At 45.8% G+C, this 143,264-nt stretch overlaps 2 protein-coding genes across 3 annotated transcripts; both read left to right on the top strand.

Moving 5' to 3' along the window:
* The first annotated feature begins 36,091 nt into the window (after positions 1-36,091).
* IGSF9B (immunoglobulin superfamily member 9B) lies at positions 36,092-82,606 on the top strand. The gene is made up of 20 exons (XM_047823285.1): positions 36,092-36,155; positions 47,024-47,221; positions 48,977-49,123; positions 54,585-54,736; positions 55,007-55,124; positions 56,456-56,597; positions 56,903-57,048; positions 59,752-59,894; positions 60,210-60,350; positions 60,435-60,551; positions 60,834-60,984; positions 62,068-62,191; positions 64,564-64,739; positions 65,822-66,048; positions 66,982-67,066; positions 69,220-69,381; positions 69,756-69,801; positions 70,374-72,023; positions 79,688-79,809; positions 82,398-82,606. The coding sequence occupies exons 1-20, from the start codon at positions 36,092-36,094 to the stop codon at positions 82,604-82,606; spliced, it is 4,320 nt and encodes a 1,439-aa protein (XP_047679241.1).
* A 48,553-nt stretch (positions 82,607-131,159) lies between these two features.
* SPATA19 (spermatogenesis associated 19) lies at positions 131,160-136,687 on the top strand. 2 transcript variants are annotated; one of them, XM_047823362.1, is made up of 7 exons: positions 131,160-131,315; positions 131,487-131,543; positions 132,006-132,098; positions 132,275-132,366; positions 134,808-134,885; positions 135,188-135,263; positions 136,510-136,687. In XM_047823362.1, exons 1-6 carry the CDS (start codon positions 131,238-131,240, stop codon positions 135,252-135,254), a joined length of 465 nt encoding a protein of 154 aa, XP_047679318.1. In that variant the 5' UTR covers positions 131,160-131,237; the 3' UTR covers positions 135,255-135,263; positions 136,510-136,687. The 2 variants fall into 2 exon arrangements, with proteins under 2 accessions (XP_047679318.1, XP_047679319.1); XM_047823363.1 differs by having other exon boundaries at positions 135,188-135,279.
* The last annotated feature ends 6,577 nt before the right edge of the window (positions 136,688-143,264 follow it).

Genomic DNA, 143,264 nt, shown 5'->3' with positions numbered 1-143,264 from the left:
GGTCGCTATGTACTCTTGCCACCTGCAGATGGGGACACCATGGTTCAGACTGATGTCTGTCTGGGCCAGAGTTTACTGGGTCAGTTCACTGGAGCCCTTATCCCCAGAACATCAGGGGTTGATAGATTATTTCTGGGGCTGAGGGCAGATAAGGGCAGACATCACTGAGCTAGTCCCAGGGGGTCCTAAGATCCACGGTCTGTCCTGCTAGGAAACCACCCCTGGATGATGCTGACAGTGTAGTAATTGATACAAATTGCTGGAAAAGTATAAATATCTTCATTTTTCTCTCTTAGCCTTGTGACTGGCAGACCATGAGGCAACTCCTTCACTAGTTAATCTGCTCCTAAAATGGGGCAGGCAGCGAGATGACAGTGGCTCCGGGAAGGCTGGACAGGTAGGTGTGTGTAACCATGGGAGTAGGAGCCTCCCTTGGGACTTCTCCAAAGTGCTGAGGTATATCCACAAGCAGGCCACAGGATGCACAGATGGTTAGAGGGCTCCTCTGAACCTTGAGAGAATGACACAGAAGAACCCTGGAAACTTAGCAAAACTTCACATCTGTGACTCCTCTTGGCTTTAGATACAGCATTATCCCCACAGATGTTGTAGCTATGCTTCCGTCCTTGACGGAATTTGTTGTATTCTGCTCCCAGTCCTTAGCTGGGACTCAGGAATGCTATTGACTGGGGCATCTGGGTGGCTCAGTCAGTTAAGCGTCTGACTTCCGGTCAGGTCATGATCTCACCGTTCGTGAGTTTGAGCCCCGCATCTGTCTCTCTGCTGTTAGCAGAGAGCCCGCTTCAGATCCTCTGTCCCCTTCTCTCTCTCTGCCTCTTCCCTACTTGTGAGCTCTCTCTCTCAATCTCTCTCTCTCTCTCAAAAATAAATAAGCATTTAAAAAAAGAAATGCTAATAACTAATTGCTCTCTTGAATTAAGAGAGAAGTCAATCAGAAGACAAAAAACTCTGGACTGTGCCATCTGGAGCAAATAACATTCTTCTCTGGGTGTTATGCTCCTCATCTGTGGGAATAGGCATAAGAGCATTTGCCCTGCAACCTTTACAGCCTCTAAGGAAAGACAGAGAAGTGCCTTAAAAATATTCTGGGAAAGTGCTTTAAATATTGTTAAGCATTGAGCTTTTGCACTGTTTTGTATATCTGTATCTATCATCTCTTGTCACAACTGTATCTACATCTATCGTCATCTATTATCTATCATCAACCCATCTATCCATCATCTTTTTTCTTTTTTAGAAATTAATTAACTAATTTTTATTGAGATATAATTGACATATAGCATTGTATTAGGTTCAAGTGTACAACATAATGATTTGATATTTGTATATGTTGAGAAATGATCACTACAAAAAAATCTAGTTAACATCTTTCACCATACAAATTAGGAAACTTCTTTTTTCTTATGATGAGAACTTGTAAGTAATATTTACTCTCTTAGCAACTTTCAAATATGTTACGGTGTATTATTAACTGTATATTACATCCTTTTGACTTATTTATTTTATACTGAAAGTTTGTATCCCTTGACCCCCTTCACCCATGTTACTCCCTGCCTCCCCTGCCTCCATAACCATCAATCTGCTCTTTGTATCTATGAGCTTGTTTTGTTTTTATTTGTGTTTCTAGATTCCACATATAAGTGAGATCATATAGTACTTATCTTTCTCTGACTCATCTCACTTAGCATAATGCCTTCAAGGTCCACTCATACTGTCACAAATGGCAAGATTTTCTTCTTTATTACAGCTGAATAATATTCCACTATATATATATACCACATGTGTTTTGTCCATTTATTTATGGATGGACATTTGGGTTGCTTCTATATTTTGGTTATTGTCAATAATGTCACAACAAACATGCTTTTTCAAATTTAATGTTTTTGTTTCTTTCAGATACATACCCAGAAATGTGATTGCTGGATCATATGGTAGTTCTGTTTTTAATTTTTTGAGGAGCTTCCATATTGTGTTCCATAGTGGTGGCACCAACTGCCATTCTCACCAACAGTGCATGAGGGTTCCCGGTCTCCTCATCAACGTGTTTTTCTCGATAAGCTTTTGATGATAGAGGTAAGAGAACCATGGGCAGAAGTAACACTACATCTCAAACTAGATTCTACAGGAGGGACATAAGGCCTTTCCCAGATAGCAATCTGGCCTATCCTCCAGATAGCAAACCAATGAGGAAAAAAACCTTAAAGAAAAATATTGTTTGCTTTTAATCTGCATAGAAATTGCTGCTCTCCAACTTGCTTTTTTATAATTTTTTTTAATGTTCATTTATTTTTGAGGGAGAGAGAGATACACACACACAGAGTGTGAGCAGGGGAGGGGCAGAGAGTGAGAGAGACACAGAATCCAAAGCAGGCTCCAGGCTCTGAGCTGTCAGCACAGAGCCCGAAGTGGGGCTTGAACTCATGGACTGCAAGATCATGACCTGGATTGAAGTCAGATGCTTAACTGACTGAGCCATCCAGGCTCCCCTCCAACTTGCTTTTTGATTTAATAAAACAAACATTTTTCCTTGCCAATAAAAATAAATCTTTGCCACAGTTGAAAAAAAAAAAAAAAGGAAACTAATGAGATATTTTGAGAGTTTAGGCCTCTGCTGATCCTTTCCTCATGAAAAAGTCCCTCAAATAGTGAATCATTCCTCAAGATGCTCCTGTCTTGACTGCTTCTGTTTCCTGGCCAGAAGCACTCTTACCTGCTGCAGGGATCCAGTGTCTCCTGGCCATGCCTGAACCTGTGTTCCAGTTCCTCCTCACCTGGTGCTTGTGTGAGATTTCAGGCATGCCCCATTTGCCTGAGGAAGACCATCCCTGAAAGGACCTACCTGAAGGCCACGTTAGAAGGGCCTGTGGCCTGGGCTGGGAAAAGTAGTGGTGATAGAGAGAGGGTGGTGGTGGTCTGCAGTGGAATGTGGGGGAAGGGAATCACCTCTCATTTGGATGGGACGCAAGAACAACTCTGCATCCTGCTCCTAATTCAGGGGCCCCTGTTTTCCCCCACTGTGTCTTAGGAGCCAGAGAAGTAGCCACCTGTTACTGGTGATGATGGCTATTCTGCAAAGCGGTGGATTAATCAAATACATGACTCATCAGGAGGTATGTATGGCCACTTCCCTTCCCTGATTCCAATGTGCAGTTCTTATTTTCTAACTCAGCGTTTATTACTCCTCCTTCTCTGTCATTTCTACAATACAGGTGGAACTGTGTGCTTGTGGTAGGATTGAGCTCTGATACTGTCACACACAAGAAGGGGGCTTCCAGGACAGCCCCTCCCTGTTCTACTTCATATCCTACCTTGTTTTAGCAAATCTGAAGGTAGAGAAGGTATGATCGCATTTTGCCCTCAAATGTAATATCAGTGTCATATTGGACATTTTTCAAAGGATCCAGGGTATTCTTTACTTTTTATACTTTTTCCTTTTAAGGCAGTGTTTCTTCCTTTCTACAGGGAAGGGAAATTAAATTAGTAGACTTGAGTTTCCCTCACTTCTGAGCTACTTTTGATGCTTCCAGTTGGCATAGACCTTGAGAAATGTTTTCCCAGGATTTGAGGAATAACTGGTACCTAGCTCCATGAGAGAGCAAGTCAGTGAGACTGCAGACCTCCCTCTAGGAACTTCATCCTAAAGCCCATTTGCTCCTATCAGCGCCACTAATTTTTATTGACTCTCTGCTGAGTGAAAGGCGTCATGCTCAGTGTGGAATCTTCCTTCCACCTTTGAGGTTAGCAAATATATTCGTTGCACATGTTTCTCTGCCCCTCCAATCTCAGGAATCCTGGGTGCAGAGAAGACAGAACATGCCTCCATCCTTCCTTTCGCAGCTCCACTCATGATGATGTGGAAGGAGTCTCCATAGGCCATCATCCAGTCCACTGTTTTGCTTCTAGGTTGCACAAACCAAGCTCTAAATCTAGCTCCCTTGGCCTCATCTGCTCACTGGCTTGCTCTCTCCTGCACATTAATAGCCAGGGAGAGAGGAAAGCAACTCTGGAAAGAACCCAAAGTGCCCATTAGATAATTGTTATTGTGTTGGTGACTGTTGCAAAGATATAAGTCTGAGGTCTTAATAAAATCCAACATTTTCCAATTAGCTGTTGCTTAATTAGCAACATGAATATTCAGAGCCCTCACGCCCTTTTGCATCTTCCTCCCTCAAGTGTCTTCCAACCCAGCCTGCTCCATCAGATTGTATTCTCACATCTGCAGATGGGGGTGGGGCGGAGGCCCACAGAGCTCAGGCTTCCTTCCTGAGCTGCAAGGATGGGAGAATGCAGGAGGGCTGAGGTCCTAGCTCTCACTACCTCCCCTCTTCTAGGGGCCACAAAGCTCAGGCCATCAGATCTCCCTATTTGGAAAAATGCAAAATGCACAGGTTGCCTTACTTGCCCAAAGCCTATGAGGATGATTACTTCTGGAAAAGACATACCATGAGCACTAGAATATGTGGTCCTTTAAGCACAGACAGAGCAATTTGAAGTCTGGTTATTCCTGATTGCTGGTGGTTTCCTCCTTCCTTCCTTCCTTCCTTCCTTCCTTCCTTCTTCCCCTCTTTCCTTCCTTCCCCTCTTCCTTCCTCCCTCCCTTCCTTCCTTCCTCCCTCCCTCCCTCCCTTCCTTCCTTCTTTCCTTAGTTCCCTCCCTCCCTTCTTCCTTCCTTCCTTCCTTTTTCCTTTTTTTTTTAATTAGCAACAGAAACTTCCCTTCAATGGCATCTTCCCTAGATGCACAGCATATAAAACAGATAAAAACAGCAGCAGTTCAGTTAATGCATAGTTGAGGATGGAAAGAATTCTGCCTTCTCCACGTATCCTCCCATCAGATCACTCTGGGACACTTTCTGGAGATCTAAGGAGCACAGTGTACAAAACATTGATTTCATTCTTTTTTTTTTTTTCCAGGAAAGAAAAATGGAAGGCCAGGGAGGAAAGGTAAGTTGCCAGGATCAAACAGCTCATTAGGAACAGAAGGAGGGAGGTAGACTTGGACTTACAACCTCCACATCCAGGATTTCCCAGGCCCCGAACTTGGGAGCCCAGACAGAAGTGCAGGCACGAGGACTCCTACTCAGATGGAAGGAAGAAGAGTCTTCCCTAGCTGCACTAAAATCCATTTTGCTTCCCCAGCAGGCAGTGGAGCCTCTCCACTCCTGACTGTGGGAAGAGAGGGGAGAAAAATGTCCATCCTCTGCTCTCCAAGCCCCTTCCCTGGCAGCCCCTCACCCACCAAAGATTGAATATGCTGCATTGGCTATAATTTGGACTTCGCTTGGAGGTAATTTCCCGGTGGTTCCTGCAGCTTCTTAACGCAGGCTGTCAAAATGATATAGAATTGTGCTCTGCCAGCCACCCGGCTGACTTTATTCAGAAACATCTAATGTGACAATTTTGTCAAAGCTTGTTTTAAGGAGCTGTTTTGACTGGGTGTTAATGCAGTTTTCCTAATCAGCCAATTGCTGCATCTGATCCCCCATACCAGGACGAGATACTGAAGATTTCTCTACAGATGTAGGTCTCTCCTATCCCCAGAGGTGAGCTGGCTCCACAGCAGAGGGACAGTGGGTTGAGCCCTCCCTCAGGCCCTCGCTGTCCCCCAGGGGCTGTGGTGGTGGTTTGGGAGACTGTCAGACCCGTGGGCTCTGGAGCTGAGTGGAGAAAATTCCGCTGGAAGCTGAGCGGAACCACATGAGGAAAGGGGCTCAGGGAGTTTGTGGTAATGAGGGCAAGTTAGAGAATCGTGGGTGTGCTCTGAGGGGCTGGAGCCCTGAAGGAGCCCTGTCAGGAAAGGGCTCTGCTGCCAGGCTGCCATAGTGAGTCAATCACAGTGAGTTAGTTCATCTCTTTTCTGGACTGAGGTTCTCTTAACTGCATGTCTGGGTGGGATGAGCAGCAACCAAGGGTCTAGGATGATAGGCTGATTCCCAGGCTTGAGCAAGTCCCGCTGCTCATCTGAATTCCGATTTCCTCGTGTGCAAACCTGTGACAATCAAATATGATATTGTAGGTGGAAATGCCTGGCACATAGGCAGAAAATACAGAAAGGCAACTGATTTTCTCCTCCCATCTCACCATTACTTCTAGGCAGGACAGAATCTGAGTCAAACAGCAATATCTACATGGAAGTGGATAACACAGCCTTTATCAACTAGTTTCTCTCATGCTCAGTGGCCATGACACCCCTCTTTGATTTCTTTTTTTTTTTTTAAATTTTTTTTTCAACTTTTATTTATTTTTGGGACAGAGAGAGACAGAGCATGAATGGGGAAGGGGCAGAGAGAGAGGGAGACACAGAATCAGAAACAGGCTCCAAGCTCTGAGCCATCAGCCCAGAGCCTGACGCGGGGCTCGAACTCACGGACTGCGAGATCGTGACCTGGTTGAAGTCGGACGCTTAACCGACTGCGCCACCCAGGCGCCCCCCCTCTTTGATTTCTTAAGCTCTGTGTGGGTAGGGGTTGGGAATTTATTATTTAATATGTATTCCAAGGATCTCACATATTCCTGTACAGTCCTTGGCACCTGATTTAGTATGAGATGTTTAATTAAGATTTTTATTTTCTATAATTTAAACCAACTTTTTAAGTGGTAAATTTTGTGTTCTGAGAGAAGCAGAACGTGAATGAAAGAGAAGTTCTTATTGACACCTATTATGCACCATGACTTTTCTGGGCGTTGTACCTGTATCATGTCTTTTAACTGAGGTGTTATAGGTCTATGACTCAGCTATGTGAGCTGGGACATGGCTGAGCTTCTACCACCGGGATCCAAGTTTTTCCAGCATACGTTTGCTGACTGAAGGTGCTGGATGCAATAGGACATCACGCTTCCAGCGCTGGAAAATTGGTAGCTGCTGTTTGTGCTGGTTCCTCAGAGGTATGGGGGCTGGTGGGCGGCCTCCACATTGTTCTCAGGCCAGGTATGCTGAGGAGATCAAAGATTGGGCACTCTTATTGCCTAGCTTTGGGACTTCCCACTTCATTTGCACCTCAAAATTTCACCCCCTTTCTCCAGGCACTGGTTATTGGTGTTTATTTTTAACTTGCATGTGATTAAGATGAATCAGAGCTATCTCTACCAGCTGCAGATGGTCCTAACTGGGGCACTAGAGTTTTGGGTCTCTGTGTCCTCTTTGGGCATCTTCTGTGCTCCTGATCAGTTGAATTGACTGGCCACATTCTGGCATACTATCTTGTTCCCAGGACCGATTGTCCAGGTCACAAGAAATCCTTTGATCTGTCTGAACACCTGGTTCCCCTCTCTCCTGTTTTTCTGCACCTCTGGGAACATCTGTGCTGCTGAAAGCACTTTATTTATCTTCATAAAACAAGAGTTAGAAATAAAAATCAATAACCACCAGATTTTCAGGGGAGGATTAATTCAATTTTTGTAAATGCTAATGAGATCTGGAACCCTAGCCAATAGTTCAGGCATGGATCAGTGCTCTTCTGACTGCTTCTAGGAGAAGAGTTTAATAAGAGCTTTCTTGAGGGATGCCTGCTAGACTCAACTGTCCCTATGACCTCAGCTTCATGGGGCCTGTGCCCCCAGGATTCAGGTTGTTTCTTACCCCCGATGTACCCTATTGGCTCCTTGGCTTAAGGCAGTGCTGGCAGAGTGTGACAAAAATACCAGTTTCCTGGGAGCAGAGAAAAGTCTCTTGGGTCAGGACCCAGGAGTCTTTCAGTTTGTGAGTTGTTTTCAGGTTTGGCTGTCATGATGGGGCTCAGGGAAGCTTGCCAAAGGCTCCCCACCATGAGCACATGCTTGAGTCTACTTTAAGAACCTCTTCTGAACTTGGCTATTAAGAGATGATTGAGACACACTAGCTATCCTGGATGTTCTGAGATGTTGCAGTGACAGGGAGCTGTAGGGGCATGGTGGTGGTTGAGCTTTTCTCCCAAATCCTGCCACATTGTTTAGTTTGCATCCACAGAACCCTCCAGACCTTTCCCTCACAAAGGTGTCTTCCTCTGCCAGGCTGCTCTTCAGGAACCAAAGAAGCACAGTCTGTCTTCTTCAAGTCCTTGAATGTCTCCTCCATTTCTAAACCCAGGCTCTTCCCCACACTTCTGACTCCTCTTGCTCCTCTCTGCTTTTCCCCATTGCACTTATCACCTCTTACCATCCCATACCATTAGCTTATATGTTCATGGTGCTCTTGAACTATAGTCCCACAAAGGCAGGGAGTGCTGCCTGCTTTGTTCCACTGTGCATCTCCAGGCATAGAACAGTGGCAGGCACATTTTGGAGGCCCAGACAGTACTTACTGAGTGAAGGAAGATGAAAAGTCAGTGGGTCATTCCTTCTTTCTTTCTCAGTCCACTCTGTGAGAAAGGTACTAAGGGTTTATGAAGTGGACTAGAAGAGCAGGGGAGCACACTGTAGTCCCTCCATTCTGTGGAACACAACTAGACAGAAAGCATGGGCTGCTGGTGCAGGTAACAGCTCCGAGAATATCCAAACCCTTGTGCTGAGTAAGAAAGCCAGTCTCAAAGGCTACATACTGTATGCTTTTGAAATGCTGGGAAAGGCAAAATGATAGTAATGGAAGACAAATCAATGGTTGTGAGGGGTAGGGATGAGGGAATAGGTGAGGATTGAAGGAGTTTTTTGGGGGGTGACCAGCTTAGGTGTCCTGGTCATGGTAGTGGTCTCATGAATCTATACATATGTAAAAACTCACATAATTATACACCGATGGAAAAGGGAGTCAATACTTTTTAAATAAATTAAAATATCTTTAAAAAGGGAAGGAATGGAACTTATCCAGAAGTACAAGTTCTAGGATAATCCACAATTGTAGTATGAACCCTGCATCAGGGACAAGTGTTTCTACTACAGAAATTGCTCTCCCACCCCACCTCAATCAGAACGCCTCAGGCCCTGCATTTATGAATGGGAGCTATGGATATGTTTCTTTATGTACACACAGCAGATACAATGCATGGGTGTCTGTGTGCAATTTTGAAAGGATAGCACGTTTTTAATACAGAGCAATACCACTTTGGCAGACCATTTACTGTGATAAGAAGGAAATACGCCGTGAATAGAATTTTCTTTGCAAATCCCTTTCTTGGCCTCAGACCCAGTTAAGGATTTCCTGCTGTTAATAGATTTGAGTTCTTTTGCTTTTCTCTTCTTGCCTGTTCTGCTGTGGTCACTGTACCTTCTGCCTCCTGACAGCTTTCATTTCACTACAGAGTCTGCTGCTCTCACTCACCACTGGACCCTAGTCTGAAAGCTAGGCAGAGCAGGAGCAAGTGGCAGATCCCACCAACTAGAAATGTTTTCTACAGTGATGCTCAGAATTCTGTCAGCAGTGGGCCCTTCCTGTGTGTTAAGTGCCCTTTTTGTGAAACACAGCTGTTCCTAGGAGGGATTGCATAGCAGTTCCAAAAGTGCCAGGCAAGTTGACTGTTCCTTTTCACCACTCTGCCTTTATTCCTCTGCTCATTTGGTCCATAAACATTACTGGGGCCTTCTATTACCGGTCACTGTGCTAGGGCTAGGGGATGACAGTGAATGAGATAGATCTAGCCCTGCCCTCATGGGGCTCATGTTTTAGCCCATTTTCTTCCAACCAAATCAGAAACCTGAGAGTGATCTTTGGGTGCTCTATGCCCCCATCTGCCCTATTTGGCTGTTCCCCAACCCTAGGTATTCCAACTGAAATCTTGCTTAGATATGCCTCTCTTCTCCATCCTCACAGGGGCTGGCAAATCTTCTTGCAGGACCACTGACCTGGACTGCCAGTCTCTTCCATGTTCTCCTTGATAACGTTTCCCCTCTATTGCACCCTCACCCCATGCTGATGATACAGCTGAGGGTTCCTAGGAGCATTTCCCTGTTAAGTAATATTTAATTTAAGGAATTGCCTTAAGGTCAATTTCTTTCATAATGGGACTACAGGCCCCTCCCCAGCCTCATTTGAGACCACTCTGGGAAGGGCACTGCCATTCACCCTTGACAAAGCTGCTATCTTTGCACACCCCAACTCAGTCTCCAAGGGTCACATGTCACCTCCTGGGAGGAATCTGCTCCTCCTGCACAAGCCCCTAGGTAGAATTAATTTTTTCCTCCTCTGTACTCTTATCAAACTTTATTCATAACAATGACACACCAGTTCTCATGCCACAACCTTGGGTAAGCTTCTAGAGGGCAGGAGGTGACTTTTGTTTCTCTTGGCGTTCCCAGCACTGGTGGGGTACCTAGCATGGAGAAGAGAATTAATGGATACAGATTTGTTGAATGGAACTGATTTCAATTTCCTGGATACCACCTTTCCTGGGGGCTGTGTGTGTGAGTACATGTGCATGTGCATGTGCATGTGCATGTGTGGGTGTGGGTGGGTGTCGGAGCTGGAGTGTAAGAGGGTGAGGGAGAGAAAAGGTTCAGGGGAGCCATACTATCTTTTCATGACCATTTGGCCTTAAGCCATCCTGACCCCTTTTTCTCTCCTGCCTCCCTCCAGGTCTTTGGCTTTAGGCTCAGTATTCTTTTTTTTTTTTTTTTTTAATTTTTTTTTCAACGTTTATTTATTTTTGGGACAGAGAGAGACAGAGCATGAACGGGGGAGGGGCAGAGAGAGAGGGAGACACAGAATCGGAAACAGGCTCCAGGCTCTGAGCCATCAGCCCAGAGCCTGACGCGGGGCTTGAACTCACGGACCGCGAGATCGTGACCTGGCTGAAGTTGGACGCCTAACCGACTGCGCCACCCAGGCGCCCCTAGGCTCAGTATTCTTACAGAAGATATTGGATGTCAGTTAACCTCTCCTCCAGTCTTTCCACCTTAAGTCCATAACGGCTTAATCATGGAGGCCACTGCCCATTACTGACTCCCTGTCCCTTGGGGAGTGGTCACTATGGTTTCAAATCTGTCTGGGGATGACTTCCAGAAGGCTTCTTCTCAGCCCCCAGGGCCTGACCCCAGGCTGGAGTCAGGTATAGCAGGTGCCATGTGGCTTTCTCTCCAGGGAGCTCTTGGTTCCTGTCTCTTAGGTTGTGTGAAAGGAGAGTTACCCTTTTGCCTTTTACAGTGCTCAGCCCACCAATCTATGTTGGATTTCTTGGGGAAGGAGAAGCCTACATTTTGGTTTAGTTTACAGTTTAATTTTTGTCAGGAAATTTGTGAATTCTTCTGAATCAGAAAGTTTTAAAATTGAGAAAGTTCTTGCTTCTCCTACCCTGGTTCCCCTTTCCTCACACCCAAATCTGCCTGAAGACCCCAGCTGGTAGTGGGGGTGGGGTGGGGAGCAGCTGTTCCTGTGGTTGTTTGATTTTCTGAGAAATTAATTTCTTATTTGTTATATTTTCCCCACCCCACTCCTTTCCAAGAAAGCAGCCAGGTCTTTTACATTCTGTTCCCTTGCTTAAACAGATTGTATTGCCAAAAGAGAACATGCTCACAAATTTCCTTCCCAGCTTTTGTCTCCTGAAAGTCTGGGCTCCTTGGAGGAATTCTGCTGGGAATGGAAGAGGTGGGAAGAGAACATCAGAGGGGTGGGGCTGGGGCAGGGGTCCTTCTTGTGTCAGCAGTGAGTGAAACATGCCCAACCTTCCTGATAAGTGGGGCCTTTGCACTTGCTGTTTGCTCAGTCTAGAGGGTTCTTCTGCCTAGATACTCATATGACTTGTTTTTTCACTTCATTTAGGTCTCTGCCCAAGCGTTATATTCCCATGGTGACCTTCCTTAACCAGCCTTTCAGGAATAGCAACCTTCAGTGGTTTCTTTCACTATGCCCGATTTATATTCCTTCTTAACATCAGAACTACTTGGCATATATGTATGTGACTATTTGTTTATTTTCCCACCCCTGGAATGTAAAAGCTCCAGCAGGCCAAAGATTTTGTCTGTTTTGGTTTACTACTATAGCCTCATGCCTAGTTCAGTTAATGGCAGCTATGATGTTTAATTTTATGTGTCAGTTTGGCTAGGCCATGGTACCCAGATATTTGGTCAAATACAATCGGGAAGTTGCTATCAAGGTACTTTTTAGATGGGATCAACATTTAAATTGGTAGATTTTTTTTAAATTTTTTTCAACGTTTTTTATTTATTTTTGGGACAGAGAGAGACAGAGCATGAACGGGGGAGGGGCAGAGAGAGAGGGAGACACAGAATCGGAAACAGGCTCCAGGCTCCTAGCCATCAGCCCACAGCCTGACGCGGGGCTCGAACTCACGGACCGCGAGATCGTGACCTGGCTGAAGTCGGACGCTTAACTGACTGCGCCACCCAGGCGCCCCTAAATTGGTAGATTTTAAGTAAAGCAGATAAAAGTCCATAAAGTGTGTGGGTCTTCCAATCAGTTGAAGGCCTTCTCTTTTTAGGAGAAAAAAAAAATGAGGTCACCCCAGAAAGAGGGAATTCTGCCAGCAGACTACCTTTGGCTTGAGCTATAAAATCAGCTCTTCCCCAGGTCTCCAATTTGATAGCCTGCCTTAGGGATTTTGGATTTTGCAGCTCCAATCATGTGAGCCAGTTCCTTTAAATCTATCTATCTATCTATCATCTATCTACTTACCTACCTATCATCTATCATTTATCTATGTAGCTATTATTTATCTTCTATTATCTATGTGTATCTATTTATCTATCATCTATATGTGTCTACCTATGTATCTATGTATCATCTATTATCTATCTATCTATCCATCCATCCATCCATCTACCTATCTGTATGTAACCCTATATGTGTATCTCTCTATATATTGTATTGATCTTTTTTGTCTGGTGACCCCTAATATAGTACCCAATAAATATCTGTTGAATGAATGACTAAATGAAGTGTAGGATTCCAGAAGAGATTGACTTTATTGTATTTCTAAGAGACTATATTCTGGACATTGAGACTTCCAGGAAAGTCCCTATAGTTATAGAGTAGTATGGCTTTAAGGAGCCAGGGTGTGTGGGCTTTGAAGGCGTCAGAGGTGACTATTAATAGACTTGGGGAGTAGAGGCACTTCCCCCATATGGGGTCTTTTCTCAGATTCTTGAATGAAGCTGAAGTAGGGGTAGAAAGGGATCTTGGGTAACAATAGTGGCTTTGAGTCAATTTACTTTGAGTTAAAGAAAATGAAGCACTAGGACATTTCTTGAGCATGCACATTTATGGGTTAAGTTTTATTATCTTTCCAAGTTTTGAATATTTGTTCTCCTGGTTAAGACCACTCCCCCTTTCCCACCAATGGTCACAATGTTTGACATGTAGTTCCTCTGCTAACAGGCTTCATTCATTCATTCACTCATTCAATTATCAAATATTTCCTGAGCACCTGCTGTGTCCTGGGAATTGTGCTAACACTAGGGGTATGTATTGGTTATTTCTGCTGCATAACATATCATCCCCAAACTTTAAAACAACCACACACATTTATTATCTCTCATAGTATCTGTGGATCAGGAATTCAGGAGTGGCTTGGCTAGGTGGTCCTAGCCTGGAGTCTCACATGAGATTATAATCAGGTGTCAGCCTGGGCTGTCATCATCTGAAACTTTGACTGGGGCTGGAGGACCCGTTTCCAAAGTGGCTTACTCACATGTTGCCAAGATGGCTCTGGCTCCTGGTGGGAGTGTTCATTTCCTCTCCATGGCAAGGACTTCCTCCAAGTGAGTAATTCAGGAGACAAAGGCAGAAGCCACAATACCTTTATGATCCAACACTGGAAGTTGCATACCATCACATCCATAGAGCTCTGTTGGAAACACTGGTCAGCCCTAAGGAAGGGAACTGTATAAAAACATGGATACAAGAAGTCCAAGAGCATTGAGAGCCATCTTGTAGAGTGCTTACTTGAGGATACAAAGATGAGTAAGATGAACAAATTCCCTGTAGTGCACATGTCTTGTGAATAAATTGGTGTGGGTTGATCTTTGCATATGCTTATATTATCTCCAGGTTACCAATTCTCCTGCCTAGGAAATCCTCTTATCTCTGGTATCATCACCACCACTAGCTTCCTTCTTTTCATTCTACCATGGTTAATAGCCATTAAGCACAGGACGTTATACCCTATGTCTGGACATTATACCCTATGTCTGGACGTTATACCCTATGTCTGTGCCCTGGTCATATTGTGGGTGTGCATGTATAAATGGCCTTCATGATATACAAAGACTCCTGAAGAAAGGCACAGGCCTTCAGGGGAAAAGTATAAATCACAAGCATAGGCTTTGACCCCTTGGAGCAGATACTCTTATGACATCTTCCCTGATAGCTCCAGCAGGCTCATTTCAGTGGCACATTCCCTTGGTTCTTTGGTGCCTCATCAGTTGTAATATGTTCATTTGTACTTCTTTTTTACTAGATTATATATTACTTGATGTCAGGGAGTTAGTCTTCTCCCTTTGGGGTATCTTTCTCTCCTTCTAAGTCAGTGTCCCAGTGAGGACCTGGACCACACCCTTAAATGACTGGTTTGACTGTCTCCAGTAAGTGGTAAAGAACAACAACCTTTCACTGTTGTATCTCTGAGGCCTGTCATGGAAACTATTTTAGAAATAAAGTTCCATGAGGGCAGGATCTCTTTCTTTGCCTCAAAAAATACTTGCCAAATAAAGGCTGAACATATATTACTAAATGAATGAATGAATGATGGCACAAAGTAATGCTAAATCAGTACTTGGATGAGTTAACAAGGCTCAAATTGCCATAGCTCCAGTCTTTTTCTCCTTCTTCTGGACCCAGAAAGCCATCAAAGCCATCTTTCATTTCTTCTGGACCTTATTTTGCCTTCAAGACCTTTCCCCAATTAAGGGTAAGAAAGAGGGCTAATTGGTAGTCCAGACTCGTGGGCTCCAAACTCCAGCTTTGGACACTGTTAGCTTGGCACATAGACACACACACACAAAATTATCTTCCTCTGACTTTACCTGTAAGAAGGGGTGCTAAGCCCAAGGTTGACCCCTGAGGGTGGGATGGGGGTGCAGATTCAGGGAGAGCAGGTGTTGTGCCTTGGGCTTTAGGTAGGATCTAACTGACTGAGGAGAGAAGCAAGGTGAGTATGCATCATTATCCTATGATTAATATATATTAATATATAATAATATAGTAATCACCAAGCAGAGCTATGTTAATACAATATTAGGCTGGAAATAATACCCACAGGAAACACCATTTGAAGCCTCCCACAGCATCAGTAATTTGGCTTTTCATCATGTTAGCTCAGGTGAGAGTAAGAGGACCCTGAAGACACTGGAGATACAGTCAGATTCCTAACAGGTTTATGCAGGGAAGTGATGACTGACCTAGGGACTCAGCTTGCCTGGGACACCAGGGGAAGCTTCAGGATTCCTCTACCCCCTTATACCATCCCTTATTTCATGTACAAGTGGAAAAAAAAAGATTTATTTCCATGGGCCAAGGGAAAGGATGGTTTGGGGCCAAGGTGCTACAAGTATTGTCTCTTTTCCTTAGGACTGTGAAGCCTACGACTTTCTTCCTCTCCTACTGGTGAAGTGTCCTGACTTGTGGATTCCTGGCAGGGGCCTAAAGAAAAATGCTCTGTTTTCATTTTGTGCTTTGCTCTGGAGTCCTCTTTCTTCTCTGGTCAAGAGGGTGTAGACCTAGAGAGAAAAGGAAGAACACCTGCCTTCATTCTTGGCCAAAGGAGACCTCTATGTGTATAGACTGCTCCCCAGGGGTTGTTTTAGGGTTTGCAGCACAAACTTCAAGAGCATGCTTTGGCTTGGCTTTGCCCTTCACATAGGCATCTCTTTCTGCGGGAACACTACAGGGGTGGCATGAAGTTAACAGTGGCTGTGGCAGGGCAAGATGTAGGCAAGCCAGCTCTGGGTCCCTGGCCAAGCATAATCTTCTGTCTTAACATGACTTATACATAGTAATAGGAGAATACCTTACATTCTAGGAGGTGTAAATTTCTAGAGGTAGGGAGTTGAGTGGCTTGGCCTCTCTGTATGACCCCAGATTCACTAAGCCTTACCTTTCTAGTTTTCAGAAATTGCTTAAGAAAATGACTTAAGAAGGAACAGTCTTTGGAGTGGAGCCAATGCTGTGATTGCCACAGAGGAAGCAGCATTGCAGAGGTTGAAGAGGTAAGTGGGTGATGCTGAATGGGGGACATGAGGGATGTGAAAGGTAATAAGGGTAGATTTTAGTGTGGGAGACTGACCAGGGCCCACCATTTGATCCAGGCAGACTATACGCTTGTATGTGCTCTGCTCCCTGGTACTCCCTCCTTCCCACCCCAGGCCCATCATCACCATCTTTCTTAATTCCTTGGAGCCCAAGTCTCATCTTCTTGGCTTAAAGCTCCATTTCTAGAAGTTTATTGCCATATGAGGAATGATCCTATTGCAAAAATGACCCTTTCTCCAATGTTCTGGCTCAATGCTATAAGTAAGAGTCAATCTGACTATGGCTCACACAATGCCAGGCTAGTGAGCAGGAAGTCACCAGTTGTCTTGTCTCTTTGGGAACAGAGTGGGGGCACCCTGCCAGAGACCTGGGGCTGGCAGGGGCCAGGTCAGGTTTCACTGCTCTGGCATTCAACGTCTCCAGACAGACATATTCTCTGGGACCTGTTGCTGTCACTTTCTCTTCTTGGCTAGAGGAGTTTCTCCCCTGGGCCAATTCTGTTCTGAGAAGAATCGCCACCTACTCCATTAGGGCAAGAAAAGGCAGAGATGAGAAGGCAGTAATACTGAAGGTAGAGGAAGAAGATCAGATTAGAAAACACTCTGCAGAATTTCCCAGAGCACTTCTTTTCTTGGTTTGGTGAGTCTGGCTTCCCAAAGAAGTCTGTCGTAGGGGTTGTAGGACAAAAGATTTCTGGCTTAGAGGTGAGAAAAAAATCTAATGAACTAAGATTAGAGTTTCACTTGAAGGTAGGTATTATATGGTCCTTATGTAAGGCTCCAGGGCACAGAATCCTAGGCATCAGGTCATTGTGGCATTGTCCCTCCTTGCCAAAGTGCAAGGATACAGGTCACCCTACAGGCTGCTGGACTGTGTCTCTTCTCTGGGGGAAAGCCAACTTTGGCCAGCTCTGCTTTTTCTCTTTCTGGGCTAACGACTGGTTCAGGCAATACATTCCCTATTTGCTATGTGTGTCTTTACAAGGCTGCCACTGCATTCTGGACACAAAACTTTTCTTGTCCATTTCTGGCTTCTGGATAGAACAACACTGACTCCCAGCTGGGGAGGAAGGAGGCCTCCCTACGGGCTAGTCAAAAAGAGGATGGGCCAGACACTCCATTGTCTCCTGGGAAAAACTGAGACAGTGTGGCTTTGGAAAGCATTTCAGGCAGAGTGTCATGCTCTCTGCCAAAGCACAGCTCCAGGTACCTTCCACCCACTGTGCCCTTTGGGGGCCCCCAGGTCTGACCACGCAGTTTAGAATTCATTGTAACCAAAACAACAGCTCTGTTTGTGGTAAATAATAAAAAAACACATCCTGCAGCTTTATGTTGCTTAATTAATAAGCTTGCTATTAATCCCTAAACATCTGCAAACATAGCCAATTCATTGTTATGTCCATGTTGTTGTCTTGGTGGGAATCTGCTTTGCCCAAGTTCTGGCTCAGCTGATGGGAGGAGGAAGGCAACTTGATTAGGAACCTGCTATCTTTCCCTTGACCCCACATGCCCAATTCTTATTCTTTAGGATACTGCAATGAATTTGCTATTTTATATCTCTTGCAGTTGGTGTTTTCCTAGATCCCTTTATTGGGATGGAATACCCACCGTAGTTGCTCCGTGAGTGTTGGGCATTATTGGTTTATAACTGTACCCTTCCCTGCAAGAAAATTTTTGGGAGGTTATGCCCCCAACCTGGGACAATGTAGTGTGACCAATACAGATTACAGATTACAATACAGATTACAGAGGGCAATCCTCCTTTCCTCAAGGTGGGACAGCTCTGCGGTGCCCATGGAGTTCATGCTTCAGAACTCCAGAACTTTAGCTGAAACTCCACTCTTCCTTGGTTTCTTCTCCTACACATACTGCTTGCCTTGCTTCTCTTAGGTATATTCTGAGAGCCCTCCATAAATAAATCCCTTGCACAAGAATTGACATCTCAAGTCCTACACCTAGGAAACCCGACCTTAGACATAGTTTACTCCAGTGAGGGGTGTGTGTGTGTGTATGTGTGTGTGTGTGTGTGTGTGTGTGAGAGAGAGAGAGAGAGAGAGAGAGAGAGAATATGGCAAGAATGAATCAGATTAATTCAATCTACTGAACACTTTCCGTGAACCACATGGAAAGGGTCAGGAGATAGGTTAGCATAGAACAGAGGCATTGAGGGAGGAGATCCAGGAAGACCTCAGGGAGAGGACATCTGTCCTGTATCTTGAAGAATGAATAACAAGCACAAAGGAGAGAAGGAATAGCAAGAGTAAAGCACAGAAACTGAAACTTAGAGTAGGCAACTTGCCCAAGTTCATTCAGTGGTAAGCTCCAGAGCCAGGATCCAACCCCATCTGTCTGCCTCCAGAGGCTGCCTTTCTTCTTCATGCCTCTCTCCCTTCAGCTTGGCTGCCTGGGTGGATACTAAAACTTCTGCTCTCCTATGTCCTTCCTATCCCACCATGTCAGGACCTTGCTTAACTGTGCCTTATGTGTCTCTATGGGTAGAGTGCCAAGATGGTTTGTGCTTATTAAATATTTGTTGAACTGAGCTCTACAACAAAACTGTTTTTAACCCTGCTTCACCTTGTCTGTCAAGATTGAATGAATGAAAAATTTCCACTCTAGATATTTAAAGCAGAAAGTGGTTTAATACAGAAATGTAGGATCTTACACAATTGTTATAAAGGCAGAAGAAGCAGATACAGTATTGAGCTTATTAAAACGACTCCTACAGCAATGCAAAATTAGGGATGCTGCACCTCTGAGGTGTCACTGGGACTAAGCACATCAAGGTTGAAACTACCATTGGAACTACCATGCTCCAGAAGCCTCTGGAGATCTGGAGATGGGAGAATAGACAGTAGAATCCAGGGATTAAGCAGTCATATAAAGAAGCTGTTGCTACTGTTTTTGAAACGTGGAAAATGAAGAATGAACACTGAAAACTCCTGTAAGACTACTATGGCCTTGATAACCATCAGAAGCTCCACAAAGATCACCTCCATCTCTTGTTTGTCTTTCAAATCTTATGCAACTACATGTAGTGTGTGGGATCTAATTCACATGGTGGGTGATTCTGCATCAGATGACCCTCTACTGGCTTGCAAGTGACAGGTAAATGGCAAGAAATGCTCCTCAGTCCAACCGGTTAGAGGTAGTGGGGGGTGTGGAGGCAGCGGGGGCATAACTGATGGTCCTCAGGCCCTTATGGGAGGGGTTGGAAACGCTCTCTGTGAGTGAGGAATGGCAATAGATTACACAGAGAATTTTTAAACCATGCACTTGGAGAACACAAATTCAGAGACTTCCTCATGTGGGAAGTTTCTGATTCTAGTGCTGGAGCCAAGGCTTTGGTGTCAGTGTACAGACACACAAAACGCTGAAAATGTTCTCAGACCTTAGACACATCATCATCTGTTTTAATCCCATTAATTCATTTTATTTTGGGGAAGGCTGAGCCCAGAGGGTCCCAAGAAAGAATTTCCTTATTGTCACATAGGAAAATTAGTAGATAAACTTAGAAACAAAAGCTCAATTGGGCTTCTTCAATAGGTTGAAAACTATCTTAGAATTTTCAAGGTCTTCTTCTTACATATGGGAGGTTAAGATCACCTGCACATCCTTCCAAGGGTCAGATAGCATCCGGTGTCTGGGTTTTCAACATCTGCAAAAAGTCTCATATTGAGGAATGTCAGTAGAAGTATAAGACAGTGTTCCTTCCTGTAAGCAGTTTCAGTAAGACAACCAAACATTTACAATTAATTTCCTTCTTCTTCATGCCAATTGGTGGACATTATGGGAAGGAAGATTGTGACTCTATGTTGAGAGAATTTTATAGTTGTTCAGCCAGAAAACAAGCTGCTTAATAAGAGTCCTCCATTCCCCAAGGTGTCCCAGTGAACATGTTCAGTATGATGGACAGTCACTTGTTGAGAAAGTCATTAAGGAAATTTGGGCATTGAGAGAATGAAGAGGCAATGATCTAAAAATCTCTAAGGCCTTTTATACTTCTGATGTTCTGCATTTCTGTGATTTGACCCAGAGGTGGATGTGCCAGTGGCCTGAGTATATGTGTAAGGGAGAGTAGACAAGCTTGACCTCAAGGGCAGGGGGTAGTATAGTCTGAGGCCTTGGTCATGTGCTTGCACTATTTTGAATGGGTGGTACCATTCTGTATTCTCTCTACTCTGTATTTGACATTCTATTTGTGTCCCCATATCTACACCTGATGGTATTAGGCTGGTGGCTGTCATTCTGCATTGGCTTCTGTAAGGCTTGGCACCTCATTTCCTGTTGTTTGGGGCCTCAGGTGCAGATGTACTCCAGGCTCCTCTGAGGATGGAGGTGTAGAGAAAGTCCAGCTGAGTTATAATGGGCTCTGTCTGGTATAGAAGTGGCTGGGCATTTCTCCAACACCCCTGAAGAGATTAGCAGGCAGGGCACGTCCCAGAGGAGTGGGAGCCAGAGTCCCACACAACTGGCAGAAGAGCTTCTGCTGGAGGTGTGTGTCATAAGCGTGTTGGGCTCATCATACCATGACTCACAGGCAGTGCGTGCTCCTGAGTGTGCAGCTCAGAGGGCAGGTGGAAAGGGGGCTGGCAAGGAGCTAGAATTCTGTTCAACACTTGGCCAAAGGATGCTTTCTGTGGTTCCAAAAGGGCCTTCTCCTAGTCAATGGCATATGTATGTGCCCCCATGTATGAATATATGTATGTGTTTGTGTACACATGTGTAGACATTTATGAGAATATCTAGGTATATATGTGTATACATAAGAATATCTATTCGTGACCCAGTGCATTTCATGCACATACTCATTCATGTGCCTTCTGTGCATGCATGTGTGTGTGGCCATGTGTGTGTGTGCATGTATGTGCCAAAGTTTGGGTAGGTAGATCTCTCTGCTGGGTTTTGCCTTGGGCCATTGGTTTCCTAGAGGGTGAGTTTGGATTCATCCTCCTTGTTCTGGGTCGATGGCATTGATCCAGGAGGAGTGAAGAATCAATTGTTATTTGGTTAGAAGGCCTGGAGCCAGAGTGTGTGAAAAGTAATTAGAGGGAGAGGAGCTGATGCCAAGGGCTGGGCCCACTGTCCTTGATGGGGCTTCTGGCCTAGGGGCAGACTGGTAGAGTATGGTGGAGAAGAGACTTATTTAAGTGGATCCAGAGCATTCTCCCTTGTACCTATTACGCCAACTCTGCTTTCCTTTTTCTACCAGGCTCAGGACAGGTGCTGAAAGGATCACCCATGGAGTAATGGAGACTGGAGGAAACTTCTCACTTTTCTGCCCTTGCTTATCTGCAGTGTGGGAACAGTATCTCTTGATGAATACTATATCTTTCACTCCCATGCATCTCTTGCATAATAAAAACATATGTCATTTATTTAAGGCTTCTAGCTTTTCAACAACCTTTCACTCTTCTTTACTCATTTGAATCTTACAACATAATTATGAGGTGAAAACATAAGTATCATGCCCCCATTTTTTGATAAGGAAACAGAGGCACATGTGCAGAGTGACTTGCCTAATCTCCCATAAGGATTTAGGTGTAGAGGTGGGATCATAGCTCAGAACCAGCTCTAGGCTGTAATAGGGGCTTTCCCATTTCAGTGATTCTCAAATAAGGCACAGATATGCATGTGTATGACTTTTACTCATCTGAGGTGAAGGTTAATGAGAAAAAAAGTAACCCGGAAGCTTTGGAGGATGGTTTCTACTCTATTAGGGCAGTAGTTCCTCAAATTGTAGTATGCCTGAGCCACAGGAAGCATTGCAGGCTGCAGGTTCTCAGGTCCTACCCCCAGAGGTTCTGATTCAGTGGGTCTGAGGTGGAGCTGAGATGGGGCCCAGAATCTGAGATTTTTTTTTCTTTTTTTTTTCTTTTTTTTTCCCACGTTTTTATTTATTTTTGGGACAGGGAGAGACAGAGCATGAACAGGGGAGGGGCAGAGAGAGAGGGAGACACAGAATCGGAAACAGGCTTCAGGCTCTGAGCCATCAGCCCAGAGCCTGACGCGGGGCTCGAACTCACAGACCGCGAGATCGTGACCTGGCTGAAGTCGGACGCTTAACCGACTGCGCCACCCAGGCGCCCCTGGAATCTGAGATTTTTAATTATATGCTCTACGTGATCCTAGGGCAGGTAGTCCAGGAGCCACGTTTGGAGAAACACGACTTTAAGGAGTGGGAAGAGGAGGGAGGATGTTAGAAAACAGCGAGTTCCAGCTCAGGTCAAGGAACAGCTAAGAGGAAACATAAATGGTGGGACATCTTGTCTGCCTGTGGCAGGTGGAAGAAGGAAGGGAAGCTGCTGGAGAGAGTGGACTCTCTAAGCCATGAATAAAGAGGGAAGGGTGGAATGACAATTCTTTAAAACCCAGGCTCTTCTGAGGTTTACTGGGACTCCCTCACAGTGTTTCAACTGGACTTAGAGAAGGAGCTAGCATAGCCTTCATAGGCAGTGGTAGGGGGTGGTCCAGCTTTAGTTGTAGAGAAATTATGTTAGGAAATGGAAAGCGAACAAGAATCATATAGAGATCCAGGAGTGCTTGTGTGCCTTCACTGCACTATTATTGGTGTCAGACTCACAGTCATTCCTATTAAATGCCTGGGTTCACTTTGCCAGCTTGAGCGTCAAAAGAAAAGAACTCTGCTCTAATGGATTCATCAGCCAGGAGAAGAAGAGAGGAATAACTAGGCTCGAGGATATTCTGGAAAGAACAGGAGAATTGGGGAAAAAGTAAGAGGTGGCATAATGTAAGAGGTTTGAAGGACTCTCCCTCCCTGGCCAGTGACTATTCAGTCTTAAATGTAGCCAGCCAGGATGAGAGATGTGGAACTTCCAAAAAGATGGAGTTTTCCTCATGTACATGGAAGAGTTCTTTTTTGAGAACTAGAGAGTCTTCTCCAGAAAGCAGTAGGTCATATCAGGATGAGCCGGGGGAGGGGGATCAGGGAGAGTGTCCAGAGGTCTCTCTTTCCTGAAATAAGTTGCTAACAAAGTTCCTGGTCTCCACATCCTCCTCTTTCAGATAGCAGAGAGACGTGCTCTGATCCATAGGGGCCACTTGGCTTGACTACACTTTCCTAGGATGCTCTTGCAATAACAGCAGTTCCCCATAACCACGATCCTCAAATATATCACAGAGTTGGTGACATGTTTTACACTAGGGACTGTGGCCGAGGAGTGGTAATGGAAGGTGTAGAGGGGGAAAGGAGCTGGTGAGACCATGGTTAAAATTAAGAGGAACATTTCAGGATGACTTGAAAATGACCTTCTTAATGTTTTATAATGTAGTTTGACCTCCAGGCTAGTAATGGGTTAAGAGTGAAAAGCCATGCAAAGATACTCATGGCTGCTTGTTCCTTTGGTCTATCCTCTATCCATTTCTCTCTTCTTCATGTGATGTGCCAGTCCCAGATGGCACCCATCCCCATCCTGTTTCCTGTATTCATCTTGCTTCTCACTCCTTGTGCAATTACTCATAGGCTGAGCCTGGCTGAGATGTATAACAGTATACCTTCAGATTTGTATAATGCTTTGCCATCTTCTAACTACTTTTATACCCGTGATGTCATTTGATGCACACCACTCACTGTGAAGGGGGTAATGCAGTGTCATGGTTAAGAACACGGATTCTGGAGGCAGACTATCTGGGTTCCAATCCTGTCTCTGTCTCTACTATTGGTATGATCTTAAGCAAGTGCTTTCATTTCTTCTATAAAATGGGGACAATAACCAATTTTTAATGTCATGAGGATTTAATGATTTACTATTTTTTAAAGTTTATTTATTTTGAGATGGATAGAGAGTGTAGTGGTAGGGGAAGAGAGAGAGGGAGAGAGACAGAATCCCAAGCAGGCTCCGCACCATCAGTGTGGAGCCCGATGCAGGGCTCAATCTCATGAACTGAGAGATCACGACCTGAGCTGAAACCAAGATTGAGACACTCAACCAATTGAGTCACACAGGTGCCCCATTGATTTAATCTTTGTGAGGTAGTTATAACAGGGCCTGGGGTGTGGGAATCAAAATTAGCATTATTTTCATTATTGTTATTATTCCAGGCCAACCGAAGAAGAAACCATGACTTAGATGGGGTAAGTGATATGCCTAGGTTTCAGAGCTAAATTTTGAAAAGGTTGGGGTTGAACCCAAATCGACTGGCACAACACAGCAATGCCATATTACCAAGCCCATCAATACTCTTTGCACAGACTGTTCACTGTCTGGTCTGGAATTCATGGGTATGGACCCCAGAGCAGGTATTATTTTTATAGTTTCCTCTGATGTGTGCCAGGAACAGTGCTGGGGAGTTCCAACTCTAGTCAAAGGAGTTGGAACTTGGATGTGTCTGACTTCAGTTGCCCTTCTGGATGCAGATAAGGGAGCTCCAGTGCCCTGAACCTCTGAGAACTGCTCTGGGTTGACAGGTTCCTGCTAGCTGAGGTGCTGTCCACAGTGCTGAGGGATCTCTGCAGGACCTGTGGGCCAGGGAGTTACCACTGCTGCTCCTGACTCTGGCAGAGGGGTGTGTAGAGTGGTTGTTTCATGTGTTCCCACAATCCTCAGACAAAGGAGTTGTCAGATTTCATATTTTTCTCTTTAATCCCCATAGGAACAGAAATTAGGATGCTTTACAGACTAGAAGAGTTATCTACTATCTATTAACCTCTCTCCCCTTTTCCTGTGAGTGGTGTGGAGCACTGAGAGTTTGGACATACAGCGCAGAATGTGCAAGTGTGAAAACATGTGCAGGTGCATGCAGGGTCAATGTGTGCCTCCCATCCTACCCCCAGGAATACACCCTTCTGTGTGCATCTTGGCCGCATCTATATGTATCCCTGTGGTTCTGTACAGGGCCTGTATATATGTGTGAAAGTGTGTGGGTGGGCAGGTCTGTACGTGGCAGCATAGCACCTGTCTGTGTGGGTGGTGTAAGAGTGTGTGTGTGTCCCTGGAGTGTGTGTGTGTGGAAAGTGTGTGGGAGGGGGCTAACAACTGTGGTGTGTGTGGTGCTGATGGCACTGTAGTTGTGAGGAGTCTAGTCTGCTCGGCTTCATCTTTTTGTCTCCATGAGCCATACCACACACAGCAGCACCCACAGATGCATACACACACCTGCACTCTCAAGCCTATTCACACCTACTTCTTCTGTATCCACTGACACACAAATAACCTATCAGCAATATAATATGGCACTCAAATGTGCATGAAAACACACATGTGCACACAAAACAGGAGCACACACATGTCCAAACCTCTGACAAATTGCACAGAAATGCTCTCAGTTCCCTCCTTCTTCCATTCTATCCCTAATCTTTAGCTTCCCATCTTCTCTTGAACTCAGCATCTTTTGCCCTCTTTCCCCTCTTCCTTGGGAGTGGCTTTCTTTGACCTGGTGCTCTTAGTATATCCATTCACTGGGCTCATCCCTGGATACAGTAAGGAGGGTTACACACTGGTATGACCACTTTTCCTCTCGGAAATGTGGATTTGTTCTCATTAATACAAATCCTGGTTACTTGGGGCTCCTGCTGGCGCCACCTGCTGGTAGCTGCTACCCAGCGTCATAACAAGTTGGGGGTGGGGAGCTGGGCACCCTGGAGACAGAATTTAGGGTGAAGCCTAGGGCAACCTGGATACTGGGCTCAGGAGGAGTTTTAGGAAGGTGGGTTTCATGTGGACAAGTCTCCTTGGGACATGAATTGGCCAGTAGGAAGAGAACATTTTAGGGACATCTATGCTGGGAGTTCTGGTATGGGAAAGCAGGAGATTTCACATACATATAAACTATAGGTCAATGTGTGTCAGCCATGTGATGCGTGAGGATATGGCATCCACTTGCGCTTATGAGCAGCTTAAGAGGATGTGGACTTTGGGGGCATCTAGGTGGCTCAGTCGGTTGAGCGTCCGACTTCAGCTCAGGTCATGATCTCGCAGTCTGTGAATTTGAGCCCCGTGTTGGGCTCTGTGCTGACAGCTCAAAGCCTGTAGCCTGCTTTGGATTCTGTGTCTCCCTCTCTCTCTGCCCCTCCCTCGCTCATGCTCTGTCTCTCTCTCTCTCTCTGTCAAAAATAAATAAACATCAAAAAAAGAGGATGTGGACTTTGTAAATATGTACAGATGTAGATATGACATATGTGTGGTTATATGAAGAGATTCTGCCTTGAATTGTTCATAAGAGCATCCTGCATTTGTGTGTGTGATTTTGCATATGTGTATGTGAGTCCTGACAGTGGGTATGTGTGCAATGATGTGTGTGTGTGTGTGTGTGTGTGTGTGTGTGTAGATGGGGGTTTTAGTTGTCTTAACTTACCATATGGTAAAAGCCTGGGCATTCTTAAGTCAAATTCTTCAAACTAGACACAGGGCCCTGAGCTTGGGAAGGGTCAACATCTTCTCCTACAGTGTAAACTCCTGATACCCCCTTCTCTCTAAAAGTACTCCTCAGTTTTCAGTTAATACTCAGTTTTCTCCCCTTCTCTCTCTTTCTGCCCTTCTCTAAATACCCATAGTTCATGGGGTACAGTTAGGCTCTGGAATTCCTTATATAGAAGTTTCTCAGCTACCATCATCTCAGCTGACCTAGCCTCTGACCTCTTCTTGTCTTCTAGGTGTACATCATTTGCCTGGATGATGAATGGCAAATCATCCATTCCGCCCCTGCCCAGTGTGTTTTCTCAGGGCTCATGCCTCAAAGAACCTCCACAAAAGAACAGCAGCCTAGGGCAGAGAAAGGCCCCTTTTCCCCACAGCAAATGCTCTTTTCAAACCAGCCTCCCTCTTGTTGGAATGTTGCAGAGGCTTCTTGGTGCCCCTCCATTAACCTTGGGATGTTGCCAGGAAAGCAGCCGTCATGGCAGCCTGCCCCTTTATCCCCCTTCTCTCCACATTCCTCTTTCTATCAACTCATTGTCTGGGATTCCCTATGAGACTCTCTTTTCAGTGCCCCAACTGGCCTTCTTTCACAAGATACTCCTGTCATGGGCTTCCCTGGGATCTGTGACTACCCCCAAGTCCACAAGATTTTCCAAGTTGGTTTCCTAGAAAGGGATTGGGGAAGGAGCTTAGCTTTTAAACCCTCAGAAGTCAGGGTTCTGGATGAATTCTTCTCCTTTCCCAAATAATTCCTATCACCATTTATATATTTCTCCCATCCCACCCCCAGGAATACACCCTTATCAAGCACATCCACCAGAATCTCCCACATATCTGAACCTTCCTAGATTGGGCAATCTTGTCTCCTATGCAGATAAATCTTTAGTATCTCACGTTGTTCCCTAGTTTCTAACCACCTAGAAACAGACACTGGGCTGCAAGCAAGGTTAGAAGTTCAGCAGCATCTTCTAATTTTAAACCAGTGTTGTAGCAGCTGCTACATGTATGTAGCAGCTCATATCATGGGGGATATGAGGCCAGACTGCTCTCCTTACTGGGATTCTGAAATATTTTCTGTGCACAGTGCCTCTTGAATACCTACTATGGACTGGCCATTGTGTTAACCCTTTAGCTCACTCTAGTTTTCTGAACAACCCTACTAGTTATTAACTGTAAGTTATATGAAGGCAAGAACCATGTCTACATTGCTCTTCCTGTACTTAGCAGAATTCTTGGCTCATAACAGGTACTCAATACATACTTGTGAATGCCAGCTATTGATTAAATGGTTGGACATTGGTGGAATTCCCAATGAGGCTTAGGGAAGTTACATAAGTAGCTTCAGGATATGTTGTTGGTGAAGTAAGTCAGGGATGGAACTCGGGTCTTCTAACTCTGAGTCCAGTAATTGCTCCTTCATAGCATATTTACCTTGTGGCCAAGCACCATGGAAACTTGTTGCTGTGGTACCCTCTGCCATGGGTGTTTTTTCCAAGAATAAATCCAGTTCTGTCTCCAGGCTCTCCACACCACTCTAAAGCCCAACAAAGGGAGGAATAGAGAGGAAAAGAAGGAGAGAGGATTGAGAAGTGAGGTCTTGTGATACAGGGGGCAGTGAAAGAAGGATGGGGACAGGGACAAAAGGGGAAGGGGTAAGGATAGAGCGTCGCTGATGGGGCGTTAGAGAGGAGGCAGCAGAGAGTAAGGGGACTGGAGGCAGGGAGGATGGAGCTGACATTTCCAGCCGACCTCTGGCTCACATCTGGTCCCCAGCCCCTCTCTTCCTGTTTCCTGCACCTGGCAGAGCAATACTGGAGCCAAGGCTCTGGGGAAGGGGTGGAGGGGGAGGCAATGGAATAAAGATGCATTTGGCATCTCTTAGCTCTCCCACACAAGACCCTTTTGTGTGGGGGTTGAGAACTAAATGTGGAGGGGTCCAAGAATGAGAGGTCTGAGGGTCGAATGTGTGCCAGAAATAGACCCCGTAAAGCCCTCCAGCTGTGGCTCCAGAATCTGTTCTCCTCCCCCATCCCCAGCCCATCCATCTGTGGGTCCAAAGCAGAAGCACAGACCCTTCCCACACTATTTCTTGGACTACTTGTCACTCCCCATCCCCCCAACTCCTTGCCCATTGGTTTTATTTGAGCCAAGAGACATGCTTTCTCCTCAGCTTTTTCTTGGGCCCAGACTTGTTTCTCACCACCTCCCTCCTTACCTTTCTAATTAACCCTATATGCACTTGTGTTACTCCTATTTGCCTACTCCTCCTTCTCACCTTTCTTAGCTGACCTATTTTCTCATTCCCCCTTAACATAGTCTCTGCTCTAAACATGGAAGCTTCTGCCTTATGCCACAGACATGCCAGCCGTGTCATTTTATTACCACTTCTGTACACTCATTTCCCACGAAACTCTATTGAACATCCACTACGTGCTGGTACTAGGACACTAGAGAGCAGTAAACTAGTAAACTCTTTGCCCTCAGGGGGTGACAGACCAGTAGTTACCCTTGACTGCAGTGTCTTGTTTCATCCATCCTGTCTCTTGTTCTCCTTTTTCTGAGATTTGGCTCACATCTCACTTCCTCTACTTAGCTCTCACCTGTTTCTACCATCTCCACTTTCTTGAGGTTCTACAGCAATTCAAGTCTGGGCCACCATCTCTCTCTAGGTTCCATGTTGACAGAGTTTATTAAGTATTGCTCAGGTGGTCATGTTTATCTTTCCAACTAGATACTAAGCTCCTGAGTGATAGGGATCCTGGTCTGTCACTGTTGTGTCGTCCTCAATACTTAGCACAGTGCTGACTGTGAATTGCTCTTCAGCGGCTACTTGTTACCTGGAGAATTCCTTCTTCTGGTGTTTCTTGACCTAGGTCCTTGATTTCTCCCTTCTTGCATTCTAGCATGACCTGTTTCTTGGCTGATTCCCCACATCTTTCTGATATTCTGCTCATGTCAACATTTTGCCAATTTCAATGATGCCAGCTGCTCTAGTCCATGACTCCATTTACCTCTGTGAAAGCTTCTATACTGTACTAGAATCCCTGAGAATTCAAAAGTCTTGGGGTAAAGCTAGGTCCAAATTTCCTCCTATATAGTATAACAGGGGCGTGGAGTTGGGCTATGGCTTGAGACTGTTTGGGACTGAGACAGAGCAACAGCACATAAGAATCTTTAGATTCTTTTTCTGCAGACCTTCATTTCTACCTTCGGTTTACTGTCCTTTCTGCAAATTGGGAAACCATAACTCAGACAAAAGAATGACTCAGAACACCAACTTCCTAAGGCCAGAGCTGGGATTGTTTGGCAGAGTCCTGATTCCTAGCTGTCTTTTAGACTTCTGTGTAAGTGGGGTCACTGCAGTTTCAGCATCTCACGGCTGGGCCTTTAGCTTTGTGTAGGCAAGAGTATACTCAGGTGGGCCAGAGTTGCCTAGGAGTCCTGGAAATAACATTTTATATGATGCAGTCCTTGGCAAGGTGAGAGGCTGCTGAAGACTGATGGCAGCATATTCTTGTGGGGCACCTTATAAGGAGGGGTGTCATGGGGGCACCTGAGTTCTGTGGACAAATTTGATATTAAACAGAGAACCTCCTTTCTGCATTCTTAGATTAAGCCAGAGAAACATGAAACATGCTTTCTTTGAGATTGTTCATAGCTGGTCTGGAAAACCAAGAAGAAAGAGGAGAGGAATTTGGTATGGCTGAGGGGGCTATGTATCTGGTTTTCAGATAAACTTATCTTAAATAGTGGATCTACTTTCTTCCTTGGACAAGAACTTGTTCCCTTGTCAGTCAGACAAGAAATGAATATAGTATGGCTACAGTTCCAGGAACTGGCACCTGTGCATACATATATGATCAGGGCAGGTTGTGGGAGAATGTCATCTCCTTCCCATTCACTGGTGTGCTGTATCTAACATATGCACATGACTGATGACTAGTGTATAGTTAAGCAATGTCCTACTGCCCTTCTATAATAGATAGTTTCTCTTCCCATGCTTGGGGACTCATCTGGGTGAAATATCATAAAATGATCCTATGGTGATCAGAACAAGTGTCTTAAGCCATGAAGGGCTGGATCTGTCTCTGGGCCAATCATTACCACCTAACCAAGATGTAGCCTTTAGGGAAAGTGGGAACAGACTAGGGAAAGTTTTGAACCTCTGAAAAGTTTGAATCATAATTCAGTTTGAATTTTATTAAGACATAGTCTTCAGGAATTTATTTTTGGAGAGGGCAAAGTGGATTGTTAGAAGAACTACTTGTGTCCAGAAAAACAATTTATGACCAGGGGCCATCTGCCCAAGAGGGATCTGGGAGAGAAGTAAGCCAAGCAAGGTGCCTACAAAGTTTTGCAAGCATTTTGAGCTGAGATGGAAAATTCTTATGATAAGAAGTTTTGAGAATCCTGTAAAGTTTAATCCACTTCTCCTATATCAGATTTTAAGATTAGATATTTATATTTTCGAAATCTAATTTCCTTTTGTTTGTTTTCTTCTCTCCTTCCAAGTTCTTTTAAAACATGCTGACTGGTCCCGGGAGTATTAAGAGAAAACAAGGTGAAAAGATTTGCTTCAAACATGGGCTAGACTTTTATAAGGGTGAAGTTTACATTCCTGTGTGCCTGGGACTAGTGGCAGCAGCTTGAATTGAAGTGAGAAAATTCTAAGATCTAGATAGTGTTTGCAAACCCTTTCTTTGTAGGAATTTTCTCTAAAGTTCATTTTTGTCTTGCAATCCCTATCAAAATAACACAAGCATTCTTCTCAGAGCTAGAACAAGCAATCTTAAAATTTGTATGGAACCAGAAAAGACCCTGAATAGCCAAAGCAATCTTGAAAAAGAAAACCAAAGCTGGAGGCATCACACTCCCAGACTTCAAGACGTATTACAAAGCTGTAATCATCAAGACAGTATGATACTGGCACAAAAACAGACACTGAGATCAATGGAACACAACAGAGAACCCAGAAATAGATCCATAAACATATGGCCAACTAATCTTTGACAACGCAGGAAAGAATATCCAATGGAATAAGACAGTCTCTTCAGCAAATGGTGCTGGGAAAACTGGACAGTGACATGCAGAAAAATGAACCTGGATCACTTTCTTACACCATGCACAAAAATAAACTTAAAATGGATGAAAATGGGGTGCCTGGGTGGCTCAGTCGGTTAAGCGTCTGACTTCAGCTCAGGTCATAATCTCACAGTTTGTGGGTTCAGGCCCCACATTGGGCTCTGTGCTGACAGGTCAGAGCCTGGAGCCTGCTCTGGATCCTGTGGCTCCTTCTCTCTCTGCTCCTCCCCCACTTATGCTCTGTCTCTCTTCCTCTCTCTCAAAAATAAATAAACATTCAAAAAATTTAAAAAAATGGATGAAATACCTAAATGTAAGACAGGAAGCCATCAAAATCCTAGAGGAGAAAGCAGGCAAAAACCTCTTGGACCTCTGCTGCAGCAACTTTTTACTCAACACGTCTCCAGAGGCAAGGGGAACAAAAGCAAAAGTGAACTATTGGGACCTTATCAAAATAAAAAGCTTCTGCACAGAGAAGAAAACAATCAGCAAAACTAAATGACAACAGATGGAATGGGAGAAGATATTTGCAAATGATACATCAGATAAAGGGTTAGTATCCAAAATCTATAAAGAACTTATCAAGCTCAACACCCAAAAAACAAATAATCCAGTGAAGAAATGGGCAAAAGACATGAATAGACACTTCTCCAAAGAATACATCCAGATGGTGAACACACACATGAAAAAATGCTCCACATCACTCATCATCAGGGAAATACAAGTCAAAACCACAATGAAATACCACCTCACACCTGTCAGAATGGTTAACATTAACAGCTCACACAACAACAGATGTTGGCGAGAATGTGGAGAAAGAGGATCTCTTTTGCACTGTGGTGGGAATGCAAACTGGTGCAGCCACTCCGGCAAACAGTATGGAAAACATCTTCCATTTGGTTTTGTTAGATTGGCAGCTCTTGGAACCCAACCTCCATGCTGTGAGGAAGTCCAAGCAGCCTGTAGAAAAGCCCTCATGGAGAAGAACTACAGCTTTGCCTATAGCTTTGGCTAACTAGCCAGCATCAACTTGGCAGCTATGAGAGTGAGCCATCTTGAAACACGGCCTCCATCCTCCAGTTGGTCAGATACCATACAAAGTAGGCAAGAGCTGCCCCCACCAAGCTCTTCCAAATTGCAGATTTTTTTTTTTTTGGAAATAAGTGACTCTTGTTTTTTAAGTTACTACATTTTGGTATGGTTTTCTATACGACAAGATAACTGATACAGTTCCCTAATTATATAAACACTAAACATGCTTTTTGGTGCTTATTTTGGGTAAATTGCTTTGACTTAGAGCTGCCTCTCTTCCTCACAGGCAGCTGTCCTAACAACTGTTCTAACCTAGATTCTACAGAGATGTCTGCAACTGCTGAGGAAGCTAAGTGATGACAGGTGAGTGGACTATTGTTTTTGAGTCCCACTTGCTCAGTGGATATGAGGAAGAAGTGCGGATGGTGTCCTCTTCTCCTAGATATGAAGCTTCTGTCAGCTTCAAGGGCCTATGGATATATATAGGTAGGCAGCTAGATGTATTTTTTTTCATAGAGTAACTGATAACACTAGCATTTTGTATTTCCAAAAAGAAGGGATGCCATATACTCCTATGCCTGATATACATACACTGCATTTATTACTGTCATTGATTATTAATCATGTACCTAGAAGCTGCTCATGAGAGAGGCTTCATTCTTCCCTAACATCCCTCTTGGACAGCTGGGGTCCATGCTTATCTCAAATACTCTACTGGATGTGTCCATGCCAGAGAGGGTCTGCCATCCTTCCTGGGTCCAGAAACCAGCCATATGCCAAGAGGTGAAGGTTTACTGGGACCTATTCCTCACTGTGACTTGGAACAGTATATCTCTTTTGAGCTGAGATGAAACCAAACTGAGACATATCTGATGATGATGATGATGATGATGATGGTGGTGATGCTATTAACTTTTCCCTTTGTATCTCAATTTTATTTCCTTTGCTCTCTGTCTTCACTCCCTGTTCCACTCCATCTCCAATAGTCTTATTCAGAAGAAATTTAGCCTCTTTTTTAGATAGTTCTTTTGTACACATTCCAAACCCAACTCATGCTATCAAGCTCTTTATGGTTTTTTTTCCCCTCCTGCCAACCTGACAGTTTTAATTCCCTAGCAGAAACCACTACAGTGAGTAGGACAAAGAAGATTGCCAAGCAGATACAATCAAGATGGATGATGAGAGTGGCTCCATCTTTTTCCTTACCCTGCATGCCACTGGAAGAATGTTTACCTGAGCACAGATGCTTTTCACCCCTCTTCCTTCCTTATGGAATTGGGGCTTGCCCTTGGGAATTCAGCATTTCTCTCTACACCAGTTAGCTGCTTGGAGGTTTTGGAAAGGGAAGAATTCTCTTATCACTATTTCTGCAAATGGATCTCAGTAAGGCTTTACAGCCCGAGAACGCTGGGACAGTGTGTGTGTGTGTGTGTGTGTGTGTGTGTGTGTGTGTGTGTATGTATATGCTGAGAGTGAAGTTGTTATTCTTTGGCATACTGGCTGGAATTAGCCCATCAATGGGGGCCCAGAGCTTCCAATTCACTTCATATTCCCAAGAAAGGCATCTAGGCAGAGAAAGAGAAACTAAAGCAAACGCCCAAGGAGAGATGGCCTCAGTGTTATGCACCTTGAGTGTGTTTACATGACCGGAGTGGGTGGGTAGTGGTAGGATGTTCTGGTTCTCCAGATTATATCCAGATGATAAACCTTTTCCAGGGATTTGATACTCTGCCGTGGGGAGGGGGGATCCCAATTTTCCACCTCCTGGCTGACTATGAGCTAAAAGGGCTCAGGTTTCAGAGAAAGCTGTTCCTCTAGCACTCAAGGCCAGTTTTGATGCATGTTGTGTGGATGTGTTTTCCCAGAAGCAAGTATCCTTCTTGCTCTTTTATGAGCTTCATGTCCTTTTAGGAGCTTCATGTCTCAAAGCCAGTGCTTTGTGTCCAATGAATGCTTTGAGAGGGTGAAATTCCTTAACTCCCCTTTGCTGCCCCTATGTCTTCCTTCCTTGGCCCACAGCCCATCCTAGGGAACTGTGGCACTCTCACATTGCTTTCACTCCTTGAAAGAACAAACATCTTCACTGCAGCCTCAGAACACTGGTGTGAGGTGATTGTTTATAGTAGATGTTTCCATGACACTCATTTATTTCTTCTGCAGATACAACTGTGTTGGGGGAGGGGATGAGAGGTTAGAGTAGAGAGACTGAGAAATATGGAGACCTTGCAATTGCCTCATCTGTCTTCCTCTGTAGGAGTAAGAAGTCCATCAGCCCCTTTCCCTGGGTCCCTCCATCCCAACCCCCTAAACTGCTCTACAAATCCATCCTGGCTTCATAATGCTGAGATGGGACTAAATTCTCAGAGAGGTGAGGAGGGGAGGAATTTTATGCATGAAGAGGCAGCCTTTTTTAAGACAAGGAAAAAAAAAACCACTTTTATTGCTCAAAGTAGAGATTTACTAATGATGAGCAACAATGACCTGCACTGGGGGTGGTAGTGTGTGTACGTGTGGGGGGGGGGGGGGGGAGAAGATTCTCTGACACTCCTTCAGCTGAGCCAATGACTCATTCTAAATTGGAGTGACTTTTGGAGGTCATTTTAGTCATCCACCTGCCTTCAGGCCGGATGGAGCTTAACTTAACAATATCATGTTTGGGTGGAAGGGGGTGCGTTGCTGAGGGAAGAATGTCCGTGTGTGGAAAGGAGTGGCGCGGGGCGGGGGATATTGTGTGACCTCTTTGAAAAGATCTCCAGTGAAGGACGTTCCCTAGCTTTCCCAGGCTGCCCTGCCCGTTCCTGGGTTTCCCCATCATTGAATCAGCATGGTCCTCTAGGGAACTGCTTTTTGCTGGTTGGAAACCGGATGTTGGGTTCCCTGGGTGGGCGGGGGCGACGTCCCTTCTGACATTTCTGGGGTAATTGAGATTCCCAGGGTCCCGTTAGCAAGCCCAAGAAGCTACCATTCCCTTCACCAGGAACTTGCCATGCAGTGTGAGCAGAGAACAGAACAGGGCAGAGACGCTACAACGCCTTCTCCCTGGCAATGCGCATGATTCTGCGGCTCTGTGCTCGCCACACTTCAACGCACCTTGAAATGGGCTCGCCTCCTTCGCGCCACGACGGACAGACTTTCGAGCCAATCGGTCCCCAGGCTTGCGAGCAGTGTCCAATGGGAGGGCGGCGGGGGCGGTCCCGGAGGCCCGGCCCTGGTAGGCTTCACCGTGGAGCTGGCTGCGCTCTGCCGGGGCTAGTAGTGCAGGTGCCGCTGCGCCGGGGGCCGGGGAGGCTGCGCGCCGAGCCGAGCGTAGCCGGGGAGGGATGGAGAGCGGGCCGGCGGGGCTGCAGGAGCACCGGCGTGGGGCGTAGGCGGGCGCGAGCGGGCGTGAGCAGGCGCTCGGGCGCGAGAAGTGTGCGGGCGCAGGAGCACTTTGCGATAGGATGAGGCTCTTGGCTGGCGCGCGGTAGTACTATGATTTGGTATGTGGCCACTTTGATAGCAAGTGTGATCAGCACCCGAGGTCTTGCGGCTCAAGGTGAGTTGAAGTGCAGCGCCCCTCCTCTGGCCCTCCGCGGCGTCAGCCCTTTCTTCTTCGTTTCGGGCTCCCCGGCCCCGCTGAGCGTTGCGCCTTTCCGCGGGCGAGGCTCTGGTTCGGTTGAGGAGCGCTCCGGAGCACTGCGGGGAAGCGCTGTGGGCCGCGGGCCGGAGGGGCCGGGTGGGAAGGGGCTGGAATCCAAGGGCTACCTGGCACTCGGGAAAAGATCTTGGGATCCGGGTGACTTTGTCCACCTTCGGCCTCAGGGTTTCATACCGGCGTGCCGAGCCAGGTGCTCTTTGCTGGAGCAACCGCCTTCTCTAGCGCTGGGGAGTCGGCGGCTTTCCTAACTCTGGCTGCCGGGTAGTTTGTGGGTGTTTGGGTAGGCTGCAGCACGCACGAGCCCCGCGCAGCGCCACCGCTTCACAGTCCAGCCTTGGGACTCTCGGCACCCACGGCTAGCTAGCTAAAGGGACTGGTTTTTCTACCCTGCGGGCGCCCCAACTCCAACTCGCATCCCTTCTGATCACACATCCTGGCAGCTAGGGGTTGGATTCCCCTTGCGGGGCTGGGGGCGCAGGCAGCCCCGAAAGAGAAGAGCAGGTTAAACGAGGGAGTCTCTTGGCCGGCTCAGGGGAGTGTCCGCTTTTGCCTAGCCCTGCCAGGCGCCCGCGCCTGTCTTAGCCTCACCTGGGCCCTGGCCAGGCAAAAGTTCCCTAAGAGCGGGCCCCAGGCGTGCGGACTCCACGTCGCCCTCACCGGCTGTGAGGCAGAGCTGGCTGGGTGTGAGGGTGGCGGGGTAGGGGTCCCCACTGCCTCATCTCGAAGCGGAGGGAGGTTTCTCTTTTTCTGGTTTCCCTGTCTGAGCTGGGGAAGAGACAAGAGGGAAGCCAGCGACTTGGTTAATGCGTGCGTGAGCGCGCGCGCTTTTGCTTTGGAGACGGGCAAAGCGACCTACAAGCCTCTGGGTGGCACCCCAGGCTCTCGGCCCTTGTATGGAAGTAGGAGCGGAGCCCGGAGGGTGCGAGGACTCTGAGCTCACCGTTTTCACCACGCAGACACGACCCAGCTGCGGGCAAGTTCACAAAGCTGGGAGGAGAGGAGAGCGGGGAGAAAACCCGTCGGTGGGTGGAAGTCAGCAGGGAGGACCCGGCAAAGAGAGAACCCGCTCCCAGCCGCGCTAGGGTAGAGGGGGTTCGCTGGAGGCACCTTTTACAGACAGGGTCCTCTCTTGTCTGAGGGTGTGTAGGGGGAGAAAGGAATGATTTGAGAAAGTTTCTAGAATGGAATGTCTTCCATGCTATTGGAGGAGGGGAGTGAGTCTGAAAACCGAACCAGAGGAAGGTGAAGGGAGGGTAATTTTGTGAAATGGTACGTTGCCTTGGATGGCTTAAAAACTCCATTTGTCAGGTGGGAAAACTGAGGCCAGGGAAATTCAGAAGCTTATGAAATGGGGGTAGGTGTGAGATCGGTCGAGTTGTGTGTGAGAAATTGTTCTTAGCTTCAGCCTCCTCCTTTCCCCTATTTCCTTGTAGTCTTCCAATGCCCTCGTCCTCCTCCCCTCCATTTTTTGGTACGTTCCTGCTATGGGACTGTCGCTGAAAGCACCAAAAGGAGCTGCTGGGATCTTTGAATAAAAAAGAGACACTGAAAGGAGGCTCTGAAATAGCTTCTAAACTGGAGAAGTCAGGGTGAGGGGAATGGACTTTGTGCAAGTTTAAGCACAGAATAAAGGCAAATGGCAGCAACACACAGAATGGCTAGACAGAAGGAAGGACTTCCAAACAACATTGAAGGTTATTGGGCATGAAGGTTATACCCTCTTTCTGGGTGTGGAGAGGTCCTTCTGTCTGGGATGGCTTGACATGCACCCTTGAGCCTGCCACCTCTGTTGGTCTTGGAGTCCTTTTAGCTTAAAAAGCCAATATATATGGTAGTTGAGGACCTAGGTATAGAGTCACATGATCTGGTTTCATATCTTGGCTCTGCCACTTGCTGGCCTTGTGACCTTGGATAAGTTGCTCAACCTTTTAAATGTCTCTTGCCTCAATGGAAAAATTGGATTAACAGTATGAGCTTGCAGGGTTTTTTGGTGAACATTAGTGCTGTAAAGAAATGAATGACTACCTGTTATATAGTAATTGCTCAATAAATGTGAATATTATTATTATTATTACATTCAGTATCTCTGGAGTTCCAGGCCCCTTCTCAGTTTCTTTCCCTTGGACCATTCAGGGCATTGGGAGCTGGAAGTGTGTTGAGGGAAGTTCAGAAGACTGCCTCTGTAGGAATCAAGTACCCTTTCACAGGCTGACCTTGCCTGGGCAGAACCCCTTTTTCCTTTGAATCCCAGGGAGGTATGCAGAGGGTGTGCAGACCTCAGGACTACTTGGAAATTCTTTGAAAGATCTGCAAAACTCAGAGTTTGTCAGTGGCCAGAGAGGCTTGTGGGAAGGATGCAGGGAGCCCAGGAGCCAAGCAGGTCCTAGCATCACAGACTCTGGGGGGAGGGGGAGGGGATCTGTGTGGCAGGGTTTTGGCTCATATGGGAAATACCAGTCACTGTTCAAAAGCTGGCTCTGTGTGACAGCTCAGCTCTTGTCTGACTGGCAGAGGTGACTTCTGAGGAGATTTCTGACAGGGAGGGACTTTCAGATGCCACCTTTAGGGTTTGGCCGAAGTAGGGGCTGCTTTAGTAGAGGGGTAAAAGGGAATGGGCCCCTAAGCCAGTGTCGGGTTAGGACAGTTAGGGATGGGCTTCCCATCTGACTTTGATCATTTGTGTCTGGGAGGTGATTGAGGTCAGTGGAGAGGTTGGGGAGGGTAGGGAGAAGATAGGCATCTGGAATCTGGAAGATGGCAATTGAAGCCTCAACATCCTGGACTGAGGAAACTTGGGGCAGGACCTTGGGCCATGCCTAGATGACTCTGGACCTCCCATAGGGGAGAAGAAGTCTGGACCTTTATTCCCAAGGCTGCCTCCTCCTGTCAACCACAGATTCTGTGGTTGGACTATCCCTGACTACAGCGTCCCCAAATAAAGTGGGGTTCTGACTCAGATCCTACTGGTAGAGTGCCTGGCCTTAACTCTCCCTTCTTCCTTTTGCTGATGAAGATGACAGGGAGGAGATTTAGACCAGGAGGCTGCTAGCAAGACCCCATGGGCAGTCCATCAGCAAAGGACTCTGCTCAGCAAGTAGCCAAGTGGGGTGTGTGTGTGTGTGTGTGTGTGTGTGTGTGCGCGCGCGCGCCTGTGTGTGTGCATCCCTCACACACTCGCCAGAGACAGGGGTGTGTCTGGCAGCATACACCCTGGGAGAAGCTGAGGAAGGGATGTGTTGGAAAGGGCATGGCAAAGGGGCAGTGGGAAGAATCAGCTTTCAGCTCTTGACCTGAGGCCCAACATGTGCCAGACTTGGAGTAGGCAGGTCCCAGAGCTCAGTGGTTTCATGTTTGTGGCTCTGAGACAGAAAGCTGGGATCTGGTTACCCAAGGAGCAGAGGCTGCCTAGCTGGGGAGATGCTGAAACTCAGCATCTCTCTGCTCCTCCCTCTTTCCTGGCTCCTGGCACTGCTCTTCTGATGCCTGCGTTTTCTCTCCCCTCTGCCCACCCCAGCCAGGGCGCGGCTCTCAGAGCCTGGCCTGCTGCTCTCTCTTCTCCCTTGGCCCTGTCTTTCTCAGGCCTGCTGGCTGCTTTCTTCTCTCTCCCAGCCTTCCTGTGTGCTGGCAGGGGGAGGGAAGTGAAGGCCGGGAGATATGTTCTATACAGGGCTAGGCCTGAGATTTAACGCACTTTTCTTCCCCTTGAAAGTCTCCTCTCTTCCTAGACACATCCTGTGACCTTCTCAGGCTGGGGCCCAGGGTTTCAGGGGGGCAGTTTTCTTCTGTCTGCTCCCTGGCATTGGTTAAGCAGCTTGTGTGAAGAGTGGATCTGAATTATGAAAATAGCTGTAATTGGTGTGAGTTGTCTGGAGATGTGTGCACATGCCTCTATGTGTGTGCATGTTTACATGTGTGTGTATGTATACATGCCTGTGCTTTTATGTGTGTGCATGTGTGTGCACACACCTGTGTGTGTGTGTGCACTTGAGTGTTTGCATGCATGTGTATAGAATGCAGGATGACAGGGGGACAGTTAGGCTCCAGGCACGAGGTGGGGAGTCACTCCCCTCCAAGTGCTATAGTTGGCAGCCAGACTGTACTCAGAGCAGATGCCTTACTTTCCTTATCCCCCTGCTCTGTACCTGAGTCTAGACAGCCCAGAAGTTTCCAAAGTTGGAGGCTTAGCCCAGGGACTGGATTGAAGGATGTCTGATGTCCCTGAGAGAAAGCCTAAATGGGGGACAAACCCAGACAGAGCTCCAGGGGACAAAAAATGGGCCTGTCTTGCTACAGTGGGCTCTGGCATCAGTTGCCTGTTAACCCAGTGCACTCTAGATAGAGTAGAGAAGGGGCTGGGTCCCTGGGGAGATGGGAGAGGGTGCTGGGACTGCAGAGGCAGCTTGTAGCCTGGCCCCCTCAGGGGCACTGCCCACGGGTGCCAGCGCGATCTGCCCGAGGCAGCTGACCTATTTTTCTTAGGAATCTTCCTGCTTTTCTGTTCTCTCTTGCGTGAATAAGCAGGAGACTGGTGAGCAGAGACAGGGCCTCTGTAAGGGTTTTGGAGAACAGTTCCATGTGAGCCAAAGCTTTGAGGGAAGTGCCAACCAGCTTAACTGTCCTTCTGAGAAGAGAAGGGACTGGGATAGTCCCCTCTGCCTGTCATTGTATCTCCAGCCCCCCCTCCCCTCCACATTTCCCCTTACCTCCCTCCTGGTCACTGGCACCCACCAGGAAGGTCTGTGGCAGACAGCTTGCACACAGACCTGCCTTCACAAATTGTATAAGGTGAGCTATTGTCCTTATTTTCTGGCTTCAGAGTAGGGAATGCTGACACCTTACTGTAAGTAAATATGGAGCTTCAATTTCCCCCTTTCTTTCTTATCTTGTCTTCCTTGAGGAGAGGAGGGTGGCCTAGTGGCAGGCAGAGCTCGTGGTGCCCTCACCTGGCTGGGCTGGCCTGCCTGTTTGCTCTGGAACACATGTGTGCACATGGCCATGTGTGAGTGTGCAGGGTGCAGGCCTCCACCCAGGTGGCAGGGGTGGGGTGTGGCTTTGCCTTTCTGCTGAGGAGCCATTAAAGGAGCAGAGTGGAGGTTGAATTACTGACTGCTTCCTGTCAGTGGCTCATGGGGAAAAGGCTCTTGGAAATACAATCTAGCTGAGAGCAAATTAAAGTTGCTAATAGCATCACTGCCTCATGGGCTTCAAGGGGAGCCCAGCCAAGAGGGTTAGGAAGGAGTCACCTACAGGAGGAAGGAGGCCTGCAGTTCCTGCCCCTCCCTCCTCCATGCCTTGCTGTATGGAAGATGGGAGGGTTTGCTGGCTAGGGCTTGTCTGGGCTCACCTGACCTCTGACTTCCCACCCTGAGAGGTTTAATGGGGAGTGGGGGCCAGAAGGGCTGGGAGGACACTGATGGAGACCATGGAAGGTAGGGACATTTCTGAGAACCTGCTTAGGCTGGGTGTGGGGGCTCTTGATGGAGGCAGAATGATGGCCAGATGACTTCTAGCCCACCTGCCTTCTGGAAAGAACAAGGACATGACCCGATGTTTTGGACACAGGCCTCTTGTCTATCTCATATTTGTAGAGTGTTCTTTGCTTTGGGCAATAGGGATTCTGTTCTCTGCTTTCCTCATGCCATCCCTCTGGGTGTGTACCTCTGTGGGAGGCTCCTTGGGAGCCTGAGTCCCCGGCTTCCTGGAATCTCCTGGAGCCTTCTGTCTTGTTGGGGAGGAGCGATTGGGGGACTATTGGGGGCTGTGCCTTTTTTGGACTAGCAGGGATTATTTTTAGGCTGGCAGATGGAGGTGGCGGTGGCTGTCGCTGGTATTATTAGACAACAGGCCTGTGGTTTGGGAGTCTGGTGCCCAGAGGATGAGGGGGCTGGGGACAAAGAGGCGGGGGGGGGGGGGGAGGAGGGGGTGGAGGAGCAGGAGGAAGAAGGGGAGGAGGAGGAGGAAGAGGAGGAGGAGGCAGCAGCAGCGGCTTCAGTAAGGATTTGTACTCATGAATGAAGGAGGCTGGTCCTCACCCAGTGGTCTTCCCTTATGGTAGCCACTGCCGGACGTAGCCAGAGGTGCTGAGTAGTGCTGAGCCCAGAGCCAGCCAGAGAGCACCAGCTGCATTCTGAAACAGACCCACCTTGTCATCCTTTTCTGGTCTTGGGCTGCATGGGTCTGGCTGTTGGAACCTAAGCAGAATGTGTAGTGGAGAAGGTCTGCCCTCTGACTCAGGGAGGAAAGTGTCTGGGATGTCTGGGATGCAATGTGGGAGAGGCTGTGGTGCCTGGGCCTGTGGTTGGTCAGGATATTGTCAATGAGTGTGGGCAAAGAGGAGGAGGAGACACAGCAGCTGGAGCTTGACTCCCCTACTTGTACCTGAGTGACTTGGCTGAGCCAGGTAGCCTCCCAGTTTGCTCATTTGTGAAAATGAGCTGGTAGTATTTCTATCAGGTGGGCATTGTGAGCATTAAGTGAAATTTGTGTTACACGCCAGGCACAGAGCCTGGTATGTGGTAGGTATTTAGAGGAAGTTTGGTTGCTTGACAGCTGAAGCTCTCCCTGCCCTGGATCCTAGAACTTCTTAGGCATTTAGTGTTTCTCATTCTCAGGTACCCTTCCTCCCCCAGCCCTGCTCTGGTGGAAGAGCCCCAGGCTGTAAGTGTGGGGCACAAGGGCTGTGCCAGAGCCTGGCTCCTCATGGTTCTATGTCCACAGGGGATCCAATGGCAACCTGGACTTGGCTGCCTGCTGGGCACCACCTGGCCTAGAGAGCAGGAGACCTGTACCCTATGGGCTTCCTGAAAGGTCAGCCAGACTGCAGGGGCTACCTCATCTTCCTTTGTTCTCCTGCTTTCTCTACCCTATCCTGGGAAAACAACTCCAAAGTGGGCTGGGCAGAGCCCCAAGATGCAGATTTGCTCGGCTTAGGGTATTGCTGTTTCCTGCCTTCTCTAAAACAGGTATGTGGAATCCAGGGCACCTCATGGGCTCCTACCACCCTCACTCCTGCAGATGCCAGTTTCCCCTCTGAGGTTGTTGCCACACCTCTTTGGGCTGCTGTAGGCTTCTTTGGTGGGGAAGGGGCCTGGGGGTGTCTCTGCCTCTTGCAGCCCCTCCTCACTTCAGGTCACTCTCGATCCTTTCCTTCTCCTCCTCTTGCCCCCTGCCCACTGGCAGTTGCTCCAGTCAATCTGCTGGGGAGAAGCCCACTTGCTTCTTGAACGAATAGCCTCTGCTCTGTCTTCCTGATTCTGGGCTCCTATGAAGGCCTATGTCTTTGGGTCCTCTGTGCCCCAGAGTTCTCTTTCTTGCTGTGGGCTGAGCTCTTCCTGTGTCAGGTTTGCACTGTGTCTGTCTCTGTGTCTCTCTCCTTCCTGGTTTCTTGAGTCTCTTTCAAAGTCTTCAATTTGGGTTTGGTGTCCTAGGTGAGAGTTTCTCCTCCATCAAGCACCCCTTCTCTATTTACTGCCACCCTGTTTACTTTTGTTTCATGCTTTGAGCTTTTCTAGAGAAAGTGTCTTATTAGACATGCTTTGGCTCAGGAAGGATCAGGCTTAGGAAGAAGTGCTTGTAGGTGATGGAGTGAGAGGGTTGTGTGTGTGTGTGTGTGTGTGTGTGTGTGTGTTGAGGAGTTGAGGAAGGTGATAAGTACTTCAGGGTTCAGAAAACCAAATGGGTTGAACCAAGTGCAGAGGCTGGGCCAGGAGCTCCCACGCCTCTGCTTTCTTCTTGGGAAACTCCATCTCTTTCTGCCTTGCTTATCATATTTGGGATGATTATCTCACTGAGTCCTCTCTCCAGCTGCTTGTCCCTGGTTGAAAGGGTCCTTGTGCAGAGATGAGGGATGGGGCTGACTGGCTTGGGGGTGGGCCTTGGGTTGGGTGCTCAGTCCTGAGCCCAGGGGCTGGCTGGGGGTGGAAGTGGAAACCTGGAGCCAGCCCCAGTGCTGGGGGAGGTGTGAATGAGGCTGCCTCATTGCCAGGAGGTGAGAATGAGGCAGCACTGAGCAGGAGGCACTGTGGGAACCCATTTTGGAGCCAACCTACCTCCTGGCATTGCTCTCCAGAGCCCTCAACCCCAGTAGCCATGGTGCTACAGAGCCGAGCTTCACTGCTAAAAGTGGGCAACCACCTGCTCAGCAGAGCTGGTCATTTTCTTTGCCCCTCTGCCTCTTGCCTTAGGCTCTAGGGGCCAAAGCCCTGGGAAGGGGCCCCCTTCTGTGGACAGCCTCTGTCCTGCACACCAGGTAACTAGGCCCTGGAATACCTCCTTCCTCTTCTCCCAGGCTCCTGTATTTCCTCCTTTAACCTCCTGGAAAGTCTGTGCTATACACACACAGTCACAAACGTATACACACTCACACATGCAGCATCCCCCCCCCCCCCACTCATCCTTGTCCGTTTGCTAAGAGCTAGTCACATGCACACAGGCATGTATCCACACATACATCCTTTTGCCAAGAGCAGCCTCATATACACACATTCACATATGCACACACACATTGCTCCCCCTGTTCACACATGGTGCCCACTGTTTGCCCATTCTTTCTGGGTCCAGGATCAGCCTTTGTGCTCCTGGAGGCTAGGAGGCAGGCTCTGTCCTTATCCAGGTGCCTCTGGGGCTGTGGGGGAGGTGCCTGCTGCAGCTGGGCCTTCTTGGATCTTTCCCTGAGGGGTTGGAATTCAAACCTAGCCTGAAGCAAGGTTGGGGGTGGGGGTATTGGGAAACCTGCTGGGGCCTCTGGCAGGTGAGTGCAACACTCCGCTCTGCTCCAAAAATACTCTGTGATCTTAGCTCTTTCTCTAGAAAACAGTGATGTCACCAGTAGCCAATCAGCTTCTAGAAGGGCTTGCCTCCTCCTCCTTCCGCAACTTAGGGAGGAGAGGGAGAGGGGGATGGGGAGGGAGAGAAGGAGAGACACAGATGAACAGCGAACATGCAGACAGACACAGAAAGACGCAAACACAGAAACATAAGCACATAGAGGTACCTCCACACAGAAAAGCAGGCAGAATCCCTTCTCAGTGCATAGGTGAAAAGAAATCCACATATTTTCCCCAATACACACACACACACACACAGACAAACCAAGAAAGACAAGTAGAAGCATCCTCATAGAGGGAGAGCTAAAGAGGAAGAGACAGAGACAGAGAGACTTGAAGATTTGAGATGGAACAGCACAGAGACACATGAAGAAGGAGTAGGAGAGAGACTTCTGTCTCAGAACCAGAAGACAAAATCAGAGAGACAGACACATAGAAAGAGCCAAAGACACAGAGACATGAAGCAAAGAGAGAGATGAGATAAGGAGACAGACAGTAGCACACAGGGGTCAGAGATGCAGTAAGAGTCAGATACAGAAGCACCATGACAGGCAGACAGACAGACAAACAGACACGCTGTTCTTTTGGGCATCCTTTCTGTGTTGGGAGGGTCCATCAGCTCTTGGCTTTGCACTGCTAGTAGAGCAGCTGCTGTCCTTGGTGCTGCCTGGAGCGGCCCAGCAGGGACTGGGAGGGGAGGTGAGTTTGGATGGGGAGAGCCCGGGAGGTCTCCTCTGTAATTGTGTTGGGTAGTGTGAGGGAAGCCAGGAAGAAGAGGCTTCTCCAGGCTATCCCTTTCACTGGGAAGCAAGCTCGACAAGGTGACTTTGTGGGCACGGAGGCTTCATGCGGGAGGGAGCAGTTTCAGGCTGGAGGTGGAGGTGGCATGCCTCCTGTAGGGGCTCATGAACAGGCTGACCAGTGAGAGAAGCAGTGCCTGAGTTAGCCTGTCCTCTGTGTCCTCCAGCTTGTGGGTGGGGATGGGTCTCTCTCCACTTTGCCCTCCTGCTGCCAACAGGATAGGCGCACCCTATCCAGCCATATGTTTTATCATCTACTAAAGGTGGGGTGATTTCTCCTTAGCTGGCTGAACTTAGCAGCCCCAGGATCCCTGCTCTGCCGCCAGCATACTGCTATCCTAATGGTGATGTCTTGGGCTTGGAATTTGGAGGGCTGGAGGACCCTTCTGTTCCCCTCTTTGTAGCAGGTGTGGTGGGGCGTGGGAGGCAGGAGCCTGGAGAGGCTAGTCAGGCCTGTGGGGTTTTCCCTCTGGTGTTGCCATGAGCAGCCTCTGCTCAGCTTGTTAGGGATTCCCCTGCTCCTGTATGGAGTACTCTTGTTTTGTGCTGTGAACATCAGGCTGAGCTGGGGGTGGGGCGTAGGAGGAGGCTGGCTCTGCAGCTCCTACCAGGCTCTGGTGGGAAGCATCCTGCACAGGAAGAGATTCCATGTTTACCCTCTGCTACAGCAGGCTTCTGTAATCCAGGCTGCAGGTCTCCACAGAGAGGCTGAGGCCCCTTTACTTTCTCAGTAGCCAGACTCCTTAGGACTGTTGGGAGTTCAAAGGAGGAGGATATGGTCATGGATCTGCTCTTTGGGATTGGGGAGGGAAGGTTTGGCATGCAGGACTGGAAAGAACTGCTTCTCTCTCCTCTTCTGCTCCCCTTCCTACCTGTCTCAGGTTCATGGATAGCTGGGGCCCCCAGAGCTGTGGGAGGTATGAGCAGAGAGGGGATTAAGGGGGTTAAAAATGTATTGGGGACCTTCTGGGAAGTGACTGGACTACTTTTCAGGAGGAGGGCTGGGGTGGGCCGCTTGCCTTGGGGAGGAAGTGGGAATGCAGAGGTCCCTAGACATGGGCAAGGGGCTGCCTCTTGGGCTGCTGGGGCAGGATCTCCTTGTCATTTCCCTTTGTGCATCCCAACTTTGCTGACCCATTAGCTGCCCACGGCCTTCGAGAGGAGCCTGAGTTTGTTACTGCGAGAGCCGGTGAGGGCGTGGTCCTGCGATGCGATGTGATTCACCCAGTGACGGGACAGCCCCCACCCTATGTCGTGGAGTGGTTCAAGTTTGGGGTGCCCATCCCTATCTTCATCAAGTTTGGCTACTATCCCCCTCATGTGGACCCTGAGTATGCAGGTAAGTTCTGGGCTGCACGGGGCTGCTTGTTTCCTCTCCTGGTTTTTGCTCTCAGTGGTTACGGTCATGGCACTCTTCCTCCTGCCTTTCTATTGCTTCTTATCTTTCTGACTGGTCTGTTATCTTTTCTCCATAGTCTCTGCCTCTTTCCTCCCATCGTTTGCACTTTGGTAGGTTTTAATTAAGTGGTGGGGAGGAGAGGGAAGAGGAGGTGGTGCAGACACAAAGCATCACTGCACAGCTGTAGATGTGTAGGGGCAGAGGCAGGAGTAAGGACAGGGAAGCCTAGAGAGCCCACCATGCAGGGGAGGAGAGCTGGGCAGAAGGGGAGCTCTGTGCAGAAAGAAGCTGAGTCAGAGCCATGCTGCCCTTGGCCAGGTGTGCTGGTGGCACTGTAGACTTTGTTCTGTCTGCCTTTGCCCACTCCCTCCCTCTAGCTCTGAAGTTGGGGCCTCATCTCATCCATGAGCAGTGGAAGTAAATGTCTGAGGCTGGTCCGGGCAGTGCTGTGGCTGTGGCTTGCACCTGCTGTCTGCCTCCTCTGCTGCTCCAGCCTCTCTCCTCCTGGTCCCCTCGGTGTCTTGCTCTGTGGTTCCACCTGCCAGAAAGGGCCTCACTGAGTCACTACCAGTGCCTGTCTGCTGGCCTGCCAGGGAGGAGAGCATGGGACATGCATGCGTGTAGGAGTGTGTGCACACACGTGTGCATATGTGTGCTGGAATTTTAATGGAAGACAGGAAGCTGGCAGGACTTTGAGGTCAGACTTCTGAGGTCTGATTTGCATCTCTCAGAAAGCTTCCATTTATCTCTCTCTCTCACTCTGTTTTTGGCCATTTGATGCTCTGGTTTTTAGGCAGATTGCCAGTGTTGAGACAGGATGAAAACTGAGAAGGTGGTGACATGGCATTGAGGGCTGGGCTGAGGTGGTGGGTGAGGGGAAGGTGGACCCTGAAGGCTGCTTTGTATCCTCATTTTAGACTCCCATTCTGCTTGCTCCTGCCGCAGTTCTTACCATCTCATCACCATGAGTGAGACAAAGATGGCCTCCTAATGGGGAGGAGGATAGAGTTAAGGAGGGTAGCTGGGGGGCCTTTGCTCTGCTTGCCAGCCCTGTCCTCATTCTTGGGCTTATGGGCTCTGGTGTCTTAGCTCTTGGGGACACTGGGTTCTGGCTAGATGTGCAGTGTCTCAGGCATGGGCAGCAGCACCTGGAGGGGACCTCTCCACCCTGGTCCCTGGCCTGCCTTTCCTCTGCTTTACCATAGGGAAGACAGGCAGAGAGATGCTGGTGGTGGGGACCCAGGTGGGAGAAGGATGTCACTCAGCCTGAATTGAGGTTTAGGGCCTGCTCTAGAGTCCCATACCTCACCTTCTTCTATTTGCACCTTTGCTTCCCTCCCTCGCTCCCTCCCACTCTCTTTCTTCAGCTCTGCATCCCCCATGCCTTTCCTTTATCCCAAGAGATCTCCAAAAGAATAAGAGTATTCTGAGGGACTGAGGTTCTTCCCAGGGCCAAACCCAGAGTTACAGTTGCAGCGGGGCTGGGCCAGCCGAGACCAGGAGAGTGGCTCCATGGCAAGGCTGCGTGCCTTTTCCTTTCAGCCTACTGCCTGGGATTGGTGCGAGGTGTTATTTTGGGGTCCTATCATGGGAAATGGTTTGAAGGTTACAATGGGTCCTCTGCCTTTGGCAGGTGTCACACCGCTAGCCTCACCCTGATGGCCTCCTGGGCTTTTGTCCACTTTCTTCCTGCAGGCCGGGCAAGTCTTCATGATAAAGCATCCCTGCGACTGGAGCAGGTTCGCTCTGAGGACCAGGGCTGGTACGAGTGCAAAGTGCTCATGCTGGACCAACAATATGACACCTTTCACAATGGTAGCTGGGTCCACCTTACCATCAACGGTGTGTATGGGCCTCATTCCTGGGGCTGGGCGGGTGGGGGATGACCCAGAAGACTGCTCTCTGAGGACCTGCTTTAGGCAAAGCCACTATTCCTGCCCCAAATCTCTGCCACAAAGAGGAGCCTCATCAGGGCTGGGCCCCATTGTATTAGTAGCTCTCCCCTCCTACGCCCCTTCAGTTGTCTTCCTAGAGCCTTGGGTTAACAGAGGTGCATAGGAGGAGCAGCTCCCTGAGCACGAAGTGGGGTTTGCTGTGGGTGGTGGAGTCAGAGTTCCTCAGAGGGAGGTAGGTAGCTGGTTCTTGGAACCAGGAGGTTTAAGGCTTTGTCGAAGCCCAGTTTATAGCATCTGGCACCATTTCCCAGCCTTGGGAAGACCCTGCTAGTCCAAATAATGCCTTCTTGCTCTAGTGGGATTTCTGGAGCCCCACCATAACCATTTTCCTTTTTAGGTTAATATCTTGGTTCCTTGTTAAATATGTTCATTTGAGTGATATGTAATGAGTGTCTGTTGTGTGCCTAGCCTTGCACTAGGGGAAGAGAAATGATGGTGAGCCAACCCAGACATGGTCCCTTCTTGTGCTGGGTTTACTGTCTAAGAAAATGTAAGAATCCTGTGAAGAGTAACCATTTTAATGGCTATCAGTTATTATAGTTCAGTTAACTGCTATGTGTTGATGCTTTTCAAGTGTTTGGGAAAAGGCAACAAAGCCCTTTGCAGAGGCCCAAGTGACTTAGTTGAGTTCCCAGTGCTGGTGCAGGCTGGGGGCCTGATTCTAAGGCTGTGACCACACCAGGGGTTGGGCCCTCTGCGTGCATTCCACAAGAGAGTCTCTCTTATGTCCCTGGGAGTCCTTACTTGGGAGGAGATACTCTAGAGGAGCCAGGAGAAACTGGAACTGTGGAGAAAAATCTGGAGAAGCGGCATATATGCTTTGGATGTGCCACACAGAGCTTGGGTCCTTGTGGTTTTGATATCTGTGACTATAGATGCTGTGGTTGGGAGAGAGAAATTGATGTTGTTCCTGGCTTGGAAGTTTCTCATAGTATTGATCTGCTCTGAAGGATGGCTCTCTCTGCCCTACCTTGTGGGGTTGGGTCATTCCTCCCAAGGGGGGCAGGCCATGTTCCTTGGCTTGAGAACCTCTCCAGGGTCCTGAAAGAACAGAGTATTTTAGCCAGGGCACTGTTATCTGAGAAGAGCAGACTTAGCGATGGTGGTCCTAGAACAGTGTTGGTCTAGGCTGCCCAACCCATTAGATATAGTTGGCTCCTGTCAGTCAGTCCCAAGAGACTGATTGGAGGCTTACTTTAAGTCTTGGGTGGGCTGTCCCCACCACATAGCAAGCTTTTGAGTCACCTCCTTTTGATGCCAGCTGTTGTGTGTGCCGAGAATGAAAACTCATCTTAATATTAGCCCAAGCAAAACATAACTAGGAAGGTAAATCTGCCACAAAAAGCTTCGCTGATTGAACACCGAGCCAAGAGTCCGCACGTTGCTTTCTTTCTCTCTTATGCCCTTTCTAAACTGGGCTGTAATCTCCAAGAACCACCTTGTTTTCCCTTCATGTCCTCCTGGCAGCGCCCACCTCAGTGACCTGAGACATCAGGTGTTCAGTAGGCACTCACGTGACAGGAAGGTAGAATTTAATTGGAGATTGTGTGTTGTATTACGTCTCTATATTAGTTTGCACGAGTGGGAATTGGTTCTGTGAGAATTCACAATGACTTAGAGTGGAATAAGCATGGGAGAAGGCCTTGAAAAGGTTTGGTTTATTTCATGCATTCAGTAGCTGTAAGATCCCAGGCAACTCTCTGGGCATCAACTCCCTCAGTTACCAAAACCAATGCCTGTTTGCAGAGCTGTTGTGAAGATCAGATGAAATGCTGTGTAAGAAACTGTCCTGCATAGTGTCTGTGACATTAATTACATGTGGGTCAGATGCTGGCCATTCTCTTTCTCAAGAGAGAAAAAAAGATGAAATCAAATGAAATAGTAGTGGCAGGGAGGTGGTATATAGGAAGGTCCTCAGACTGGAAGATGCAGAGGACTGTAGTAGTTTGAAAGTTCTTGTAAACTCACCAATAATTATCCATTCATAACACATCTTGAGTCTTGGCTTTTAGTATTTACATGAGTAACCTGTATATCCTGGGCCTGAAGATCAGGCTGGAGTGCTTTTTGTAGATTTTGTAAATAAAGGGAAGTAACACACACACACACACACACACACACACACACACACACACACACACATCTTGGATGTTTGCTCTGTGGCAGGCTCTGGGGACACAGCAATGGGCCCAATCCAGACTCAGCTTTAAGGAAACTTCCAGAGGCAGTAAGTCCAGAGAAAATTGCAATATGGGCTTTGGGAGAACAAAGGAGGGAGAACTTCTTTGAGGGAAGGACTCCTGTGCAGAGACCCAACTAGGGAGGAGGAGTTAGCCGGGTGCAGGGGTATTCCATGCAGAGGAAACAGCATGCCCAGATGCCCAGATGGAGAGTCAGTGCATTCATAGAGGTTGTTTATAGAAAGTGTTGGCCAGAAAAGCTAAGAATGTTCCCTCATCTGCTCCAGGGTTTAAACTGGGGCTTTGCCCTTACCAAGGAGCCTGCCTCCCAAGTGGGTAGATTAGAGCAGACACATTTGAAGGTGAGACAGCTGTCTCCCTTTATTCCCTCCTCCTTTCACCCCCAGTTCTGAGGTTCCTTCCAGCATAAATATTTCCATTATGGAAGGAAAGAGCCTGGAGTGCCAGCATTCCATTGCTTCCAAACTAGAATGTTTAGTGTCAGGCATTTTCTGACAGAGATCACCTTTGGAAAATGAAAGGCCAGTGAAAAATTAGAATTATAAATGGTCTCAATCTCCTTCTGTGTTTTCTTAAAGACCAGTTGGGTGGAAACAAACCCAATTATTCCTTTATCACATAAAATACCCAAAAAGCCCAAGCCAAGTCTTGCTTTACATTGGTGAATTACTTGGAGGAGAGGCCAGTCTATTTCTAACCTGCACTATTAATTATAGAGCACTTGTAAAAAAGAATTAAGCCTAGAAATGCAGCTGGCAAGCTAACACCTAATTCTGTAAATAATTGAGAGTCAAACCATTGTTTTCCTGAAAACTCGAGATTGTTCAAAGTACTTTCCTGATTAGCACCTAAATAATAAAGTAATTATGTAATTAGTAATTAATTTGTCACTTCAGGACGTAATTTAATTTATTATCTTTTCTTTTAAGCTTGACACCAGAGGTAATGAGGCTGTGGCTATATTTCCAGGGACAGGCTTGGCAAGAGGGGCTCTGTTGGAGATGAGCACACATTCCAGGGCAGCATGAGAGGCCTGGAAGCTAGGATTCCAGAATCCCTTTATAAGGATTTGGGATGGTTTTTGCCATCATTTTTATTATATTAGATGCTGGATGAGTATTGATGTGCTTGAAGTTGTCCATTGTGTGTGTTTTGTGTGTGATGAACTATGCTTCTTAATTCACTCAGTATTCATTCTCCAAGTGCCCTCTGTGTGCCCACACTGAGTTAAGGGCTTTGGAAATGATTGAAGAAAGTGGTATTGCCATGGTCTTGTTCCTAGGAAGTTTTATGTGTTTGAATTTGTGTTGGTCTGTAGGTGTGTGTATGTATGTACATTTAATTCATTCATCCATTCAGCAGACATTCGTTGAGTGCTCTGTTACAAGCTAGGAACTGTGCTAAAAGCCAGGCATGCAGTGTGATTTACTGAAAAGATCTTTGTTCTCAGGGAGAGTCAGTGATAAGTACTTTAAAGAAAATAAAATAGTCTAAGGGGGTAGAGAATGTTAGAAGTGCTATCTTAGATGGGCTGACCACTTAAGGCAGAGATAGCATTTTAGCAAAGATTTGCATGAACCAAAGGAGTGAGGTCTGGGTACAGAGAGGGCAGCAAATGCAAAGGCCCTGAGATCGGACATTCTTAGCACATTTGAGAAAGACAAAGATGGCCAGGGTGGCTAGAGCACAGTGAAGGGGTATATGGTAGCAGACAAGGTTGGCAGAAGAGGGGGCAGACAGTACCAAACCTCAAAGCACTCTGACTGGTTCTCGGGGCAACGCTGTCTGGAGAGGTGACACCTATCACAAAGCTTCTCTCTCTCTTTTTAAAATGTTTATTTTAGTTTTGAGAGAGAGTGTGAGCCAGGGAGAGGCAGGGAGAGAGGTGGACAGAGGATCTGAAGCAGTCTCCAGGCTGACAGCAGTGAGCCCAAGGTAGGGCTTGAACTCACAAACTGTGAGATCATGACCTGAGCTGAAGTTGGACACTCAACTGTGTGAGCCACCCAGGCGCCCCTCAAAGCTTCTCACTGATGCCTCAGATGTCTCTGGGGAGATGACAATGATGATAGTCATGGCAAAATAACCAACATTTCACACGTATCTATATTCACAAGATCCCTTTCACAAACTGTATCTCACTTATTCCTCACCTCAATACTGGAGGGGGCCAGATTTGGGTAAAGCCCAGAGAGGCTGAGTAACTTGTCCAGGGTTACCCAACTAGTGGCAGGCTGCACTGTAACTTGGTCTTTGGGTACCTTGAGATGAGCTAAAAATGTCCTGCCTCAGCCAGGCATTGTGAACCCTAGGACTCAAGGTTAAAAGTGGGGCCCCTCCTTGTCACTTTAAAAGCAATGAAAGTCCAAGAGGTTAAGAGTGATCTGATTGCCTCTACAAGCAGCTCAGACTGATGAGACTGAGTCTCTGAACAGTTGATTATCCAAACAGGATGGATATTGGTCAAAACTACAATCAAATCAGGTGGTAGTGTGGGGATAACCTGGCATAATCAGAAGAAAATTAAAAAAGGAGTAGCCTGCAGAGTGGGCTGTCTTTCTGTCTGGATGCCAGAAAAGGAAGAAGGTGGAAAATTTTCTCTGCCTAATCTGGAAGAGTAAGATTCCTTGTCACCATGGCCTGTGGTCTGTAGTAGGCCTAGATGGAGCTCAGGTGGGAGACATCCTGGAAATATGGGGCCTAACTGGGCTGGGGTTAAGGAAGTTGGAGTATCAGGGATGATCTTTAGGTGAAAGACCGGAGTGGGGGGTGATGGAACAGTCTGGAGCTAGTAGCAAGTGTGTGCTCTGCAAGTCATGGGAGCTGTGCTGTTTATCGCTTTGTCCTTAGTGCTGAGCATGGTGGCCTCCTGGTAGGTGCTCAGCAAATATTTGTTTATTGGGAATTAGCCAAGCACAATGGGAGAATATTAGAATTTGCACCCAGCCAGACTGACTTTGAATTTCAGGTCTCCTCTTCTCCTGTAAGACTCAGGCGCAGAGGATTTTACTTGTGTCCCCCTTCCTTCCTTTATCCTAGCACCTCGCGGAAGGTTAAGTATGAACACAATGGCCATGGTGCCTGGTGTGGGTGGGCACTGCATGCAGGGCGGCAGCCTGGCTAATCCCACCCTGCATCTCTCTGCAGCTCCTCCCACCTTTACGGAAACACCCCCCCAGTACATCGAGGCCAAGGAGGGCGGCAGTGTTACCATGACCTGCACAGCTTTTGGGAACCCCAAGCCCATTGTCACCTGGCTGAAGGAGGGGACACTCCTAGGTGCTAGTGGGAAATACCAGGTAAATGTGGTTCTCCATTGGGGCTGCTGCACTTCGCCTTGCTTGCCCTTCCTTTGCCTCCTCCCTCTCCACGGTGGTCTCCTGCTTCATGTGACCAGTAACATTGCACAGCAGGCAGCCTTGTTGGTGTCTGTGGTTGAAGGGAGATGAACGGAGTGCCTGGCTCCATATCCCCCTAGTGCATGAGCCCCGAGGCTATCTCTGCCTGAGGAGATAGCCCCTGGTGGGCCCCCAGTGTGGGTGCTGAGCTCCATCTCTCTTTGGCCCCAGGTGAGTGATGGCAGCCTGACGGTGACATCGGTCAGTAGGGAGGACAGAGGTGCCTACACCTGTCGCGCATACAGCATCCAGGGGGAGGCTGTTCATACCACTCACCTGCTTGTCCAAGGTAAGAGAGATTTCTCTGGCTTCTTCATGCCTCAGACCTTTTACAGGGACTTCCATCCCATCTGAGCTGCAGAGGGGTTTGCCCAGGGCACGACTGGGACAGCTGAGGTAGGTAGAGAGATGGGAAGCTCATGAGGAGTGGGGTTGGGCTCCCCCTGAGCATTGTGTAGTTCATAGCCCGAGTGCCCATGGTGGCCTGTTGTGGCCATCACACGGGATGACAGGAGGCACCATGTTGATGGGTACTCTGTCTGAGTAGTGTCCTGCTGTACCTCCATCTTCCCCAAGGGAGAATACCTCCCTTAGGTTTCCACCCCATTAGTGACGGCTTCAATAAATAAAGATAGGAATTCAATCCAAGCCTCAGACATTTAAAATAACACTGAGGGCATTTGGCAAAGCTGGGGTCTGCATGGTCAGCACTGGGAAATGCCAGTTTTCCCTGCCTGGGGCCCCAGTGTGCCCCAGAAGGACTAGCGTCAGGATGGCAGAATCTCTTTGTCCTGAGCCCATCCACCCTCTTTGCCTCCCACCTGCTGCCTGCTGAAGGAGCGGGTGAGAGCTAGTGGTGGCTGTCTGGGCTGCCAGGGCTGCTGAGACACATGTTCTTTCTGCCTTCTTCTGACTTGGAGTGTTGCAGCATGGGCCAGAGGTCCCTCTGTAGACTGGAGTAGAGCTGCCCACTCTCAGGAGAGAGCCAAGTGGCAGCTGTGGCCTATCTGGAAAGCGAGCACCAGGGAGTTCTGGGATTTCACTCTCTGTTTACTCTGCTATCCCCCTGCCTCCTCTTCCCAAATCTGCCCTCTTGACCTCTGGATGACAAGCATCATAAGCCTTTTAACTCCTTTAGAAGCAAGATTATTCCTTGCTCTGGATTGAAAAGAGTGGCCTTTGTCCCTCATGCATGTCCCCTGCTCAGGTTCTGCTGGAGAGAAGGATGAGCAGGAAGGGGTATGTATGTCTATGTGTCTAGGGGTGAGATGGCTGGTTTGGGGAGCTTGTGCATGGAGGCAGGGTGCAGGTATATACCAATAAGGGTGTCCTGCAGCTGGCTCAGGGGGCTGGGGCTCACTGTGGTCACACCCCAGGACTTTTTGCATCTCTGGGACCTGTAAGGAGAGTAAGAATGTGAGTGCTAGCAATAGCTGGAAGCATCTCTGTGGCGACTGCCCAGGGTTGTGCTGTTGCCTCTTGAACCAGTGCTACCCTCCAGCTCCCTCCTGGTGTTTAGGCACTGCTTGCTGAGACCTCTCAGAGCTTCCTGGGAGGTCCCAGCACTGCTGTGCTCCCCTCCCATACCAGGTAAGGTTATGTTTATTTCCTATTCCCTAGGGCCTCCCTTCATCGTTTCCCCTCCTGAGAACATCACTGTCAACATATCCCAGGATGCTCTGCTCACCTGCCGGGCAGAGGCATATCCCGGCAACCTTACCTACACCTGGTATTGGCAGGACGAGAACGTCTACTTCCAGAAGTGAGCATGCTGCCCTGCCCTCTCAGTGGGGTCCCCAGACACCAGGCCTCCCAGGGGCAAGGCCTCTGAGCAGGGGCTGCTGCAGGCTGCTCTTGGGCTCTAGGAGCTTGCAGAGGGGAGGTCTAATCTGTCCCTCATGCAAGGCCAGTGTCTGCACAGAGTGGCCTTGAGATGGGCCAGGAATATGAGGAGGCTCTGGCTCTCCTTGCCTCGTTCACAGAGAGGGGACTCCTTGCTGCCTTGCTCCACTGTCTCATGGAAGACCCTCTTCCCCCACCCCTCCTTGTCTCTTTGTGTGTTTGTAGTGACCTGAAGTTGAGAGTGCGGATCCTGATCGATGGGACCCTGATCATCTTCCGGGTGAAACCTGAGGATGCAGGGAAATACACCTGTGTTCCTAGCAACAGCCTGGGGCGCTCCCCTTCTGCCTCAGCATACTTAACTGTGCAGTGTGAGTAGGGATAGGGAGAGCAACACGTGGTGGGGGTTCCAGAAGATCCAAGCCACATTAGCCAGACTGGAGGCTGGAGGATAGTAAGAGACCGAGTGTCATTTGAGGGAATGTGGGCAGAGGAATGACAGGAAGCAGGGATAGCCCAACATGAGGCCAAGACTTGGGCTGGTCAATTGAGGTGAAACAGTTCTTGCTGGGTGTCCTCTATGGGCCAGGCATCACTACAAGTGTTAACTGATTCATTCCATCAGTCAACAAGCTTAGGTTGGATTCAAGGATCGGTAGACCTTTTGAGCAGTTGTCTTTGTATTGAATGCTAGCCAACTCCTCTCTCTGGATGTTGAATGAGATGGTCTCTGGTCCTTTTTTTCTCAGGTATATGAGGGAGTGTAGGTGAAGCTGAAGTAGAGTTAGATTTCCTGCTAGCTCTGTGCCTTCCCCACTGTGGACAGCTGTTTGGAGTGAAGGGGACAGAACCCTCTTCTGGGGTGACTTGATCTAGTTCTGCCAGCATCTGGCTCCCTCTTGGCTTTCTTCTAGCTCTTCTCTAGGGCGACCAGAGATCCAAATGGATGAGCTGCTCCTCATGCCAGAACAATTGAGGGCTTTTGTGCAAGTGCAATAATTCAGTTTGCTAATCTTGAATCCGGCGGTGTAGTCGATGCTTTCCCACCCCCTGGCAAGCTGATCATTGTGAGAAAGAGACAGAAGGATGAGTAATGAGGATTAATTTCTTTCTTTTGATTTGTGGATGGCCCTGTCACTCAGATAACAAAGGCCCTGCCTGGTTACTGTAGGTGACAGGCTTTTTATCACTTGAGGGCTAGTGTGGGAAGACTGCTCACCCGCAAGGGCATGCCGTGGCTGGGTGAGAAGTTCAATAGCCTAGAGATGCCCTGGTCAGCATGTGAGCTGAGAACAAGCAGAAGGACAGTTGATGACCCCAGGAAGTGGGGCTGGTCTCCAAAGCCACTCCACACAGCTGGGTGTTTGCACTTGTCTACTGCTGAGTGGGCGCTGTGGTGGTGGAGCCAAGCTGGACCTTTGAGCCCTGTCCAGCTTCTCACCTCACATGCTTATTGTTTCCTTCTCCATGCAGTGATTTTGCTTATGGGGACAAAGGCATCATTTTTCCACTTCCATTGTCATCAACTTAAAAAGGGCTTTTAGCATGCTGTATGATGAGTCTAAGTTTTTAAGGGCTATGAGGCCCTAGGAAAGCTATGTGGTGTGACCCAGGACATCAAGCACTTCCCACCCTGACCTGCAGTAGGAAAAAGCAAGTCAAGAAGCTATTTAAACATGACTTACCATGTGCCCCAAGCTGTGCTAGATGTGGAGGAACTAAGGGCAGGGAAGAGTCCACTTGGAGTAGCATCTTGTCTAGCTATGTCACTTGGGCTAGAAGGTGGCGGGGGCAGAGAGAGAGAGAACCAGCAGGGGTAGTCTTCAGAAGGATGAGGAATATAACCAAAAGTAAGGCCCCCATCCATGAAGCCATGGGCCATTCTGTGCCGAGAGGGGTATGCGGTTTCTGCGTCTTTCCCCAGTGCCATCACCCACTGCAGCTTGTCCCTTTTTACCTCCTTTTTGCCTTCAGAGGGAATCCGGGGGGTGAGATTTTCAGGTGGGTGAGACAAGGATCTTTATTTCTGCTAAAAAGCAGCGTTCAGAGTATTTCCCATTCATAAACCCTTTGAAAAATCTTGGAGGCAAAAAAAAAAAAAACAAAAAAAAACAACTCTACATACAAAAGAAGGAAGCTATGTCTAAATATATAACTCGGCCTGATATTTATGTAATGCTGTTCTCTGAAGAGCTCCAAATGCTTAAAACATACCAGCTCATTCATCCTCACTGCCTCACTGGAAGTTCTGGATCTTTCTCCTGGTCGCCCTCAGGGGAAATTGGGGAGAATGGGAAGGTGATGAGTCACCCACATCACAGGATGTGCTCCTCTTGCTGCTCTCGTGGGAAACTTTCATCCATTCTGTGGCCAAAGCTGATTCCGTATTCCAGCTGCACAGAGGGGAAACTGAGGCCAAGAGGGGCTGGACAGCTAGCAGAATGGAGAGGAGAGGAAAGAACCACTGGTGGTCATGTCTCTGAACACAGAATGTAGAACTGACGTTCCACTTTTGGTTTAGGATGTGGAGCGCGAGAGAGCTGCTTGGTGTCCAAGAGACACTTGGGATGAAGAATGGTCGGTGGAGGATAGGGTCAAATGTTGACTTTGAGTTTGGAGTCTAGGGGCTGGGGAAATGGACATCCAGGGTCCTTAGTCTGCAGTTCAGTCCATGTGTAGGAGCATTTGAGGGGTGTTAGGGATTTAGGCAGGTGAAAACATGCCTTTGGGTGCCTCCAGACATTTGAAACAGAAGTTCTTAAGAATACAGTAGGCTGGGCAGATGAAAAGCCGCTGGCAGCCCACACTGCACTAGGGCAGCCTGATGTGGCCTCCGCGTTTTGTCCGTCTTGTTCCCCATGGTGGTCCAGGTACCTGGCACTGTTGTGAGCACTGAGGACATAGGCAGTGTTTACTGAATGGGTGGATGGGTATGAATGGCAGTTCCTTGGAGTAGGAATGTCTGTATGAGACCCCGGGGGTTTATGTGGTGGTTTGGCCCCCTGCCCAGATCTCTCACTCCTTGACTGCCCTCCTGCCTTTCTTCTCTCCCACCCCATGCTACCCCTCTACAGATCCAGCCCGTGTCCTCAACATGCCCCCTGTCATCTACGTGCCCGTGGGAATTCACGGCTATATCCGATGCCCTGTGGATGCAGAGCCACCAGCCACCGTGGTCAAGTGGAACAAAGATGGCCGCCCCCTGCAGGTTGAGAAGGTGCTGAAAAGATGCATGTGGGGTCACAGTGAGACTCTCCTGATGCTGAGCTGCTGCCTCTGAGGGTCTGGTTCCCTGCAGGACTCCTCTAGTCCCTACCAAAAAACTCTGAGAAAGCAACGAGCTGCTTCCTGTGGCGGGTCTACACTCTGGTAGAGCTTTTGCCATTCTCCCAGGGCACTTAGACAACCCCTTACCCCACACTAGCTGGTGCTGTGTCCAGGTCTGCGAAGTTAGGTCTGGCCTGGTGGGGGCTGGGACCGAGCTTCTGTCCCCTGACCATTGCTCTCTGTTCTGCTGTCTGTGCTCTGATAGAACCTGGGTTGGACCTTGATGGAGGATGGCTCTATTCGGATTGAGGAGGCCACAGAGGAGGCTCTTGGCACTTACACCTGTGTGCCTTACAACACCTTGGGGACCATGGGCCAGTCTGCTCCTGCACGGCTTGTCCTGAAGGTGAGGCCCAGGGCTGAGAGTGGCCTCCATGGGAGTGGGCAAGCTGAAATGATTGACTTCATGGCCTTGCTGTGCTCTCCCTAGGACCCCCCGTATTTTACGGTGCTACCAGGCTGGGAGTATAGGCAGGAGGCTGGCCGGGAGCTGCTTATCCCCTGTGCTGCTGCAGGGGACCCTTTCCCTGTCATCACTTGGAGAAAGGTACCTTCAGGTTCTGGAGCTCTTGGGAAGTGTGCTGGTGGGGCAAGATCTGGTAGTGCTCTGTTGTGACCGGGCCAGGTGCTGAGCAGTGGGGCTGACTTCTAGAGTGATGGGTGCTCTGGAGGAGGGGCAGTGGGGGTGCGGGCTGAATGTTCGGGTACCACTTGCTCCTCCTGTTCTTGGGCCTCTGATGTGTTGGTGGCTTCTCTTCTTCCCTGCTGACCCGGCTCCTCCCCTGCCGACCCGCTCCTGCCTTCCTCTTTGCCCCCTTGTTTGGCCAAGGTAGGGAAGCCCAGCAGAAGCAAGCACAATGCCCTGCCCAGCGGGAGTCTCCAGTTTCGAGCCCTGAGTAAGGAGGACCACGGGGAGTGGGAGTGCATCGCCACCAACGTGGTCACCAGCATCACTGCCAGTACCCACCTGACCGTCATCGGTACGGGGGCTGTGGGCAAGAGGGCTGTGGTCTGGGCACCGGACACTGTCTACCCTTTCTGGGCATCTTTCTTGAGTCGGCCCACCCCTGAATCAGGAGCCTGCCACGTGTAACCCTAGCCCTCTGTGGACTCTATACAAGGGAAGGTGACATGGGGCCTGTCCTGGGGAGATCTTTTTCTGGCAAAATGTACCCAGCAACACCCCCCATAGAAATGAGGCATGTGTGTGGGCAGTAGCGACTGTGTTTAGGCCTAGAAGGGGAGCTGGAAGAATGAAATGAGGGGGATCTGGGAGGAGACCAGTGTGCTGAGCTCCAGCAGCTGGGCCTGGCCTGGAGGTTACTGGCATTCCCATTTCCGGGGTGCCAGGGGTTATGTTCCCACTTCTTTTGCCTGAGGTGTGTGTCCCTAAGACCTCAGCTTGTAGCCTGCCCCTCTGGGGACTGATAGCTAGTTGTAACAGTGGCCAACACTTCGAGCATTTACCACCAGTTTTAGGCTCTGTCCCAGTTGGTGCCCTATCATTTTTAACCTATGAGGTGAGAGCTGATATTTCCCCATTGTACATACATTGAAACCAAGGCTGGCATGGATCACACACCTTGCCGAACATCACATCACTAATAACTGCTGGGTCCCGGACTCAAACACAAGTAGAAGTTCTTAATAGTTGTGTTGTGCTGCCTCTCACTTTGATGTTCGGGTGGAATATGGCTATCTCTCATGAGGCCAGAGAACTTTATAGGAGAGGGACTTTTTAGCTTGGACTGTGACCTTGAGGGAGAGTGTTTCTGTATTTGCCAGGTGAGCACAGGATTTTGGCCTGGGATGACGAAGGTTCTGGTTTCCCTTTGGCCATGTTCCTGATGTTCGTGCCATATCTTGCTAGAAGGACTCTATGGCACAGTGGGATGGCTTTTCTTCTGCAGTCCTACTGCTCAGGGCATCAGCTCCTCAGCATCCCTCGCCATTCCGCGCTCCACTTGAGGCACTGCATTTTGCTACTACGCAGTGTCACTGTGGGTGCCCAGCTCACTGGGCCCAGTTCATTTCAGTCTGAGAGCACTCCACTTGGTCTCCAGGCACCAGCCCCCATGCCCCGGGCAGTGTCCGGGTCCAGGTCTCCATGACAACTGCCAACGTGTCCTGGGAGCCAGGCTATGATGGAGGATTCGAGCAGACATTCTCAGTTTGGTACGGACCTCTGTGAGTCACCCCCGCATGCTTTGCTCTCTGCTTCTCCCTCCCCCAACCCCTGACTTCAGTCAGTCCCTGGGGCGGGTGGACGTTATGAGAAGGATACAGTTCTTTGCCTGCTAGACCTCCAGTCAGTGAGGTGTGTTGACATAGTGACTAGGTCTTGTGGGGAATGGGCACGTCTGTGAGGGATTCGGGGCATTCTGCATTCCCAGCCTGAAAGGTTTGGATGCCAATTTAGGCTGTTGCCTGAATTGACCATCACCCTCTGCTGCTCTCTCTTCAGCTTATCTCACTACCCCTTTTTGTGTCCTTGGTTCATGCTTCTTTTAGGTTCCTCTGTCCTCTGGAGTCTGGAAGAGACTCCCAATCTTCAGTGGCATTGAGAAACAGCCCAGCTGGAAGCGTAGAATCTAATTTTTATTCTCTCGCTTTCCCAGTGGTTCCAGAAACTGATGTGAAGTGGTGCTTGCCTTCTGGCCTTGTCTTCAGCATCTTCATTTTATCTAGGACCCTGTGTTTCTATTGTGTTTATATCTCTGCTATTAATTTGGCCAGATGTAGTGATTTGAGATCTTTGCTTAAACCTTGGGGTAGGTAAGGGATCTTAAAGATGCATACATAAATCAGGCTGAGGTCAGGAGCCACAGAAAAGGTGGAGAGAGGGGCCGTAGTGGACCTCCTTCCCATCACGCAAGGGTTTTTCTCCCCCACATTCCTATCCTGAGCCAAGAACTGGCCACCTGCAATATGGGACATCCTTGAGTGGGAAGGATGAGACCTCTCACTTCCTCCTTTTCAGACCTGCCTCATCTGGCTATGTATTCCCAGACCGGCTCGATCAGGGCCTAGGAAGGAGGAAATATTCCTGCAGAGGGCAACTCATGGAGATTCAGGGAGAGCCCTTGATACACTAGTCAACATCAAGGGGGGTTAAGAGGAAGCTGCCCTCTTTCCCATCATGATGTTTTGGTGGGTACATCCTGAATATTCTGGATGTTTTGAGTTCTGACTAGGCAAACAACCTAGATGATGAGTGTGGGGAACTCTCTGAGTTGCAACCAGAACATCCTCCACCCCTTAATCTCTGTTCCTCCCAAGGCAAGGTGGGGGGCTGGGCAGGGGAGGGCTCCTGACAACCCTGCCAGGTAACTGCTGCAAGAATCATGGTGCTGCTGGGCAGCTGTGTGTCCAGGGAAGGGCCTTTGGCAAGGCCAGGCCATCTTTGGGGATGTCCAAGTGGCAGGTCTGGGTGTAGATTGGGGTTTCCCTCACTGCTTGCGGTCCTGCTCCATGCTGCTGCTCATCTGCACCGCTTTATCACACTTTGCTCACTTGCTTTGGTGCCCGGGGCGGTGGGGTGGGGGCGGGTGGGAAGGGTAGTTGCAAAGTTTGGGGAGGTCTTCTTCCCTCCTGTTGTTCTAATTGCCTCTGACTCTCCACGTATTGACTCAGACATTTGGCACTGGCTTCTTTTTGCTGTGCTTTTTGCTGCCTCAGCTCAAACTCCTAAGCATTCATGGTAGTGAGCATTTAAACCTAGAGGGAACCCTGTGAGCGGGCATCCACTAAGTTGTAGCTCAGGGCTGCAGGAAGAAAGCTGCCCAGGGTCTCAGTCCCATAGGATGATGTCTCCTCCCCATGGTGATCCCAGGGCACTGCACCTGGAAATAGCAGGGATGGAGAGTTAGGTGGGCGGTGTAGAACAAACGCTAACCTTCATCCCTAGTTCCAGGGTCCTCCACGCACAGTGTGACCTTGCCCTTGATTATGAGTTCTAACTGTTAAGGCCTTAAGGATCCTGGTCCTCACTGTGGGGAAATCCCTGCTCATTTTTGTCTTATACCCTAGGCTTCTTCAGGTGACTCAAACCTTGTTGGACTGAGTGAGCCCTCTGGGTTACTTTACTCCCTACTTTTCACTGTCCCTGGGAGGGTGGGCAGCTGAGGTCACCTGGATTTCTTCCCTAGTCCTGCCATTGCTGAATTGCTCATCCTCACTTCCCCACGATGGTACCTGCCTTGTTCCTACTGTCCTTACTCTCCCAAGGCAGATGTACTCTTAGGGCTGTGACCAGGGTAAAGATCCCCCGCCCCCCAGTGCAATTGGTAGTTTGACCAGTATTGTAAGCATCACTTATATCTAAGGGTTCCTTTTAGTAGAGGTGGTGCCAGTGGTGGCTGGCGACCGGTGTTAAAGACTGGCACAGCCAGAGTTGGGAAGGTCATCCCACCTTGGTCATTTCCTCTTTCTATCCTAAAGCCAGGGAAGGCCAGGTCTGCCCAGTGCCACCTCCTTGAGGACCTTGCATGCATTCTCGTGTCTCCAGTGTAACCCACCCCACCTCCTTGTCCCCGATCCTCTCTCTTTCTTTTGGCCAGGATGAAGCGGGCACAGTTTGGGCCCCATGACTGGCTATCTTTGCCAGTGCCACCGGGACCCAGCTGGTTGCTAGTGGATGCCCTGGAGCCTGAGACAGCATACCAGTTCAGCGTCCTGGCCCAGAACAAGCTGGGAACGAGCGCCTTCAGTGAGGTGGTCACTGTGAACACTTTAGGTGAGGACCCCGGGCTGGGATGTCTTGAGGATATTTCCTGGAGGATCTGGGTAAAGACGGTAATGGTGGTGATGATCCTAGCAGATAACATTTACTTCTTACTATGTGCCAGGCACCTTGCTACATGCTTCAGGTAATCATGTCATTTGATCTCCCAAGAAGGACTTCTCATCCCATTCTTTGAGTTTTGCCTGGACCATAGTGCCTTGACCCATATCAGAGCACTTTGGGCCAGGTTCCTTTCAACATTTATCCTTCCTTGGTAAGCCACATGTTTGCATCTTCCTGTGGCTTCACAGGGCAGGCTAGGAATCCTTCTTCCTCCTTCTGCACCCTTGCCTATTCTTTCCTCTGGCCCTTGGCCTCATTTGGTGGCTGGTGTGTGGCCAGTTCTCCCTGTCAAATCTTAGTCATGCTGACTCTTCCTTCCTAGACCCAGTGGCTCACTCCATTCTACCTGGAGAGCGCCGTGAACAGGTGGCACCCCTCCAGCCTGTTCCTGGATCCTTTACTGCCACTAGGGGGTGCAGCAGTGATGGGATGCTTACCCCTGCTCTGGAGCTTTCCTCCTTGGCCTTTTTATTCTCCACCTGTGCCAAGAAGGCAATTGAGAGCAGACAATGTGCTATGAGAAGACAATTCTAGCTCCTTGGAAGAGAACATAAAATACATTTTGTAGTATCTTTTTAAAGATATTATCTTATTTAAAAGATTACATTTAATTCTTCCATCTCCTAACTCTCTACACGACAACCACCCCCCCTCCCCCCGCCCCGCCCCGGTGATTTCTGTTTTGTTTTTGTTTTTTTTTTCCATTTGAGACACTTCATTCCCTCATCTATGTTTTTAGAAATGCTGAGAAAATAGGTTCTTGTGGCTGTGGGCCACTTCCCTTGGGTGAGGAGGGCTCTTTTGTGTGACACTCTTGTCCCTGAAATGACTCCTGCATGGCAAAGTGACCATTGCCTTGGGGCCACAGTGCCCTAGAGACACATGCTGAGCCAGAAGGCACTTTAGAGAGGTGAGGGTACAATGATCTCGGCATCGCCACATACTTTCCCTCTCTCCCCTCTGTGCCACAGCATTCCCTATCACAACTCCAGAACCCCTGGTGCTGGTTACCCCACCGAGGTGCCTCACAGCCAATCGGACCCAGCAGGGTGTGCTCCTATCTTGGTTACCCCCTGCCAATCACAGCTTTCCCATTGACCGCTACATCATGGAATTTCGTGTCGGGGAACACTGGGAGACGTTAGATGGTGCCATCCCGGGCACTGATGGAGACTTCTTTGCCAAGGATCTGTCACAGGTGAGGTGTCTAGCCTTTCCTTGCTGCTGTTCCCAAATTCTGGAAGTGTCATGACTCTCTGGAGTCACTGAACGCTTTGAGTGAGGTGTACAAGTCAGGTGTACAAGGTGTACAAGGTGTACAAGGCTGAGCCATGTGCTGCCCCACACCGTGATTCCTTTATTCTCAGATCTGCTAGGTCTGGGATCCATAGATCATGGCAACTGGGGTCCTACAGACTCAGGACCAGTGTTTGGCAGTGGTGACTTTTATTGCCTTGAGGGCTTTTTCCACATACAGACATAAGCTGGAGCCAGGCAGAGCAGGTTAGGAGCCCAGATTGTGTAAATAGACAGTGACCTCAACTCCCTGCTAGGGGTCTAACTTGGGCTGGGTGAAGGATTTCCCAGAAAGATTGTCTTCTAGCTTTGCCCAGGGAAGGACCCCTGCTTTAACAATTTAGAGTCCCTAGAGGAATATACATACATATATATATATGTGTGTATATATACATATATATATATATTCCAGCTGACCCTCCGCTTTAAACTTTGATGTCTCTCTAGCTGGAGAGAGGAAACAGCTTATTATTACATGGATATAGATAGCCTCATCTATCTTTCTGTCTTCCTTCCCTGGACACTCATTTAATGATAGCATTGGGGTTCCTGAGAGCCTGTGTGAGCATCTCTTTCCAACTCTGCTTTCAGTGCCCTCACTTTTGTAGATTGAAATCTGCCATGGTAGGAGTATTTTTATCATGGAAATTGGCAAGTGTGTTTTTCAAATCAAGACTTTTTTCTTTTAACCTGAGAGCTGGTTGTTCAACACTTGCAGTATGCCACTGCTTTGGGTACCCCATTCCATGAAAGGTCATTGCAGGGTGGGTGTAGTGGTGGGTCAGTGGCTGTCTCAGATTTCTGGGCTGACAGGCTATTATCCCTGGGACTGTAGGACACCTGGTACGAGTTCCGGGTTCTGGCCGTCATGCAGGATCTGATCAGTGAGCCCAGCAACATTGCCGGTGTCTCCAGCACAGGTACTTGGGCTGGGGGGTTCTCTTACAACTGTGGGGGGTAAAAGCCACGTGGGAATCCCCCAGTGAGATAGCTAAAATGAGGAAAGAAGGCTGAATTGGAAACAACGGAGAGCTCTGGTTGAAGCTGTGAATTGTAGTGTTTCTTAAGGCCCTCCGACCCATTCTTCTGCATCCATGATGGACAGGATTTCTCCAACTAAAGAGCTGCGTTTATGACACTTTCTAAAAGATAGCTGCAGAAAGAAATGTCGCTGATCTCATTATAGTTGTCAAAAATAACTTGACTTAAGTTCTTTTGCTATAAAATCCCTGTTTCCTCCAGTGTTGTCCTCTGTAATGGGCTGGGGCAGTGAACTGGAGAGACAACAGGTCAGCACGTATTTATTGAGTGCCTATTATAAGACTGCTTTATAATTATGGTGGTTTTATTTGGAAAATTACTGTTTGGTGTTGTTTCCCTCTACCCCTTCGTCTCCCTAGATTTTTTTCAGGCTAAATACAGCCAACTCCCTAGCATTTTCCCCATTTATCTTTCTTTCTCTTGGCCCTGGTCCCATTTATACACATCTTTCTCCGCTACAGTTCCTGCCTGAACACAGAAGAACCCCTCCCTTGCCCAGTGAAGTGGCTCCCTAGGTCTGGGAAGAGGCTTTTGCTTAGTGATCAAGCAATGGTACCATTTCCATGGGCACTGCTCACACAAAGACCTCTGGGACCAGTTGGCTCAGAGCTTGGCCAAGAAGCTCATGCAGTAGTACTCACAGAGCTATAGAAGCACCAGAGTAGGCAGACTTGGGGGAGGAGAAGGAAAGACTGAAGTGGCACCAGAGCCCTGGGGCAGTGGGGTGTGACTTCTGCATCATGCTAGGCACCATGGACCTTTCTTTCTTTCTTTCTTTCTTTCTTTCTTTCTTTCTTTCTTCCTTCCTTCCTTCCTTCCTTCCTTCCTTCCTTCCTTCTTTCTCTTTCTCTCTTGCTTTCTTTCTTACAAAAGTCCTGCTATAGACACATACCTCTGTCGTGGCTTCCCTCTAGAGAAGAGACCCAGAGGAACAGAGAACAGAGTTTGCAGGATAGAAGATGTGAAGGTTTTCATCAGTGAACTATTCTGTGTACAGGGAAGATTCCCCATGAGTGAATGAAGGTGCAGCAACCTCAGCCCCCCTCCCCCCATCTTTAAGCCCCCCGTTCCCAAAAGCTGTAGCATTCATTTGCCAACTCAACTCATCAGTGTGATTTGGGTTATTTTCATCCATCGTTATATCACCATAACAATGGGTTCCAGCCAAATATATCAGACTGCACAGAACCTAAAAAGTGGTACTTACTGTTATAACTGACTTTGAAGTAGGGTACAATAGATGGGGTCTAGTCCTGGCTCCACTAACAAGCTGTGTGGATTTGGGCACAAAGTGAAACTCACTTCTTTACCTGTAAAATGAAGTGGGACCTGTGTTGAATGTCTGTGCTAGCTCCAGTATTCTGAACTTGAGATGACCAGGACGTGCTAACCTTCCCTGTAGAAGTTGCTTAGTTGTGCTATAATGACTTAGAAATAGACAGATCTGAATTCTGTGGTCACAACCTCTTCTCCCTGCTATAGCATTTTTCCCTCAAGGTACCTTCACATCTACACTCTCATTTTGTTAAGATGACATAGCAGAAGGCAGAAAATACCAACAGGAGGTCAGAGTAGCAGTGTTGTGGTTTGGGCACTGATCTGTAGTATCTATGTAAGCAAGTTGCTCAAACTCTGCCATGACAGTTTCTTTACCTTAGAAAATGAGAGCAATAGCATGTGCTCTGTCTCATTTGAGGGAATCAGGTAATATGCATGAGAGCCCTTTGCAAACAGCAATAGCCAACTATAGATTATTATTGAAATTATTACCCTTATGGGGTAAGGTATAGATGTGATTTCTTCTTTACAAGCTCTGTAGGTATCACTTGACTTCCATAAACTAGTCTTTTCTGTCTCTTCCCCATCTATACAAACCTCTTCAAGTGCTAGAGTTGAACATGGAGCCTGAGCTTTAACATTGTCTGTTCTACAGAGGTAGGGAAAAATACTTGGGAGCTAGTTGTCAGTGTAGGTGGGGGCTGTTATGGGAGGGAGGTAGGGAGTCATGTGTGTTCCTCGCCCCTCCCTGCAGACATCTTCCCACAGCCGGACCTGACCGATGACGGGCTAGCTCGGCCTGTGTTGGCTGGAATCGTAGCTACCATCTGCTTCTTGGCAGCTGCCATCCTGTTCAGCACCCTGGCCGCCTGCTTTGTCAACAAGCAGCGCAAGCGTAAGCTCAAGCGCAAAAAAGGTGGGTGTTTGCCCCCACCACCCTGCTCTACCTGGCTCAGTTTCAAATGCTCCCCATTGGGAGAGAAGGTCCACTTTTAGCATGGTCTCCCTCGAAAAAAAGGGAAATTGGAATCTTATGGGTAGAACTACCAGCAGGACTTGATCTGGAAGAGGGAGTAAGGAAGAAGGATGCTGGGGAGGGTGTGCTGGGACCAGAATGAGAGAGAAGGCAGGTGTAGTGGTGGGCACAGGACTCTGGACTGGACCCAAAGATGCCTAACATTGGAAGGGCTTGCTGTCCTATGTGGCTTTGCTCCAGCCCCTGAGGACACCTGAGATAAATTTTGTATCCCTGGCCTCAGTAGGGTCTCTTCCCCTTCTTTTTCCTTCCAGATCCTCCACTCTCCATCACTCACTGCAGAAAGAGCTTGGAGTCTCCGTAAGTGCCCCTGCTGTTGTGGTGTATGGGCAGAGGGTTGAGGGTGGAGACAGGCAGGTGGTTTGTCTCACTCAGCCCAAGACAAGTGTTTCCAAATTGTTTGCTGTTAACTGATCTGCACGGTAATTTTAACTTGTCCACATTAACAGAGGGAGCAGTAGAGTGGACAGTCCAAATTAGCAGATAATCTCCTTAGCTTTGGAACGTGTTTGTTATTTTTTTTCATCCTAATAGATTTGCGTTCATAGTGTGTTTTGCTTAAGTTAATATTAAGATGGGCTTGCATTGCTTGAACACCTTGGAAATGAAGGTGACTAGACAGAATGTGACAGACAGTAAGGGCAGGGCAGAATGAAAGTAGAAATGTGGGTGTTCATTCAAAAAATGGCCAGCACACATTTAGACAGTGGAGAGTTGGCCAAGGTATTTCATGCCAAAATATGCAGCCCATCTGCACCCCTTTTCCTTAGTATTATCTTAGGTGTTTGTGGTTGTTTGTTAAGAGAAGAAAAAGAAGTACAGGAGCAGGTGTGCCCTGCCTCACACTCCGGCTCCTTCACTCACCCCCACAGCCTGTCATCTGGCAAGGTGAGCCCTGAGAGCATCCGCACTCTCCGGGCCCCATCGGAGTCCTCTGATGACCAAGGCCAGCCAGCAGCCAAGAGAATGCTGAGTCCCACCCGGGAGAAAGAGCTGTCATTGTACAAGAAGACCAAGAGGGCCATCAGCAGCAAGAAGTACAGCGTGGCCAAGGCTGAGGCTGAGGCTGAGGCCACGACACCCATTGAGCTCATCAGCAGAGGCCCTGATGGCCGCTTTGTGATGGATCCCTCTGAGATGGAGCCCTCGATGAAGAGCAGGCGCATTGAGGGCTTTCCCTTTGCCGAGGAGACGGACATGTACCCTGAGTTCCGCCAGTCAGATGAGGAGAACGAGGACCCGCTGGTGCCCACATCTGTGGCTGCCTTGAAGTCCCAGCTGACCCCTCTGTCATCCAGCCAGGAGTCCTACCTGCCACCACCAGCATACAGCCCTCGGTTCCAGCCCCGTGGGCTGGAGGGCCCCGGCGGCCTGGAAGGTCGGCTCCAGGCCACAGGCCAAGCCAGACCTCCCGCCCCCCGGCCCTTCCACCATGGCCAGTATTATGGGTACCTCAGCAGCAGCAGCCCTGGGGAGGTGGAGCCACCGCCCTTCTACATGCCAGAAGTGGGCAGCCCCTTGAGCTCTGTCATGTCCTCCCCACCCCTGCATACTGAGGGGCCTTTTGGCCACCCCACCATTCCTGAGGAAAACGGAGAGAACGCTTCCAACAGCACGCTGCCCTTGACTCAGACACCCACGGGAGGGCGCTCCCCTGAGCCCTGGGGTCGGCCAGAATTCCCCTTTGGGGGACTGGAAACCCCGGCCATGATGTTTCCCCACCAGCTGCACCCCTGTGACGTAGCCGAGAGTCTGCAGCCCAAGGCTTGCCTCCCTCGAGGACTGCCCCCCACCTCCCTGCAGGTGCCCGCGGCCTACCCGGGCATCCTGTCTCTGGAGGCGCCCAAGGGCTGGGCAGGCAAGTCGCCGGGCAGAGGCCCCGTCCCAGCACCGGCCTCTGCTAAGTGGCAGGACAGACCTATGCAACCTCTGGTGAGCCAAGGGCAGCTAAGACATACCAGCCAAGGTATGGGCATACCCGTGTTGCCTTACCCCGAGCCGGCTGAGCCGGGGGGGCACAGCGGCCCCAGCACATTTGGCCTGGACACCCGGTGGTACGAGCCCCAGACCCGGCCCCGGCCCAGCCCCCGGCAGGCCAGGCGCGCCGAGCCCAGTTTACATCAAGTGGTGCTACAGCCCTCCCGGCTCTCGCCTCTGACCCAAAGTCCCCTGAGCTCCCGCACCGGCTCCCCTGAGCTTGCCGCCCGGGCCCGGCCCCGTCCGGGCCTCCTGCAGCAGGCAGAAATGTCGGAGATCACCCTGCAGCCACCAGCCGCTGTCAGCTTCTCTCGCAAGTCCACACCATCCACCGGCTCCCCTTCCCAGAGCAGCCGCAGCGGGAGCCCCAGCTACCGGCCCACCATGGGCTTCACCACTCTGGCCACAGGCTACCCCTCCCCTCCGCCAGGCCCTGCAGGGCCTGCGGACAACCTGGATGTGTTTGGACAGACGCCTTCCCCTCGAAGGATGGGGGAGGAGCTGCTCAGACCAGAGCCCCCCCCACCGCCATTACCTACTTCAGGGTGAGTGTGAGCTGGTTTTTCCTGCCCACCTCCACCTGGTCATCTTCCACCCCCCATTCCTTACCTGCCCTCCACCCCTTCCATCAACCCAAATGACAGGGCTTGTCTGGACATGGTGCAGCATCCCTTCGGGAGAGTTCTGGTCTTGGCATCGACAGGGTGTGGTCATGGGGTTGAAGGTGGGGCTTACCTGCCCAGGTACCCTGCCAGGAGCATGAGGGATCTCCTCTACCCAGCCCAGAGATCTCAGGAGGCCCCCAGGGTGATGCGGAATGGACACACGTGGGCAAGGAGAGGAGGGTGTGGTGTGTCCGAGTGAGGGGTCACCTCAGTTACTCTTAGAGTGGAGAGCTCTCCATATCCCCGTGATCCTGGCTTTGGGGGTGGTTCCAGGGTTTACCCAGAGACCTTGTATCCAGCCTCCTTCCCTTCCCTGGGCTGTCCTCCCTGCTAAGCAGGACCCTGAAGCCTCATTTCCCTGGACCACCAGGCCTGGGGCTCCTCTTCCCAATCTCCTGCCCATAGCAGCCTAGAGAGCGCTGGGCCCCTCCCACAGACTCTCCAGGGGGCGCATCCTGGAGGCTGGGAGCAAAATCTCAGGCCTGTGAACTGTGTGCCCGGAGCCACATACCCTACCCCAACCTGTGTGCCTCGCAGGAAGCTGCAGACAGACAGACAGACAAACAGACAAACTCCTGCGACCAGCCTGCCTGAGAGGGCACACACTAAACTGTAGCAGCTGGTATTCCAGGTACCAGAGTCAGCCTGGATGCCCGTCTGTGCCTCTCTTTCTCTCATCTTTCTTCCCTGGCCCTCCTCTTCCTCCTCCTCCTCCCCCTCCCCCTTCCTTCCTCCTCAAGTCTGGTTTTCTGTCTGTCTTTCTTCCTTCTCCATCTTCTTTGGGTTGGCCCGACTTGCTCCAAAGGGCTTACCACATCTCTGTGGTGCCCCCGGTCCCTCCTGCCCTCCCTCCCACTCTCTCTTTCTCTCTGGTTCCGTCCTTTGGTCTCTTTTCTTGATGTGGCCGCCTGTGCAGGGGAGCAGAGTGTTCCAGAGGAGGCTGGTCTGGTGGTAGGCAGGATGGGAGGCGGTTGGAGAGGAGGGAGCCCAGCGCCCTTCCCCTGCCCCATGCACTCCCACCCTCTCTGGTACCTGGAAGTACAGCCTCCCCTCCCACTCCCCCCTGCTCCTGGCAGGTGGAGAAGGTGGAGGAGAGTTCTAGCTAGGACGCCAGGCGTGGCGCGCCCACGGGACCCCGTGCCTCTGTCTGTGCAGGAGATGCTGTGCGCCGCAGCCCTGTCTGTGCTTTGTGCAGCGCCCATCTGCCTCGTCCATCGTGCCGTCTGGTTCTCTGTCTCTCTCCTCTCCTTCCCCTCACCCCATTCTCTGGCCTCGCTTGTGGTTCTCTGGCCCCTGTGCTCCTCCCCTCCTCCCCTCTGGGTGTGCGTGGGTGGTTCCCCCACGGCCCGTGTTGATAACTGCTTTGTTTCTGATTGATCTCAGCTATCTGGGCAGTGTTGTCGAGACAAGCCTCTCCTCAGCTCAATAGGTAAGGGAGCTCCGCGGCTGGGGTGGGGCGGGGGGGTGGACAGGCGGACGGGGCTTCGGCAGGGCCATCGCTTCCTTTACAGGGGAATCCAAACCATGTCCCCTCACCCCCTCTGTGGGCGGCAGCCTCTGCTGCTCTGTTCCCACAGCTTCTGGGTTCCCCACATCATGCTGCTCCAACAGCCTCACCAGGCCACGCTCGGGCACCGCCTAGCTGCAGCTTCTGATTCCCACCCCACATGCCAAGCCTGTCCTAGAGCCTCTCTGCAGTTTTCCTCACTCAGATCCCTGCTGCCAACACACCCAGGGCCTCCCACAGAAGCCCCCTGAGACCCTGCATGTATCCCAAGGGGCCTAGAATGCCTAAATCTGCTTTGCATCTCTGCACCTCTGGAAACGTCAGGGCCACACTCATATCCAGAAACAGACCCCTTTCTGCCCTCAGGCATAGCACCACCCCCTTCCTTCCTAGACCCCGCAGAGACTCAGATCTTCCCCTCGGGTTGCTGGTCCCTCACAGTCTTCTTGGGATCTTACTAATATTCTCAAGGAGCACAGGGTTGGGGTGTGGCCCAGTTCCTTCCCTCAATAGCTGGGTCTTCCTTAGGACCAGGTCACCTGTAGTCCTGTGAGGGCAAGGGCAGGGAAATATCACTACTTCCCATGTTCCTTGCCCTCTATAGCTCATTCTTGGTTGTTACAGGACTGAGATGTGGACCTCGCCCTCAGGCTTACATAGCTTCCAAGGTCCCTGTAGTAGTCACTCCTGATCTCCTTGGGTCACAGCTCTAGGGTCTTGGGAGGATCTTCCCAGGGAGAGAGGACAGGCTTCCCCTGGGCAGGAAGAAATTGAGCAGTAAAGCACTGCGCTCTGCTCTCCACTGAGGTTGGTCCTCTTCTGGCATTCTCCCAGGTGGAAATCTAGGAACTTAGGCATTTTAGAGGGGTATTGAGTCCCTTACAGAGGCTTAGGGTCACCTGAGACTCACTGTCTCTCATGGTGACTAAGATACTTCTTTTTTCCATGGACGCCATTGGCTGTACTTCTGGGAACAAGCAGTGTGGAGTCAGGAGAGCCTCCTGGTTTCTCTAGGTGAGAAGCATCTGCATCCCTTGCCCACCTAGTGATGTCAAGGGAGGCTGATTACCCAAACTCAGAACTATAAATCTTCAGTCATAAGAGTGGCCTCCCATAAGGAGGACTGGGATGCTGTGCCATTTCTTTATGATCTGTAGCTATAAAATTGTAGCAGCCAAGAGGCCCTGGGATTGTGTCTGCTGCTGGTTGGGTGCCACAGTGCAGCCATTAGTACTGGAGAGAGCAGGGAGGGTGTCAGGAAGTAGTTATGAGCCTTCCTTCATGAGGAGCCTCCTGTGGCCTACTGGGTGGGTGCTCCAGGGGATGGTGACTGGACCATCCTCCACCTTCATTACTCTCTCTCCCTGAACCCTAGTTATGACCCCTCTGTCATGCCCAGAGAGGTGATAGCACCAAGACCAGTTCTCACTCCACTCTTGGAAAATGCCTGGACCTCATTCCCCATTGTTACTGCCACTCCCCTCACCCAGCTGTTGATCCCTGTCTCCACAATGTCCCCACTGCGCCAGGTCTGAGAGCTGAGCTATCATACTCTCACTGCTGTGGCAAACCCAGAAACCAAGGGCAGCGATGAGGGAGATTTGGTTCCTTGGGGCCTGGCCAGTATCCCCAGCCTAGGAGAATAAAGTGCTTCCCGCAGCCTCGGAGTTAGACCTTGATGGTGCTGGGCAGCAAGAGCCACCGCTCACTCCTGCTTGCTGAGAGCTCCCTGGGCGCGGTAGCTGCTGGGGCCATTGGGAAGCGTCAGGCTCCTCTTCAGACGCTGTCTTCATGCTGCGCCTTTGCATGTGTCTCCACTCGGTCTTGCTTGGAGAAGATGTGACACGTCTTGTCTACGTTCGTTCTCGCTCTGTTCCTGTTTCCTTCAGTCTCTCTCCTGTTCCTTTTCCCCAAACCTGCAGTTGTCTTCCCGCCTCTCCTCCTCCTCTCTCTCTCCCCTTTTTCTCCTCTTCCCAACTCCCACCTCAGAGAGGGGAGTTGTATTGAGTGGACCTGCCCCTTCTGTGGCCGTCTGGGAGGCTGGTGCTTCTCTCGGCTCCCTCTCTCATACTAGTAGCAACCCTCTTCTCACACCACCCTTGAATCCCCTGTCCTGTTAGTGCCAACTTTGGCCTCTAATCAGGTGGGTCTGGGAGGATGGATGGGCCCCCTTTTCCTGGGTGAACTGCAGGAAGGAGCTCCCATTTGGAAACAAATCTCTCCTGAGTTCTGAGGCCAAACACTGAGTTCTGACCCCACTAGAAAGTGGGGTGGATGCTGGGTGGACGCTGACCTCCACAATCCTGGCTTTCTGCTTTGTATATGGAGAATGAAGTGACCTTTTTCCTGGCTATGCCTCATATGTGAGTGGATTTCCTCAGCCTCTGCTCTAGTCTAAGGTCAGACAAGCAGAGTCTGCTGTCAGGCAATCATGAAGAGGATGAAAACGCTCCTTAAATCACTGCCTCTGCTGACTGGGACGGGCAGCTGCAAACTGTGTTGGAATGGTCAGCCCTCAGGGCAGTAAGAGTGGGAAATGTCCCATGGATTTTAACTTTTCTGTCCTGTGGCTCTGCCTGCTTTTTGAACCTTTTTGACTGTGTCTTTTCTTCACTATTCTGGGTAAGCACAGAGCTAAGCAACCAAGGCCCCTGGGCTAAATGATTGTGATTTGGGTTTCATATGGATTTTATGAAAAGAGAGAGAGAGAGAAAGTGAGAAAGTAAATTCCAGGCATTCTTTGGTGGTTCTGAACTGCAGAGAGACATCACTGGGACAGAGCACTGGAGATTAGGGGAAACCCCATATGACAAGGAAGATCCAGAAAATTCCTTAGGCTTTTAGACCTCATATTCTTACTTCCTGGGAGAAGGGGAGCCCCAGAATTTGCTGGATTTTAGAAGAATTGAGTTTGGGAAGAGAACTGTGACCTCCATTTCTTGGAGAGCCCAGGGTTGGATGCTGTTCTAACAGGGTAACCTACTGGTCAACCTCAAATTCACGTACCAACTTTATTCCAGGGATAGGATGAAGTTGCTTAACCCAAGCTTCCCACTGTCTTGAGAGACACCATCACCCAAATGTCATTATCTGATAGTTCCTGCTGTGAGCTTGACTGGGGATAAGGTCACCCTTCCTAGAAAAGAGAGGCAGTTTGATTTCAAAAGGCTTTACATGATGCAGGTAAAGTTTGTTGGACCACATTCCATGTGTCTTTTCTGTATAATTTGCTTAAAATAAAGATCCATTTTACACCCCACCCCTTCCAGACACACTTGCTTTTATTTTATTTTTTTCTCCTGCATCCATAGAGTGTCTTGGTACCTCGAGGAGCCTTCTGTCATGTTTCTGTGTTTGAGCCCTGAGCCCAAAGCAAAAACAGGTGGACAGCAGGTGTCCTGGAAGGGCTGGAGCTTGGCTGTTTCACAAGGGAAATTTGGCTTATCCTTCTCAATGTATCATTACCATTTGGGAATTTTTGCTTGAAGATATAACATCAGTCAGCTTTTTCCAATCCTTGGTCTGTCTTACCCTGACTGTGCCACTGAAACAGTGATTGTCAATGACTATAACAGCAGGGCACACTGATTTCTCAGGTGAGGTACGGAAGCACTGTTTTTCTTCTAGATAGATTCTGTACCTGTTTTCTTTAGGAAGAAGTTAGAAGAGCAGTTTAGCCTAATGTTGAGAATCTTGGCTCTATCACATAATAACTGGATTATCAGACAAGCTGCTTAACCCTCCACATTCAGTTTCTCCCTATGAAAAAAAAATAGGATCAGTATAGAATATACATTTTAAGGTTGTTGCAAGGATTAAAGAGAACTATTGTAAAAAACATAGATCAGTACTTGACATGGTAAGTGGTAAATAAATGCTATATAAGGGAAATGATAAAAGTAATGATATGTTAATTTTCATATATCTCTGGATGTTTTACCTGGCTTGGAGAATCCCTAGGAATTTTCGGGGCACCCTGAACCAGTTTCTCTTATGCCCTCATAGGTCACCCTGGATTATGTCATTTAAACACTGCTCTCTGGGTCCACTTGCTTGTCATATGCCTCTTCAGACCATGCATCATTCACCTTGTGTGGTCTTTCTGAAAAGGCTGGCCAAGACCAGGGAAGAGGTAAACTGAATGGGCAGATTCATACCTTTGATTTTCCTTTTAGGCAGCTGAAGAAGTTCTAGTCAAGGATGAGAAGGGGGTGAGGACATTCTACCAGCAGTGCAAAGTCATGCTCCCTCATACCCTGGCCATCTCTACCCTTTGCCTGCCTTTCAGATTCCCTGGCAGCAGCACCTGCTATATAGGATCTCTGTGGGTAGAGTTTAAAAGAGGAGGGGATGGGGAATTGGTGGGTTGGGGCTTTGGGGATGGAAGACTGACTTCTATTGGTGAGTTGGACTTCTCTACGAGATGAGACCATGGGTTGCCTGTGTGTGCATGTAGGTGGGGCCCCCTAGCCCTGTGCTATCAGGGGGAAATCTACAAGTTGTTTCTGACCTGAAATTTGGAGGAGAGTCTTGATACTTTATTTACTAAAAGACTGTGGACTGATGATATCCATCAAAGAAGATGGAGGTTGCTTCATTGCCAGTTAATTCAGGAAACCCCAGAGACCAGAGTCTTATCAACAATTAGTCTGTAAGTTTTTTCTTCCTTCATCCCCACAAATGTGGCCAATACTGGGGAGATGGGGCTGCAGACCTCCCATCCTGCTGTCATTTGTTGTTCGATCTCAAATTGCTTGTTGCTCACCACTGGGGACTTCTTTTCCCCTCACAGGGTTGGCTGTCCTACTCCCTTTAATCAGAATTTACCCAAAACCAGTTGTGACGGAGATGGAAAAAGGAGATGTGGGGATTGAGGAAGAGTGTGATTCACCTCAGTCCACCATGGTCCTAGAATGTCCCTACTTCCCTGATGGTGTGCTAAAGCCAGCACCGGCGGGAAAGAAAGAGCGACTCCTCTCTCTCTCCCTTTATTCCTCAGGCTCCGAGTTTGGCTTACTTTGAGAAGAAATGACATTTATAACATACAAGTCTTCTAGATTTGCTTTTATGACTTTTGAAAAATTCTCTCCAGTATGCACAGATTGTCACAGACAGTCCATCCTCCCAGCTACCTTTGGTTCCCTTTCACATGGGCTGCACAGGCTCCAGTCAAATTGTGGACTTTGTTCTAACCTCGTAGTTGATCCATCAGGCAAATGACAGCATCCATTCTGCAGCTGGGGGAGAAGGAGAGACTGAGATACATGGTGTCTCTCCCAGCCCTGGTTTCTCTACTGAATCTTAAAATGTAGACATTCACTAGACACTTGCTACTGATGGCAAGGAATTTGGACACTAACCATCATAATCTATTTTTACCTTTTATTTGCTTACATGGCTGATGGCATCTGAGCCTAGATTGCAGAAGGTCAGGGAGACACTCCTGCTGAAATGTTGGTAGATGGCAAGTATCTGTTACTTTTAGCTGCTGGGGCTCCGCCTGCCTTTTATAGATGGAGAGGAAGAAGCCCAAAGAAGCTGGGTTTTATGTACCTCCATCTCACTTGATATTGGGTTTCTTATTTAGACCTGGCCTTCTCTTTTTGGAGGAGGACAATTAATTGGGGTGGGATTACTCACCTACTGCTTTAATCTGCCTTTTTACTTTTCACTTAAAGGTCTTGCTTGTGAGGATTTCTGAGAGCTTTGGACATTGAAGCTGCTTTCTTCTCTGACCTTCCTCCTCCATGTTTGAGTGATATGGGCTGGGGCTCACTATTAAAGTTTCTCTCTCCCTCTCTTAGGTCTTCTGGTTTCCATCTGAGGTAGGCCTCCCACTGCTGGAGCTTTCTACTGGGTTTTCTCCCTTCCAGGGGCAATCAAGAGGCTGATGTCAAGGAAACATTGTGGATACCTGGGACTCCATAGAACTGTACTCTGTCCTCCTGTGGGTCGGCTATGTGGTTTTCTTCCAGCCCCTCTTCAAAAGCTTCCTTTTCTGGGAGCTGACCTGTGCCTCTCTAATTGTCCCTTCCAGAACACATCCACCTGCACCTGGGCATGCTGCTGCACCTGAGAGGCTGGAGGCTCTGAAATACCAACGGATAAAGAAGCCCAAAAAGTCATCCAAGGGCTCTTCGAAGTCAAAGAAACGATCCGGTAAACGGCGGATTCTCTCTTTCCAGTTCTCTCTGCCTTTATTATGGGATTGTTTGGCTCAGGATCCCAACCTTGGGTTTTCTCTAGAATTAAAAAAAATTTTTTTAATGTTTATTTTTGAGAGAGAGAAAGAGAGAATGACACAGAGTGCAAGCAGGGGAGGGGCAGAGGAGGGAGACACAGAATCCGAAGCAGGCTCCAGGCTCCAAGCTTTCAGCACAGAGCCCAATGGGGGGCTCAAACTCATGAACTATAGATCATGACCTAAATAGCATATTTTTTTTTTAGCATAAATACCATAAATAGCATATTTTCTTTTCTTTTTTGTAATATGCCTTTTGGAAATATCCCTATCTCCTTATATATTTCTTCTCTATTATTTCAGACCTTTTAGTTGGACATGGGAATTATGGGGTCCTACTCAGTGCTTAAGGGACATTGTGGCATGGACCCAGCCTCTGCTGGATGACCAAACTTTTCTCAGTGAGATAAAATGAAATCTCCTTACCTCAATATTCCATTGAAATATATCTGTTTATCCACCAGTGATAGATGGCTTCCAAGATTGTGCAAAAATAATTCAGCCCTTTTTTACACTTAGAAAACTCTTTAATATTTATCATGTACTTTTTACCAATAGTTTTAGGAATCTTATGATAGGCTGTCAAAAAAAGACAGCTGCACAGTTTCCTTGCAGATCTTTAATAACCACTGGAGAGTAACTTTCTTTGGAGACTGGGAAAGTGTCCTGCAGAGGCCCCTGGACTCTCTGGAAGACAGTGAGCACTTGTCTCTCAGTTAGCCTTTGGGTGGTGCTATTATCCTATTAGTTTATAGATGGGAGTCCTGAGGCAGAGAAGAGGAAGAAGCTTTTTTTTAGGGTTTGGGTGAGAAATTGAGCCCAAAGCTGAATGTTCAACCTATTTAAGCTCATTGCAGTTGAAGACACATGTACCCACCTACGTACATATCTATTTTTTTTTTTAACAAAAAGAGCCACATCAGTTTTTTTCCCTCTTGTTCTGTTACAGTGTCCTGTGCCCCATAATATGTTGATGGCTCCCAAATGTTTTTAGCCCCAGTCTCTTCCATAAGCACAAGTCTCATATTTCCAGTTGTCTGTTGAACATGTGCTTAGATGTTTTATAAGCCTTTGAAATGTCCAAAATAAAGTTATTGATTATCCTTTCCAAATCTGCATCTCTTCACTTCTCCCCCAACCTCACAAATGGCACTGCTGCCTACCTCACTGCTCGGGCTCCTTCAGCCTTGCTTTTCTTGCTCTCACGTGTCCTGTGCAATCTACTTGGTAAGGTCTGCGGGCCCAACTTTTACAGTATATCCTAACTCCACCTTAACTGCTAAAACTAAATTCTGAGTTACTCTCATCCCCACCCTGATTATTCCAGTGACTGCCTCACTGGTTATCCTGCTCCATCCTCGCTCCTTCTATAATATATTCTACACCCAGAAACTGAAGTGATCTTTAGAAAATGTAATAGCATCCTCTTTCAGCCATGGCAGTGTGCACACACACATGCACACATGAACACATGAACACACACCTGATTAAAACCTTCCAGAAATTTCCTGCTGCAACCAGAGCAGATTTCAAACTGCTTACGATACTCTTCTCTGTCTTTCCTGTCTCTGTCCTCTGTTCATTCTGCTTCATCTGCAATAGCCTTCTGTCTTTGAAATGTGGCACATTGGCTCTTAACCCAGGGGTTTCACATTTGCCCTTCCTTCTGTTGGTAACACTTCTCCCTCGGAGCTTCAGAAGGCTCCATTTAAGACTCAGGCATGACTCCTTCCAAGAGTAGAAGTGTGCATCAGTCATTGGCTCTCACATGGCCCTGTTTTCAGCTTTCTTTGTGCTGCTATCAGTATCTGAAAATTTCATTTCTGTATTTTTTAAGTCTGTAATGTTTGTTTCTTCCTCCTCACCCCACATTTAAGTATAATCTTCTAGAAACCCAGCACTTTACTGCCCTTTCTGCAGAAGGCCCATGAGGCACAGGAGTGGCCCTAGAAGTCTTGGAAGCGCCAGGCCTGGTTCTATTGCAGGGATTGAAATCTTGGGCAAAGTCCACCATTTCTGGGGGGGGGGGGGCCAGGGGAGGGGTGAAAAAATGAGTCCCAACCCATTCTTAGATACCTTGATCCCCAACACCTAGAATGATGCTTGGTACCTAAGTGGCACTAAAAAAGAAATACTGATATTACTGTAATAAAAATAAAAGTATTTCTAGTAACTACTAGATAACAGATTTAAACAAATATACTAAATATTAAATAAAAGATTAAAAAATGCCAATTGACTAGACCTATCCTACTATCCTACTTTCTCAGCTCAGTACAAGCAGGGAGCAAGTGTATGTGGTTGGTTACCCATATAACCAACATGGGGATCTCTGCTGTAGTGGCCTCCAGGCCCTGCTACACTCAGCGATTCTCGCTGTCATACTAGAAAGCCAGGATAGATGTCCCAGCAGATGAAAAAGGTGAGTGTGTGACGTGACAATCTTCCTTTTCACCCACTTTATTTTCTTCCCATTTGTTTGGTGCACCTGTTCCCTTCTCTCTAGACGGTTCTGCCTCCCAGGCTCAGCAGCTTCCAGACTCCCAGGTTCTGTGGCCCGATGAAGCCGTCTGCCTCCGAAAGAAGAAGAGACACTCTCGGCCTGACCCTTTTGCCCGCCTCTCAGACCTGTGCCACCGCCAGCTTCCAGAAGACCAGACGGCAATTCTCAACAGCGTGGATCATGATGACCCTGGCCATGCCACCCTGCTGTGACACAACACAACTCTAAGTGTTCCCTGAGTGGCAGTGCTGGGCTGAGGGGCAAGGGAGGATGAGGGTGTGTCAGCAGGCGGGCAGTTTCTGGGGCTGCTCTGACCTTTGTTCTGTTCATTCTGCCTCTGACCAGAGTGGAACCTCTGAATCCTGGCCATCCAGTCTCACTTTCGGGACAGAAGGCCAGGGGCAGACCTGTAGGTAGAGATCAGAAAGTGAACCAGGGACAGGGAGAGATCTGCCTCCTTCCCACCTCTCCCCTCTTCCCTGGCTTGATTTTTCTCACCTCTTCAAATATCTTTGGAAGTGAAGAAGGGGAAAGCAATGGCTTTTACTGCTCTCTGCTTGTGTTTCAGTTTCTCAAATCCTTGAAGAGGGCTGGACTTCCATCCCATCTTCCAAATCTACATATATATAGATATAGATACAAATGCATATGTATGTAGTTTGTGGGCTTCTCTATGTATATATATGTACATTGAAGCAAAGTGCTGTTTATTTCTGTGGTCAGTGAAGGAAGGAGGTAGAGGGCAGCAGACTGCTGGGGTTTGTGAGTAGGACTGGCTGAGAGCCAGCTGGGCATCTGATATCCGTCCTGGGTATTCTTCCTTCTGAAACAGGATTCATGGCTTCTCAGCTGAACTCTACCTTCTCCTGTCCAGAGCAGAAATGGGTCTTCCAATGCTTTCTAGCTGCCTGCTTTGGGGGTTCAGCAATGAGTTACCACAGAACTAAACACAAGCCTTTATTTCTTGGTTCCTGGGTGAAGAAAGGGTAGCCAGCAAAGGGCCAGACTGGCATCTTTCTTCCTTCCACAGTTTGTCCCATGCTGCGGAAGTAGAAGCTGCTTAGCAGTGGGGCCAAGAAGCAGGTCCTGATGCACAAACTCGAGCTGATTCATCAGTCCCCTTTGGTCCAGCCAGGGCCAGAAGCCCTGTGGCCAAAGGACTTCCCGCTCTGGAGCCATCTGTTCTGAACACCAAGCTGCCGCGGCTCTATTTATATCCTGCCTCTGGCTCGGCACCCTCTGGAGCGCTGCTCCAAAGGCACTGATTGGATTCCTCCTTTCCTTTTGTGGGAGCTAATTCCCCAGATTGATTAATTGCCACTTGTGGGGAGCCCGCCTGCGTCTCCTTTCCATCTCTCCACATGCTGCCTGCAGACTCTTCTTTGCCCTGGGCCCTCCTGCATTCCGTGGACCCAAGCTCCAACAGGATGGGATCACATGAAGCTAGGGTGCCTCAGATTTCCAGATTCTGGGGGAACTCTGGATCCCCTCTCTTCCCTCAGTTTTATTTCTGTGGAACTGGCTGAGGCAAAGGGATGAAGGTAGAAGGGTGATAGGTAGGGGCCTGGGTTCTGGTTCTTTTTCTGCCAAAATCTTGTCCTAGTTCAAACTATTAGCACCCAGAAGCTTCTGTGCAGTCATCTTACAGTGACTAAAGATGCATCTCCAGTAAGATAATGGTGCTGCCCAAGAGCAGGACAGAAGGTCCTGAAGATGGATAGGGGTGCATCTGCTCTTTCCCTTCTTATGCAGGAGCCTGTGTTCTGACTACCTGGGAATAAAGGTGGCTGTCAGGTTCCTTGAAGTATTTCCTTCTTGGTGCTGTTGTCTTGGTGGGTTTGGGGACATCTACCTCTCCCCAGTTACCTGCTTGGATGTTGGCCAGGTCAAAGCTCTAGAGGCTTCTGCTGGTCTCACTGCAGTTGCTACTGGTTTAGCCCACATGACCTCAGCAAGGGGGGCTCTGAGAGCTGGGGAGCTTCTCTCTGCTGGGAACTTCCATCTTAGGGAATGGATTCTTCTCTGCCACACAAGCCCTGGTGCTTCCTTTCTCTTGCCTAGAGAGTGGGGACCAACTCCACTTTTGGGGTCTGGCTACATGCCACATAACCATGGTTCCTTTCTAAGGGCAGTGAGTCATGGTGACAGAGGTGGGAGAGGGCAGTTTCTGGCCCTCATCTTGTTGACTGCCCCGCTGCTCTGGACTGGGCCTTGCACCCTTGGGGTGGAGCCTCGACCTTCTGGCCAATGCACTTCTCCTGGCATCCAAGACCACTTTACCACCAGGTGGCAGTTCCAGCAAAAAGAAAAGCAGAGGTCGGGTGACTGTCTGCTTTTCAGAGGCAGCACTACCTCTGCCACTGTGCCCGATAAGTGACTCACTGAGTACCTCTCCTAGGGCGTGCAGGGAATGGACATGGGTCTCATACCAAGTCAGTTTGAACCCTCTCTGGGCATGTTGTTTGCCAACCAGGGTGGATCCTGGATGAAATGTGAATGTGGGATGCCGGGGCTGAAGGACTTCAGGGTGAATTGGGCCAATCTTTCTGAGCCCTGCGCTTGGAATTCTAGGTCCTGAGCTTACAGAAGAGGAGAAGATGGGGTGGAAGGCTTTGCCATTTTAGGGTGTCCTACAAGACTGAGAGCCTATCTCTGGGCTGAGGTGCCTCAGACTACAGCTGTGCTTTCCCAAGCGAGCCATCTCCAGGGACCCCCAGTGAGCCATATCCAGGGCTAACAAAGGTGCTGACTCCTGTCTTCTCTTCTTCCTCTGGCAGTGCACCTTACCTCAGCGCATCAGACCAAATGGTTGGAGCTGTGCTTTTTTGCTGGCCACTGAGTGGCAACTATGCTGGGACATCCCTAAGGCTAGGGAAAGGACACATAGCCAACTTAACCTTTTGACAGCCTCACACTCATTTCTCCTCCTAAGAGGGCTTCCTTCTTGTGACAGTGTCCTTGAAGGCCAGCAGCCTCCCTGCAGCCCTGGGAGCAATTTCAGTCCTTCCTTTAAGGGCTGTGGTGGAAATTGGCAGAATACAGTCCCCTTTGTCCCTCTGATGGAGGGTAAAGATGTCACAGGCACATGCTTCCGGACTGGGTGTGTGTGCATGCGTGTGAGGGCGTGGTTGTGGACATGTGCATGATGGGGATATAGCCTTTTCTTGGGACCAAATGTCCTTTGTACTCTGCACTTGAACAATGGCGATGTGCACTTTTGAGCTTCCTAGGACTTACGTGCTCCACTCTGTGGGTGATCAAATCTCCTCCAGACTTCCTCTTTTATGGTCTGGTAGCTTTGCAGAAGAAGAAACTCAGATAAAAACCTATTCTTGTGTCTCAGACTTTTGCCTATCCACTCATTCCACACCTTGACTGGAAACTGATTGTTTCAGGGTTAGGTGATTCTCAGACCAGGGAAAGGATTAAATGATTCTCAGAGGAGCCTGAGGCTGAAAGCACTTAGGGGGATCTGAGACTACAATTGTTTGAGGGGGAATAAATGAGCAATAAGGAGAAGGTGAATCCTGTTTCTTGATTGCTGGCTGACCACACTGAGTGGGTTTCATGGCTTGTGTGGGGCCTTGTGTGTGTATCATTGTTTGTGGCCCAGCTCAGCACATGCTGGTGAGCCCTGCCGCCATATCTCCCTTGTGACTTTCCTTGAGAGATGGGGGGTATGAGAGGCCTTGGGAGTTTCCACTTTCTCTACAGGCAGTCTGCTTCATCCCACAGGGCTGGTGAGGTCTGTGCCCCATTTAGAAGAGGGGCCTATGTCCCATGATCATGCTCTAGGGGGCATCTCAAGCAGGGGTAGACTGGGGTGAGTAATTATTAATATTTTTCAGTGCTCTCTGTCTTTATTTTGATTTGGGATCTAAAATATTTAGGATTAAACTGATTCCAGTTGTTTCCCTGTGTCCTTTTTATGCAGAAGACACTGGGTAGGGTTCAGATGTGGAATTTCCTGATGAGTTTGGTTTTTGTTTTAGCTCATTTGAGTTTTTGCTGAGTTGACAAAACAGTAGCTTCAAGGGAGAAACAGACTTCACCAAGTCAGGGTGACTTTGCCACTTCCCAGGATTAAAATCCAGGGCTGAGGTGTGCGTGGCTGGAGCTGTTTCTTCCAGTTTTGTTAGAAAAGCCTTCTGTGGGGTTGGGGTGGGCTGGGGGGCAGGGGGAGAATTGTACATAAAGTACATTTTATTACTACATAGAAACATAAGGAAAGAGAAGCTAATGGTTAATCTTGGGCTTGCTTTGCTTGCATGTAAAGGAGCTTTGGGCGCCATCACAGGGATTTCTGGGGAGCAGCAGGAAAGAGTCAAAGGGTAGAGATGGGTGGGAGTGAGGGGCAGCTCCCCTGAGTACATCCCTACTTCTCCCCTGGGGAAGAGTGCACATTTTCACCAGCCATTCTAGGCCAGCTCTGCCTTCTTACCTTCTCCAAAATAAAAAGGAGGCAGGCTCCAGCAGGCTATAGGCATGGAGCCCCATGGGGCTATGCTTATTGCTTTAGGGAGAGGGTCTAGATCTAAACTGAATGAGGGAATTGATCAGGTGGGGTGTTTTCAGGAAGGGGATTTAGAGAGTTGGAGCATAGAAAGGAGGTCAAATTCTTTAGCCAAGTGTCTATAAGGCTGGAAGGGGAATAGAGAGCTAGGTTGATCATGGAGTAGAAGGTGGGGATCCTGGGATAGGACAGTAAGGCCAGAGCCAGGGGACATCAAATCTTACCTTTCTCTATGGAGCATGTGATAACTTAGTTACTCCTAAGGGTGCAGTATACAAGTCGGGGGTCATCCCAAGAAAAGAAAGAGGAGCAATTGCCTGGGATGGGGCAGGCTGGGGAGTGGTAGCTTTGAAGATCATTTGTGGGATAGGTGTGGAAGACTGTTATAGTCATTGAAAAAAGACTGTGGAGTAGGACCTTAGCGCATAGGCCCAGACTGGATCTTGGAAAAGATCTTCTTCATAGCTGGACTTCCTTACTTCTTCTAGAATTAGCCTATAACACTAAGTGCCCAAACCAAACATGGACATATTCTCTGTGATGTATTTCAACTTCATCTGTTTGTTTTCAGGGGTTCCTCAGGCCCAAAGCTGGGAGACTTGTCTTGAGATCCCCATCATATTGCTAGCTCTGTGTCAGTAGAGAAAGAGGAAGACTCATTCTCATGAGCTTCATGTGTTTGTGTTCATAAGCAGCAGTGGCAGGTGGCCTTTTCCTTCTCTCCCATGATCTTAAATTGCTTATAAGACATTGTTGCTAGTGGTGGAGAGGAGGGATTAGGGTTGCTTTTGCATTTGTCATCTTTTCTTCTTGGGGCACAGAGACTGCCTTCAGACCATGAAGCCACCCAGTGGCTTCATACCTAGAGGTTTTGTCCTCCTCACTTTCTCCTCCTTTGACAAGGTGAGGCCACCAGTCTGATTGCCATAGAAGGATGAGAGAGTTTCACCCTGAAGTGAGACCAGCTATTCCTTTGTCCTCTTTGATGTCTTCCTCCTTTCAGATCAAGAGGCAGAATTAAAAATCTCTTCTTTAGAAGAAGTCAATAGGGACCAAAGCTCAGGTTGGACTTCAGCCCTCTTAGCACCTTGATGTTTGGTTAGGGAGGGGTATCCATTGCCATCCCTCCCTCAGACTAGTTGTGAAACTACACTGGTCCAATCCTTTATTTCTGGCTCCCCCCACCATCTGTACTTTCAAATAAGTCTTTCATGAACAAATATAACATCCTCACCAGATGTTCTGTGTTTGGGGGTGCTGACAGGGTAGAAGTGTTTTCTAACCTCATTTTAAGCTGATCAAATACTTCCCAATAGATTAAGTCTGATCCAAAGACAGACCTAAACCCAAGGGTTTCTGGGTAGGATAAGGAAAAAATAAGCATTAGTGCACATATCATTAGTGCACCACACCTTATAGAAGGAAGAGTCAGAGTATCTTGATTAATAAATACTTGGGTCGGACCACAGCCAGCAGTTGAAATCATGTAGGTATTCCCTTCTGTGGTGGGTATGTAATAGCAGTTAGGGCTCCTGTATAGGGCTGATAGAATAATTGCCAGTTTTGGAGCACTGGCTGGGAGAGCTAGATTGGGGAGTTAGAGTGGTACAAATTCTCAGTTCCTATCCCTGGTCCCTTGGCTGTTTGCCTTTCCACTAGATGGGGACGTGAATGGCTGTCTGGGCCTAATGTTCTTTTTGGTCTTGAAGAAGTGTGCTCTGCCATTCCCACCTCTTCCTGGATTTCCTGGATTCATTTTAGGAACTAGGGCAAGCTTTCCACCTCCATCCCATATACATACCAGTTAGGTCTTTCCTTCCCCACTTCTTTATGGCTCCAGGGATCCTGACCTTGTGCATGGTTTATGATGGGGAGGTGGTTGGGTAGGGAAGGGAATCTGGGAGGGGAGACAGTTTGGGCTGGGAGGCGTGGTTACATTTTCAGCCTTAGAAATACTGAAAGCATGCTTTTGGGCGATGTGTGAGGTTTTCATGTAGTAGATGAAAGGGGCAAATGTTGACCCTCCTCAGAGGTGATGAGGGCTTAGGGGCTTTTTGCTTCCTTTGGTCCTAGGACACCTATAAAAATTCATTTCTGATGGAGGGGAGTAAGCCCCCTCATGGTTATCTACAATCCTTCGAAGGCAATTGTCAATCATTCTATCAATGAATATTTATATTGCCTACTATGAACAATGAGAGGTCTGTCATGAGTAGACAGTGTCCTGGCTGGGTCAGAGAAATGGGGCTGTCTCACCTGTCCCTCTGCAGTTGCCAGACCATCTCCTTGGTCGCCAGCCCCAGCCAGCTATCTAGTCTGTGTTCCTTTCCTGGGCTCAGGAAGTAAGTGTATGTGTGGGTGTGAGAGTGTGTGTGCAGTATGTGTGTGGGTGTGAATGGGTGTGGTGTGTTTTGGTGGTGTGTGGGTGTGTGGTGTGTGTTTGTGATGCGATATGGATGTTTTTGTTAGGTGTGTTTGTGGTGTGTGTGTGTGTGTGTGTGTGTGTGTGTGTGTGGTATGGTATGTGGTGTGTGTGGTGTGGGATGTGTTGGTGGTTTGGGGTACATGTGTGTGGTGTGTGGTATGTGTGTGTGTATGTATAGGTTTGTAAGGACACACTAATTTGCCTGAGTAGTATCAGGCCTAGATGACCCTCTTTTTGGTTGACTCTTTGATAGGCAACTTCTGTTTAGGTAGGAGGGCGAAATTAGTAATATACCATCTTTAGTGTATTTTTTATGGAGATTGTATATAAAATTATATAAGTACATAAAATTTGTTCTATTTTAAGGAGAGGGAAACTTATGTAAGGGGAGGGTGGGTACAAGGATCAGATGTAATAGTCGAGTGTGGGAGGCTTCAGGCAAGTGGGGCATCTGGGGAGTGGGAAGTGGTAGGACAGGAGACTCAAGCTGGGCAGGAGGAGTGGGGCTCATGCCCTCGGCACACATATATAAATATACAGAAAACCTATATAAAGTCTATCTAGCTAGCTTATCTATATATCTATATATCTATATGAAGTCATAGTTTGCTTTATTTTTGTACCTGTGCTTAGAAATGTTTTGAGCAGGACCGCCTTCCCCAGGTGGTCTGGAATACTAGCTCATGCCTTGATGCCCCCACCTTCCCTATCCTTCCTCTATGCTTCTTTTCCTTTGAAACACTGTTCAGAGTAGCTTGGGTCTTTCTGATGGAAATGTGTGTATATGAAAATTTTTTAAAATAAAACAAATAATCCACTTGCAGAAAGGACAAGTGAACTGAAGGTTGTCAGGAAGCTGTTGGATCTGATAGCCCCAAAGAATCAGGACCCAGTGTCTCTTGTCACTGGGAAAGGACACTGAGGCTTGAACGCTTTGGCACAGGTGCTTAATGCAGTGAAGATGGGGAGCTGAAGACTGAATCTCTCCTCTTACTGCTGGGGTTGGTACTCAGTTCCTCTGAAGGAATCTGGCTCAGCAGCCTTAGAAAGGAGAAGGTTGTGATTACCTGCAGGCTTACAGTAGTACTTGTTCTGGTTGTAGCACCTTGATTCAAGCACTCCTGGAAGATGTGGCAGTGAGAGGGAGGCATCTTGAGAGAGCTTTGCCAGGCTGACTGTATGGGCTCAGTCGTAGAGAACAATACCCTGGTCATTCTTGCTGCAGATTCTTGGAACTAGTGTGAATGTGATATCTAGTATAAATACATCATATATGCTTTTTCAGTTATTATTTTAATTGGAAAATAAGGTGTCATTGAAAATGGAATGGTCCAATCCTGTGACACTGAGGGGAGGATAAGGTGTGAGAGAAGAACTCTGGGCATGATGGGGAGGATGGGGCTGGGTGGAACCTCCTCCACCTGGCCTGGGACTTACAGAGCTGAACAGTATATTAGAAGAATTTCACTCACAATTGGAGATTTTGGAGAGTGGGAGCTCACTTGCATTGGAGCAGGACACTTTGTGTGGCCTGAAGTATACCTCTTTGAGAATTGAAGACCTCACATATGCTGCAAGGGCTCTGCACCTTGCAGCCTCAACAATTGTCTCTTGGGTGCTAGCTTTTTCTTCTGACTTGCCAAGAGCTCAGAGTTATGTGTTTGAAGCTGGTAAAGGGCCAGATGGTACAGGCAGCCAGGAGAGACTGTGGCTGAAATCTCCCTGCTCTCATCCTGCTCATCAACTAAAAAAAGGCAATACTAACCCCTCCTCCCCAACCAAAGTGTCGTGTTATCTAAGAGCTTTTGTCATTAGAGGGACTCAGATGCCTCAGCCTCTGGAATGGCTCTCTTACATTTTTGGGGTATTGTGGGAAGAGTAGGTTGGGATGGAGTTTGAGTCTGACTCCTGGCCCTATAATGTGGACCTTATAGAGCTCTGCCATTCACTCAGGCACTGTCATAGAGTCCCTGAGATTACTTGTTCAAAACACTTCTCATGTTCCAAGGACACTGAAGGAAAATGGGCTCTGTCTGCGGTAATGGAAGTGCTCCAATACCGAATCCAATTGGTAATGTGTCCACCCTTAACTAACTTTTTCTGCAGTCTTCCAGGGAGGCCAAGGATACAGCTGGATGTTTCTTAGTAAGATTTTTCAGGGAGGTTGAGCAAGAGACAAAGCAGCACATTCTCTGTCCTTTCCCACTCACACCCTCCACCTTCTAACCTACCCAAGCCTTCACACAGAGTGCTTTCCACTGTTGGCATTGTTGGTTTTTTCTTTCTTTTTTTCTTTTTATTTATTTATTTATTTATTTTTTGGCTCTTAAATCAGTCATCCTTTCTTTCTACATAGATCCTGTCCCATTTCTGGTACTCATGCAACCAGCAGAATATATCACTTTAACATCCCAGGCCCTTCAGAGGGTTAGTACCATCACTAGATCTGCAGTTACTCTAAAACTCTACTTCTTCTCACATTATACTCAAGTCTTGATCCTTAGAATCCTCAGCAGCAGCAAAGTACACAAGGTCAAAAGTCACCTGCACATTTCCATTTCATTCTTTAACCTCCAGTTGGACTCTTCATTTATGGAAGGAAAAATGACGACAAGGGACATAGCCCCTACCTTGAAATTTTAGAGCTTAGGAGAGGATGTAATGCTTACCTCTACCTTTTCCACAATTCTGGCCATAAGCCCTCAGAAAGATGGTGAAAAGGCAGGTAGACCTTATAGGGGGAAAGGATAGATAGCCCAGTGTAGATCTCCAATTTCTCTGAAGAACGAGCCTTTCACAAAGGCACATGGAGCAAAATGGGTTGAGATCTGATTATATATGGAATAAAAATTTCCTGTCTTTGAACCTCTCAGTTCATGGGACAAGTTGGTGGGATGGGTGCTCTGATTAGGCCTGTGAAGCTCATAGCCCCTGCTGGGAACTTGAGCTGTTCCATACGCTTGTGCCATGATCCTTGGTTCCCATATGGTGGAAGGGATATTGAATTTTGGCTTTTCCCTTTTGGTAGCTGGTGGCGGAACCTGTGGAGTTGTTTTTCTTCTGCTACCTCTGCTACATGGAACAAGAGCTTGGAGTAGACCAAGTCATTGAGAATTGCTCACCCACAGATTGGGGTGGGTCATATCCTTTCCCCCTTTATTATCAACCAGTAGCTTGGGGAAGAGGAATTTGTCTGTTGCTCTTTGGCTTTTTGTTAGGCCCTTCTTCTCCTCTTTGCTGTAGGTGACCATGCTGCTCCACTTTGTACAATATGAAAAGTGGGAGGTGGGGGAACAGGAGAACTACACAGTGCTCTTCCTGTCCATAAGGTAAGGGATTATCCACAATGCCAGACTGTGGGGGTCTCTGCTGTTGTTTAGTAAACCACAGTGCAGTGTCCAGGCACTGGAAGGGGACACTTCATAGAATGATCTTGATTGCTGGAACTTTAGATGAAATCATTGGTTTAGGGAAGAATAGCAGTTCAAAGCTCCATTTACCAAGTCGTATGCATCAATCGCAAAAGGTCTTAATGTCTCATTCATATTTAATTTCCACACTACCATCTGTGGGGCCAGAGACTGAGGGCATGGATGGCATGTGCTTTCCCCAGTTGCTCCTTTTCCACAGCCATTGACTTGAAGGAACCATCCTGCTTCCTGTCAGGGATGCTTGGTTCCCTTCACCTTCAACTTTTTCTCTTCCACCAGGAGAGATTCTGTCATCCTGGATATACTTCTTCCATCGCACACCTGGAGGCCATTTTGTATGAGTTTCTTTTCCCTGTTTCACCCAGTGGTCTATGGACACACAGAGGGTGGGGTGGCTAGGCAGTGGGAGGGGGAGGGGTCCCAGTGCAGCCCCCCCAGTACCTCTTAGAAACTCCATACCTCCAGATGCCCAGTAGCCTCTTGTATAGTTATTTTCTGATGAATCTGGATGTGACTATCAGTTTCGTCATGGGAGTTCTTGCTCTCATTTCAAACTCTTTTTTTTTTTCCTTCTTCAGCTTTCTTTGGGAGTTACTCCCCACCCATGCCAGGTCTTCTTGTGAAGACCATTCAAACCTCGTTTCCATTTCTTGAATGTCAAGTATTACAACATAACTGCGCTAGGGTGCTTTATGGTGCTGTTCTTGAAGAGGCCAGCTGGACTGAACCTCCTTCGTCCCACTGGTTCCTTAAATCTTGCTGTATTTTGTCTTCTATTTTATTTTTTTTCCCTAGGGGTTTGGGGTGGGAGACATGGGGGTAGCTTTTGTGTTCTCTCCCTCTCTTTTCTTTATGTATGGACTGGTTAAAGTCAGTTATCATGGGCAGCTGACTTCATGGTATTGGTTGGCTGACTTTGGTTAATTATTAAAGACAAACCAACAAATTGTATAGCTGCACACAGAACACCTTTAAGTGTGAAATTGAATGGCAACTAGAGGCTTACTTTTTGAACTTCAGGTATGTAACTCAAAAGTAAATAAAAACACTATTTTTTCAGTAAGCTTTTTTTTTTTCTTCTAAGAGACAACTTAGAAATCAGACTATAAGAACATTAAATCGGTGCTGTACCAAAGCCTTATATGAACATATTTACACTCTGTATATCCTGTCTCTGGTGAACTTCCTGCTCTCTCACCCTCTTCTCAAAAGCCTGGGAATGCCAGCGTGTGCCAAGCCTGGGGCTGGGTCTTGGGGACCTGTGAGCCAAGGGGACACCTTGGAGCAGAGGATAATGATGAAGATGGGACACCGTTCTGCTTCCTGAGTAGACTGTGAGGGGAAACCAGGCATTTGTGTGTGTGTGTGTGTGTGTGTGTGTGTGTGTGTGTGTGCATGTGTGTTTGTGTGTGTGGGAGTGCTTATGGGTGCACAATGCCAAAGTGAATGCACTAACTGGGGGTCTGAAAGGGAGACCCAGGTTGGCTCTGGGAGTGGGCTGGTTGTAATGAATGAAAGGGGGAGTGTGTCCTCTCCCTTATTTCCTGTCTCCTTCCCTTTCCTCTCTGTCAGGGAATGGAGGTGTATGGAAACAGCTACACTCTTAACCAGGTGCTTTTCCCTCAAAATCTCCAGACACTAAGCATCTATAAAAAGCCCATCCCAGGGGCAGGTACCTCTAACTACAAAATCACAGACTGCCAAGATGGGGAGGAGCTTTTCTTCTCTCTAGCTCTTGTTTGCTTTCTTGGGGAAGGGGGCTCCTCCTTGTCCTCCATTCCTAGACCTGGGCCTGTTCTAGCTGCCACCCTCCAGGTGGGCTCCGATTGGCTGTCCTACTCCTTCTTCCCAATCCACAAGGAAGACCTGCTTGAGAGGACCCCTAAGCCACGCCCACTCTGTGGCCCTAAGCAATAATGCCCACCCTGGCTACCAAGGACCCTTTGGCCTTAGACTCTTGCCAGTTAAAAAACCGAGTGACACCCCAAACTCGATTAGGGAGAAGGTCTGCAGCCTGTGTTGGCTCAGGCTGCCATGCCAGGCTCCACTCGCTGGTATTTTCAGGCTTGCTGGATACTAAACCAACTCATTGCCAGTAACACTGCATGTTCATATAGTGAGTTAAAATCGAAACAAGCAAACACGTACATAAGCAAACAAACAAAAAGAGGAAAAAGTGCACATCGAACGACAAGATGTGTAGCCAGTGAAGGTATCCTGGGAGTGTTGCAAGTTAAAGTAATTAAAAGAAGTTTAGTATTTAATTGCTCCTCATGTAACATTACTCTGCTTCAGAAATGTTTTGTATTTTGATATAAATAAACATTTGCTAAAAAAGTTTATTTTCTAATTTTTATTTATACTTAGGAAGTATTTTCTTATCTTTTCTAATCTCACCTCTGGCTTTAGATCTCCCTAATTAATCCTAAATTTTTAAACTCATGGCTCAACCTGATTTTAGAAGGATTTGAGGCTTGGAGATTAAGGACCGACTTCATTCATTGAGCAAATATGTACTGAGGGTATATTACATGTGAGTCTCTGTTCCATTCAATAGGAATCTGTCAGTGAGCAAAATAGATAAGGTTTCTATTCTTCTAGGGCTTTTATTCTAGTGGTGGGGAGACTGAGAATAAGCAATTATTGCAATAAGAATATTACATAGAATAGGGGCATCTGGGTGGCTCAGTCAGTTCAGCGTGTGACTTCAGCTCAGATCATAATATCACAGTTTGTGAGTTCAAGCCCCACGTCAGGCTCTGTGCTGACAGCTCAGAGCCTGGAGCCTGCTTCAGATTCTGTGTCTCCCTCTCTCTCTGCCCCTCTCCTGCTCACACTCTGCCTGTCTCTCTCAAAAATAAATAAACATCAAAAAAATTAAAAACATACTAAAGAATATTGTGTAGAATATAATAAGGTGATAAGTGCTTTGGAAAAAAAAAAGGGCAGGATAAGGGGCAGGTGGAGTGCAGAGGGAGGCTGTTGGTTGCAGTTAAAATAGATCATCCTGAGAGGCCTTCCTGGAAAGATAACATTTGAGCAAAAACTAAAAGGGGTAGCTAGCTCAGGGTCTAATAACCTATAAAGTTCTTTAATTTGGTAGATTTTGTTTTTACAATGCCCAAGAGCTGTATAAACTAGGAGAAAATATGTGACTTTTCAGTTATGTGAAGATCATTTTTTTGTTCGTTTCATTCCATCTTTGTCTAACTGAGCCCTCTCTCTGATGGAGGCTGGCCCTGGGCAAAATGTCACATACAGGAGTCGATGGTGCCATGACTCCTCTGTACCGGAATTATGTCTTTCCTTTCATTTGAAAGGATTAGCAGGCTTCCACATCTCATTTCATCATCCCTAGGGGTGATTTGGTGGATTTGACTGCCTAAATCAGCATGCTTTCCCTGCATTGACCCACCATCTTTCCTGTTTCTTGGTATCCTTCTGTGTGTTCTATCTCTGCAGTACTCTCTGGTTATCTATCAACTCTTAGCATCTATAACTCTTAGGATGCTTATTTTTAATTTCACTGGGTCTTTAGGTTGGAGGCAATACCATGATATCCCTATTTATGCTCAGAGTCCTAAGTGAAGAAAACAACCCACCACCCAAGCAAAAACAAAAACAGGGCCATCTACAAATTTAAACACATTTGCCATGGTGTAAAAGTCTCCATATAAGATTCCCTGGGTGTCATGGGACGGGACTGTGATGCTAGAGAATCTAGTATCTATGTAACTTGCTTTGGCCTCAGTTACTGGTCACAGTTTTGCATTCCTACCTAGTTTCCATTTGGTTTCCTCTGCCCTCCCTTTTTCTTAGCAGGCCATCATGAAAATCTTTTTGATACTTCTTACAGACTCTGGTCTTAATTTTCAAAAGCAATAGATGAGGGGCACCTTGGTGGCTCAGTCGGTTAAGTGTCTGACTTTGGCTCAGATCATGATCTCACGGTTTGTGAGTTCGAGCCCCATATTGGGCTCTCTGTGCCGCTCCCCTCTCCCCTCCCAAAATAAATAAAGATAAAGAAACTTAAAAAAAAAGCAATAGATGGTCACTTTGCAGTCTCTTATTTACATGAGTGTGGCAACATTGCCCAAACCCACCCTGGCAAAGGCCAGCTGCTCAATTTCTCCAGGTTAGTCTATAAATCACAACAGTCCCCTTAATCCTCTCCTAGCCCTGTGAATGTGACAGGAGGAGCTTGCAGGTTGAAACAAACATTTCTGTTACATTTGTCAGCTCTGTGGCAAAGCTCAGTTTAAAAAAGAATTAAGTAGTGAGGAAAAAATAAATAGCTTAGGTCAGGAGGCCCTTCTTTGTGTTATATTCTGTTATTTTAGGGACTTCAATATGTTTTTAAAATTGGCCCTAACTTCATGTTGACCCAGTGCTCCATGCTTTAAACAAGTCTTTCACATTTGGTGCTCATGGTAACTTTATGGCTTAAGTAAAATAGGTGTTTCTCTCTATCTTTCAGAGACAGGAATGAGAGGGTGAGGACTAACAAATTAGCCAACCAATCAATGTCCCTTTTTTTCTCTTCCCCTTCCCCTCCATCCCTCCTTCCACCTCCCGAACCCTGCCACTTCCTCCCCTATTCCCTCATTTCCTCCCACCCTTCCATACCACTCCTCATTCCACAAAGGCTTTAAGGCAGCAAGATATTGCTTAGAAAATAAGAGGACTCAGACATTAGTCCTTGTCCCATACTTTTTCCCTTAAGCTCCTTTCAGATGGACATGACCCAGTCCCCGGATACCTGTATTCTCCCTGTGAGGTTATATAGACCCAAGTCTGGCAGATGAGACTCTGGAACCCTACTGAGCAAAACCAATACATTTGTTAGTGGAGATTCAGCTAAATTACAGTGACAAAGAAAGGTGGGGAAAGACCATGTGGTAAGCAAACTATAAGCTTCATAAACCTGAAGAAACTACTGATTTCTTGGGTCAAGACCCTTTGTGTTTAAGTTTTAGGAAGAAACCAGGCTGTTCCTGGGTGGTAAAGGAACCTCTGTCCTCATACTGACAGCATGGTGCATGGTAAGCCCAAGTTAGACTTGTTTTTTTATTAAAAATTTTTAATTTTATTTTAAATTATTAATTTATTAATAATAATTATAATAATAATAATATTATTATTATATCAGCACAGAGCCTGATGCAGGGCTTGAACTCACAGACCATGAGATCATGACCTGAGCTGAAGTTGGATGCTTAGCTGACTGAGCCACCCAGGCGCCACCCAAGTTAGACTTGTAAACTTGTGGAAGTTTCCTTTTGTATCCCCAGCGTTCTCTTTTTGGGTCCTTTCCTTGATTTCCATTGAATCCTTTACCTCTACAGACAGGGGCCCTGCACCCTTCTATCTGTGAACATGGTGTTAAGGAAGGATCTCAGGATGCTTTAGTTTCTTCATCGGTCAAGGCAGGTGGGCAAGGTCTTTCCCTAGGACCCTGAAATCTCAGATTGTAGCTCACTCTGCTCTTGAGAAACTTTTTCCTTTATGTCCTCAGTCCCAGTCTATAAACTGTCCACATTTACAATGGTTTACTCCCCATCCCTCATGGTCCCCCTGCCCCTTGGAAGAAATCCTGTCTTGGTTCTGCCATTGAGTATCTGATGAATTTGGGAAAATCAGTTGACTTTGCTGAAGGAGCTACTCTTGTCAACCTCCCTCCTTCAAGAAACACTGGGTGTGACGTGTGCATTCTCTGTGTTGGCGCTTAGTCTCAAACACACTGGTCATTCTCTCCTGGTGAACTCCCTTAGCAACACCAGATTGAGCCACAAGGTTCTGCAGCTCATCCAGATGGCATTCCAAGGTGAGAGGACATTCTCTCCTTGCTGGCAATCCCAATCTCTATGACAGGTTATTTTAGAGCCCTTATTTCATTTGGCTTTAATTGGAAAGCACACCCTTTCTGCCCACATAGGGATGAGATAGATAAGCTCTTAGAATCTACAGATGCTCTCCATTAGGCAGTCACTCTGGGCTTGAGTCTTCCCCTTCTCCCCCCTCTCCATGCCTGTATCTCACCAGTGCAGAGGCATGGTTCGGGGGTTGGGGTGCTGCCACTTCCTTTTCGTAGGTTGTGGTGAAGTAACTGATCCTCTTGATGACTGCAACTACCTTGAGAAGGAAAGGTACTTTGCTCCCCTTTATCCTCAGTTTGGGGTCTTAGTTGCCCATTTGAAGACAGCAGGAGTATTGTCTGTTAAGTGCCCCTTAACACTCTGTTACACTAGCTCATTGTGTGTTTGCCTTTCTTATGTGTAAGCTCCTTGGGGATTGGGTCCTATCTGACCTGTTTACTGCTGGAGTCCGAGCGCCTGTCACAAAAGAGAGATTCAGTAAATACTTATTGAAAGATTTAATGGCTGGTCAGAAAATGCCTATTTTGTTTGGCAGCATTGAATTTTCTGGTCATAGGTAACCTTGGTAAGAGTAACTTCAGTGTCCTGATGGGAGCAGAAACCAGACTGGACAGTTGAGGCATGGGGGATAAGCATGAGAGACAAGTCTATGAGCCATACTTTCAAGAAGCCTAGTGTTTCAAAAAATAGAAAATCTGAGGTATAGTAAGGCCAACAGATCAGCAGACAATTGTCACTGAAAAGATAGTCTGTTCGTTATCATGCTATTAGGGGCCCCACAGGGATGCACCAGAGTTGGTCAGGAGGCAGAAGGAGAGGGGAGTTGAGGCAAGAATCTTTACTGTAGTTTCCACAGGAAGGAATGAGCAAAACAGGGGAATCAGGTTTAGGGTTGGCTAGTTTGAATAATTTCAGCAGGCTCCAGGGCACAGGGACTGTTCCTAATTGTCTGGTCCCTGGCCCTGGGGTCATTAGGGCAGGGGGATAGTGGCTTAGAGTGTGAGAGCCCGATAAAGGAGCTGGTTGAGGTGTACACACTGGATTGGTTGGTTTGTATTTGAAAACTGCACTTGTGGGTAAATTATCTATTATCTCTAGGTATTGGCTAGCTCTGGAAGGAGTAGTCCTTTCAGGCTTGACAAGGCCCCCAATGTCAATGCATCAGAGTACAGGAAACAAAGACAGAGTTACTACACCTCATAGCAAAGGGTAACAGCAAAATGGGATGGTAGTGAGGGCATGATGTCACAAGGGAAAGTTTCATTTTTAAGTCAGGGGATGTTAAAGTGTGTTTTATGCTGCTGGAATGAGCCAGTGGAGGAGAGACTCATGATACCAGAGAGAATGGTGGTAACAAAAGTAACATGGTTCTTGATTAAATAACAGTAAAAGGGGATCCAGACTACACATGAATGAACAGGCCTTTTGAGAAAAGGTGGGATATGTTATCCCTTGGGATGGGAAGGAAGAAGATGCCAGGATGTGATAGGAATGGAAGAGAAAGCTCTCATTTGATGAATTGTGTTTTCTTATGAAGTGAAAAAACCAGGTTATCAGATGAAATATCAGAGGGGTTGTGGTGGTGATGGAAAAAATGTGAAGAATAAGTTAACTTCCTTGAAAAATGCCAAGAATTTCTGGGCTATTTTGTGTATGAATTTGAGGTTCATGACAATATATTGTGTTTTATCCAGACTTGTGGATTTTCTAGGAAAGAATGATATGGAGGGAGAGGGACAATATAGTTGAGGGAGATTATAAGATAATAGTTATAATAAATCATAGAATCCAAGGTCAATAAGTAAATAAGATAGAACAGGATTGATAAATATTAAGTGATGGGTCCAATGGTTTGGAGTCTTGATTGCTACTTGTTTTTGGCGGGGGGGAGGGCAGTGTTGAGCCACAGTGCTTGAAGAATAGGAGCTTGTGGTCTGGTCTTGGTAAGAGTGTATTCATAATTTAAAGGAGGAATAATTCTGGTGCTGATCAGGTCTATGGTGTCACTGTAGATGGATGGCTCAGGTAGAGTGAGAGAAAATTCACTAAAGGTGAGGAGCTCAAAGGGACAAGAAGTCAGGGTAATAGATGGCTCACCTGGACAAGTCATCACTGAGAATGATGGTGGAAGTTGGGAGGAGAGGAAAACTGGGGCAGGTACTGAAAGTTTCAGTGAATGGAAGGGTCCTTCAGGATGAGAGATGTGAGCAACAACAAGAGGGAAGTAGTGGTAGATTTGCAAGGCACACATCTCAAATGATTAGGTTTAAAGGAGAGAAATGGTCTGGAACCAATAGATAGAGTCTCTGCTTTGCCACAAATTACATTCTGGGGTAGGGAGTCAGCCAATCAGCCAATCACTTAATCCATCAACGTTGAATTGTAGTGGGCATTATGCAAAGAGAATGACTCATTGGCTGCTTTAGACTGGGTGGTTAGGGAAGACCTCTCCAAAGTAACAATTGAGTCTTGTCTCATTGGTGATAAGAAGGGACCAGCCAGAAAAGAGCATTGTGGGTAGAAGATGCAGTTCATGCAAAGACCCTAAGGCAGGAATGAGTTTGGTATATCTGTGGAACAAAGAGAAATGAGATGTGAGTGTGCAGGAAAGAGTGGCAGAGAGGCAGAAGATAAGGCTGGAGAGATATTCCATGGCTTTGCAAACCTGAATAAGGAATTAGATTTTGTCTTTTGGTGATGGAAACTCATTGGAGAGTTTTAGGCTGGGAAAAGGCATGATCTGATTTGTGCCTTAAAAAGATCCCTCCACTGCTGGTGGAGAGTGGGTTGTAGAAGGGCAAGGGCAGAAGCAGGGAAAAGTCCACGCATGTAGTCCAAAGTTGAGAAGACGGTGTTTTAGATTATGGCAGTCATAGTACAGATGGAAAGAAATAAGGCCAATTTGGGATATGTTTGTAGGGTGGGCTGACAGGCTTGTTGAAAGATCTAATGTGGAAGGTGAGGGAAATAGAAGAGTTGAGGATGACTCCTTTTTTTTTTTTTTTTTTTTTTTTCCTGAGTGAGAATGAGAAGACAGAGGAAGAGGAGATATGAAGAGGAGGGAAATCAAGAGTGTGTAATATCTCATGATTATTAAACATTCAACTGGACATGTCAGTAAGCAACTGGATATATGAGTCTGGAATTCCAGAGGGAGACAAGGACCAGAGATCTGGATTGGGCGATCATTCTCAGACAGATGGTGTTTAAATCCTAGGAAGTAGGGAGATAGAAGAGGTGTACTAAAAGCCACTGAGTGAAGAACAGTAAGGTAAATACAGAGAAGTGACTACAGGTTTGGGCAGCATAGAGACATGTAATTGATGGTGTTAACAAGGGCAGCCTCAGTGGAACGGTGGGGACAGCAGTCCAAGCTGAAGTGGGCTATTGACTAAAACAGGGCTAGGAGGCAGAAGGAAAGTTCTGATAACATGGGATAATTTGCTGACCACTAAGTGGAAGTTTCCCAGGACATTGTTTAAAGGTTTAGGAGCACAGTGGGTGCTATAATGTTCTCCCTGGATCCTCTGTACTGGACAGGTGCATCCATCCTCCAGCTTCACTGGTGGTGGCAGCTAATGGCTCAAGTTCCCTGTTGCCGGAGAAGTGCTCTTGACTGACACAAGACTTATTGCCAAGAGGTTATATTCCCCTCCCTGTGAGGTGACTCACAGCCAATGACTAATAGTGACTGACACAGGGATACAAAAAGACCACCCACTTTCCTTAAGAGGGGGGACCTCTTTGGTGATCTCCATGGATCAGTGCAAGACTAGAATTCAGCTGAGACTACATTCCTCTTTTGTCAAATCTGTCTAGCTTTTCTTAACCCCTTATGTGTGTGTGTGTGTTTTTTTTCCCTAAGAGTATTTATATCACATATCACATACACCCAATTGCTTGCCTTAGACTCTGAACATAGGGAACCCATTCTAAGACCTGCTGCCTGGAGAATCTAAGGATGACATTCTGGCGTTGGGTCACTTACCATCTTGCTGGCAATAGGACCCCATCATGGTGCTGGATACAGTGCTAAGAGCCTCCTCAACCCCAGGCATGTGCCAACAGTGTAAATTGCTAAGATATCACCTATGCTGAACAGAGGCAGGGTTCAGGTGAAGAGGATAAACTGGTTCATAGAATATCTTCTATTTGAGAGATACTGGGAAGCTAATACTTATAAGAATGTGAAATTGAGTGGCTGTTGCAGAATGCTATTGATGCCTTAAAGAGAGAAAATTCAGGATCAGGGCCACCAATCACCAGTTTAAAGCAAAGTATGAGTCAAAGTGCTTCCTTTGCACCTAGAAAGAGACTTCATCTCCTGCAACAGAAGGGCAAACAAAACTGAAGACAAGACCCAGGACTTAATTGTGAGATGGGAAGAAGTTTGGAGAAGGCTGAATTTCAGCTTGATGAGTCTCCTGTGCCAAAGTCACAGATTTGAGCCCCTGAGATCCAGAATGGGAATATATATATGAATACAATGGAAAACCCTAAACCTCCACTTTCCTCTGAAACAGAAATGGCTATTTCCTCTTGCTGGAAGATAGAAGCCCCTCCTTGCTTGAAGAATGTGCAGATGTCTCAAACGAGGCAGATGTCTTACAAGTAGAAATTCTTGACTTCCTTAGTAGGTACCTTATTCTTCCCTTCTTACCATTAGAAAAAGAATGAGAGTCAAACCTCCATGTGACCCCACTGGGCAACTGTTGCGTCTGCTGAGAAGATAGGGATTTCACTGGGACCTGGCTAATGTGCCCTGGGCAGGGGCTGGGAGAGTGTGCCTGCAAGTAGATCCTGTGAGCTAGAACATAAAACTCTTTGCAGGAGAATTTGTTGGCATGGGAGCACTCTCCTATGACATAGGACTTCACAATCCTGCAAGAGCCCTGAAAAGTGATTCTAGTAGCTTATGGAATAATCTTGAAAACTAGATGAATGTGATGGCCCCATGAAGTGAAATATATATGTCAGAACCTCTGTGGAAGAAGGGGTCAAAAGGTTTGGAGAAGTAGGCATGCTACTATGGACCACTGTATAGAACCAGGAAACCCACCAGCTGACTGTGAGGGTTGGAGGACTCTCCCTCCATTTACCTAGGAGAGAAGGATGTGTTGGTGAAAAGCACAGCAGCATGGGTGAGAGGCTCGCCAGTGGCTGTCTTCTCCAGGCTAGGGCTGGTGATTGATCATGCATTTTGAGAACAGAATGTTTACCAAAAACCCGTAGAAGGTATTATCAATGGTGAAACATTAGAAGCATCCCTTTAAAGCCTAGAATAAGAAAAGAAATAACACATCCATTATATTATGAAATATTGTACTGGAAATCCAACCAGTTATAATTGAAAAAAGTAAAAAAGAAGAGATTTAAAAATTAGAAAGTAAAACAGTATTTTCATTGTTTTCAAATAATATGAATAGCTACATAAAAAAATCTGTGCACATCTATGGACAAACTATTAGAAATAGTTTGCTGGATTTAAGATGAGAGCTGTTTCTTTATACTAGCAACAGAAAATGTAATTTTAAAGTTACTTTTATAAGAGTGATAACAACAAAATAATATACACAGGAATAAATCTAACCTTTATAGATGAAATGGTAAAATTTAATTGAAGACTTGAGAGAAAGCTTAAATAAATGTGAACCACAGACTGAGACAGACAAGTATCTCTGTCTCCTGGTGTTGGTGGCTGGATTTTTCTGATTGTTCTTTTCACTGAGGATGTGGTCCTGCAGGGGTTCTGGCTCTATGTGGTATGTCAGGACCAACACTTTGCCTTCTGCAGAATTATGGCTCAGATCTTGTCCCCAGGTGTTAAAACCTCAGCTCTTTACTTACAGGATTGGGCCTTTCCCTCCACATCACCCCCATCCCACCCAGCCCCACTCAGGTCAACCATAGAATCAGTTTAGGCTTAGGATTCTAGTTTCCAATTCCCTTTAGTTTTTGGCTACTGGCAATTACCAGTACTTTTTCTTATGAATGCAGCTCTGCTTTCAGAAGTATACGTTCTTTATTTCATCCAGCATTCTAGATTTTTTGAGGCAGGAAGCTTTCTAGGTCATCTAGTCAGCCTTTGTACCAACACTGACAGTCTCCAAGTTTTCTTAGTTTTTGTTTAAACTATGCTGTTTCTTTTCTTCTAAAGAGCCTGTTTATATATTTTTTTATATTCTTTTAATGTTTTTTAAAATTTGTTTTTGAGAAAGAGAGAGAACAAGCAGGTGCCTGTGCAAGCCTGGGAGGGACAGAGAGGGAAAGGGAGAATCCCAAGCAGGCTCCATGCTGTCAGTGCAGAGCCTGATGCATGTTAGAACCCACACATCATGAGATTGTGACCTGAGCTGAAGTCAAGAGTCTGACATCCAATCGAATGAGCCACCCAGGCACCCCTATAACTATGTTACTTAACTCAATCTAATGGTGTCTGTTTTTCCAAGGAACATTCATTTCATTCACATTGAATAACAACTGTTACACTTTTTATAGGATTCTATCTTATTTTGTATTTTTTATTAATTTTATTTTGTGGTCTGCTGGGTTTTCTTTTTCTTTTTCTTTATTTTTGCTTGTTTGCTATGTATTTTTCGGTTGCTATTTATTGTTATTTTGCCCTTTTATTAAATTTGGGAGTTTATTATTTTTTTCAAGCTTTTATTTAAATTCTAGTTAGTTAACATATAGTGTAATATTGGTTTCAGGAGTAGAATTTAGTGATTCATCACTTATATATAGCACCCAGTGCTCATCATAACAAGTGCCCTCCTTAATACCCATCAATCATCTAGCCCATCCCCCACCCACCTCCATACATCAACCCTCAGTTTGTTCTCTATCGTTAAGTGTCTCTTATGGTTTGCTTCCCTCTCTCTCTTTTTTCCTTCCCATATGTTCATCTGTTTTGTTTCTTAAATTCCACATATGAGTGAAATAATATGATATTTGTCTTTCGCTGGCTGACTTATTTTCTTTAAATTTTTTAAAAATGTTTATTTATTTTGAGAGAGAGAGAACATGAGGGAGGGGCAGAAAGAGGGGGAGAGAGAGAATCCCAAACAGGCTCCATGCTCAGTGCAGAGACTGACATGGGGCTCGATTTCACAACCGTGAGATCATGACCTGAGCTGAAATCAAGAGTTGGATGCTTAACTGACTGAGCCACCAGGCACCCCCTGACTTATTTTACTTAGCATAATGCACTCTAGCTCCATCCACATGATTGCAAATGGCAAGATTTCATTCTTTTTGATGGCTGAGTAATATTCCAGTGTGTGTGTGTGTGTGTGTGTGTGTGCATCACATCTTTTTCTATTAATGATTATGTTCCTTTCCCTAGTACTCAACTGGGTCTGTCTTTCCTTCACCACTATTAAATGGTGGTAAATGCCAATTTCCCGCCCCCCCCCCCCAAGATTATTATCTGGCTGCTTCCTACTCCTGCTTAAGATGAGACTTTAGAACATTTTTGCTTCCCTACTTTTCTTTTCCCCAACCTGAAATGATAGCTCCAAATATTTTTACTTCTATTTTCCCATCCTGATACTTAGGTTTTGCTAAGAGAGTTTAATACATTTACTCTAAGCTATTATTAGACTTTATCCTGCAATAGGTCTCCTCTGTTTTAAGAATCCTTATTTCTTAGATTATATATTCTCAGATGCTCATTTTCAATGCACATTTGACTATATGTGCATTTTTAGCCAAAATGATATCTTGGAATGCACACATGTACATATATAGGAATTTGTGTGTATTTATTACTCACTACATTATTCTACATTGAAGTCTTTGACTTAAAAATATTTTTTTTGACAGTAAAGACTTTCCTCAAGTGTTTTTCTTATATGGGTTCATAGGTGATATAGTGTCTAGACCATGCCTATCTGCAAATCCAATTTTTGACTCCTTTTGACAGCAACATAGCAGCAGGGAGTTTTCAACCCTCTTTCAAGACACCAAATGAAGCCTCTCAGCTCCCTGATCATCTCTTATTCTTCTGGGCTTGGGGAGAGAGAAGACTCAGCTCAATTGTTCAGCTCTTCCTCTGCTCCTTGCAGGACTGAGAGAACAGGCACAGACTCATGGGCTATTATCACTTCCCCTCCCTGGGGCTCAGGTATCTTTGAACACCAAGAGTACTCCAGGGCCCACCAAGTTCCTCTCCTGCTCCTGGGATTTTCCCAACACTTGTACCTAAGTCAACATTTTGCAGAGGAAGAAATGGAGTCTAATGTTAAATCTTGAAAGTGGTCAAGATTGTTTGTGAGAACGTGGCAAACGGGATGATCAGGGGTCCAAGAATAGAATATTGGGAAACACCAACCTGTAAGGGAAGGCAGAGAAAAGTGGACCTAAGATGACAGATCATAAAGGGGAAGAGAACCAGGGAGTAGAGAGTCTCAAGGAGGAAATAGTCAATAGAGTCAAAATATAATATGACTTCACAAGATGGGGTGAAATCACATTAACTTCCCATTGAAATCATCCATGTCTCATTTGCCAAATAAGCAGGAAGGAGGCAAACATGAGTGCTGTGGTCCGTAGTCTAGAGAGAGCCACATATTGCATACATGGAGTGCTAGTTCTTTCTGTTTTAGGAGTTTTTGTTTCCCATGAGGATGCCTCAATTCCTAAAATTTCAAAGTGTAAGGATCAGGGACTCTCCATTTTCTCCCTCTTTGCCTCAATATTAATTATTGGATGTGATTAGATGAGTAGAAGGAGCGGCCTCTGAGTCCTAAATGTAAAAGCATATACTGAGATGGAGAGGGAAGCAATGAATGATGCTACACTGTATCAATTAGAGTTCTAACAAGAAACAGATAATTACAGGAAGGTTTACTTATACAGCGGTTATTTTTATAAGTGTGGGAGGGATGTAGGAAGACCACAGTGAGGTAGTTCAGGCACAGGGGGCAATTAGTGGCTGACTGACACCATCCTATGCCTGAAGGCAAGAAGAGAAGGAGAGGTCACCATAATTGGGAGGAGAAGGTGTCGTATGGAGCAGGCCACCTTGAGAGAGCAATGAAAAGGGAGACAGCAACCTCCAGATGTCCTCACAGGTATGGAACCAAGGGAATAAATACCACGATCTCATTTTCCTTTCTTCCTCCAATATCCTGACAAGGATTTCCACAGGCTGGAGCCAATTAGAAGTCACAGGATACAGGAATCCATATAGTAGAAGAGAGGAGTGAGGAGAGGGGTGAATAATGGATCTTGAGGGCAATCAGAAGATATCTGGTACTAACATGATCTGCCTACAAAATGTAGGACTTAGATTTATGCTCAACTAACAGATTCTGTTATGTAAGATAGGAACTAAAAAATGCACATTGATTTGGCAATTACAGTCTATTGACAACCTTGTTGAAACAGGTCTAATGGAAAGATTGGAAGAAGAATCCAAATTGCGGTGGATTAGGTTAACTGGGAGATGAGGAAATGGAAAGACTCATAAAGACTTTCAAGAAGCCCGATATGATAAGAGGAGGTCTAGAGTGAACTGAATCTAGGAGACTCCAGGATGTAGTAGATGTCCTCCATTCTTTATCCCTTCTTGTGTTCAGACCATTTGCCATATAGTTTTCTAGTGCCTTCCTTCTTGAACTCTGGAACTGATCAGGTATCTTGCTTTGGCCAATGAGATGGATATCAGCAGATAATGCACAAAAACTTGAATGATCCTGCTTTAGGGCTTCTCTATTGTGTTTCTGCCATTGCCATGAGAACATGCCCTTGGTAGCCTTTATGAGATTATGAGACATAATTGCCCCATTGCTCTAATTGCTCTAGTTGAATCCAGCCAATGTTAGAAGCCAGAGCAGATCAACTTGTCCCCAGCTATTTGGGTGAGTCAGGAGAGGTATATAGTTGACACCTAACCGATTGCAGATAGATAAGGAACAAACACTTATTGTTTTATGCACTGACATTCTATGGTTGACTTTTAATGTATTTATTATAATGTATTTATTATTTGTAATGTATTTATAACTGATACACAGGGTAAACTGATAATAAACTCTTAAAAGATTGGAGGCCTAAATGTAAAAAAATTATCCTCACAAGTGCTAGGAAAAATATGGATAGATTCCTACATAATTTGGAGTGTAAGAAAAACTATTTTTACTATGACTCAAAATCCAGATGCACTTAAAAATTAATAAATTTGACTACATAAAAATTAAAAAATTTTTACATGGCTAAAAGATCATGTAAAGCAAAATAAAAATGAAATAAAAAGTGCATAAGCAAGACCAAAATGAAAAATGATAAACTGGGAGGAAGTATTTTCCCTCATAGACAGAGAGCTAATATATGTAATGTACAAAGAACTCAAGAATCAAGTAAAAGAATTAAACATTCAAAAGGTAAATGGGTAAGGCATGTGAACAGTTCACAAAAATATTAATAGCTCTTGACAAATGAATAGATGCTTTATTTTTCTCATAGTTACAGAAAGGAAAATTAAACTACACAGGGATACTGTTTCTCATTTATCTGATTGGCAAAAGTTCTAAAACTTGATAAAACACTCTGTTGGTAAGACCATGGGGAAATAGGCACGCTCATATATTCCCAGTGGGAGTAAAAATGGTACAACCCTATAGAGTGAAATCCAGTAACATCTAACAAAACTAGAATACATTACACATTGAAGCTGCAATCTTCTCTATGGATTTACCATGAAGCTACGCCTCTGACAACACAAACATGCACAATGTTATTAATTTTGGTATTCTGATAGCAAAATATTGGGATTTGCACACTCACAAGAGATGGTTCAATAAACTACACAATATAACACTGTAAGCTGTTAAAAATGAAGAAGATCTTGAAATCATATGGAATAATTTCTAGGATGTATCATTAAATTTTTTAAAAGTGCAAAGAATGTGTATACATACACATAATATAATTTATCTATTGCCTCATAACAAATTATTCCTAAACTTAGTGGCTTGAAGCAACAATAAATATTTATTGTCTTGGCACTTTTTTAAAAAAAAAATTTAATGTTTATTTATTTTATGGGGGAGGTGCCGACAATGGGAGAGGGAGACATAGAATCTGAGGCAGGCTTCAGGCTCTGAGCTGTCAGCACAGAGCCTGATGCAGGGCTCAGACCCACGAGCTATGAGGTCATGACCTGAGCCGAAGTCAAATGTTTAACCAATTGAGCCACCCGGGCACCCCGTCTTGGCTCTTTTTTTAAAACAACCTTATTGAGATATATATATATATATATATATATATATATATATATATATAAAACTGCTCATACTTCATGTGTACAGTTGATGAGTCTGGACATAAGCATAGCCTTGTAAGTCCATCACCTCCAAAAACTTCCTTGTGTCCCTTTGTTTCTTGTTTGTTTTTGTGGTAAAAACTTAACGTGAGATATACCCTATTAACACAATTTGTAATGCACAATACAGTATTGACAATAGGCCTTTTTTTGTACAGGAGATCCTATCCTACATAACTGAAACTCCATCCATTGGAACAACAGTTCCCCATTTTCCCCTTCCTCCAGCTCCTGGTAACTACTGTTCTATTCTCTGCTTTTATGTGAGTCAGAAATTTGGGAGAAGCTTAATTGGTTGGTTCTGGCTTAGGGTCTGTCATGGAGTTGCAGCCACAATGTTAACTGGTACTACACTCATGTAGTCTTTTCTGGGGCAGGAAGATCTGCTTTCAACATGGCTGGCAGGTTGATACTGGCTGTTGGTGGAAGGCCTGTTACTGTTTATGTATACTTCTCTACAGGACTGCTTGGATGTTCTCCAACTTCCTCAAGATCAAGCAATCTGAAAGACCAAAGCAGAGGCTGTGATGTCTTTTATAAACTAGCATTGCGTTCATACAGTCCAGCCATATTCAAAGGACAAAGAAACTGTACAAAAACATGAATATCAAGGAGCAGGGGTCTTGTGGGTGGAGGCATTTTTAAGGTTAATATGTGTGCACACGTGTGTGTACACTTTTTAAGTAAGAAAAAAGGGGAAATAAGAATAGATTTTTGAATCTACTTCTGGATTAGATGATAGCAATCCAACTTGAAAAAGTCAGACACATTATAAAAGTGTATTTTAAAATACTTTGGAGATCATGTTAGCAATAAAGAATAAAATAATTTGGATTCCAGAGAGAATGGAGCCCTTCTGAAGAAAACTGGTCACTGCCAGTGGTTTTCTACTCTGGAGGCATTTATTAATTCTAAGACCAGTCCTATGTTTAATCCTGGCCCCCTCAGATGGACAATACTGGGAAACAGAAGTCAGGAAGCTTTAGGGATCACACAGAGCTGGTGTGACGGGTTGGAAACTCAAGGAGCCCCAAATAAATGATAAGTTCTTGCCATAGGGTATTTTTCTGAGTTTGGGGCTGTGCACATGAGGCTGGGAAGGTAGGCATTTACTTGGAAAATACCAAGAGGCAGAGGGAAATACCCCATAATCTTTAAGGAGATTGGGGCCTCCTCAAATACACAACCTTCCTTTTCCTCAAGGCATTTGCCAGATTTTGAAACTATACGGGGCAAGGAGCCTGAAGAGCTAAACTTACAACCTTCAAAGAGCACAACTACATTTCTAGCAGAAAAATATATTGAAGAGCACACTGGACATGGCAGAAGACAGAGCTAGGGAACCAGAAGCCAGGATAATAAATATCCAAAGCTGAAGTGCAGAATCAAAAAAGAAAGGGGAAAAGAAAGGAATGGAACAAGAGAGACATGTGGAACACAAACAAAAAGGTCTAACAGAACATATAATTGGAGCCCCAAACAGGGCAGAGACAATGAATGGGCAGAAGCAACATTGGAAGAGATAATGTCAGAGAAATTTTCTAAACTGGTAGAAGATATTCCACAGATTCAAGATGCTCAATGAATTATAAGGAAAACACACCAGGCACATCATAGTTAATCTGCTAAAAACCAAAGATAAAAAGAAAAATCTTAAAAGGTTCAGAAAAAAAAACCCCATTATCTTTAAAGGAGCAACAATAAGATTAGTGACAGCCTTTTCAACATAGACAATGGAATATCTTTAAAGTGCTGAAAGGAACAGCCAAACTATAACTCAGTAAACAATATAATAATTTAAAATATTTGATTTAAAATAAAATAAAGAAAGGATAAAACTAGATGATACAAATAAAAATATATTAATCTTAAAGCTATCTAAAATATATTGGTAAATACATTGACTTTAAATGGACTAAGAAATACAATTAGTAAGGCAAACATTGTCAAACTGGATTTAAAAACCACAATCATTGATATTTATAGGAGCATATTATATAAATAAATGGAAATGTGGGTAGGAAACAATAAAATTTAAAAATATATATCATAGAATTACTAACAAAAAGAGGGTTATTAAAGCCTTATTAAATCAGACAAAGCCAATTTTTTTTCTAATAGGAATGAGTTTTATTGGCTTACTATCTAGATTAATCTTTTGCTTTTTTCTCCCCCTGGAAATTTTCATTGGCCTAAATCTAATGACTTTCTCTTAAAATTTTTTATGAGGGCTTTTTAAATTTGGGGGTTTTCCTTTTGAAAATTTAATTTTACTATCTTCTGCATCATTCTGACTCCATTTAATCAAATAATGCCACAAGACCCCAATGACCTTGTTGTTCCAGTAGCACAGATGTAGATAAAGTCTATTTTATTTTATTTTATTTTATTTTATTATTTTTTTCTTAAATTTTACTTAATTAATATACAGTGCAATATTGATTTCAGGAGTAGAATTCAGTGATTCATCAGTTACATACAATCCCAGTGCTCATCACAAGTGCCCTACTTAATACCCATTACCCATGCGGCCCATCTCCCACCACCTCCCTCCATCAAACCTCTATTTGTTCTCTATCATTAAGAGTCTCTTGTGGTTTGTTTCCCTCTCTTCTCTTCTCCCACTCCCACCCATCATTGCAAATGGCAAGATTTCATTCTTTTTGATGGCTGAGGAATATTCCACTCTGTGTGTGTGTGTGTGTGTGTGTGTGTGTGTGTGTATCACATCTTCTTTATCCATTCATCAGTCAATGGACATTTGGGCTTTCTCCATAGTTTGGCTATTGTTGATAATGCTGCTACAAACCTTGGAGTGCATGCACCTCTTTGAATGTGTATTTTTGTATCCTTTGGGTAAATAACTAATAGTGCAATTGCTGGATTGTAGGGTAGTTCTATTTTTAGTTTTTTGAGGGGCCTCCATACTATTCTCCAGAGTGGCTGCACCAGTTTGCATTTCTATCAACAGTGCCAGAGGGTTCCCATTTCCTTGCATCCTCACCAACACCTGTTGTTTCTTGTATTGTTAATTTTGGCTATTCAGACAGGTGTGAGGTGATATCTCATTGTGGTTTTGATTTGTATTTCCATAATGATGAATGATGTTGAGCATCTTTTTCATGTGTCTGTTAGCCATTTGGATGTCTTCTTTGGAAAATTGTCTATTCGTGTCTTCTGCCCATTTCATAACTGGGTTCTTTGTTTATTGGGTGTTGAGTTTGATAAGTTTTTTTTTATAGATTTTGAATACTAACCCTTTATCAGATATGTCATTTGCAAATATCTTGTCCCATTATGTAGGCTGCCTTTTAGCTCTGTTGAGTGTTTCTTTTGCTGGACAGAAGCTTTTTATGTTGATGAAGTCCCAGTAGTTCAAGTTTGTTTTTGTTTCCATTGCCTTCACCAAATAAAGTAAGAATATTTTTGGTCATTAAGGCTGGTTTAATGGTAATAAAGTGGACAATTTAATAGGAAGACAAATAAATGTTAAATTTGTGTCTAATAACATACTTTCAAAATGTATGAAGTCAAAATTGATGGAACTAAAAGAAACAATAGACAAACAAAATCATAGTTGGAGATTTTAATACATTTTTCTCATGGATTTATAGAACAAGGAAGGAAAAATTAGTAAAGATTTAGAAAATATAACAAATAATCAACTAACTTGAACTAATTGACAAATGTAGACCTCTACACTCAACAACTGTAGTGTACATATTCTTTTTAAGTGCTCTTGGATTAGTTACCAAAATAGACTATATACTGGGCCAGAACACTAATCAAAAGCCTGAAATCAGATTAGTGCTTTGGCTAGAGTGGAATTAAATTATAAATTAGTCATCATAATATTTCTGAAAGTTTCTCAGTTAAGGATCAATTCTAAGTAACCCAAAATTCAAATAAGAAATTACCATATAATATAAACCAGAAAACATTTTAGTTAGATACTAATAAAAAATGCTTGTGAGACACAACTAAAGAAATGTTCTGAGGGCAATTTTCAGTTCTAAATGCAGACATCAGAAAAGAAAAAAAAATGAAAATCAATGATCTAAGGCACCATCTCTAGAAGCTGAAACAATAGCCATTAGCTAAACCTAAAGAATGCAGAAAAAATGAAGTAATAAAGGAGTGTGTTATTGAAATTTAACACAGATACACACATGAAAATTGACAAAGGATAGTTATTTGAAAAGATTAATAAGACTGCCAAACCTCTAGCAAAGATAAGCAAAGACAAACCTCTAGTAAAGATAAAAAGACAAAAATCATATATTAACATTATCAGAAATAAAAAAGAAGAATTCACATCAAATTCTACAAATATTAGGAAGATGACAAAAGAATATTGTGAACATCTTTATGCCAATCATTCTGACAACTTACATAAAATGGATACATTCCTTGAGAAATACAACATTAGAATTTACACAAGCAGTAAAACAAATCTGAATATTCTTGTATATATTAAAGAAGTTAATTCTATAATTAAAAACTATCCAAAAAGAAAATTCCAGGTCCAGATAGATGGATAACAGATAAATTCCTCCAAACACATACAGAAGAAATAAGTCTCAAATGAATTCTTCTAGAGAATAGAAATAGTGAATGCTTTTAAATCCATTTTATGATTTCAGTTCAACATTGATATCAATATCTGGCAAAGAATACAAAAAAGAAAATACAGGCCAATATCTGTTATTATCATAGATGGAAAAGTTCTAATAAAACTATATATTTATATTTAAGGTATATAGTGTATAAGGTTGTATGTGTATATATGTATATATATCGTGAACAAGTGGGATTTGTCATAGAATTTCAATATTGCTTTAACATCTGAAAATCGTGGTGCCTGGGTGGCTCAGTCAGTTAAGTGTCTGACTTTGGCTCAGGTCATGATCTCAGGGTTTGTGAGTTCAAGCCCCGCATTGGGCTCTGTGCTGACAGCTCAGAGCCTGGAGCTTGCTTCAGACTCTGTGTCTCCCCCTCTCTCTCTGCCCCTCCCATGCTCAGGCTGTGTCTTTCTTGGTCTCTCAATAATAAATAAACGTTAAAAAAATTAACATTTAAAAATCAGTCAATAGAATGCGCTATAATAATAGAATAAAAGAAAGCCCATATGATCATCTTAACAAACAGGAAAACAAATTGGTAAAATTCAACACACTTTCATGACAAAAACTCAGCAAACTAGGAGTAGGAGGAAAAATATTTAACTGGGTGAAGAGAATCTACCAAGGCTAGCACCAGCGTTAATGATGAAATAGTGAACACTTTTTTTTGTAAGATTAGAAACAAGGCAAAGATTGTTTTTACCATTTTTATTCAATATTTTACTGAAGATACTAGCTAGAGAAAAAGGGCAAGCAAACAACAACAGCGCAGCAACAATGACAAACAACATGATTTCATATGCAGAAAATCCAAAAATATCTGTATGTAATTATTATTAATAAGTGAATTTTACAAATTTACTGGATACAGGGACAATAGAAAAATTTCTCTTTACAACCAAAAACCAGTTGAAATAGAAATGAAATGAAAAAAGATATACAAATAAAAGTAGCACTAAGATATCAAATATCTAGAGATAAATCTAATGAGAGATATGCAAATCCTCTATACTGAAAACTGTAAAACATGTTGATAAAATTAAAGACTTAAATAAATGGAAGAATATAGCATGTTTAAGGATGGAAATCTCACTTTATTTTTATTAAAATTTTTTAAATGTTTATTCTTGAGAGAGAAAGACAGAGCATGAGCGAGGGAGGGGCAGAGAGCGAGAGGGAGACACAGAATCTGAAGCTGGATCCAGACTCTGAGCTGTCAGCACAGAGACTGATGAAAGACTCAAACTCATGAACTGTGAGATCATGATCTGAGCCAAAGTCATACCCTTAGCCAACTGAGCCACCCAGGCACCCCTGGAAATCTCACTTTAGATAAAATGTCATTTCTTTCCATTTTGAGCTATAGATTTAATAAAATACTAATAAAAATTCCAGAAGTTTTTTGTGGTAATTGACAATTTGATTTTAAATATATATAGAAATGCAAAAGACCTAGAAAGACAACATAAACATGAATAAGAATGAAAAAGCAGGAGGACTTACACTACCAATGATAAAATTAAAATTAAGGAAGAGTGCTATTGGTGATGATGATGAAGAAGAAGAAGAAGAAGGGGAGAAGGAGGAGGAGAAGGAGGGAGGGAGAATAGAAAAAAAGAACCTAGAAATAGCTCTACACGTACACTGCCATTTGTTTATAATGAAGACACCACTCTTATTCAGCAGGTTAATGATTATTGGAAGGGAAAATATAAATGAATCTGGATGTATAACTCATCACCCAATACACAGAATTAATTTGACATGGATCATAGATCTAAGTATAAAAACTTCTAAAATGATAAATATTTCTAGAAAAAAACATAAGAGAATGTCTTCATGATTTGGGGGTAAGGATATTTCCTGAAACATGAAACAAAAGCATAATATAAAGAAAAAATGATAAACTGATAAAAGGATCAGGGACATTAGTAATCCTGCCTGAATTAGGCCGTTTTAGTTTTCCATTGACTTTAACCATAGGCCATGACAGTAATAAGATATATCCTAGTGGGTCTCCTATATTCCAGACATACTCTTCCTTACCTTCACTTACAGCTGCACATAATTTGCTGTAAGGTCCAATTTCCTCTTGGAAATCAAGATCAATCATCCCAGCCAATACAGTAACTACCTTCTGTGCTTCTTGATTCAAAGGCATGAGGAACCCAAAGTGGCCAGGTGGCAATACTAACTACCAGTTCATTGGAATCATTGTTGTGTCCTCTGGTGGAAGCATTCCTCCCTTTGGAACAGTAGAGCACAAGGTTATGGGGATAGAAAGCACTATTTTGCTAGTGGATAACTTGAAGTAACAGTGAGTAGTGCCACTGCCAATTCCATCCCTTGATTCCTGGACCTATGAATCCTGGTTACGAGAGAAATAGCACAATACATTGGACACTGATTTAGAACATGTACCACTTCCTGTAGAATAATGCGTCAGGCCCACAAGGTATTGCCATCTATCTGGCAATCTAAATGAGTCTTCAAAAGGCCATTCCACTGTTCTATCAAACCAGTTGCTACAGGATGGTAGGGAACATAGTAAGATGAGTGAATACAATGAAAATAGGCCTGTTGCTTCACCTAATTTGCTGTAAGTTCCCTTGATCAGAAGCAATGCTGTATAGAATACCATGATTGTAGATAAGGCATTCTGTAAGTCCATGCATGGTAGTTTTGGCAGAAGCATTGTGTGCAGAGAAGGCAAATCCATATGCAGAGTAAATATCTATGCCAGTAAGAACAAAACATTGTCTCTTACATAATGGACATAGGCCAGTATAATCAACCTGCTGTCTGCTAGCTGGCTGATCACCTGAGGGAATGGCACCATATCTGGGTCTCAATATTGGTTTCTGCTGCTGGCAGATTAGGCAGTTAGTTATTTGTGGCTGTAGCCAGGTCAGCCTTTGTGAGTGGAAGTCCATGTCGCTGAACCCATGCATAGCCTCTGTCCCTACCACCATTGGGTGATGACAAGGGTATCTGGGGAAAGAGACTGACTAGTATCGACAGAATGGCTCATCTTATCCACTTAGTAATAAAATGCTCCTCTGCTGAGATCACCTCTGGTGAACATTCATTTGGGACATAAATATCTTCATTTTTTTTCCCATCCAGAGAGGTCTAACCACATACCTCTTCCCCATACCTCTTTGTTACCAATTTTCCAATCATATTCCTTCTAAGTCCCTGACTCTCCAGACAAACCATTTGGCCACAGCCCATGAATTAGTATATAATCACAAGTCTGGCCACTTCTTCCAAGCAAAATGAACAACCAGGTGCACTACTTGAAGTTCTGCCCTCTGGGAGGATTTCCTTTCACTACCGTCCTTTAGGGACATCCCAGAAAGTGGTCATAGTGCTATAGCAGTATACTTTCAGGTTTTGATGACTGATTATGCATAATCATCTGTAAATCAGACCTGGGTCTTTCCCTCTCTGTCAGCTGATCATAAAGAGCTCCCCATGAGGCCATAGGTATGTGCTGGCAGAAAGAAGGTAGTGTAGCCAGATGAGGGAACTTGGATATTTGGTCCACTTCCTCAAATAACTCTTTTTGCCTTCAGGAGTAGTTTGTGCCTGATTTCAACTATACCACTTCCATTTGATGATGGAGTGCTACTGTGCTCACACAACATTATGGCTTGATGGTTCAGACATCACCCAGTTCATGAAGGGCAGCTCAGGCTGCATGGTAACTTGGTGGCCCACGGTTAAACATTCAGTCTCTACTAGGGCCCTGTAGCAAATGAAAAGCTGTATTTATCAAAAACAGAGTAGTTATTCATAGAGCATGGCAAAACTTTGCTCCAAATCCTAATGGCTCCCACTGTGATTTACCAATAGATGTCTGCTAAAGGTGTCAAATAGCATCCCTATCTGCTACTGACACTTCAGGCACTATTGAATCTACTGGATCATATGGCCCAAGTGGCAGAACTACTTCTGGTGGCTCTTACTATCAGGTATTGAAAAAAAGCATTAGCTATGTAAGTTTCTATATACCATATATCATGTAAAAGGGATTGTTTTAATTTGCTCAAGTAATGAAACCACATCTGGAACAGCAACTGTAGTTGGAATCACCACGTGGCTAAGTTCACAATAATCCACTGCCATTCCCCAATACCCTTCTGTCTTCTGCACAGACCAAATAGGCAAGTTGTGTCAAGATATGGTGGAAATCACCATCCCTGCATCTTTTGGGTCTTTAATGGTGGCACAAATCTCTGTATTCTTAGGAATGTGGTATTGCTTTTGGTTTACTCTTCCCAGGTAAAGGAAGTTCTACTGGCTTCCACTTCACCATTCCTACCATAATAGTCTTCACTCCACAGGTTAGGGAAGCAGTGTGGTGATTCTCTCATTGCTGAGTATGTAGGTCAACCCAGTAAAAGGTTGTAAGTCCCTCTGAGAAGGCTGGAAGAAAGATTAACAGTATGTGCTTTTGGTAGTGTAGGAGGGTCCTTCCTCAAGGGGATCTGGACTCTCCTTCATTCAAGGATTTCTGAGTCTGTAACTGGCTCAATTCAGAATTGGTCAAAGGGGGACTGTTTTTATGATTCAAGTTAGACTTCTGTTCATTTGACCTATAATTCTCCTACTTATATATATCAGGCAAGTATTTAGTACACTAGTCATCTGTTTCACTTCTAAGGACACCATGAGCAACTAGCCAACACTAAAGGTCTCTGGAAGTCAGACTCTTCTTACTACTGCTTTGACTCCACCGTCCATTATACTAACCATGCCATCTTGCTTTTGATGATTATTGCCACATGGCCCCTGCTACCTGGGATCCAAATATCCCTATTGCATTTAGATTCTTCAAATAAGTGGTAGCAATTCCCACTTTAATTTCTGACCCACAGAGAAGAGTGACCCAAGAGCTATTCAAGGATGTTGGGGCTCCTCTCACAAATTTATTTCTCATAATCATAGTAAAAGTTGTGTTCTCCAGACCCTCCAGGGGTGGGTGAGCATGTCTTACATGATCAATACACTCTAGCATTCCAATCTCCCACAACCTTTAGATGCCTTCCTCTATAATATACCAAGGCCATTCTGGCATTTCAGATTCATTTTGTGTAGGTCATCTTCTGATCCATGTTTCATCCTAACGGTCAAGCAAACCATTAGAGCCCTTTCTAACTCCCTGAGCTCCAATATTAAATGCAGAATCTCTGAATAGCAGGCCCATATCGATAAATGTGGCCAGACCAAACTTTATATTCCTTCCACCATTATCTTCTATTCTTCATATTTATCCACAAACATGTTCCCCAAATTTATGTCTGCATAAATTGGAAAAATCATGTTGTTCTTTTGGAGTGTAGTGCAACTCCTCATCAGTCATACTTTGTACCTCACCTGTTGCAGACGGCTGGGATTTGAGTGTAGTTATAAATATAAGAGCGAAACAGGGTAATAAGGATGGGTCCTGAGCAGAATCAGCAATGTCTTTCAAGGCAAGTACCTCAAGCAAAGCAGGATCAATCTCTTCAGATGAGACAGAAGGACTGCTTCCACTGGCAAAGAAGAGTAAAAACTATTTAAGAGTCAAATGTTTCCAGGCTTATTAGGATTTTTCCATATGTCTCCATACCAATTTTCAGGATTCCATTATTTTTCAATTAAGATCTTCACTTTGACAGCAGCAGACATGATCTTATATATAGAACATTCTGAGGAAACCACAAAAACTATTATAATAAATGAATTCACCAAAGTTGCAGGATACACATTAATATTGAAAAAATCTAATTTATTTTTATACGCTATAAATGAGAAATCCAAAAATACAAATAAGAACATAATTTTATTTACAATATCATCAAAAAGAATAAACTCCTTAGGAATAAACTTAACAAATGAGGTGCAAGACTTGCACATTAAAACCTGTAAAACTTTGTTGAAAGAAATTAAAGAAGATGTAAATAAGGGCTTCCGGGTGGCTCAGTTGGTTGAGTGTCTGACACTTGATTTCAGCTCAGGCTCATGATGTCATGGTTCATGAGATTGAGCCCCACATTAGGCTCTGCACTGACAGCATAGACCCTGCTTAGAATACTCTCTTTCCACCCCTCCCCTCTTGCACTCTCTCTCAAAATAAATAAACAAACATTTAAAGAGGAGGAAATAAATGGAAAACACCCCATGTTTATGGAACAGCAGATTTAATGTTGTAAAGATGACAATATTCTCCAAATAGGTCAACATATTCAGTGCAATCCCTATCTCAGACTTTTAAATTATTTTTTTTAAAGCAACAACACAGATTTATTATTCTATTAAAAAAATTTTTTTAATAATTTTTCTTTTTTTTTATATATATGAAATTTATTGAGAAATTGGTTTCCATACAACACCCAGTGCTCATCCCAAAAGGTGCCCTCCTCAATACCCATCACCCACCCTCCCCTCCCTCCCACCCCCCATCAACCCTCAGTTTGTTCTCAGTTTTTAACAGTCTCTTATGCTTTGGCTCTCTCCCACTCTAACCTCTTTTTTTTTTTTTCCTTCCCCTCCCCCATGGGTTCCTGTTAAGTTTCTCAGGATCCACATAAGAGTGAAACCATATGGTATCTGTCTTTCTCTGTATGGCTTATTTCACTTAGCATCACACTCTCCAGTTCCATCCACGTTGCTACGAAAGGCCATATTTCATTTTTTCTCATTGCCACGTAGTATTCCGTTGTGTATATAAACCACAATTTCTTTATCCATTCATCAGTTGATGGACATTTAGGCTCTTTCCATAATTTGGCTATTGTTGAGAGTGCTGCTATGAACATTGGGGTACAAGTGGCCCTATGCATCAGTACTCCTGTATCCCTTGGATAAATTCCTAGCAGTGCTACTGCTGGGTCATAGGGTAGGTCTATTTTTAATTTTCTGAGGAACCTCCACACTGCTTTCCAGAGCGGCTGCACCAATTTGCATTCCCACCAACAGTGCAAGAGGGTTCCCGTTTCTCCACATCCTCTCCAGCATCTATAGTCTCCTGATTTGTTCATTTTGGCCACTCTGACTGGCGTGAGGTGATACCTGAGTGTGGTTTTGATTTGTATTTCCCTGATAAGGAGCGACACTGAACATCTTTTCATGTGCCTGTTGGCCATCCGGATGTCTTCTTTAGAGAAGTGTATATTCATGTTTTCTGCCCATTTCTTCACTGGGTTATTTGTTTTTCGGGTGTGGAGTTTGGTGAGCTCTTTATAGATTTTAGTTACTAGCCCTTTGTCCGATATGTCATTTGCAAATATCTTTTCCCATTCTGTTGGTTGCCTTTTAGTTTTGTTGGTTGTTTCCTTTGCTGTGCAGAAGCTTTTTATCTTCATAAGGTCCCAGTAATTCACTTTTGCTTTTAATTTCCTTGCCTTTGGGGATGTGTCGAGTAAGAGATTGCTACGGCTGAGGTCAGAGAGGTCTTTTCCTGCTTTCTCCTCTAAGGTTTTGATGGTTTCCTGTCTCACATTTAGGTCTTTTATCCATTTTGAGTTTATTTTTGTGAATGGTGTGAGAAAGTGGTCTAGTTTCAACCTTCTGCATGTTGCTGTCCAGTTCTCCCAGCACCATTTGTTAAAGAGGCTGTCTTTTTTCCATTGGATGTTCTTTCCTTCTTTGTCAAAGAAGAGTTGGCCATACATTTGTGGGTCTAGTTCTGGGGTTTCTATTCTATTCCATTGGTCTGTGTGTCTGTTTTTGTGCCAATACCATGCTGTCTTGATGATGACAGCTTTGTAGTAGAGGCTAAAGTCTGGGATTGTGATGCCTCCTGCTTTGGTCTTCTTCTTCAAAATTCCTTTGGCTATTCGGGGCCTTTTGTGGTTCCATATGAATTTTAGGATTGCTGGTTCTAGTTTCGAGAAGAATGCTGGTGCAATTTTGATTGGGATTGCATTGAATGTGTAGATAGCTTTGGGTAGTATTGACATTTTGACAATATTTATTTTTCCAATCCATGAGCAGGGAATGTCTTTCCATTTCTTTAAATCTTCTTCAATTACCTTCATAAGCTTTCTATAGTTTTCAGCATACAGATCCTTTACATCTTCGGTTAGATTTATTCCTAGGTATTTTATGCTTCTTGGTGCAATTGTGAATGGGATCAGTTTCTTTATTTGTCTTTCTGTTGCTTCATTGTTAGTGTATAAGAATGCAACTGATTTCTGTACATTGATTTTGTATCCTGCAACTTTGCTGAATTCATGTATCAGTTCTAGCAGACTTTTGGTGGAGTCTATCGGATTTTCCATGTATGATATCATGTCATCTGCAAAAAGCGAAAGCTTGACTTCATCTTTGCCAATTTTGATGCCTTTGATTTCCTTTTGTTGTCTGACTGCTGATGCTAGAACTTCCAGCACTATGTTAAACAACAGTGGTGAGAGTGGGCATCCCTGTCGTGTTCCTGATCTCAGGGAAAAAGCTCTCAGTTTTTCCCCGTTGAGGATGATGTTAGCTGTGGGCTTTTCATAAATGGCTTTTATGATCTTTAAGTATGTTCCTTCTATCCCAACTTTCTCAAGGGTTTTTATTAAGAAAGGGTGCTGAATTTTGTCAAAGGCTTTTTCTGCATCGATTGACAGGATCATATGGTTCTTCCCTTTTTTTTTTGTTAATGTGATGTATCATGTTGATTGATTTGCGAATGTTGAACCAGCCCTGCATCCCAGGAATGAATCCCACTTGATCATGGTGAATAATTCTTTTTATATGCTGTTGAATTCGATTTGCTAGTATCTTATTGAGAATTTTTGCATCCATATTCATCAGGGATATTGGCCTGTAGTTCTCTTTTTTTACTGGGTCTCTGTCTGGTTTAGGAATCAAAGTAATACTGGCTTCATAGAATGAGTCTGGAAGTTTTCCTTCCCTTTCTATTTCTTGGAATAGCTTGAGAAGGATAGGTATTATCTCTGCCTTAAACGTCTGGTAGAACTCCCCTGGGAAGCCATCTGGTCCTGGACTCTTATTTGTTGGGAGATTTTTGATAACCGATTCACTTTCTTCGCTGGTTATGGGTCTGTTCAAGCTTTCTATTTCCTCCTGATTGAGTTTTGGAAGCGTGTGGGTGTTCAGGAATTTGTCCATTTCTTCCAGGTTGTCCAATTTGTTGGCATATAATTTTTCATAGTATTCCCTGATAATTGTTTGTATCTCTGAGGGATTGGTTCTAATAATTCCATTTTCATTCATGATTTTATCTATTTCGGTCATCTCCCTTTTCTTTTTGAGAAGCCTGGCTAGAGGTCTGTCAATTTTGTTTATTTTTTCAAAAAACCAACTCTTGGTTTCGTTGATCTGCTCTACAGTTTTTTTTAGATTCTGTATTGTTTATTTCTGCTCTGATCTTTATTATTTCTCTTCTGCTGGGTTTAGGTTGCCTTTGCTGTTCTGCTTCTAGTTCCCTTAGGTGTGCCGTTAGATTTTGTATTTGGGATTTTGCTTGTTTCTTGAGATAGGCCTGGATTGCAATGTATTTTCCTCTCAGGACTGCCTTCGCTGCATCCCAAAGCGTTTGGATTGTTGTATTTTCATTTTCATTTGTTTCCATATTTTTTTTAATTTCTTCTCTAATTGCCTGGTTGACCCACTCATTCGTTAGTAGGGTGTTCTTTAACCTCCATGCTTTTGGAGGTTTTCCAGACTTTTTTCTGTGGTTGATTTCAAGCTTCATAGCATTGTGGTCTGAAAGTATGCATGGTATGATCTCAATTCTTGTATACTCATGAAGGGCTGTTTTGTGACCCAGTATATGATCTATCTTGGAGAATGTTCCATGTGCACTAGAGAAGAAAGTATATTCTGTTGCTTTGGGATGCAGAGTTCTAAATATATCTGTCAAGTCCATCTGATCCAATGTCTCATTCAGGGCCCTTGTTTCTTTATTGACCGTGTGTCTAGATTATCTATCCATTTCTGTAAGTGGGGTGTTAAAGTCCCCTGCAATTACCACATTCTTATCAATAAGGTTGCTTATGTTTATGAGTAATTGTTTTATATATTTGGGGGCTCCAGTGTTGGGCGCATAGACATTTATAATTGTTAGCTCTTCCTGATGGATAGACCCTGTAACTATTATATAATGTCCTTCTTCATCTCTTGTTACAGCCTTTAATTTAAAGTCTAGTTTGTCTGATATAAGTATGGCTACTCCAGCTTTCTTTTGGTTTCCAGTCGCATGATAAATAGTTCTCCATCCCCTCACTCTCAATCTAAAGGTGTCCTCAGGTCTAAAATGAGTCTCTTGTAGACAGCAAATAGATGGGTCTTGTTTTTTTTTTTTATCCATTCTGATACCCTATGTCTTTTAGTTGGCACATTTAATCCATTTACATTCAGTGTTATTATAGAAAGATACGAGTTTAGAGTCATTGTGATGTCTGTATGTTTTATGCTTGTAGTGATGTCTCTGGGACTTTGTCTCACAGGGTCCCCCTTAGGATCTCTTGTAGGGCTGGTTTAGTGGTGACAAATTCCTTCAGTTTTTGTTTGGGAAGACCTTTATCTCTCCTTCTATTCTAAATGACAGACTTGCTGGATAAAGGATTCTCGGCTGCATATTTTTTCTGTCTAGCACCCTGAAAATCTCGTGCCAATTCTTTCTGGCCTGCCAAGTTTCAAAAGAGAGATCAGTCACGAGTCTTATAGGTCTCCCTTTATATGTGAGGGCACGTTTACCCCTTGCTGCTTTCAGAATTTTCTCTTTATCCTTGTATTTTGCCAGTTTCACTATGATATGTCGTGCAGAAGATCGATTCAAGTTACGTCTGAAGGGAGTTCTCTGTGCCTCTTGGATTTCAATGCTTTTTTCCTTCCCCAGTTCAGGGAAGTTCTCAGCTATTATTTCTTCAAGTACCCCTTCAGCACCTTTCCCTCTCTCTTCCTCCTCTGGGATACCAATTATGCGTATATTATTTCTTAGTGTATCACTTAGTTCTCTAATTTTCCCCTCATACTCCTGGATTTTTTTATCTCTCTTTTTCTCAGCTTCCTCTTTTTCCATAACTTTATCTTCTAGTTCACCTATTCTCTCCTCTGCCTCTTCCATCTGAGCCATGGTGGTTTCCATTTTGTTTTGCATTTCATTTAAAGCATTTTTCAGCTCCTCGTGACTGTTCCTTAGTCCCTTGATCTCTGTAGCAAGAGATTCTCTGCTGTCCTGTATACTGTTTTCAAGCCCAGCGATTAATTTTATGACTATTATTCTAAATTCACTTTCTGTTATATTATTTAAATCCTTTTTGATCAGCTCATTAGCTGTTGTTATTTCCTGGAGATTCTTCTGAGGGGAATTCTTCCGCTTGGTCATTTTGGATAATCCCTGGTGTGGTGAGGACCTGCAGGGCACTTCCCCTGTGCTGTGGTGAATAACTGGAGTTGGTGGGCGGGGCCGCAGTCAGACCTGATGTCTGCCCCCAGACCACCGCTGGGGCCACAGACTGGTGTGTGCCTTCTCTTCCCCTCTCCTAGGGGCTGGATTCACTGTGGGGTGGCGTGGCCCATCTGGGCTACTTGCACACTGCCAGGCTTGTGATGCTGGGGATCTGGCGTATTAGCTGGGATGGGTAGGCAAGGTGCACGGCGGCAGGGGGGGCAGGCTTAGCTCGCTTCTCCTTAGGTGATCCACTTCAGGAGGGGCCCCTCTTCTGTGGGCCTCTCGTCTGCGCTTGGCTCCGGCGTCTCTGTTCTGCTAATTCTCTGGCTGTTTTCTGGGTTATTTAGGCAGGTGTAGGTGGAATCTAAGTGATCAGCAGTACACGCGGTGAGCCCAGCGTCCTCCTACGCCGCCATCTTCCCTCGAGCTCCTCCCTTTTAAATTATTTTTGTAGAAATTGACAAGCTGATCTTAAAATTCCAATGGAAATTTGTGAAGCTCACAGTAGCTAAAACAATCTTACAAAAAGAACAAAGTTGGAGAATCAAAATTCTCAATGTCAAAACATACTACAGAGCTACAGTAATCAAGAGAGTGGGGTAACAAGGTGGTAATATATGCCTCTCTAAAATAATTTCCATTGCAAATCAAGATGATAAAAGCTGCTACTTTCTAGAAAATGTTTTTTTTTCCCTTTGCTGTCTTCTTCCTGTATGCCATCTCTGTGTTATACCTCAGCAAGGATGACATATGTCAACTCTGCAGACCAGATTTGTCAGAAAGTAACCGGTCCTAGGAACTGATCCTGCTTGTGCAGAGAGGTAGTGGAGTGAAACTTTGCACAAACCATGCTTCAGTTCACCTCAGCAAATATCCACTGAGGGTTGAGGTTGATAAGGTCTGGGATATTTATGTGGAGGGTTGAGAGGGAAAGTCACCAGAAAATAAGTCCTTGTCATATGTCCTTGGACGTTTAGAGAACATCAGGCTTAGTGTCACACCCACTTGAGACAACTATCTTTCAGGTCTGGTTTGAGTGGGCAGGAGAGAGAGCAATGGTTGCGTTGGGAGCAAGCTACACACCCACCAATGACAGGACAATACAGGTAATCCTGGGGGATCAGATAAAATTGTAAAACGGGACTCCTCCAAAAGGCCTACCTGGACTCAATAGTGAGGTGGACAACCAAAGTCCAGGAGACTGAGTGGGGAGCCAGAAGCAGCCAGGTAATGCAGAGGCATGGATGATTAAATGAATCTCTAGTGAAAGATCCTGTGGGGAATCTGTGAGGGCAATGCATGACTACCAATGAGAGCAAGAGCCAAGTCTGGACGTCTGCCATGCCCAGATGCCACCAAATCCTGATGCAACTGTCTGTGTAAGAAAGACCTTTCTTGTCCTCTTACCTCTCTTTCCTGCCCAAGGATAGGTATATATATATCAATGGAAAGGAACTTACAGTCCAGAAATAAATTCTTACATTTATGGCTAATTGAGTTTTGACAAGGGAGCTAACACAGTTTAATAGAGAAATAAATTGCTTTCAACAAATGGGGCTGCGACAATTCAATCAGAAATGTAAAAAGAGGTTGGATTCCCTACCTCACACCATATCCAAAAATTAACTAAAAATGGATCATAGACACAAATGTAAAAGCAACAATTGTTAAAATTTTAGAAAAAGACAGGAATAAATCTTCATGACGAGGTAATAGGCATGTTTTAGAAATGGCACCAAAAGCACAATCAACAAAAGTAAAAATAGGTAAATTGCACTTCACCAGAAAGTCCAATTCACCATTTTGTGTGATGAATGTTAATTCATCATTTTTTTTCTTCAAATGATACCATCTAGAAAGTGAAAAGACAACTCACAGAATAGGAGTAAATATTTGCTAATCATTTATCTGAGAATACACTTGTACACAGAATATATAAAGAACTTAAAACTCAACAAAAAACCCCCAAATAATTCAATTATAAAGTTGAAAGGATCTAATTAGATATTTCACGAAAGAAAATATACAAATGGCCAATAAGCACATGAAAAGATGCTCAGCATCATTTATGATTAGGGAGATACAAGTCAAAACCACAATGGGATGTCACTCCACACTTCTAGAATGGCTAAAATTAGAATGACAGACAACACTGCTGGCAAGTATGCGGAGAAATTGGAACTCTTACACATTTGTGGTGGAAATGTAAAATGGTGCTGCCTTTTAGAAAGCATTTTGAAAGTTCCTCAAAAATAGAGTTACCATGTAACTCAGATGTTTACCACCATTAATTAATTAATTAATTACAAATTAAACTATTCTTGGTTACCAATATATCTCCATTCATCTGGCTAAACTATAAAAATAACTTAAGTAAACCTAATAAAAAAAAAGAAAAAGAAAAAGGTAGAATCAGGGAGGCTTACACAAGGGATTTCAAGAGTAACAATAATGTTCTCTTTCTTAAATGTGTATTCTTGTATTGTTATTCTTTAAACTGTACATAAAGTATACTATAAATATTCTTTCATATGGATTAAATATTCAATAAAGAATGACATACTGAGTATTGGCAAGAACATGAAGCAAATGTTACTTTCATATATTGCTTATGGACAAAAGTTGGTACAACCACTTTGCAATACTCTTTGGTATATACTAATACCAAACATATGTAAAGCCTATAACCTAGCAATTCCACTTTCTGGTATGTATATACTCAAGAGATTTAGTGCCTATTTCAACCAAAAGATAGGTATAAGAGTGTTCATAGCAGCATTAGTCTAAAAAAGCATCAAAATAGATATAGCACAATGTCCATCAATAGCAAATCTGATAAATAATTTGTGTTCTGCTAATACAAAGGAATACTATGCAAAACTTAACCTGTGCTGATAGAGGTCAAAATCCTGGTCACTTTGTGGGAGAGTGTTACTTGAGCCTCCTGGGGTACTGGAAGTTGTTTAGGGTGCACGTGTGTGTGTGTGTGTGTGTGTCTAATTTTTCTGAACTGTGCATGTATTTGTATGTTCTACTGTGCGCATTTTATAACATAGTAATAAAAAAGTGAGAATAGATTTATGTGTCTGTTTTATTTTGGAAACATAAACACAGGATGTATATCTTAAAAAACTTATGAAAATCTTACTTCTGAAGTAAGAACAAGGTTAAACAGATAGGAGAGGAGATGGAACCCACTGAGTATATCTTTTCATGTAGTTTTAACTTTTGAATCACATTAATGTTTTTATATTAAAAAATTACATCAATCAGAGTAGAAACATAACTTTTAGGGGACAGTGGCAGAAACAGAGATTCTACCAATGAGAGCATTGCCCTCACAGATTCCCCACAGGATCTTTCACTAGTAATTTCATCTTCTATTTTACAATTTCCAGTCTTCCTGGGAGTTAGGTTGGGGTCATATGAGTAGTACTGGCCAAAAAGCTTTAAGAATGGATGAAAGCTTTCAGCCTTTGGGCTGAACCAGAAGAGCTGATTTTATTCCTCCATGTGTTCTCTCACCTTGTTTCTGCGACTGAAGGGTACATGATGAGACCTTGGAGCCACAGGATGGAATTCTTCCCAGATCTCTAAATCACCACATGAACCCAGAAGAGTTGCTCAACTTCTATTAAAGTTTTTGAGAGTGAGAAGTAAACTTTTTTTTGTGTGTGAAAGTTTTTATTTTAATTCCAGTTAACATACAGTGCGATATTAGTTTCAGGTGCACAATATAGTGATTCAACAGTTTCCTACATCACCCTGTATAAGAAGTAAACCTCTTTAAAGTTATTTATTTATTTATTTATTTATTTATTGAGAGAGTGTGAGCAGGGGAGGGGTAGAGAGAGAGGGAGAGAGAGAGAATCTCAAGCAGGCTCTGCACTGTCAGCATTAGAGCCCGACATGGGGCTTGAACTCATGAACTGCGAGATCATGACCTGAGCTGAAATGAAGAGTTGGATACTTAACTGACTGAGCCAGCCAGGTGCCCTGAGAAGTAAACCTTTCTAATTTCGGAACTAGCCTGTTAGCTCAACATAGCCTAGAGTATTCTGATTAATAGAGAAGATGTAAAATTGAGATGATTTGTGGAGAAGGAGGAGACACAGTGGCTATATGAGGGGAATTGAGGAGAGTGAAATAAATATTCTTTATATTCTTCAAAAAATAAGAATGAAAACCTTTATAGAATATTAGAGCTAGAAGAAAACTGCAGACTTTATTCAGTTCTTTTCATTTTGAAGACAAAAAAATTTAACCAGAGAGACAATCTTGATTGAGTCAAGATCACACAACAAGTTAATGGTAAAGACAGGATTACAACCCTGGTTTTTAGGATCTTGAGAATAGTCTCAGGGTTAGGCTACAATTACTTTTGAGAGCAGCTGAACATTTGCTCAGGATCCTTTGGGTATACTGAACTTCCAATTTCTTGGTGAAGGTTCTAGATGGGAATAGCAGCCACCTGAGCCTCTATCAGGCTTCAGACTTCAGCCCCAACTCTGAAGTCATAGCACAATCTCCTTTTCATTTCTATTTTACTGTCCTTCCCTAGGCAGTCCACTTGAAATCATCAGGAAATATATATATATATATATATATATATATATATATATATATATACATTTTAAATAAGAAATGGCGCTTTCACTCTTATCGTTTGGGTTATTTTTTTTATGATTTGAATCACTGGTGTAAACAAAGTAAAAAAAAACAAGAAAATATCCTTGTTGAGAATTTTGTTCTTCCATCTTTGATTTTTTTGGGGTGGACAGATTCTTTCCTTACATGTAAGAATAAGAAGTACCTGTGGTATTGTTTGCATAAATATCTAGAGGGCTCAGATCATTTTGTTACAAATTTATTCTTTTGATTTATAAAAATCTCTTTATGCTTCAGCATTGCTCAAAACAGGGTGACCAGACATAATCCCCCTGCCCCAATCAAATCTCTATGATTTTGATAATTTCCCCCATGTGTCTTCTTCAGGTTTATATTGGTTATATCTTGTTTTTCTTTCCATCCTCCCATCTCTCCATTTCTGAGCCATCACTCAGGCAGATACTTACTGACCTCTTTTTTCCATCTCCACTTTGACCCAGGAGATTAAAGGAGGCCATTGTCACATCATCATTGGTCAGCCAATCAGGTGAGTACCTCCCGTCAATGACCTCCTTGTTCCAGAGGAGTTCTTCAGCAGTTTCAATGGAAGGAGGGAGCCAAGAAGGAGGCCTGGCATAAGTCCAAAGATGATAATTACAACATGGATTGTGTACATTCTTGCCCGGAAAGGTGCAGGGTTCCCCTTCCCACCAAAAATCAGTTCGGTAGGTGGAGCTTGGGATAGCTACCTGGAATTGTTTCTCATCCATCTCCTCCCTTCTGAGCCCCCTACTGCACTTCCAAAGAGATCGTATAACATAACTTTGAATATGAATGGAGGAGGAGGGCTGGTTCTCTAGGTATTCTGAGGGCATTAACTTAACAATTTGTTACAGGACGTTGAAGTTGTAGAAAGTGAGGCTGTATCTGTAGTACAGCACTGGCTGAAAAAGGTGAGTAAGATTTCTCTATGACTCAGGGTACCCCAAATTCTAGAGCGCTGGCCTCAGCGGGTGCAGGAATCTGGACTCCTTTCCTCCTAAACCTGGGAAACTCAAATTCATTGCCAAACACCTTACCCAGAGCTGTGTCTAATTCACCAAATTTCCTAGAAGATGCTGGGGCTTGTGTCTTCATCAGAGATGTGTTGGAATCATCACTATCCCCACCCTGCTTCTCAAGGATACTGGATGAGAAGTTTCAGATGTGTCACCTCCAGCTACTGGGCATCTCAGCAGTATCTTGGGATAGGGCCAAGGATTTAATGAGTCCCCTAGAATTCTACAGATAAGCTTGCTATGGAACTTTGAGAGATAGAGTGTGTACGAAAAGACACACAGCATGTGTAGGGAAAACAGGGAGAAGGAAGAAGAGATACAGAGCAACACTTTCAGGGGAAATTACTCACCTTTCAGACTGAAGAAGAGGCTTCCCAGGACATAAAGGAGAAGATGTCGACCAACTGCCCTCCCACGCATGGCCAAGATGTACATGTGACCAGAGATGTGGTAATTGAGAGTTTGAGGCAATCATCCTAGGGGAGTGGGCAGATAGGTGGACATGCACAATGTCCAATTGAAAAGGGTCTTGGGCAAGTGGGTGGAGCTTGTCCAGGCTGGGTTCCACCCCTCCCAGGGAGTCCTTGCTGGACAGTAGTCACATGCACCCTACCTGGGTTTCCTAGGTGAAGCACCATCTCTCAAAGTCTGATTTGTTGGCAAACCAGAGTCAAGAGGTCCTGGAGGAAAGAACGAGAATCCAGTTCATAAGATGGAGGTAAAACATCTCATTTGCCCTGAGCCGAGTTGTGGGGAGGGAGGCACAAAGGCCCCACCTTCAGTATACCTGGCCAACACAAATTCACAGCTATTCTTCTCCAGAGATGTTGACTTTTTGGCTGAGAAATTTTTCAGTCTTTGGGGTCTTAAGGGAATATTTTTGCTATCTTGAAAGCCCAGCTCATTCCTAAGTTTTAGCATGACTTGAGGGGTTGCAAAACTGGGCTTGCTCACCGTTTCTTAAATGCTTCTGAATAAATTTTAGACTTCTGTTACTTTTGCACTTGATTTGTTCAGAAGTGGCTGTACTTTAAAGAGCAAAAAGAAAATAAGCTCTTAAAATGCAAAAGCCTGAGCCCTCATCTGCAGCTGAGGTGAGAGGAGGTTTCTCAGTGCCCAAGGCTAGAATTCTGTGCTTCACATTATGGTGGCTTTGCCAGCCTCCCGCTATGCCTGCTGGAGCACAGACCACCTGCATCTGCCTCTCTTGGCTCTGAAGGGCTGAGACCTGAGGTGGAGGGAGATGGGCCTGGAAGCCAGCTCATTCTCTCTGGCATGAGCGTCCCTATTTCCTTCAGGACTAGGGTTCACTCAGGGTCTCTTTTCCCAGCCAAAGAAATGTGGGATTAAACAGGTACTCCTGGAAACTGTGGAACAGCTCCCCTCTCATTTCTGTACTCTTTTCTTCCTTCCCCTGCCTCCATCATCAGCTTTGTTCACTTCTACTAAGGAGGACATATTTCTCAAGAAATGTATTTTTGCTGAGGAATATCCAGTTTTCTCTGTTTACCCCTTACAGTGCCATTAGCATTTTAAAACAGTATTCAAATGCTCAGTAATTATGTAATAGGAAAGGGTAGCAAATAATGGAATTTGAGACCTCCTTGGGAAAAACTTTTTGGATGGGAAACGTATTCTAAAATCATAAATGTTGGGGACTGTATACAATCACTGCCGTGCATGTGGGAGACTGTCCCTGCCTGACATAGCTGCACTATATGGAATTGTAAATGTTGCAATTCCTTGGTCTGGATAATATGAACATCATCTTCAGATATTTTTTAAACATTAGCTGTATGGCATAACTAGATTAAAGCTTTGGAGACAACCTACAGTCAATTATCCGTGTGTAATTTTTCCACTCTGGACTTTCTGTGGATTTTTTAAATCCATAAACTGTGACTGGTTCCCCTACAATCCACTAGTTTTGGTATTATTTTATTAGGTTCAGTAAATATGTAGTCAGGGAATACATATCCCTTCATTAAGCATCAGTGGATACTCATTTATTTGGTAGATGACCACCAGATGTTTGCTAGGACCTCTAAAGAGAGAGAAAATAAGATGGAGTTCCCTGTTTCCAAGGGATAAAAGTGAGCTAGGTGGATAAGGTATGTGAATGTTAGAGAAAATGTCAGAAAAGCCATGAAAAGGATCTATAAGAGCATAGCATGGGAGACCCAGCTTGCACAAGCTCTAGGCATTGCTGCCTGGAGTAGCCAGAAGAGGTTTCTAGCAGGACATTTGCTTGGACTGACCCATAAGCTGGGCAGGGACAGGATAAACAGGAGCAAGAATGAGGGGTGTTTCAAGAGATCACAAAAGCCTTGGCAACTTAGCCAATTCCATCTGGCCTCCAGTGCCCGGTGCTGTGGCCCCTTCTCTGAGGTTTCCTGCTTTCTGCCTTGGGCTGGGAGTAATCTCTCCCTTCTATGGAATTCCTTTATCCTCTCTTGCCTCTCTTTGGACACTGACCCAGCTCTACCTTGTGTGAGTGGTAAATGAGCACATTTATCTCTCCCAGACTTCAAGTCTTCACATTGAAAGCCCCAGAGCACCTAGAACAAGGCAATTTTAATAGATGCAAAAATGGAGGATATAGTGGACACACTGGTTTTGCTGGAGTGAAGGACTTGTGGGGGAAGAATAGAGTTGAGGGGGGCATGAATATGAATTGCACCACAGAGAGGAAGGCAAGTCAGCATGGTGAAATAAAACAACAGCAGCAATGAAGGGTCTGCAGCTTCTTTGTGACAGAATTTTCTACAATTATCTCTAAACCATAGTGAATGTGGCACAATGTAGGTCGTAAAGAGCTGATAAGAAAGTTGGAGAGGAATTCAGAATGAGTGAATTCCATGTCTTACAAGGTTACTCACCTGCTGTGCAACTCTAGTAAAGGCACTTAAACTTTCTGTTTCTTCAACTTTCCCTACCCAGGATTTTCTACCTACCCAGGATTGAGTCGCTCAGGGGTACTTGATAGTAAAACAAAACAAAACAAAACAAAACAACCCTTGTGTGCCTCATGAAAGAGGAGTGAAGGACAAGATCAAAATTTCATAGTGACAGAATATTGTTTATATGATTCCAACCCGTTCACTATGCTTAGTGATAAAGAAACTCAGGAATTCCAAATGTTTGAATGGTGTTTTTCAGCCATACCCGTATCTTCCAAGTGCCAAGTGAGGTGAGGGAGGATGTTATGCGAGATCGAATAGAGCAGGTGAGACGAAGGTAAGCCATTTGGGACAAGTTGATTTGTACTCCTAACTGGGGGCAAGTGGCGATGGGGGTGGCTGTTAGCCTCTCCTCTGTGGGTCTCCCTGGCTCCAGACCACACCTGGGTTCCATGGCCATGCCTGAAGCCCTTCTTGGCTGAGTGTCTCTTTGTGGGACTTTGCTCCAGGACCCGAATGGGGCAATGGCTCAGGCATGGGCTGTGTGGGCATCTCAGCTCCACGCCATGATCTGGATGTGCACTCTGGGTAAGCTTTGCCATCTGGCAGCCTCCCCTTTGCCGTGTTCTTCATCTGCAGCCTATGCAATCTTATTGATGAATCATCTCAGGAGATTCACAACAGAACTTCCTATGCAGACTGCTGAGAGCTACAGGTGAGAGGGCCAACAGGTGAGGAAAAGATGCTGTCCTGGGTGTGAGACAGTGTCCTGGGTGGAAGTTTGATTATAAAGTTTAGCTTTTCATTTTGGTGAGGAGGCCTACACTTGGGGCCAGTGGGAGTGGTGGTGAGGTTACCTTAGGCTTCTGCAATGCCTTGCTAAAGTTTCTGAAAGGACTTGAAGTCAAGTTCAGGATTTGACCTCTCTGACACTTTTAGCTGTGGTGTCACAGTGAGTGCTTCTAAGCCTGGAACAGGCAAGGGACCACTTGGGATCTTGTGTTAGTAGGTTGTCAGAGGGCCTGCTGCTCTGCATTTTTAACACCCCAAGGCATTGCTGCTGTTGGTCTACTGACCCTACTTGAACCACAAGGTCACAGAGCACTGGGGTCAGGAGTGAGGGCATATATGTTTTGACCCTTCCACCAGTTGGGACTTGGCTTTGGGTCCCATGGCTTCTTGGCCTGCATTTGGTACCTGTGGTCACAATAGTGGCCATTTACAAGGCTCTGGTAGGTGGAAGGCCAATGACAGTCGATGCACTACACAGGCCATCCATTCAGGAAAAGGTTACTGCACCCCTGTCAGGTGTGAAGACTGAACTGGATGTCATAGGGGACTGAAGGAGTGATTTAAACACAGTAGAACCCCAACATACTTTCAAGGAGGGCTATGGAGACATAGCACTGGCATTTATGGAATTCTTATTGTATACCAGCTTCAGCACAAGGCATTGTCAAGGTTTCTCATCTGATCCAAAAGAACCTTAAGAGGAGGGCATTGTTCAAACCCACTATACAGATGGCACAGGATACTGGCTTTTAGTCCAACTCTATGTGCCTCAATTTTTTCAGACTTTAGAACATTGCCTTGAGGACAATGGCTTCCAGCACTTAGTAAATGACATGATGTGCCATGTCAATTGTTTACTCATATTAAAGAGATAAGGAAGCTGGGGTGCTTGCAGGGTCTTCTGAAGTTTGAAGAAGCAGATTTCAATTTGTATTTTCAAAATAGGTCAATTCAAATGGAAAGTTTCAAGTTAGAAGAAAGCCAAGTTTCAACCCCAGCTTTGTCTGATACACTATCGTCCTTTCCCTCCATGGGTTTTTCTGCTCTAGGTGCACCTCAATGAATGTTGGGGTTGTGGGCTTTGGAGGCATGATCATCAAGCCCTGTAGCCATCCTGCATATCTGTGATGCATCCCTGCATTTCTCTGATGCAATCCTCTGCTTCCCAGGATCATGTCCTTTAGGGTCAAGGAACAGCCTGTGTCAGAAGAACATCTATTACCCCTTGACCTGAGGAGCGACTATACCTGGGGAGATAGAATCTGGTGGGTGAGCCTTTCCTTGTGACAGTGCAGCACTGGAATCTTCCCGCTGAACTGCTAATAAAGAGACATGGTATTTAATCACTGTCCTGGTCTCTGGTGTGAGTGCTTTGCCATCCATTCATTCATCAGGCTCTGAGCACCTCATGGGCTTGGCTCTGGGGACTCACAGCTTGCAGCTTTTTGGGGAGGCAGATGACAGGCCAGAACAGAGCTGTGTCAGCAGACCATGTGGGGTGCTCCTGGAACACTAGAAGGGGTGATGGGCTAGGCCAAGACAGGAGGATTTCTGGGGGAAGTGTGCCTTGTTTGTTTCACTCAAGTATTTATTTTATCTTTATTTCTTCTCTAGCTCTCTTCCCGTCTTTATGTAGATCCAAGTTTCTGACTTATTCCTTTCCCTTTCTGAAGAACTTTTAATAGTTCTTGTAAGGCAGGTCTACTGGAGACAATTTGCCTTGAGTTTTGTTTGAGAAGGTATTTCTACCTCACTCATGAAGGACAATTTTGAGGGACATAAAATTCTAGGGTTTTTTTTTTGTCTTTAACACTTTAAATACGTGCCCCACTCTCTTCTTGCTTGCATGGCTTAAGAATGGATGTTACATGGAATTTTTATCCTTGCTCCTCTTTAGGTAAGGATTTTTTCCTACTCAGGCTTCAAGAATTTTTTTTCCGTGTCTTTGATTTTCTGCAGTCTGAATATACTATGACGAGGTGTAGAGTAGGTATAGGTGTAGAGCTTTGAATGTTTACCCTGCTTGGTTTTCTGAGCTTCCTGGATCTGTTGTATGGGGTCCACCATTGCAAAATTTTCAACTACTATTACTTTGACCATTTTTTTTCTGTTCTCTTCAGTTTTCTCCTTCTGGTATTCTCATTATGCATACATTGTACCTTCTATAATTGCCCCAGTTTTTTTCCCATTCTGTTCCCCCATTTTTTCCCATTCCTTTTGTTATCTTTACTTTGTAGTCACAGAACTTTCTGTTGGCATTTCTTTGAACTCAATGTTTATTTCCTTGGTTCTGTGTAGTCTACAGATGAATCCATCAAAGACATTCTTGATTTCTATTACAGGATTTATTATTCCTGGCATTGCTTTGTGATTTTTCTTAGGGTTTTCTTTGTCTCTGCCTACATTGCCCATCTATTCTTGTGTATCATCCACTTTTTCTATCAGATTCTTTAGCATGTTTATTATAGCTTTAAATTCCCAGTCTGACAATTCCAACATCTCTGCCTTATTCGAGTCTGGTTCTGATGCTTGCCTTGTCTCTTCAAGCTGTATGTTTTTTTTATTTTTTATTATTATTATTTAAAAAAATTTTTTTTTCAACGTTTATTTATTTTTGGGACAGAGAGAGACAGAACATGAACGGGGGAGGGGCAGAGAGAGAGGGAGACACAGAATCGGAAACAGGCTCCAGGCTCTGAGCCATCAGCCCAGAGCCTGACGCGGGGCCGAACTAACGGACCGCGAGATCGTGACCTGGCTGAAGTCGGACGCTTAACCGACTGCGCCACCCAGGCGCCCCAATTTTTTATTATTTATTATTTATTTTTTTACCTTTTATCATATAGTATAATTTTTTGTTGAAAGCCAGATATGCCGCATGAGATAAAGAAGCCCAGACAGATAGTGTGAGGTTTTATGTTTATCTGGTTAGGAGTTAGGCTGCATTTCCTCTCTCCAGCAGCTGTAGTTTCAGAGACTAGCATTTCTTTTTGTCCCCCTGCTTTTGTCTTCCTTGTTGTTAGGTTTCCCCAGAGGTTCCTTCTTAAAAAGGGTCTGAGACTTATAATTCTTTCAGCTGAAACTGCCCCCCCCCCCCCCCCCCGCCACTGCCCATTGTTCTATAGGGGACTAGTGATGTGGTGGTGAGGTCTGAGAGGAGAGGGGGAAGGTCCTAGGGTCCTCTGATCAGGTGTCAGTCTCTTAGGGAGCCTGTGCCCCTGGCTGTGTCCATCTCACCTTTCCCCTCCCCCCACCTCCACGTTAGGAGAGGCAGGAAGGCCAGAGAGGGCCACAGTTGGATGTTTTCCTTCCCTCAAGGTAGGCTCTGGAAAAAAACAGTCTACCTTGAGAACAGGCCTTTGTTAAGGAGAACAGAATGCTCTGGACGTGTTTCAAAATGGCTATTTTCCTCTCCCTTTGCTGAGGTGGGCAAGAAGGAGGGGTTCTAATCTTTACTGTGAGAACCTGGTTGGGCTTCTGGAGGGAAAACTCAGAAGTGGAGGGCCTCTTAAGATTGGGCCCCTGGACTTATTAACTCTCAAGCTTGTCCACATTGAGCCACCAGCAATTCATCAATTACATTTAAGTTTCCCTACTCTGATGCTGTTTCCTAGAGGTTACTGTGTCTAAGATGTAATTCTCCATAACCTGTCTCTCTCTCCAACTCTCTGGTCAGCATTTTGCCCTTTGAACTATTGTTGGTTTTTGGTTTGTTCATTTTTTTTTTTTTCTAATTGTAAGATTGGGAATGACAATTGCAAGCTCTTTACATATTAGACTGGAAATTGCAAGTCTTATTCAGGTCTTTATTGAGTGTCTTCTAACGTGGACTGAGCACCTACTGTGTGCCATGTACTATCCAAGCAGCCCTCTGATATAGATGCTATTACCACATGAAAGGAGACAACACAAGACCGAGTATCTTGAGTTACTTTGGTGACATCAGAGTGTGAGAACATGGCCTGGCTTCTGGCTCCCAAAACTTCTCTCTCAGCCACACTGTTGTACTATGTGTGGGCCTGGACTAGGCCTGGGGAATGAAACAATAAGTAGGACCCACCCTCTCTCTGCTCTCTTCAACTTCATTTTGATAGGTTTTGATAAGTTTTAAACAGTCACAATTTTCACAGTTACTATAAAGGAGAAGTACTATATATAATGGGAACTTGCCCTAATCAGAGAATAAAACAGATTTATTTTTGATTATTTGAAAATCATCATCCCCATTGCACAGACGAAGAACTGGAAGTTCAGAGAGGTTAAGTAGCTCTCCTGATGTCACACAGCCATCCAGTGCCCTTAACCACTCCATTGTGCAGCTAAGCTGGGGGAAGGGTCATTTTGATTGATTGTGGTAGTGAGCCTTGGCCAGTAAGACAACACTGTAGAGGGAGAGAGGTGGAGGTAGGACACGTCCTTATCCACCATGCCCCACTACTCCCAGAGGTCAGGAATGCCTGCACTCTCCCTCTCCATCACCTTTCCCTTCCAGCTTGCTTGCCTGCTTGCCCCAGTGGGGAGGCAGAGGGCAAAGGACAAAGTAGGAGTTGACCAGCCAGGGGACAGAGGAGCAGAGCTAGGCAGTGGTAGGTGAGAGGACTCTGGGATGAGGAGAAGAGTATGATGTGACAGAGAAAATGCCAAAAGGCCACTCTAGCTGGATGGGAGCAGGAGGAAGAAAGGCCACAGAGGAAGCTGTTGAGAGGGGGCCAGGGCCAGGCCATATGGTCTGGGGGCCTTGTCTTAGCAAAGATGAAAAGTGCAGGAATGTTGGAGGAAGAAGGGGATCACATATGTAGAGGCGGGCTGAGCTACAGGGTGGAAGCAGGGACCTCAGGAGAGGTCTCTTTGGGGAGGTGAGGGGATGTAGAGGAACAAAAGGATTTGAACAGGACAGACATGACTTGGTGATGTGTGACACCAGAAGAACTGGGGAGAAGAGAAGTCCTGGGGGTGCAGCTGTCTGTGGAACTGCCACTTACTCAGATAGTGGAGTCTTGGTTGGGGGAGATAAGTTAAGTTTGGGTAATGATTTAGGCCCCTGTAGAATATCTCAGTGGTGATGTCAAGCAGGTGGATGACGGATAGACAGAACTGGGCTTGCAGTGGGGAGTCGACAGCTGCAGGAGGAGAGAGGTAGGCAAGAAGTAAGCAGGCCTTTTTCAGCAGTCCTGGATGTGACCTTGCCTTCTCAACCCCTCATTCATTATCTTGGGAAGGCAAGGAGTGTTGATTACCTTGCCAGGGCTGCATTTTGTGAAGGGACAAAGCCCTCTTCACTACCCACCTACGAGGCTGTTTTGCCAGAAACCACCAGATGGCGCCATTTCCACACAAAATCATGTTCTGAAGGTGAACTGGTCTTTCCTTTGAGTCAGACCGTGGGTGCGTGGCAGGATTTAAATTTTAGCACGATTTGGGAAGTCCAAACAGATGGAAGGCCTTTTAATATCTCAGTTTAATGATGGTTACAGTTCACATCCACATACATGAACTATATAGGGGCTATTCATTCAAATAAAAATTATTGAGTGTTTACACCCAGCATTGTGCTAGATAGAGTATGGAGATACCCAGATGAATACTCTGTCATATATCCTCAGGGAGCTCAGAGTGGTGGAGGGGCTGACATGCAAACAAATTTTCAATGTTGTGTGTAAATGAACCAAGAGGGTATATATGGTAAAGCAGAAGAGGGAGTGATTTTCTCTGCTTGAGAGAAAAGGTACAGACTTCCCAGCAGAGGTGACATTTAAGTAGAGGATTTGCCAGGCTGTTGTAGTGAAGGAGGGTTCTTTTAGGCAAAGAGAATACTCAAATGGGAAGGCATTCAGAATGTTTGGGGCATTGGACCTGGGCCTGAATGTTTGGAATGCAGGATATGGTGGAGAGAATAGTGGGCAGGGAGGTTGAGTAGTGCATAGGTGGGGATCCCACAGGTGGGTGCAAAACAAGCCCATGAAACCTGCTGCAAGACGCCAAGGAAAAGATGAGCCAAACCTGCAATGCTGGTCAGGCAAGGCTTCTCTGGAGAGAGGAGAGGTGCATAGTGTTCCAGCTTTAGGCACTTGGAAAAGAGGGGAGCCCACTGCACTCAGAAAGGAAAGGAGACCTACAGTTTTGGGCTCTGACTTGGGAGGTAATGGTTAAGGAGCTCACAAGCCCCCACAGCTCTCTCACATACAAACATCTGGAGTTTGGGGAGAGAGGGACCTACATTAGTATTATAGTCGCAGCTCCTTCAAACCTAGGGTGGAAATGAAATCATTAAGTGGCTCAAATGGAGTTTTGTTCTGTGCATGATTAACCCCAGGAGGGGAGTTTGGGAACAAATATGCCTCCTCTACCTGTATTACAGGGGGACTGAGCCATGGTAAATTAAAAGAAAATCACTGGCAAATTTGGGATCAGTCAGCTGTGACCAAGCCATTTGTGTAGTTAAATGGAGCTGAAAGAGCTAATAAAGGCTTTGTGGGTCATGGATCTTTCTGTGAGGGGAGGGCATGGGAGATAGGGGTGGGGGGGGTGGGGGGGTTGGTCTAGACTGATGCTTGTAGAAGTTATACCTGGGACTTCTTGGTGGTGGTGGTGGGAGGGGGGTGGGGGGAAGTTGGCCTGTTCTCATCATCCAAGAGTGTGTCATGTCTTAATGGGGAACTTGTTAATTCTAGACAGAGATAGTGACACAGACCCAGACTTGGGCCTCTGGTGTCTAATAGAGGACAGACTTGGTCTTTGCAAAGCAGAGGCTTGGGACACCAAAGGAGAGAGGAGCCAGTACCTCCTGAGTCTGTCAATGCAGAATGCGGTCCATATAGGGGGGTTAGGATCCACATGCTGTAATGAACAGTACCAAATGTGGGGAAATGCAGGATGAAGACCCAGCCAGTGTCCGAGGGTGTCCACTGAGAGGTGGGGTGGGGCTCTGGTCCATCCCCAGAGGAGAATGTAAGGCACCCAGTAGACAATGCCAGGCAGATGGGCTGCCCAGGAGCAGACGGGGAGGGGCTGGGGAGGAGAAGTGGAGACAGCAGGGAGGTGTTAAAAAACAATTCAACCCAGTCAACTAGAAGATCAAATTGTCTTTATTAAACCATTGGGTAGCCTACCATCTAGCTAGTAGAGGGGAGCTTCCCAGGAGCTGTGCAAAATGGAAGGTTTTTATAGGAAAGGGAGTGGGGCGATAAAATTATTAGGGAAAGAAAAGGATTGTTTCCTAGTCAGGTTGAGCCCGGTTAGGGGGAGAGCAGGGAGGGGGTTCTATTTTGCAGGCTGCCTCATCATCTTTGAGGGGGGGGGGCGGTTGGAGAGGGTCCAGGTGTCAGATTACTTCAAAGGCACTGATAAGAAAATTCCTGACTGGTTAAGACAGCATTTCGGAGGGAGGTTGAACTGCAATTAGATAGGTTCAAATCCCGGTTTAGGGACTGTAAGTGACGTCTGTAGTTTTCCATTTAACAGAGGAACCCAGGCTCCAGCTCCTGCAGGCACCTTCCTCAGACTCTGGGACTAAACACCACGATGTGGCTGCAGGTGTGGAGTAGGGAGGGTGCACAGTCCAGAAGACAAAGCAGGGACCTGGCCTGGCCCAGGCCCCTTCTGGGTGACTTAGCTGAGGATGCTTACGTGTGGTCCCCCCGCACCGCAGGGACTGGTTCTGCTTATGTTTACCTCCCCTCCCCAGGTGCTCAGCCACCTGTGCCCATCCCCTCCTCCCCCCCTCCCCCCGCCCCCCGCCCGCCTCCGCCACGGCCTGGAAGGGTGGGGGCCGACCAGAAGACCTTCGCAGAGCCACCAGACGCAGTGTTCGACATGCTTTCCAATTACTTGGCAGGCTCGGCAGCGATGCTCGAAATTCATTTCGCATCCTGAGAGGGGAAAACAAAGGCAGGGGAGAGCAGCAGCTGCTCTGGGTGAGCTTGGG

The sequence above is a fragment of the Prionailurus viverrinus genome, chromosome D1 (genome assembly GCF_022837055.1).
Source record: "Prionailurus viverrinus isolate Anna chromosome D1, UM_Priviv_1.0, whole genome shotgun sequence".
Classification (NCBI taxonomy): domain Eukaryota; kingdom Metazoa; phylum Chordata; class Mammalia; order Carnivora; family Felidae; genus Prionailurus; species Prionailurus viverrinus.
Note: the sequence above shows the minus strand (reverse complement) of the source record. Positions and strands in the feature narration are given on the sequence as shown.

Bases quoted from the DNA above. Each gene is read 5' to 3' on its own strand.
- IGSF9B (XM_047823285.1), top strand. From the start codon at position 36,092: ATGATTTGGTATGTGGCCACTTTGATAGCAAGTGTGATCAGCACCCGA. The intron at 56,598-56,902 runs GTGAGCATGCTG...GTGTGTTTGTAG, and splicing joins GAGAACGTCTACTTCCAGAA to TGACCTGAAGTTGAGAGTGC. The intron at 60,985-62,067 runs GTACGGGGGCTG...CTTGGTCTCCAG, and splicing joins TACCCACCTGACCGTCATCG to GCACCAGCCCCCATGCCCCG.
- SPATA19 (XM_047823362.1), top strand. From the start codon at position 131,238: ATGATAATTACAACATGGATTGTGTACATTCTTGCCCGGAAAGGTGCA. The intron at 131,316-131,486 runs GTAGGTGGAGCT...AATTTGTTACAG, and splicing joins TCCCACCAAAAATCAGTTCG to GACGTTGAAGTTGTAGAAAG. The intron at 132,099-132,274 runs GTAATTGAGAGT...TGGGTTTCCTAG, and splicing joins TACATGTGACCAGAGATGTG to GTGAAGCACCATCTCTCAAA.